Source organism: Aythya fuligula, chromosome 3 (assembly GCF_009819795.1).
Source record: "Aythya fuligula isolate bAytFul2 chromosome 3, bAytFul2.pri, whole genome shotgun sequence".
Classification (NCBI taxonomy): Eukaryota; Metazoa; Chordata; class Aves; order Anseriformes; family Anatidae; genus Aythya; species Aythya fuligula.
The window spans coordinates 112,582,152-112,722,703 of record NC_045561.1 but is presented as its reverse complement, the minus strand read 5'-3'; the positions used below and the strand labels follow the sequence as shown (position 1 = coordinate 112,722,703).

Genomic DNA, 140,552 nt, shown 5'->3' with positions numbered 1-140,552 from the left:
TAGTTTCATTTAAATATTGTTGAATCATGAGTTACTTTGTAACAAAAATGAAAACATAAATGAAGTCAGGCTTGTGTTATAAATTAGGCAAACAAATAATTTGCACATCCTTTTGGCATTCCCCAGCCAAAAATGCAGTGAAATATGAGAATAAGCAGACGTTTGACTTATTAAATGGTAACTTACCTTTTTCATCTTGTATTGTACTTTCCACAATCCTTTATGACATCACTATTAAGTGTAAAATGACAAATCAATCCTAAATTTCCAATTGGATTCAAAGATGATGAATTCAAGAGAAACGTTACAGCATACGTACGCAGAAGTCTTTTTCAGGTGCAGTTGTGTCTAATTTTTAAACACTATACCCTGCAAGTATGAAGATTAAAAAGGATTCAGACAGACCTGAAGACAGCATGTAAGTTTTCAATACATTCAATATACCTTGACAATATACCTTGAAAAGATTTTCAGAGTAAGGCAGCCAAATAGTTATGAGGCATCTGAGTCATATTTATTCCCATTCTCTTCTTCCTCTGTAGATTTACCTTAAGATAGAGGCATCATTACAGACCAAATATCAGCAGTCCCTTATAAGCAGATTATTAACTCTTCAAATAATAATTGTGGTTTTTTTTTTTTTTTTTTTTTTTTTTTTTTTTTTTTTTTCTGTGATTTCTTCAGGAAGAACATGATATTATGTAAAATAAGTTAATTGTAAATCAGAATCTTCCACACTGATTTGTGTTTACTATTTATATATATATATATAAAAAAAAAAGTTACAAGAGTTAAAATTTTATTTTGAATTGTTCCTTTAAGGAGAAAAAGCATTTATGAAAGTGTTTTGATTATTTTCCTGTTTAACATTTAATAGCACTTTTTATCGTACTGTTATTTCACAATCATGTTTAACATACTGAACTGAACTTCTTTTGTAGCTGATATGTAGTGATGTTAATTGCATTTTATACAATAATATCATAAAAGTTTAAAGTAAACTGATGTTTGTTGGCATGTCCCAGCACTCCCACTTGGCAGTACAAACATTTGCTATTTTCTCAAGTGGTATTCAGACAATATAGCAGAAGTTGAATTTTGTTGAATTTCCTGAGCTGGGTAGAAGAAAGTATAATTTCCTCTAGTACAATATTTTAGCAAAAGAAGTTTAAATATACACTAGGAGAACTCACAAAAAGACAAGGAGTTGCGTGTTATCTATACAATGTTTTGTGCTAAATTTTCCCAGGAATTCAAGTCCTTTTACCCTTATGGACCTTGCACTATAAGGCAATTTTATTTCTTGACTGTGGTTGCAAGTTGCACCTCAGAATCGATTATGAGCAGAAGTCGTACTTTACAATATTTCCAGATTTGGTTATGACGCCATTAACCATTTTCCCTTTGTTTTTCCTCAGCTTTTATTCCTCTCTTCATCCAGACAAATTTTGATTGATATCTATAGAGGTTTGTCCTAACTAAGGTCTGATGTAAGGACATACTGTGGCCCAATAAATGCAGATTAATTGGAGAAAAGTTGCTGGTATGGAGGAGTAGTATGTAATGTAGGAATTACCCACCAGTCTAGCCAGATTTCTGCGTAGAAAAACTCACAATTTTTCAGGAGACTTTCCTGCAGTTTCAGCTAGCTCTTTTCTTTACTTTCTAAAATTATGTACTGACTTATAAATGGCTGCTGAGTTATCCCAAAAATGATTACATACGTGTGGTAGGTCTGAATTTTATATTGTTAAAGGCTGTATAATATATTTGGATTCCATTATAGGGAATGTTCTAGATACATTTGTTTTCTGAATATACCAGAGGTTTACTAAATTGCAAATATGAATTTCTAGGGTCATGATGAATGTGTTTCATATGATTTATTTAAAAGTATTTATTTTCTGTTCAGTACCATAATTATATTTATTTGAAGACAAAGTGTTACCACCACTGAATAGTATCTTGCTCTGTACAAGTTGCTAGGACTCCAATTTGAGCAGGAGTTAGAGATATATTTATACTGAGTTTAAGTAAAGAAACTTTACTTCTTTACTTCTAAAGATCTTTTCCTGAGTCAAGTAAGACATAAACATTCAAGCATACAGTATGGTAATTTAAATGCAGAATATGAACCTAAAAGCTAATGGATCTCATCCAAATCCTTGATAAAAAAGAACTAGAGGACTTTCTTTGTCCACCTGTATAAAGAAGATCATATAATTAATTTGTGATCATAATGGTAGGGGTATTAAGGGGTCTTATTATAGATTAACATTTTCAAGGTCTACTTGGAATCTCATTGAACGCTGTAGCCTGATGGTTCAAAAGGCAATTTGCCATTTATGCTCAGGACACAGCTTTGTCCTCTCCATATGTTGAGCCTGATAATTCATAGTTGTATAACCTGTAACCTTGGCCTGAGGTTACCAAGAGACAGTGAATCTCTTACTTTTTGTTCAAGAAACCTTCTAAATATTTTCTAAGATTCAAACTCATGAGCTTAGTCAAAGCAAAGTAAAACCTAGTCAGCGTGAATGAATAAGAAACATGACTCTAAAGGAAGATTTTTATTGCATTTTCAATATGTCAGCCTCCTTGTTATATTAAGAAAGTTTCTCATTTTATGTATTAAGATTAGAACAAATGATTTTCAATGAAAATAGTGCCATTAAGAATAATAGCTATAAATGTTATGTATCCTATGTATGCATGCAGAATAAGCTGCCAAGAAGCAAAGTATTAGCTGAATTCAGTGGCTAGGAGGATATAATTGACACAGGTTAAAACTCCATTTAGATAATGAGCTGACCTGGGCAGTAGGATTGTTCCAGTGAGATTAAGCCAATGCTCTGTATTTCAAGGTTACCATCAGTGAAATCATCTGAAGAAAGTGGATATGAAGACTTTTAATTTGGTCATTACCAGTCATAGTTGTAGAATGCCTTTGAACCTTCCTCCACAGACTTGGAAATCCGTTGATAACACAGAAGTAGCTGTCAAGATTTATAATGCTGGAAAAGTGTTGATACTTGAAATAGAGGAATTAAGCAAACTGTCAAGGTAGAAAAAAAAATTGGAAAAAGTAAAACACTAAAAATGAAAGTTGTGGTTGTAAACCTGAAGATTTTACAAAGTATTTGTCCATGCAGATAAAAGGAACCACAATAAAATTTCTTTCTACACCTGTAGTAATAATGACTAAAAATAGGGAAAAAAACAAACAATTTTTTTCCTAAACAAAACAAAACAAAACAAAACAAAACAAAACAAAAAACAACCATAACCACAACAACAAAAACCACCAAGATTTATGGCCTACAGCAAAATATCCCAGCCAGAAGATCTTTGGTTTTGTGACATCCAAAGGGAAAGAGCAAATTGGTGAATCTTTGTATGAAGGGAATATCATTAATGAATTGACAGGTGCAATGTCAATGAATTATATTATTTGGCAGAACTTTTCTATTGGACAATGGTGTATTGACAATGTCTTTTGGACAATGTTACACCTCCAGTGTGCAGGGTGATCTTAGTTGTGAGAACAAATCCGAATTTCTCTTAAATGAGCAGGCACCTAGTTCTTCTATAATGCTACATTATCCACTTCATTCTCATTATTCTACTTCTTCTTCCCACCAGGGACCTTTCAGACACTTCAATGTGCATCCCTCAGGGAAGTTGCTTTGACATCTTTTTAGCTACATTTCCCAGCTCATAGTGTTCCCAGATGACTCATGCTTCATGGTTTGAAGCTCTTAATAAATAATGTTCACCGGAACACCCATTTTTCTCCCTCCTCTCTCCTAAGATGAATGATTGGTTGGTGTCCTCTGCATCTGCATCTTGCCTAGCACCACAAATCTTTGTAGTTCTTCAACCTCAAGGAAGAACACATGAAACTAGAGTTTCTGGAGTGCTATTGCTGAATTTAGAGCATTGCAAAGAAGGGAAGAGGCCTTTATTATCATGACCATGTTTACATGTATTCTTAAGCCATTGTACATCCCATACTGACTTTTCAATTTCTGTTATTTCTATGCTTGTTTTGGTTTTCAGGATGACTCATATTACCCCTGATTTGGTAGATGGAGATTTGGATGATTTTGTAATTGCCTGGCATGATCACTGCTCCAGTTATTCCTCCATATTAATTTGTAGCTCAAGAAATGGCTATTGGATTTAGAAGTCAGAACAAAATCTTTTGAAATATAAGGTTTGGTTACAGGGTTTCAGGTTTTCATTATTTCTGAACTTAAAGGATTCTTCACTAATTATGTATAATCAGCCTTCATCGGACAATGATTATAGTTTCATGCCACAAGTGGGTAAAGAAAAAAACCCTACCACCCATTCTATTCTATAGAGATCTATTCTAAGAGGAACATTCACCATCTCAACAGATAACTTGTGCAACATATGGATGAAATATGCTAGTAAACAGTTCAGATTTATAAGATTTCCCATGTCAGTATGATAGACACTTAGCCTATATTTTGGATGTAGCACCTAAAGGGAATTTGGGGAGTAGATCTCTTAACCTTTGTGTAAAATGACAAACATATATATGAAATACCAAGTAAATGTATGAGTGCTCTGACCAAAACCTTATTGTAGCACAGAATACATATTACAATGATAGACAGTGGACAGAGCATGTGGTATACAATGCATTTTAAATGATCAATAATGTTTACATTACATCAAGCTTCTCAATCTGTAAGATTGAGAATTTCTTCTCAATCTTCCCAGTTTCTAAAAGGGACCACAGAGAGGCTTTGCTTCTCAAAACCAGAGACTGGTGTGAAAGTCTTGCTCTTTCTGCACCAATCTTGCAAAACGTAAATAAAGTTGCATTCATGGTTGCAATTTGCAAAACCTAAAAGTGTTCCTCTAAAGGATCTGAACATCCTTTATCTTGGATTACAAGCATTATTTTAAATTGTTTGGTGTGTTGAGAAGAACTCATCTGGCTTCCTACAGTTGTGGTCTCAAAGCTAAAGAGGTTGGTTGTGCAGACTCCCCAGGGAGTGGTCATGGCACCAAGCCTGCTGGAGTTCAAGAACCATTTGGACAATGTTTTCAGGCGTATTTTTGGGTGGTCCTGTGTGGAGCTGGGAGTTGGAAACGATGATCCTTGTGGGTCCCTTCCAACCCAACACATTCTATGATCCTATGAAAGATTTACAACAAATTAGTAGGGAAAAAAGAAAGAAAGAAAGAAAATAGTAATCATGTATAAGCAACTGAACCTAAGAAGAGAAGAAGACAGGGTTAAGTAGCCTAGGAGAGAAAAAGTCTGATAGTAAATTATATCAGTCTATAAATAGCTTTAAGGCAATAATAATGTAAATGAAGGAAGGGAATTATTCACAGTCTCTGAAGGTGATAGAATGAGAAATCAAATCTGGAAGCTAAAGCAGGAAAAGCTGTGATGAGACCTTCTGAACTAGAGGAGCAATCAGGTTTTGGAAGAGATCTCAAAGGGAGAAGTTAGGTCATGATTTGCCAGATATGCATGAACAGATTAGCTGATCTACTAGCAGAAATGATTTACAACTGGAAATATTTCTAAATAGTAATTTTTATTCCCAATATCTGCTATTTTATTTTCTGAAAAAAAAAAAATAATAATAAAATCCTAATTTAAAGGTTGATACTATCTTATATTAGGACATGTCTGTATTGGTAGGGAAATGTGTGCTGACCCCATCATAATGATGGCTAAATTTTAAAGACTGTTATTACACTGAAAAGAGTTTAAAAAGGTCCATTATATGATGAAACCCCATGTTTAATGAAGTGGTTTCGAAGTCCAAAGTTGGTGCAATGCAGTGGCATATATGGATGCCAAGTAAAGCTTTGTAATGGAAGCAATAGCTTTGCTTTCTCAGTTATTAGATGATTTTTTTTAGAGAAGTATCATTTTGAAACATTTGCAGTTCAAGCCAAATTAAAATGATGCATATTCTGCTGTAATATCAGTAATTCCTTGGAAAAAAACTATTTTCAGTTATGCAATCAAGATTTTGAAAATATGATAATACATCTGGAACCTAAGAATGATTAAAGTAAAGTATACCAAATAACCTCAGGGAAATTACATCAGAAATTACCTTTAGAAAAACATTTGCTAGTGGATTGTGATTTTCATTCTTAGAAATCGTATTTCCGATAAAGTTAAATTTACAAAGATGTCAGTAGACTTTTAGAGATACTGATCCGAAATAGCTGAAATTCCAATGTCATCTCAAAGCTTAGACGTATTCATTGTTTACAAAGAAATTCCTACTACTGATGAAGACATATGGAAGAAATTCTTCACTGTGAGGCACTGGAACGGGTTGCCCAGAGAAGCCATGGATGCCCCCTTCCTCGAAGTGTTCAAGGCCAGGTCATATAAGGCTTTCAGCAACCTGATCTAATAAGCTGTCCCTGCCTATGTTGGGGGAGAGGGGGTTGGAACTAAATGAAACCAACCCAAACCATTCTATTATATTCTAAGGAGGTATGTCCTGTTAAGAGATTAATTCAATGTAGTTTTTAGTGTATGTGTTATATTTTCTGTTTCAGTTTGTTTCAGTTTGTCAGAACCGTATTTGCCTTTAATGTCATGATACTGACTTATGCTTTATTCTAGAGTAAGAAACCACAGGCACATATTAGATAGCTTTCTCCTTCTCTGTTTAGGGGGTCAGATTCCTTCCTGCTGAAAACAGTTATGCACATCCTTAGAAGTCAGGGTCTATACCTATTTCCAGTGTTTCTAAAGTAAGAAATGGTCTTGCCTTTCCTATTTGTCTTGCATGTATTCCACTGTAGTGGCCTTACCAGCCTTGATGGAGTTGCAGCTGTTTTACAAGAAGTGTGATAAAGCACCTGGGTCCACAGGGAGGAGGGAAAGTAGGCAAAGGCTGGGCTCCTCTCTTGCTTATAAATGAAACAAACCAGAAGCAATTCCAGTATAACCAATGGACAGCCCAGCTTTATGGAAACATACCCGACAAAAGAAATGCCAGATGTATCTACCTATCTAGGGGTTATTTCTCCAGCTCTTCAATATCTAGGCCCTGAGCTACCATAATCTCTGTTGCTGAGAGGAGGTACCAATTACAGTAAGCATTTTACTTGGCCATTAGCATAAAGGAAAGAAAGGCTGAAGGCTGTGTTGTTCCTGATGCTGATTTCAGCTACTTCCATGTTCTGCTTCATTATATCAAAAAAAAAAAAAAAAAAAAAAAAAAAAGCATTTAACCCAATGGCCTACTGGATCATGCAGCAGAACTGCCCATAATAACATGTTTGTATTGCAAGCAACATTCAAAGTTCTATACTCTTGTACAAAATTAAGAAATACATAACTTTCTAAAATATTTATTTCTGCATTTTTCTGTATGCTGGAGCTCAAAGAGTCTTGGAAAACTTGAGTATGATTATTAATGAGCCTCAGAGGTAAGAATGGTGGGAGCATTCATAAACTGCTACAGCCTTGTAATTCACAGTATGAAATTCAATTACTATTGTCTGTAAATGTTTTAAATGTGTTGTGTGTCAGTGCAACATCCTAGAACATTGTAAGAGGAGAGTCATGTAGTGAACCTGTAAATAACTTTTTATGTAACTTCTCAAGTGGTGTTGATGAGTTAATATGTCGTTAATGTATTATACTATGTTATGAAGCAGTAAATAACCCAGCATACTGGCTGTACTTAACAGGGGACACCTTGCTGTCATTGTACTGAAAAAACAGATTGGTTATTTTCATTTTTCTCTCCCTTTTTTATTCATCTAAACACACAGCCAGATTGATGGCATCACAAGTAGACTTTATCATCCACACTTTGTTATCTGAATGCTCTTTCAAATAAAGCAGGAGAATGGATTGATGTTGTTACATGTTTTGTCTCTGGGTTTTGGTTATGAAGTTGTAACTTTTTACATCAAGGCTGCTAATGGTGCCCTTCCAGTGCAAGTGTGTCTCCTATGAGTCTGTCTATAGAGCTTTGCTATGACTTGAGTGGATACAGGAAGAGGGTGAAGCCTATTTTGGCATGATGAGAAGCACCCAAAACCTGAGATTTATATTCGTCTCTGCCACTCTGATTGAAAGAATTCTTTAAAGAACAAAACCCTGTCTTCACCTCTTCCCCCCCGCCCTCATGAGCCCAGGAGACAGTGGGCAGCTCTGGTTAAGGGATCCTACAAATCAGGCTTCAGAATGTACAACGCTTTGGCCATCCTGGTCCAATGGAGTGCTACCTGGCCTGTTTTTTAATTTGCTGTTCCCTATTGAGACTTTTTAGTGGGATGCACTCTCTCTTACTAGTAGTGTTCTGTGCAAAGACTGGTGGCTCAAATACATAGTTGCAAAGGAGAGCCCAGAAACTCTACCTGGAGCTGGTCCTCCTGCCCTGTGCTCTGCAGTTGGGCTGTCCTGGCTCTTGTGCAATGTCCCCAGCATGCTGCAGTGTTTTTGGGGTGAGGTGGGGTTGAGCCCAACTTCCATGGGAGGTGGAGGACGAAAGTATGCAGGAAAATGCAACTGGAGCCTCTCTGGAGCAACAGCAACGCTGAGGTTGGACTCCAATGGCTGGAAGGGGTTTTCTGGGTGGCACAAGTAGACAAGTCCAGCTCTGGAGAGAAAAGGAAAGAACTCAGTGTTGTTCATTTTCATTTTTTACTGTTAACATGACAGACAATGCATGACAAAAAAACTTGCTAGGCATTACTGAAAGAGGTAAAGTGATGGGGCAAGGAAAGACTCAATAGCCCTTGGGAGCTTTTCCACCCATGCTTATCCTCTCCCCCTTAGCAATAATTTGTCTGTTAATCTATCCAGCCAAGGCTCAGAGGCTGTAGAATCATAGAATCATAGAATCATAGAATCACAGAATCATAGAATGGGTTGTGCTGGAAGGAACCTTAAAGCCCATCTAGTTCCAGCTCTCTGCCATAGGAAGGGACACCTCCCACCAACCCAGTCTGCCCCCAGCCCCATCCAACCTGGCCTTGGGCACTGCCAGGGATGGGGAATCCACAGCTCCTCAGGGCAGCCTGTTCCAGTGCCTTGCCACCCTCACAGTAAAGAATTACCTCCTTATATCGAATCTAAACCTACCCTCTTTTAGTTTAAAAGCATCACTCCTGTCCTATCACTACAGTCACTGATAAAGAGTTGACAGAAGTGCAAAATTGAATGCTAGGTGTTTTTGAATGGATGTGGCAGTGTTTCAATCTCTTCTTGTTCTGCCCCCACAGTGAGCTCAGCTACAGCCAAAAATGCAATGGGAGGAACTGTAGGCAAAGAAAATAAAGTAGAAAACAGTGCCATGCTGCTCTGTAAGTCCTGGCACATCATCTGCACTCTGTGTTTGCAGCGCCAAGTGCCCTGCCTCAGGAGAAACTGTGGAAAAGGAACAGAATCAGTGAAGGACAGAAAAACACTGTTACAAAATATGTAGCAGCTCCTGTACAATGACAGGTTAAATGGACTCAACATAGAAGAAGAAGTCTGCTGGAATGTGGTATGGATCACAAATAGCACAGAAAGGGGCAAAGGAAGGAATTTACAATTTTGATTTTTTTTTTTCAGGGCACAGAAGTGGGAAGGAACCAAATATAACGTCCAGCATAAAACAGCAGGCTTGAGGCAAATGAAAGAATGTGCGTTGTCCTAGAGGCACATCATTAAATGGCAGGGGGCACTCATCCTGCAGCAGATTTGGGGCTGCTGGCTGATTGTGCAGAGGTGCTGCTCTCTGATCATACAAAAGCAAGGTACAAAGTGGCTTTTCTGTAGGAACCACAGGAGTTCTGCCTGGCAGGGTCTGGTCCCACAGAGGTGACATAAAGCAGGCTATCTGAGAAAATGTTCAAATCTGCTTAAACAGACTTGTTTTAATGTCTTTGGGAGGGGTGCTCCTCCCTGCATTGCATGGGTCCTCTGCAACTGGGAGTGCTAAGCTTTGATTTCATTGATGCAGGTTTCAATCCATCTGCAGGAATTTCAAGGCACTGAAGAAGGTGTTTTGTCTTTTTTTGAAGGTCATGCTTAAAAATGGAATAAAAATAGTTCTCTGAGTGAACCGTAGGTTATTTCTATAGCTTTCTTTAAAGTCAGAATTAAAGAATGGTTTTATTTTTTCCTTTAGTTCATATCTGCTACCCTGATATATTGAAAAAGAAACAATAGTTTTTTTTTTTTTTTTTTTAAAGAAAAAAAAAAGGAGAAATTATGAGTAAAAACAATTTTTATAAGATCAGTAGAAAAGCTATAAGATCAGAGAGAGCACCATAACAGATGCACTTTCCATGGAGATTTGGAGATTAGTGAGGAGCTTTCTGTTTATAGTAAGCTTTTTCTGTAATCTAGCTGAAAATAAAAGAAGAATTTAATAAGGATTATTAAAAAAAAAGAAGTTTTGAAGCACATAAAATGTGTGGATATTAAAACAACAAGGGGTGCAGCTAACTCAATCAGGGATTTAAATCTCGATATAAAATATTGGTATGAATATTTTATTAGATTAAGGATCTTTCTTTATCTGAGTTCGATTCTCAGGAATAAACCCCTCTGAATCATGAGTATTTCTCTGATGTGGTACTGGAACAACCCTAGGTCTCACAGAGATGGCATTTTGGACCAACCCTGAATTTTTAAAAACTTCTTTACATGAGAGCTCTCCCAACTTGGCAGGAGCTGCAGTCCCTGCAGTACACGGCAGTCTGGGCAGGCCAGAAAGCTTCTCATAAAATTGTTGGGTAACAGGAAAACAAGTTCATGTGAATACTTCTGTAGTTTCACTGACATTTCCCCAAAGATTCACTGGTTGGAAAAGACAGTGGAGTGCTGAAGGCTAGATACCTTTTACAAACCTTGTGTTCGAGAAAGATGGCCATTCACCTTAAGGAAGACAATCCCTTTTTAGGATATTTCAAAATGATCACACACTTTCATCTTTTTCTTCCTTCCTTCCTTCCTTCCTTCCTTCCTTCCTTCCTTCCTTCCTTCCTTCCTTCCTTCCTTCCTTCCTTCCTTCCTTCCTTCCTTCCTTCCTTCCTTCCTTCCTTCCTTCCTTCCTTCCTTCCTTCCTTCCTTCCTTCCTTCCTTCTATTTCTTTACTTTTGACTGTCAAGTAGAACAAAAAAATCAGAGAGGAAGATGATTAAATTGGACAGAGTTTGAAATGGCTCACTCACTGATCTAATTCTTCTGGAGTATTACTTCTTAAAATTTGACCCTTTTCTAAATTGGATTTTGTACAGAAAGATAAGGAGGACTTTCAAGACCTCTGAAAGCTTTTCTTGAGATCCAGAATAGCAAGTAGTGTAGCATGCACACAGAGCATGTGGAAGACGAAGATTCAAGTGTCTCTTCCCTCCCATTAGGAACAGGGACTTTAATCAGGATCTGTTGTTTTTCAAAGACCATATGTCTGTGCAGTTAGTTTCTCTATTTTTCTCTGTCTCAATTGCTATTTAATTGTTTAACCAAATTGAGTTGTCCTTTGAAGAGACTGAGAAGTAGAAATTAAGACTCACATCCCTATCTTTCCAAGAAATATTCTTACTTTCTCCCCATCACTCTAAATGTTACCTCTGTAAAATCAGGATTCTTGTCCAAGAAACTAGTCTGTATCTCTGAAAGAGCAGTTCCAAAATCATGTGCAAACTTTTTTTGATATGGACGTGAGTCACTGTTTCTACGTCTCCGAATTTCTTCTTCACTGAAATCAGTCTCATGGCCAAGTACCTTAAACTATGAAATCAATCTTTGTTAAAATTATTTCCTAGGACAATGCCTTTCTTACCATGCTGATGGAAAAACTTTTTAAAAAGGGATTCATTCATTTAAAAGGAGATCAATCTTACAATACTTAGAATTATCCTGGCACAGTTCTGTGGGTTTTAACATTCCTTAGTGAAGTGTCTGGAAAGGTGTTTAGGATTTTGTATGAACTGGTAGCCACAGGATGTGGTTTTGTGCTTATATCACATACCAACATGAATTAATGATATAGAAAGAAGAAAATCAGAAGGAAAAAAAAGAGAGAGAAGAAAAAAAAAGAAGAAAATGATACTTTAGCTGAAAGCAATTTATTGCTCTGTATCACACTTGCATTAAGATAGACCTAAGGATAATGGAAAAACAAAAGTTTTCTCTTTGAAGCCTCATTGGTGTTTACGTAAATGAAGTGGAATAAAGGCATAATGAATGATGCAGAGATAAAACTGCCAGCTTTAAATAAAACAGGGCTTGAAGTTGAAGCTTTGAAATTTTCTACCCCTGTTTATTTCTTATTCAATGCAGTCTTCCAGAAGGCACAAAATATACACTGGATTTTAGCCATATAGAATTTTACATAGAAATTAGCTAGCATTAATGCTCTAATACATCACAGTCATCTCTGAGCACACAATGACCCATGTAACGGTTGGGAAAGAAAGTGGGAAAAAGATGATGTCAACCTCTGTGACACGTTGACCTGGACTTGAGGCTGCAAAGAATGAAATGCAGTTGCTTGCCCAGTGGTCACCCTGAGCTCTCCATCATCATGGTTCACCACTGGGGCACTGGTGAGTGTTCAAGAACCGCAAACTCACTACCCACTTCTTTTCTACCTGTGTACCACTTCTGTGGCAACCCATGACTAGAGACACCTCAGAGTACAAAACATACATTGGAAATACATGTATAACAATTGAAATACTTTGACTGAACTCTGCTGAACAAAAACATAAGTATAACAAGCTGTTTTATGTCTGTTCTGTGCTTTCCCTGTGCACAACTTGAAGGGTGGGACAGCTTCATGGCCGCACTATCTCTTCCAAGTTCACCATAACTCTCAAAGGCAGCTCAGGCAAGCAGAAATACCTGCAGCGCACATAGTCTGGCTGCCCTCTGACACTTCTACTTCTCTATTGGCTGTCATTGTCTCCATCTGATGAAGGAATGGCCTTTCCAAAGGTTTCTCTCAAATTCAGTGTCAGTTTAAATTGTGTATTGCTAGACAGTCCATTGGCTAAGTGGGTAACTATAAATTTTTTATTTTTTTCGTAACTTATTCCTCTTCTATCTGTAGAAAGGGATTGGGTTAAAGCAAAAGGAAAATTCCTCCAGGAATTCTGCTGGGATGAATGGTGGAAAGGATTGTATGGCACTAAGGCAAGGTACAGCGTAATAAAAGTCTTGTTGAACATTGTAAACTTCACCAACTTTTGGTGCTACGATCAGAGCCCGTAACTCCCAGAGTTTTTGCTTCAAGACCTGAAGGAACAGAGGCAAGAAAACAGCCTGCTGTACTATTTACAGAAAAGCTGTATCTCACTGGGAAACAACAGAAAGAATTTTTTTTTTTTTTTTTAACCCAGATGGTTGAATAGAAAGAGACATTATCAAGTAACAGTTTTGTTTCTGTGTAGGTAGGTATATGGTGACTTAGATTAAGTACTCTCAGAGCCCTTCTGGGAATACATCCTGATCCTGCCATGTTTATTACTGCCAACTTCAATGACGAGGATGCTTTCAGGTATGCATTAAGCTCTGCTATTTGAAACAGGGATACCCCGTTCTGGAAATACAATGGGCGTATAATGGTGGTTAAGACATTTTGAAGAAAAAAAGTTTAGTGGACATCTGACTGATCTCAGTTTTGGCATGGGGAGTACCTTCATAGAGAGACCACTGAGATAAGAAGGCAAACCATAAATTTTCATAGTTAAAATGGCCTTTTAATAAAGTTTGTATTCTTCTCTAGCCACACCTTCATTTTTCCTTTCCCCTATACAATTCTCTTAGTACTAACTTGTCATGTTTCATTAATTTTCTTATTTTCTGTGTAGACACAAGCCAAGATAATGTTTTTATTACATTATAGTCTCATTTTGGAAAAGTTGCTTCCAATCTTTTTTTTTTTTTTTTTTTTTTTTTCCTCTGTGTGTGTATGTGTATGTGTAATAGCTCATATATTTTGCTAAGTATTGCAAGTCTGTTTATATGCCTAAGTAGCATTTTTTATTTTTATTTTTTCACTTGGGTAAATGTTGAAAGACACAACAACGGAAATAATAATATTTCAGATAGAAATAAAATGTGACTGTGGCTGTCTTATGAAGAACTGTTCTTGAAAGCTTCCAAAAAAAAAAAAAGTGCAATTTATCTTCAAATAAATCAGTTTATTATATTTGCTTACCTCCATGTAAATCTCTTCTGCTTGTTAAAGGATGGCAACTGACTGAGAAGGACGTAGTGGAGAAGCAGGGGGAGGACAGAGTGTTTTTCTGTTCCCATATACCAAACAAACCTAGTCCTTTTCCAAGGTCAAGTTCAGAAAAAGATAGGAGAGTGTGACGCCTCCAATATTTGTATTAATAAGAGGAACATACTTGGCATATCAGTGCTGCCAGAAGAAAAAAATACAGTATCTCAAGCTTAAGAAAGGAAAGATACTTTCTGAATAAAGATTTCTTTACCTATCATGAAAGGATTTATTTCATCCTGTGCTGCTAATATGTACCATGTGTATGCCAGAAGAAAGAAAACATCAGTAAATTTAGAGGCATAACACAGTGAAGACTGCATTCGTTCAAACCAACTGGTTTTCAAGGTGGCATTGAATGCTGAATTGAGATATCCACATTTAACAATGATGTAACTATTAACATTAGCTCCTTTAGGATGCCTACCCTACTATCACTAGTAATCTGTGATAAAATCCAAATAAAGTCAGTTCCTAGTAGATATTTGAAAGGTTCCTCTGAACAGTTTCTGCTCTTGGAGCTTGCTGCAATGCCCACAAAGCCCAAGGAAGAGTTTCCAATGCCTTTTGGGATTGTGAACACAACACTCTTCATCCACTCTTCATGGAGCAGACTGGCCACATAACCTGGCCAACCTTCATGGGCAAGGTTGAGCTGCCTCTTCACTGAAGTGTAGAGAGACATCAAGATACACGAGCGGTGTAAGTAGTAGCAGCTGTCTGTTAACTTTAATATAGTGTGGTAATGAGCAGCTTGTTCAGCATGAGCACTCTTCCTCCATCCCAGAGCAAAGTCGTTGTAACAAGAAGGCCAATTACTGTGTCCAACAGATGTTTCAGAGGAGAATCATCTTGGAGTATACAAATACATCCTTATAGACAACAGGATAATATGTTGTAAGCATTGATCTCAACTAAGAGCTGGAATAAAATGTGGAGGAAAGGAATAGATTCGTCATTCCTTGATGTCTTTAGTTCAGACCTGAGTGCTTTTATGAAAAATACAGTTTAGATAAATATGTAGATTAATGGTTGTCATATAGAAGTAACTGAGTGACACACAACAGGGTGATTTGCAAGAGGCCAGAGGCAGATGGCCTGACCGTACGCCTCATCTTAACCTGACAAGAGTCTGCAAATATGATGTTGAAGGGCAGATGAAGATGACTGTCTCTTTGGAGGGCAACAGACTGCAGTTTACACAAAGGGAGATGAATTTGGCACTTGAGTTTTCTCAGAAAACATTTTCTTATTTCAGGAGCAGTCTTTCTAAGACACTTGACCTTTTTCTTTTTATTCTGATCAATTAATGGTGTCTGAACATTAGAAGGACAAATCAGACAGTCCCTTTTGTTCATCGAGTCTTGTCCTTACACAGTACTTGGGCAAGAAAAAGCCAGTGTTTTCTGCAAGCAGGATCAGCTATGATGGCTCTGAGATTATGGCTCTGTTGCAGAGTCTGATGTGATCTGAGAAGGTAACAGGACACTGAAAGTATGTTGACATAGTATTACATCTAGGGGAACAGATTCCTCATGGAATCAAGTCCTCTGTCTTTTTTATTCAGTATTTAAAATTACAGGAGTACCTTCCAAATTCCCTGCATGTGGAAATTTGTATTTGTGGAAAACTTATTTTTGCTACAGGGCATCAAGAAGAGAAATACAGCTTTTAAATGTTGTTTTCTAGGAGTACTAATGAGAAAACAGAATAGTTTCAGAAATTAGGCATTATGAGTAGGAATACAAGAGGTCTGCAGCCTTCTATAATTTGGTGTTTCAGGAAAACAAAAAATCTGGAAATTAGGCAGGAAAAGCCTCTTAAAAACAGCAACAATAAAACTAATGATACAAATAGAGTAAAGTAATTAGCTGGAAAATCCAAATGCATGGAGATTAGCCCAGATGAATGGAATATAACCTAGAATGTAGAAAGAATTAGGTAAAGATGTTCCTACAGTCACACACATTATATTAGAGAAATGGGGAGGCTGAGAATGTACACAGCTTGAAAGAAGACAAGGAAATAACATTTTTCAAGAAGTAAGCCTCATGATTTCTACAGGGTAACCTCACTTCTGCCTGGAGCAATGTAGCAATCTAAAAGGAAAATAACCAAGAACAAGCACTCAGATCCTATTTTCCATGCTGTGTAATACCTGGTTCTCAAATAGAAGTGTTGATGGATGGAGACTGTTCAAAATGTTTTTTTTTTTTTTTCTTTTTTTTTTTTTGTTTTTGTTTTTGTTTTTGTTTTCAATTGATTGTTTGCTGCCACTGAGTTTAATAAATCACCATTTCTTATCACCACTTTTCTGTAAATGACAAGTTCTTGAAATTAACTTGTTGGTGTGACTATCCAACAACTAGAGTGTTCATATAGTCTTCAGCTCCAGTTTTACTGATGCAGTAATTGCAAATGTGAGGTTTTGTCTAAGGTGTCACATTGCTGTAAATATTTATGTGTAGTAATTCCCATTTCCAGAAAAGATCTAAGCTGAATTGCAAAACAGAAAGCTTGGGGGCTTATATATTCCTCTGAGGTAACATTCTCAGGAGCCATCCTCTAGATGAGCCATAAGGTCAAGCAGAGATGCCAAAACTTTCCCTGGGTGGAATTCATCTGTCTCTGTCCTTTTGGCTTAGGAGAAAAGACCCTGAGTTTTCATTTTGTAGTATCATCATGCTGAGGTCTATTAGGTGACAAAAGCTAATGGTGACAGTTTTTAAACCCTTTTAAAGGTTGTAACCAAAGTATATAGCATAGATACTACATACAGTTGTGCACACCTCATTGGATTTCCTGTCTGAAGCTACCAGATCTTGGAAAGAAACTCCTTATCACAGTGCCCAAGTTAAACTTGGACCTGTGATGGTTTCTTCCAATTACCTTGTAGGAGGCTTGGAGATCTTCAAAAGCTGCCCAGGCATGGTCCTGGGCAACCCACTGTAGGTGGCCTTGCTTGAGCAGGGAATTTTGACCAGATGATCTCCAGAGCTCCCTTTCCACCTGAGCCATTCTGTGATTTCGTGACATCTGTGTTTGTTAACCATGAAGGGTAGGAATTATTTGTTGCTTCCTTGAACTTATATCCAACAGTAGTCAAGAAGACTTCTGGCAGGCAGTTTGAACATGAACATTTTACCTAATAACGATCAAAACTCAGGAAAGTATACTATCATTATAACCACATGATGGTGTAGCTGTCAGCTGTTTGACTGCCTTGCATGGTAGGATAGACAAAGAATGTGGGAGAAAGGGGCTTGTCTGGAATGAGAGGAATATAGGTAATATATGGTATATGTCAGTTCTTGGATGGGATGGTAATTTAGGATTACAACAAAAAAACTTCAGTTTTGGTGGGATTTGCATAGACAATTTGTAAAGCCTTCTGAAATCAGACCAATTTCTAATGCCAGACACTGACTGCATTGTCAGAGGAAGGTGAATAGGTTTCATCTGTAGCCATGAATTCCAGACAATATGTACTTTTGAATGCACATATTTAGCATTAAAAAGAAAGACAACCTCTGACTAAATTGTGCTTTTAGTAAGAGCCTGGAAAGACCAGCTAAGGAGAAAAAAGAAAGAAAATAAAAGAAACAAACTGTCTTTCAAGTCACCGAATATACTTTGTTTCATTTTCCTTTGTCTTTGTAGTATTCCCTTTAAAAATTCCCAAAGGACATGTGATTTGGAGACACACACTCTGCCCTTTTGTTGCAAGTTAATACATGAGATACACCCAGATTGACCCCACAATGGGATAAATGGAAATTTTCCATTCCATTACTCTTAATCCTTGCTCTTTAAAAGGTAGCACAATTGACAATGTGCCAAATGTAGCACATAATGAACCTTATGAATCACAGTCATTGTTCTTCTGGGGTAAAGACACAGAACAAAGGTTATTCTATGTATTAAGTACTTCAGTGATTAAGGTCTTAATTATGAAGAAAAAGAAAACAGTCACTTGGATGTGTGTCTCTTCCTATATATGTGAAAGAGCTTGCTGATGTTTCAAGTGCCAAAGAAGCTGTACATATATATGGTAGATTGAACTCTCTTCCTCTCATCCTAATATAGCTGGTGAGAGTTTAGCACTGATCTTAACAAAAGTAAAGAGGAATCCAGAAGAACTTGAACCTGGCCACCTCCAAAGCTGATTTAATTGATTTTGGAGGAAATAGAAGCATATAGCTTGTAGCTCTGATGCTACAGTGATGATTTGTTAGATTTTTCTTCTCAGTTGATTCTCAGGTGAAGATGGCTTCTTTGCTATTGTCTTTGGATCTCTGTTTTCCAGACTATATGGTCTGTACACCAAGGGATCATCTTCAATAGATCTCAGAACACTCTAGTCCTGAAAAGCACTTTTTGTGCAACATCTGAAAGGAGCATGAAAATGATTTGTTATAGCTTGGAAAAAAATTAAGTATTTATTGTCATTTAGATATTACTTGTTGGATACATCACAATTTGCTCTTACAAATTACCTGACCTTGATGCAACTAAAACTAGAACCTCAGAAACATGGTGGAGTTCTGATGATTTTTTTTTCTATATGAAGAGCTGGTCACATATGCCAAATATTCAAGAAAACTATAGTACTATAGTGTGACATTATTTTCTTTTCCTTCTTTTTGCTTTTCTAGAATGCAAATCAACACTTATGAAAGCTTTCTTTCTTTCTTTCTTTCGTTCTTTCGTTCTTTCGTTCTTATAGATATTTAAAAATTTCATGGGGAAAAAATTGAAAAAACCTTGCCTAAAAATGTAAAAATCTCTTCCTGTTCTGCACAAAGACTAGCTTATGTAGACATATACAAAATTTATATAATTTTTACACACACACAAATATATATGACATTGTGAATAATCAAACAAAATAAGGAAAGAAAATGACAGACTTCTGGCATAAATGCCCAATTTTTGGAGCAGAAAAGCTCCATCTGTAGTAGAATTACATAGTGCCCGGGTTCATTCTCTGCTGCTGAATTCAGCTGGCACAATATGGACAGATAAATATTATAAAAATATAAAATTTTTTCTTTAAAAAAAAAAAAAAAAAAAAAAAAGGGAAAAAAAAATGATAATTTAGCTTGGAAGAGCAAGATGACTGCTGAAGGTCAGGTAATCCAAACCCCTTCTCAAACAAGGCTACCTTCAAGGTCACTTGTGTGTCAGAATGTCATATCCAGTTGAATTTGAGTAACTACAAGGATGACAATCCCATGACTTCTCTGAGCAACCTGTGTCAACATTTGACTACCTTTATTGTGAAACTTTTTCCCTTATATCTCATAAAAATTTCAGTAGGAGCTCATTGTGTCTATTGTCACTCATCTTTTCACTTTTCAAGCAATGAGCTTTGCTACTACAGAGGGAAAAATTGGAAATGATTTTTAATCAGTTTGGTTCAGTATAAAATGTCAGTAAGTTTGATCCCAGATAACAAAAGATATGCACAGTGTTTTAAGGTGAACAAAAAACTTGTGAAATTTCATTTGGGGTAGTTTATATGAAAAACAATAGGTAAATACTAATCTAATTGCTTTGGCTTATCATCTGTGCAGTTCTGCATATTGTGCCACAGGGAAAATATGTTAGTGAATAAAAAATCAAGAAAGTACAAAGAAATTTTGTCTGTAGATGAAGAAAAGGTGGAAGAAAAGGAAAGTCAGTCACATAAATAAACAGTAGAAACAAAGAAATGAAGGTAAAAAGTTTCTTCTTTTCCTTGACGTGGAACCATTTTTAAGGTGGAGTCATGCGTAAGTATGTTCCCCAGGGACAAGTGGAATCATCTGTCCTAAATTCTTCTTTTTGCAAACACTTAACATAAAATATTGCTGGCTGGATTATCAGTCACCTTCACACTTCAGTACAGAGGATATTTTGTTTGTGCTTAACAAATGCAAAGAGCTCTCTGCTGTTTGGGCTGCCTGTTTTAAATGTAAATATGAAGACATATGTTTGCTTTTGTTTTTGACCTTTCTTGGTAGCTCTGCAGCTGATGAATCAAAAATGACAAGAGGGTTTCTTCTCAGCTGATATTTCTGCTAAAACTATGGCTAATTGTAAAACATGAAGGGAAACAGAGGAGCTGGCTGTAAAATTGCTGCACTCAATAACCTCAGTATTAGCCATTGATGTCAAAACAGGATGATCAATTCCTGAAGCAAAGATTTAAAGACCCACTAGAGAAGAATCTGAATTTTTAAGATAGGAGGAAGCCATTTCTTACTAATTTGGGACAATTCTATTACATACACCAGGAGAGTACCTATCTTAATTAGAAGTTTATATTTATACAGAATGTGTGGAAGGAAAACCCGGATTTTAGGGTCATTTGGAGATCAAAGAGAGTTTAGTCATCACTGGAAAGCCATGCTGAGCAATCTCATTGAAGGAATTTTTCATTTGCAAACCTTATTAGTGAAGGGACTGTGATCTGGAATACCAAAACCAAGTGATTTGTTACTATTTTTCCCTGCATTTATTAACACTGGCACTAAGAAACACAGAAAAGAATATTGAATGAGGAAAATATCCCATTGTTGAAGAGAGTGTATTTCAGTATCTCAGCTGGCAGGGGAGTCTGAGATTTAACTGCGTTCATGTAGTTAGTCCGTTGGCCCTGTGTCCTTCCCAATTAAATAAAGATAAAATAGGGTTGTGACCATAACAAAATACTTCCTCACCCTAAAGCAAAGTGACTGACTTAAAAATGTACAAGTGATTAAAACCCAGGCTGGTTTGGATACTTTTACCAAGTTAAATAGACTAGGTGGGAACCAATACACTTAACCTTGTGAACACATTAAGGGATTCATCACACCCAACTTTGCAGGAGGGACTCACCTTCAGACTCCTAGTATAGTGTCTATGTGTATGGACAAACATCAGAAATTCATTTTGCATCATGCATGACTCAGTTGCCTATCACAGCTGTCTTGTGCCACCAAAGACTTCCTGGTGTATTCAACTGAGCTGTGAGCATATCAGAAATGATGCAGGATTTACAGCAGACCAGCAAAATGTAATTAAAAGATGTATTTGGGTGTCTCAGATGGAGCTATTACATATGTTTAGGCATCTAAACTGCACTTATGTTGTCTCCATAATAGTTCCCTTTGCTTTGCTGGCTGTAGTCACTAGACAGAGAGTCAGAAGACAAATTATTCCACCTTTGGAGAACTTCTCCTGTTCCCCACAGATAGAAGTCTTTAAGTTGCAGTCACTATAGAAATCCTTGTAAAAATTCTCAACTTTATTCCCAAACCCCGTGCAAAATATTTTCAGAGAAATTTGTTGGCCTTTTTCCAAAACACTCTTTGGTCTGTTAGAAGTGAAAGTGAAGGCAAGATCATGAAACATGCAAAGTAGGAAATATTGAAGCTTAAATAATGTAAAAATGTTTTAAATAATGCCGTCTTTCAAACCTTATCTTACATTATAGTGCTTGTATAATTACCTTGCCAGTATTAATTTGGAGAGGAAGTCAGAAAACTGATTTTCAAAAATCATAGCTCTTACAAACCATGGCCAAGAAAAATACATCACGATCACTGCTTAGTTATGTTCTGCTTTTACAGAGATGAGAGATAACAGACTTTCCAAAGTGAGGTTAATGGGCTATCTGCATCTGCAGAGAGTGGGCTTATGCATGATGATGATCCTAAAAGTTTTAAAAATGAAGAAAACCACAGACCAGAAAGAAGGGAAAGGTAAAACAAAAAAGTAGGGAACGTGATTAACCTTTCTCTGAAAGACAAAAATGCAAGTATATCAAAGTCATTTAAAATGTATAGGTGCTTGTCGAAAGTTACTTTTCTATATCAGGAGTCACAGGAGAGGTGTGAAAATTTTCTGTACCACTAAAAGGGAAGAAAGGAATAGGATTTTTATTTTTTATTTTTTAAATTACGATGATTCTCCCTCAAATTGGCTAATGCTAGAGCATTAAATCTACTTAAAAGAGGTGACATAATGAGAGTATGCATAATATTGAATGGTGTAGGGGTAGCAAAAGAGAAATTTAAAGTGCAAGGCTAACAAGATCACCAATGAAATCAAGTAGTGGCAAATTTTACACTCTGGGATAGTGTTTTTTTCCACTGTAATTTATGGTCATTGTAATTGTGCTCTCAGCAGTACTATGTGAACCACAATGACCTTCAATGAGACACTGAGTAATTTTAAGTTTAACAAGAATAGCAAGAGAAATTCTAATAAATAAGAACAAAAAAAGTAATCTTAATGGGTTTTGAATCTTGTCTTTCAGACATTTAATTTCTTATGTATTAGGAATCCAGAAAAGATTTTACTCTGGAGATAATTTACTGCAGTTCTAACTACTCTGTTTTTACTGTATTATTCTATTCTAGACTAGTCTAGTCTAGTCTAATCTATAGTCTATTCTTTATTTATTTTATGCCACCCGCTTCTCAGCAGGACAAGCAGTCTCATGCCTTGGATGGACAGTTCTGGCACCTGCCTCAGTGTGTTTAGCCCCCTGGTCTGGTGTTTCTTTGCCAGTAGGTGAATGGCAGAGGGCATTCAGACCCTCAGGAGGAATCCCATGTATTTTCTTTCCCCTCCATAAGGTTTCCAAATTTGTAAAAGACTTTTATTTTTAAAAGAATAACTGCCCTTGAGACATAATGTTGTAATGTGTTTTATACCCATGAGTAGTGGCTTGCCTATGGCACTCTTTGTATCATAATTGCAGATGCTGCAGTACTGAGTTATAGATTATTGACATCATAAATCACAGTGGTGAATTCAAAGCTATTGTTCTTCATCATGCCAAAAATATCCAAGGTGCTTTAAATATTATTTTTTTAATAACTGCTTCACATTTTAAAATTATTATAATATTGGATGAGCATTTGAGTGATCCAATGATAATGCAGAAAGTGAAGACCATATTGCTGACAAAAAATTGTAAAGAAAGACTTTACTCAGGCTGACATAGACTTGAAAAGAAATCAAATGGATTTACAAAGTTTTACTTTAGCCTATATAGACAAAGGGTCAACTTTGATACGTAGTTCCCTTGTGAATGATACTACATGACATATGAAATCACATTAACCCATAAACCCATTGTGCTAAATGCTGCACAAGTCCAGAAAAAGGAAAGGAAAGGAAAGGAAAGGAAAGGAAAGGAAAGGAAAGGAAAGGAAAGGAAAGGAAAGGAAAGGAAAGGAAAGGAAAGGAAAGGAAAGGAAAGGAAAGGAAAGGAAAGGAAAGGAAAGGAAAGGAAAGGAAAGGAAAGGAAAGGAAAGGAAAGGAAAGGAAGAAGGAAGGAAGGAAGGAAGGAAGGAAGGAAGGAAGGAAGGAAGGAAGGAAGGAAGGAAGGAAGGAAGGAAGGAAGGAGAGAAAGAAAGAGAGAAAGAAAGAGAGAAAGAGAGAAGGAGAGAAAGAGAGAAAGAGAGAAAGAAAGAGAGAGAAAGAAAGAGAAAGAGAGAAAGAGAGAGAGAGAGAGAGAAAGAAAGAAAGAAAGAAAGAAAGAAAGAAAGAAAGAAAGAAAGAAAGAAAGAAAGAAAGAAAGAAAGAAAGAAAAAGAAAGAAAGAAAGAAAGAAAGAAAGAGAGAGAGAGAGAAAGAAAGAAAGAAAGAAGAAAAAAAGAGAGAGAGAGAGAGAGAAAGAAAGAAAGAAAGGAAGAAAAAAAACTTGGTCAAAGTGAAAGGTTGAGATGAGTATAAGCAGATTGGGAGCAGGTGGATGAGGACAAGTAGGTACTAGAAAGTGGTACATAGTTTTTCAGCATGAATTTCAGCATCACAGCATGGATGAGGTGGAAGGGACCTCTGGGTCCATCTGGTCCAACCTCTGCTCCAGTAGGGACACCCACAGCAGGATGCCCAGGACCATGTCTGGGCAGTTTATGAAGATCTCCAAGGAAGGAGATTCCACAACGTCTCTGGGCAGCCTGTGCCAGTGCCAGTGTCACCTGCACAGGAATAAAATCATTTCCTGATGTGTTTCAGTTTGTGCCCTTTGCTTCTAAATGTGTTTCTGCACAGCCGCACTCATGCTAATGCCAAAATTTCACGGGCACCACATCAGGAATGGAGATACAACTGCGGTGATTTTGCAGATATCTGGAGTTCTGCAGAGTTCTCACAAAAGATATCATGAACTGCTGATGGATAGTAGCACATCAGGATTAGCCCTCAAAACCCCAGAAGGTGGATGTTTCAGGGTTTTGGTTGAGTGGATGCATCTTCATTTTAAATAAAAGATACATTAAAAAATAGTAGAATCATATAATATTCTGAGTTGGAAAGTATCCACAAGGATAATCGAGTTCAACTCTTGGCTCCACACAGGACCACCCAACACTCAGACCACATGTCCAAGAGAGTTGTCCACATGCTTCTTTCCTGCCTGAATTCCAGCAGGCTCAGTGCTGTGACCGCTGCCCTGGGAAGCAATATTGTGCACCATATCTTTTCCTGGTTCATGTTGATCTAACAAAGATCTTCTGCTCATCTGGACCAACAGCATCAAGATTCTAAAATTCTGACACTACAAATTATTCAGCAGACCTCTTCACCATAAAATTCAAGAGGATCTTGAATTTTGGATACTTACATACAAAGTGATCTTATTGTACTAGACACCTTATTCCCATATAGCAACTGGTGAGCATTCACTCTGTTTTGCTCCCTCCCATATGATTTAAGGCAATGTGTCAAATATGTATTTTGGGGCAGGACTTGATAAGGAATTTCCCTTCACCACTCTAAATGAAGAACTTGGTTTCATTTCAGCTCATGTAGAGTTAAAATTATAGAGAGATAAGCATAGGATAATCCATCAAAACAACAATCATATAAAACCCCCTATGCTGCTTTCAGAACCTTGGCTCATGCATCTAAAAACGGGTAGGCTAAAAATGAAATTAATACCAGGTTAAGCATTCAGAGAGATCACACAGTTCTGTGTTTTGTACAAATGCATTGACTATTGCTTTCAGGCCCCAGAGGTTTGAATAGATCTACAGACAGTAATGAAATGCATTGACACGGCACTTTGCAAATATAGCTTGACCATTTTATTTCACATGATGGTCCCCCAAAGAGAGAAAATACATGCACACTTATTTTCTTTATTTGACAATTTTTTAATTAGAAAACCAGTCTTTTCTTCATTATAAAATATCACAAGCTGATAAATCTTTGTAGGTTATAGAGAGAATATTTTTGTCTGTGAACCTAATATAAAAGTTAAAATTAATAACAGCATTCATCAGATTATCTCCCCTCCCCCCCCCCCCCCCCGTACTACTTTACCTATTACAAAAAAGCTTATAGGCAACAACCTTTATTTAAAAGTCATAGATTTCTATTGCAGCCTTTCATGACTTGAAGGGATGATATTAATAATTAGATGATTTATTAATTTTTTTTTTTGTGACTCTGACTGGCAAGAATTGAAATGCAGCTGGCTGAGATCTAAACTCATACATGGAATTTTAATGTTCTGAACTCAGTAAAACAACTATCTTCAGGGGAGCACGTAGTCAAATTTAATTACTATAGTACTATCTCTTTTTAAAGAGAATTCCAAGTATTAATTAACATTAAAATTGATTAAGCACTAAAGCTTGAAATTTTACATATTTTTTTTGTACCAGTGTGCTGCTAACATTTGCTGGTCTGCTTGTGCTGTCTGTGTGGTGTGGGTATGCCTATGGACCAGGGCTCTCCAGCTGAACACATTAGGGTTTCCTTCCACATGAGACTGGCATGAAAAGACTTTGACTAAAGGTACAACACCGTAACCTGGATAGTTTTGTAGAATTGCATTAAATTACATGATGACTGCTTAACTCAACCATGTGCCTACATGTGAGGGTACTTGAAAAAGGCCCAAAGTTTGCTTACTGTGTGTTTACAAAGCAGCTGCTTCCCTGGAAAAAAGTATCCAAGCGATGAAATGAAATCTCACATTACAAATGAATGTACAGTATCTACATTAGCTTATGCTCCTCATTAAAACTATGAGCAGTTCATCATTCATATTTAATTAATTGAACGGAGCCTAAAGTCTGGGGTTTTGTATATATTTTGCATAGTGCATTTAATACCCAGTATTTTCTTGCTTGTATGATTAGTGTCTAAGAGAAACAGTTAAATAAATACACAGTCATTTACTTAATGTCACAGTTTATTTAAAGCATTTTGAAGCTGAAATAATGAAAAGAAGACTGAGTAGATTACTTGGCAAACTGCACATAATTTATTACTGCACTGAATAAGCATATTGCACTGTCTACCGTGGTCACTGTTAAATTACCAACTTTTAGACACTGTCTAGAAAATTTTCTATGATTTTGCCCTCCCCCCAAGCTACCAGTAAAAGTCCAGTTTTAATTCTGGACTTTAATAGAAGCACTACTGAAAATAATTAATTGTTCTCACCCCAAGGTCAGGATCAATGACTACAGCAATAATGCTGCTCATCTTGTAAGAAACTTCACTGTTGATTCCTCTGTATGCATCTGTACCTTTTCTGAGATGCATTTGTCAACTCATTCTCTGATTTCCCTCTCAGCAGGCTTGTTCCAAAACCCACTGATGCTCATTAAAATATTCTTGTTGCTAGGCTTCAGGCAAGTCTCTCCTGTGCCTCATCCTGATGTTTGTAGTTTTCCTGCTACTCCCCCAGAGTTAGTTTTTCCAGATATTTGGCTGTACCCATTGTTCTGTCTGTTGGCTTGTCCTCAGAGGAGATGTACTCCACAGAAATCCCTTCAGAATCACAGAGGACTTACCTCACCTCACCTCACCTCACCTCTGCAATGTTGATATCATATGCAGATCTAGACCTTCCAACCTCCCTTCCTCATCAACAGAAAGGAATAGGTGCTTTAAGGATACAATTCATTTTTCCTGCTTTGCTTTCTTTCTCCCCCCCTCCCCCCCCTTCATTATGATACAATGGATTGTGTCCAGAAAATGCCTACTTCTCCCACTTGTCCACGAGTAGAGTCTAGGAAGGTAGGCAGATTTCCTAATCTTGGTCAGAAGTATCCCAGGCTCTCACAGAGCCTTGATTTAAATTTATATTCTTGGGTTGGAAGTCTTAAAAGCAGTTACCTCTTGTCAATTCTGATCAAGGTCAGACAAAGTTTAGCTGCAGAAGCCAGTGGGGTTGTTTAGCTCAAACACACAGAAAAGCCTGATTTTAACTCTTTCCCTTCGGGAAACTGCCACCTTAATGTTGCACATGGGCTCCTAACAACATAAATTGCTGAAGGAGGAATTTGTCTTACTAAGAAAATAGAACTGGATATGAGATTCTATCAAAAAAATAGAATGAAATTGGAATCTATATATATATTTATATATATATATATTTCTAATTTATTATCATCAAAAGAATCACCATTGTATGTGCAGGTGGTTTGGCTAAATATATGGATGCATTTCAAGCTCTTCCATATGTTTCAAAATTCTCATTGTTTCATAACTAAAAGCACAGAGAGCTCCAAAGGAAAAAGAAAGAAAAAAAAAAAAAAAAAAAAAAAAAGACAAGTCTTTCATACTGGAATGTATGATGTTAATGAGACTGAAGTTTCAGCTTCAAACATTACCTTGAAGAGTTTTGAGTTGGGAATGTAACAACCTGTAATAAATGCAGCATAGCCTCCCCTCCTATTTTGATATTCAAAAAGAAAAGGAAAATTCAAAATAAAATAGATCAGAAAGCATTATCTCCTGTTTGTCCTGAAAATATCAATAGTGACTGAATGGATACTAGGAAAGCATAGACAACATATAAACAAATATAAGAATGAGGAAAGTGATGTTATCCTGGGGATTATGTTTGCATTTGTCCTTGATGTATTGCTGTTCCATCTATCTACCTCCATATAACAGACTGTGGTCATTTATATTTCAGTCAAGTAATAGCAATAACTTTGGAAGCAGAACCAGCTCATTCTCATCCTCACCTGTAGCAGGTGATAGAAACATGGTGAAGTCAAAGGGAGAATTTCCAACAGTTAAGGAAAGTTGTAGAACAGTCCTTAGGGTAAGGGAATTACAATTTGTGATAAAATGAGTAAATGTGGCAGCCTATATCAAAAAGGACCCAAGTCTTAAAAAACTATCATGAAACTACTCCTCCTTTTGTGGGATTCAGTATGATTTTTTTATACTGTAGTGATGGGCATGGCATTCAAACATACATAAAGTCTTACAAACCATTGTTCAGCAAATACTAGACACACTACTCTTATAAGAGTGTAATCTAAACAATTTTACTAAAACACTGGACAGTTTGATGCTCAGTGCTATTATTGGAAAATGATGGAGCACAGAAACAGAAAACTGAGAGTTCCTTCTTTACTGTAAGTATTATATTCACTTTGGGTGATGCATAAAATGTCACACTTTGCAATGTATGTGCAGAGAAAGCAGAGCCTTTTGCTGATTCATACTGTAGATTTTCATCCTCATGGAGGATGAACTAAACTCTGGGTCATGAGCTAGTAGAACCTATCATTTGATTGCAAATAGCTGTTTAAATATATATAGATATACATATAAAATAAATGAATCATTTATTTACACTTTGCAATAAAACATGAGGCTGCTCATCCATTATTTATCTCTGTGGTGGAAAATCAAGAATAGGGATGCAAAATTTCGTTGAAACTTTTCTTGCTTATGTTGTACATCACTATGTTCTGAAATAAAATCCCTGGTGTCCTTCCTCACTTAAATTTTGATCCAGAGCAATCAGCAGAACTGCTGCACAGATGGGAAAACACATGGTGCTCCTTGCCCAGGCTTTCAGGCAGAGCAGAAATGGGATCTTGCTCCTTTATCTCTGCAATTTTTTTTTCTTTCTTTTTGTGTCTGTTGAGCATAGTCTAATTCCACTTGTCAAAAGAGAAAACCTAGAACAATTATGAAAGTAAGAGGGAGATGTGAGGGTTGAATCCGTGTTGTTGTTTTTTGTTTGTTTGTTTTGTTTGCTTGTTTGTTTTGCCAAAATAAATCCATTGTAAATCTGTTAACTTAAATTTGTGGCAGATTTCAAAGGCAGCTATTACCAGCACCGTCTCATTATTTCTTCTACCTTACTCTGTGTGTCTTTATCCATCTGCCCTCCCTGGGATTGTAGCTGCCTTCCTCTAATCTTTTTTTTTTGTTTGTTTGTTTGTTTCAAGAGAGCCTAGGCAGTTGAGCCCTACAGGCTCTGCTGCACAACTAATGGTAACATAGGTTGTAGTTTTACACCAACCAATTCCTGTTCTTTTTGAAAATGCTGTTTTTTCGATGTTTGCTTTCTTACAAATCGGGATAAAAAGTTGAATTTTAGTATTAGAGTTGTTATTTATCACTCAGTAATTATTAATTTTACTCTTAAATCCTGGAAGAGATGGATTTAGAAATATTTCTTTTTGCTGTTTTTCAAATGGGATGGAGCATTTTAATATTTCAATGTCAAAATATTTTGTTTCAATTTGTTGACCTTAAATTGTTTCAGTTCATGTCCTTGGGAGATTAAATTTTTTCCTTGTCATTGCACACTTCCTTTAGACATTATAATTTGAGCCTCCTGACTGGCTTGATGTTAGGCTACTTATCCCATGATATCAATGCATTCCCCTGGGATCTTATGTTCCTGTGACCCTTTTTTTAAGGGCAACTTACAAATACACCACATTGACACCACTTGAGATATGCCATTTGGCTATAGAGCCTGACCAATACATGATGGAGAAACAAACATTTGTACAGTAACTCATAAGGTATTGAAAATCACCATCAAATGGGTTTTTATGCTGAGCTGATGCAGAGGAGACAGGTTACTGCATTTGGTCAGAAAATCCTACCAGTTCTACTTCTTGTTAAAAGCCTCTATCACTGCCTTGCAAACCTCACAACACTCAGCCAAGGAGTCTTCCAATGAATGATGTTACTGATGATCATTGTATTTAGTATTTGATAATTCAAACTTTACACAAGGAAGACATCATAGGTCAAACTGCTAGTGCAAAGCAATGTAAGACATACCTATACTCACCTCACTTACTAAGAGAAACTTACTGAGTTCTCAGCATCTCTTCACACAAAGATAGAAATGGCCTTGACTTTGTGCACATCCCCATGCAGATAGACATTTCTTTCAGGTCAAGGGACATTTGCACTGGCACTACATAAATAAACACACCTTTCTATGCAGAAAAATTAATTTCAACAGCTACCAAAACAAAGCTGCTAGCTAGAAGAACCTTATTTCAGGGTTAGGCAGACTATTTGTACTTTACTTACCACAATGCAAAAGCATTTGTGCAAATACAACACCATGGGCAATGCACAAACACAGAGAGATGTACACAGTAAGAAGTACATGAAAATCTTTCAGACAGACATAATCTCTCACAGGACAAAATAATTCACTGTACACACTTGGCACTCCTTACAGTTCCAAGATGCAGCTCATGCAGATTAACAGTTTAAAAATGTCCTCTTATTCAGTTGCTATCTACCCTCCTATTCTGTTGTTATCTACTGTATCTTCTTTCATCTCCTCACTACATTCTTCACTGTGTTATCTGGCATTTCGTGCTTTATCTTTTTGGCTGCATCAAGGCATTACATTTCTAGGACTGTCAATCCATCAGTTTTCACAGCTAAAAAATTCACATTAAAAAAAATCTAGTATGCTTGTATCCAAAGCCTCAGATCTGGCTCTTCACATACTATAGAAATTTTGAATTCTTTTTTTCCTATTGATTTTGGAGAGATTAATGGTACCTGGATATGATAACAAGAGGAGCAATGCACAATTATAACTTTTCTCTCGCATTACTAACAACCCTTTGGATGTATTCATTGTGTTATTAAGTTTTGCAGATCCCTGTGGATTGCAGAGCCCCCTCATATTTCAAAGGTTTTAGTTTATCATGATAATTATGCCAGAGATGCCTGTAGAAATATCTTAATAAAACTATCTTAATGATAGTTTTGAGTGTAGTGTTATAGAGAAAGTTTTCTCTTAACTGTCCACTTAATCTGATTAAAAAATAGGCTCTTGTTTTGTTTTGCTTTGCTTAAATTCTGTTGAATTTCAAGTTGCACTGAAAAATTATCTCAGTTGCTGTGTCTTACTCAACTAGAAGGTATTCAATTACTTGATGTTCTTGGTTCTGCTCTTATTTATGTGGTATTCAGCTTCTCTCATCAAACATTCAGATCCAGTTGCTCCCAAAGTTCCAAATATAAGTCATAAGCACAAACTGTATGAGGGTCCAGATTGTCTCCACTTAGGGTATAATTCTGGTTGTGGTTTGTTTCTGACAAGCAGCACTGAGATTTTAAGGTGAAAGCTGAAGATTGCACCTGCATGTTGAATACTGTTAAGTCACCAGAGAGATCTTGGAAACAATTTCTGCTGACCTGAGACTTGTCAGGACAATGCAGGGCACCTGCAGGGCCAAGGGGAGGAGGGCAATGTGCTACCTGAATATTAAAAAGGCACCAGTCTTTTAACCTACAAGGCTTCACTTTTTTTGGCTCATGTAGGAGGAGTTTTCATAAAGAGAACTTTATTCCTTCTCAGCTATGCATACCCCTTGCCTGTGCTCCAACTGTTTGCAATTTCCACAGGCTTTTCCTGAGCATTTTCCAAAGTATTTTTATTCTGAGCACTTAAATGGAGGTATCATCAGGATTAAATTTTTGCCTGGACTTAACTTCAGAGTACAGACTTACTGGCTTTCAGTAGCTGATCATGGAAGTGGGTCAGTTTGGAGAGGGCCCTATGTCAGGTGACCTATTTCAGTGAGCCTTTGCCTGGATCTAAGGAACAGGATTGAAACTTTCCCTCCTGCTAAGTGAAGGTAGAAGGTTGAGACATCAAAGGAATTCTGTCAAAATTTATATATATATGTAATATATACATATCATATATATTATAGATATTATATATATATATATATAATATACATATATATATATAAATGACTCTTCAGGTTGCCTTTATATGCATCAACAGTGGAAACTATACCTTATAATATTAAAAATGAATTCATTTTTAAGTAGCTTTGCATCCCCTTTCCTTCTGCAACACACTCTTCAAAAACAATGAAACTTGGTCTCTTTCAGTTTTATTTCCAGGCAATTCCATCATTTTTGGGTTTCCCTATTAACACGAGAATGACCAGGATATTCAAACACATCTAAGGATTTTCAAGTCCTTGATTAGATATCCCTTCAGGGGTACAAATGTGGTGAAAATACAAGCTCTGAAAGACTGGCCTTTTTAAGCTCTCTCAGTCTGGGGAACTCCAGTAATGAGGTGATCTCAAAGGTGCTGCACAGCCAGGCTTTTCAAAGCCTTTAGAAAGATAAAAGTACACTTCTACTAGATTTTTAAAAGCTTCTAAACACTGAGCCTCAATGGGAGCCAGGCACCATCTTTAGGTATCTCTTCAAAAATCTGCCTCATTTCCTGACTTCTGTAGCTGTTGGCTACCTTGTGCCCTTAGTGTTTTGTGGAGGTTGCTTATATTTTTATCAGCGTTTCAGTGTGTTTTCTCTTACATTAGATCTTCTATTTTTGTTCAGCTACATCTATTTTTAGCAAGTCAACACATGAATCACTTTTCAAGGAACCAGCTGTCAAGGGACTGCTTGTTAAACTTTATGAGCAGGAGATTCCTCATGCTTCTGTGGTCTTAAGAGGGCTATTCTTCTGGGGATTCCTCAGAAGAATTAAAAATAGCAACCTAATTAATTAAGAACATGAGTGCAACCTCATGCGGAGGAGATGAGCTATTTATAACAGGATGGGCAAGATGACGTGGAAAAACTGTGCTGCTTAAAGGTTTTTGTTTTGTAAAATGTTCCAGTGAAGTCCTAAAGAAAGAAGGATTTCTGTGTGAATGTCAGGGTATGAATTAAAGGTCTGAAAAATGAGAGAATAATAACATACAGAAGAACCCCAAAATTGTATCCTACCATACTGTTAGTTGTTACCAATTATGTTCTCTGTAAACTAAACTTTTTCCATTATAAGGATACAAGAAAACATGGAGTGATCCTCATTTGTATTCCATTCTTGTACAAATTGATTTGGGGAAGAGTTTTGATGTTACAGTGCATTATACATAGGAATAGATATGTTCTCATTTAAAAAGTTGTCTGTCATCTCTGCAGCTGAATGTGGATGGGAAATGTGTGGCATTGTGACTGCTTTTAATGATCAGTTATAAATTCTAATTTACAGCGATAACCAAAGCATTGCTGCTAGAAGAGAAAATAATTTTAATGAAAGACTAATTATTTTGCTTGGTGGGTGTAGCATAGTATATCCCAGATGCAACTCTGAACTGAATTGTTTGTAAATATTAATCCTTAAATTCAGCTTCATTCAGAGCTCTCAGAGGCCAAGGGTTTCTTTCTGTTGACCTCAGAGCCAAGGACAATGTTGTGTGGCTGAGCCTAACCCTTACAAATCATGCCATGTACTTCAGGAGATGATCTTGGTATTTCCTCTTTCTTACCCCCAGCCTCATTACATAACTGATCACATAGGATATGCCTCAGGGGAAAAGGAAGAAAGAAGACTGAGACAGTAAAATGGACTATGTAGCTCACTTACTGAACCATGGAGTGAAACAACCTATGCATCTTCATCCATCCACCACAATACAGAATGAGCAGTTTATATGGGAAGGGGCAGTTTAACTGTTTTGGAGTATTTGAAGCTCTATGTAGCAGGGAAAGACAGATAGCAAGGCAGAAGGCGGCTCTGGGAATACAAATATAAAAATAACTAAGAGTACAACCAGACTGGGAGAACAGTTCTGAAAACCACCTATGCAAAAATTTCCTGGTTGGAACCCAAGGAGAAGCAAGGACTTTCTGTGAGCCAGAGAAGGTGCTCCCCCCTGCCTGCTTCCTGATGCATTCAGGGAGCCAATGCCTTTCACTTGCCTGGAGACGAGAGAGGAGGACGTTGAAGAAATACCTGAATTTTTTATCGATTTCTCCTGCCATCAGAAATGACTGCAACCTCCAATATTTGGATAATTGCCAGGAAGAAGAAGAAGAAAATTAAAGCTCTAAAAATAGATCTACTCCTCTCAGTTTCTATTAATTGTTTTGTTGGCTGACATTATATATGTACAAAGGGAGTGAGATTCCCCCTTCCTTATGCATTCATAGATTTAGTAATACTCTGCAGGCTGTGAACTCCTTCAGAAATAGTCTCTTTTAAGATGTACTCTAGAAAATGATTAGGAGTGATAACTTCCAGACATATGGTGGTGCATTAGCAGGCATCTTTGTAATGTAATGGTGTATAACTTTGAATCTCTATTCAGGAAATGGTGGAGTCTGGAGTGGTTTTCTAGAACAGCAGTCCTGTATCATCACAATTGCACATTATATAGAGTAGTCCTAAGAAAGCAGATCCTTAACAGTACTTTTCAGAGATTTGTTCAAATCTGCTTCTGCCAGTCTCTGCTGACACCACCACCTTTCACATATAAATATTTTTTCCTTAAATATCATGGCTTTGAGCTAACACAAGAAAAGCACTTGCTTCCCAAAATCTCATGGCACAGAAAAACTAAACTACCTAGAAAGAATTTGAGCTGGTCCACATATACACACACACAGGGAGGGGGTGTTGTATTTGTCAACTATTTAGAACACTCTGTCATCTGTACAGTACAACAGGATAGTGGTGGAGACATATGAGCAATAATTACCCAATCTGCAGATAGAAGAAATATCAGGCTAATGTATATAGGCAGTCATAAGTGACAAGCTTCAAATTTACATTTGTAGTTTCTCAACCATTGGTTTTGACATTATTACCTGGGCAGGCAAAACCATTTAATGCAAATTTTCAAGACTATCTGAAAATCAGGAAAACCAGGCTCTAGCATTATATGAGTTGAAATGAAGGCTCTTTAAAAAAATGTGATTTGCTCTGAGTTATTTCCTCAGTTTTATCATCTGTACCCAGAAACATTTACTCTTTTAACAAGACGCCAAGAAGAAACAGAAGCATGTTTATGATATGCTTTGCTAAATTTCATTTTTAGCTTTGTAGTTTTTCCTCAACCAAGAACAAAGCAAATCCCATTTGCAACTGTTCTTTATTGCTGCCTTAGCAGGAATTAAATATCCAGCTACTTACAGTTAAATAAACTCCCCAAATCCTGCATGAACAAAATGAACAAAGCCCATAAGCACATGCTTCTCTCCCACAGAAACCAGTGAGATGTGAGCCTGTGCTTGAAAGATATGAGAAAAAGAATATTTATTCTTGTGAAACTATGCAGGGTTAGAGGTACCAGTGTTAGTTGTAGAGGATCTGTGTAAAGGTACTAAATAAGCTCTGAAAATTGTGGAATCCTTATAGAGTGTGATGTTACTCCTGTGGTAACTTGGTCTGATTCCTGAACAGGAGTAACTAGCTTCAGCACAGTGCCATGCTGACACACCTTGGCATCTGTGCTGACAAAGCTGCCTTTTCTTCTCATCATTGCAGCACTGCTCAGTGGGAAAATACTTCCCATAAGACTATGAGTTTGTTCAGATTTTGAATTCAGTAAATATATTTCCTTGCACAGTGTAGAATGAGGCTAAGTAAAGTATGCTTACTTGATTAGTTTGTGATGTTTCTTGTAATTTATGCCTTGATTTGGCTCTTTCCAGCTTTTTTTGAACCAGCTAAATTGATAAACAGCAAAGCTATTGGCCAAGAAGCAAAGATGTATTTTCAGGGCCTTAACATCAAGTTGTCCTGGTTTGCAGCTTTGAGGGCTCTTAGGGGTTGTAGGGGTTGCTTCAGAGAAGCATCAATACTGGGAAGCCCCTGAGAGCCACTGCAGGAGTTTTTACAGAGCCAGGGAGAAAGATGCTCTAAGCTGTTACACAACACTGACTGTAAGAAGCAACGACTGCATTGTGGTGAGACTGAGCTCCTATAATTGCTCCTTCAGCCCAAGGGGACTGAATGTTCCACACAGCATCAGTGATTAAGCTCTTAAAATGCCATGGATTTGGAAATGGAGGAGCAATGCCATGAAGAATATATGGCCTTGTTTCATTCCTCACAGCCCCTCAGTACCCTGGTATCCCTTTCTCCCAAATCACACAAAACAACAGCATTTGTGGGATGAAAGTAAATAGGTTGTACCATGGATGTTGAACTCATTTTTTTGAGTTCTTTTATCAGGAATCTGATGGATTTCTGATCTCTTCAGCCAAAGAGCAGAAAAGATTGTGGTTCTGAATGCACTTACTTGCAGAAAACATGGTAGAAGCCTAATATCAGCCCAAACTTGCATGATGGTTAATACCCTGCATAGAGATGACCTTCTTGTCTATCACTCATAGCTTAAGAAGTGTAATGGGATTCCAATTTAATGTGATAAAGTGTCATCACAAACATGAAATTCTAAAGCCATCACTCAATGATTGTAATTAGCCCACGGCAGACTGCTCTGAATACTAAAGTGACTATAAAAGGTGAAAATTCTCTTAATTAGCAAAGATGCAGAAAACGTGAAAGGCTGACTCATGGTTAGGAAGGTTCCAATTAAGCTGGCCCAGATTGAAATGATTAGGAGGGCAGCTGTGATTGTGCAAAGGATATAAAAAATGTTAGTGTGATATTAAGTCTTGTATTTTTCCATCCCTGGTCCTGCTGTTCAGTGCAACCTTCAGGCACATCGTCTGTGAACATAATTGTTTCCTGACCTGGCTGCAGAAAAAAAAAAACACATCTAAATGCAACAAACTCTGATGATATTCCCCAAATATTTTCAGATATTGAGTATGATCTGAACAACAAACTTCTACCTGGATGTCATGAAAGCCTGTTCAAGTTGTTCAATTCTATGGCAAGGAGGTCTAGATGAAAAGGATTGGTAAAATTTCTCCCTCTGCAAGAAAACATTTCTCTCCATATGGTGGCATCTTGTTGACACAACATCTCACACTGATCCTCTGATCCTTACATCATCATAGTTGAAAAGCTGCTTAGCCTGGGTTGATCATTCATCTAACAAATTCAGCAGGCATGTCTCATAGACTTGAGCAAGGGAAGATCACCACAACTTCTGCACATACATATTGCAGGAGCATTGACCTGTCCTGTCCTGCCAAGCACTGGACAAAGCCAGAGTGCTGCAATGTGTGTGGGAGCTACAGATAAATTCAGTCCTAATAATGTTAATATAGGTACTGCTGATAACTGGGGCAGCAGGGATTTCAATGCAAGCCAATTGCTCAGGCACTTCCCCCTCTTCTCAGAAGTGTTCGGTTTGCATCCCTTACCCTAAAACTAATTCATATATGTCTGCATGAGCTGCAGTTTTATCTCTGTGATGCATCATAGGACAGAGCACTAAGTAGTTATATTCATTTAAAGTATAGATGGAGGAACTGATGTAAGCAAAACTGCATAATTCTCAAGCAAAATATAACTTACATCTAAAAATCCAAAAGTGGTCATGAATAAGATGGGCAGAGTAAAATCCCCCCCCCTTTTTTTTCGCCCCATTCTCTAATGCCCATGCACACACCCACAATCAGGTGGGATATATAGGATAGCTCATTGCAGACTCATTGCAGATGATAGTTTCTTATAGAAGTATAATTGACAATGTTTTTGAAACTTTTAATTTTCCGTAAGAGACTCTGCTAAGCCTTTAAGGTATGACACATTAAACACTTTTTTATTTTTTTTAAATTTATTTTTTTTTTTTTGCAAGATGCTATGAGAAATTTCCTGTGCTTCTAACCACAGAAACATTTCTCATTGTGCACTGCCATGAAGATAGCACCTGTCTTTAGCCCTGCACTCTGATATCTCCTTGAGGATCTATCCAAATTCAAGGTAAGGATCTTTAAATTCTGGATATTTAATACTTATACACTTGCTGTGTTTGTGGCAGCTGTGTAGAGTCTTTCTAAAGAGAAGACAGATTCTTCCTGGGGACCAGCTGCAAATATATCTCTATCTGAGGACAAAATATATGCATGCAACCTAATTTTGCCTAACACAGAGAAGTTACTTTGATCAATGCAGACCTGCTGCTGAGATGAGTGGAAAAGTGCCAACAACTCAGGAAAGATCTAAGGTCCATCAGTTGACATGCCACCATAATCCATGCAAAATCCAGCAAAGAGGGGACAAGGAAGTTTTTTCAGCAATAACAATGATGACAATTTTTTTTTTTTTTTTTTTTTTTTTTTAAGAAGAACTAGAACTAAAAATTCAACCAGCTTAAAAAAGGAGGAATTAATTGAAAATCTCAGTAGCTGGCAACAGTTTAAATTCATTGGCTCCATAATTATGTATTGATTTTTTCATGTTCAAATCCCTATATTACCTTTTATTTACAGCATTTACTGTTCAGTTTTCAAAAATTAAAAATAATAATTACCCTGGGACTATATTATACCTGAGTATCCTCAGTTAAGCACAGAACTGTAATTGCTGTTTTAGAATGATGATCTACCAAGATGAAATCCTGCAGGTCAGAACTGTCACTGAAAGGCAGAGAGACAGGTTTCTGTTCATTTATTTTGTTTTATTCTTAAAACTTCCCAGACCAGATCTGGGCTGGGAGAGAGAGAAACCTTCCTTAGACAGAGATCTAGAAGTGAAACTTGTTTGTGAAAATTATATTGATCTTTTCTCTAATTTTAATAGCAAATGTAGTTGCAGAAGCCACCACCACATTATAGTCTTTGGGGGACATCTCTATGCTAGCCAGACATACATTGTCCTTGTTTCTTTGAGCTCAGCAGAGTCTAAGGGCTTGCAAGTTGAAAAGAGTCTCTAGATGTCTCATTTGCAACATGCTTAGAAAACTTTGTCAAGGTTTTCTGTGTCCTTAGCAATGAAGAGAAGTTGAGAATATCTGGGCTACCTTTTCTCATAGCCTAGTCATAGCAATCTGGAGTTTCTGGACTAGGCATTCTTTAGGAAACAGGGAGAAAAAAGAGAAAGCTATAATTTTGAGAGGTGTTTTTTTCACTTCAAGTCAAATTTGCTCTTTCCTCATGAAAGTGAAACTGGCACAGGATTAACACAAGCACCTAGTTGAGGCCAGTAGAAGTAATGTTGACTTCTCCTAATCTCATGGAAAGCCAAAGCCTCTGAGGCTACAACATCAGCCTCTGCTGCATTTATTCATTTATTTATTTGTGAATATCCAGTTCCAAGTAAGATAGTGTAAATAGATGTAATGAAGAAAAAAAAAAAACAACAACATTTCTTTTGTTTCAACTCCAAATAAATCCAATGAAAGAAGAAGAATAGAGAAAATTGTGTATTTTACATCAAAACAGTTAAATAAAAACAGAAAATGGGAAAATTTCAGCAGCCTTAAGTCAGAACACTGAAACTTGAAGACAAAGTCCTCTGTAGGTGAGCAGATGAGCTTCATTGACAGTTATATCATGCAGGCTGACTTATATCAGCTGGGATTCTTGGCTGTGAGTGCAGGAATCTTTCTGATACAATAATTAACTTGATTTCCAGAAGAGGGGAGCCCCTGTGCAGTTGATTTACAAGAGAACATTTGACATGGGGCCAGCACAGATATATTGCTGTTGCTGAGCATTTATTGTGTGGCTTGACTCTGTTCATAAGTTGCAGTACTTGTAGTCCTGAATTTTTAGGCAGAAACATGACAAATTTCTGAAGTCTGACTACCTATTTGCAACATGCATTGTAAAATTTTGATGACAAATGATATTTCAATTGAAGTAATTTCATGACTTCTTGCAGTTCAGCTGAACAACCTCAGTGTTGTACAATTAACATGTGTTTCTTGCACTCAATATTACCCAGGTTTCACAATGGGGGTGTTTGGTGGCACCAAGACCAGAGTTACCTTTTTACCTCATGAAATTAAAACTAGCTGCTTTTCTTTCACCAATGAGAGTTTTGCCAGCATCCACTAGCAGAAGCACTTTTCCAGCAGTGTCCCTTTTGTGAATTTTAAGTCCGCTATCTAGAAATCTCACCTAGGGAAGTGGTGATTGATTTAGAAATGGAAGGAAAGTGTATCTGCAGAAAATAGCCTGACAAGATGGACGGGCCTACATGCTGGGTCAGGTGCCCTCTCCAATATGATTGACAAGGTTGTGTCATCTGATCCTGTGCCAACCCATCTTTCTCTTTTGACAGGGGACAGCTCTGTGGGTAAGGACAGAGCCTTAGTTCAGTAGGTTTCCTATACAGGAGGGTACTGAAAACAAGGACTTCAGATTATGGCCAGAGACTTCAACAGAAAACCAGAAGATTAACACTTGCACTAGATGGGAAAGGGATTTTTGCATGCAAAAATACGCATTTTAATGTGTCCTAAGCTCATCATTTATCACAAAGAATCACAAAGGCTGGAAAAGACCTCCCAGATCATCTGGCCCAACTGTTCCCCTACCACCAATGTCACCCACAAAGCCATATCCCTAAGCACCATGTCCAGCCTTTCCTTGAACACCCCCAGGGACAGTGACTCCACCACCTCCCTGGGCAACCCATCCCAATGCCTGACCGCTCTTTCTGAAAGGAAATTTCTCCCCTGGTGCAACTTGAGGCCATTCCCTCTAGCCCTATCACTAGTTACTGTGAGAAGAGGCTGACTCCTGGCTCCCCACACCTTCCTTTCAGGCAGTTGCAGAGAGCAATGAGGTCTGCCCTGAGCCTCCTCTTCTCCAGACCAAACACCCCCAGTTCCTTCAGCTGCTCCTCACAGGACTTATGCTCCAGGCCCTTCACCAGCTTCATAGCCCTTCTCTGGACGTGATCCAGGGCCTTGATGTCCTTCTTGTACTGAGGGGCCCAAAGCTGAACATAGCAAATTTACTCAGGGGCCTGTGATCTGCTTGTGCACCTTCATTATCAAAAGCAAGAAAAGTGACAGCACGGAGGCAGGGGCAAAGGGACAGCACTGAGCACCATGGGTACAGGTTCCCTTGGGCTTCCCAGAGCTGGTCAGAGAAAAACTGAGGAAACAATGTACCAACACTACTGCTGAGGACAGAGTAGCTGAATACTACCAGGGTTGTGGAAGCAAGGGGAGAAGCTGAGACATAACTTGGTGAGAAAGGAGGTGTCGACATGAGTGGGTGGTGAAGAAGGAAATAGGTCATGTCCTATAGAGGCAATTATCTACTCATCTCTGTTTGCGAAACTTAAACATTTGGTTGCATTTAGCATAGCTTCAGGGCAGCTGTAAATTGTTTATCTGCTGATAGCCTGTGAGGGTCCATATGTCAGCTCAGGGCTGCCAACTCCCTCACTCCCCTTTTCCCAGTCTCTAAGGTGCCCTGTACACCTTGTGAGGTGCCAATTCCTGGTGCTGCCCAAGGTCTTATCTCCACGTTTGCTCTTAAAATAAATAAATAAAAAGATAAAAAAAATGACAACACCAAAACAAAAAGCCTGTACGTTTTTCTCTAAAACTAAATGTGAGGGAACAGGTACCTGACAAAATCATCCTGTAATGTACATTAATACTGAATATCTTTCCATTAAAGAAAGGGAAAATTCTAATATTAAAGATGAATATATTTTATTGGAGAATCCAGTCTTTCAAAGACATAAGTATTTGGTATAGAATTTCAAGCTCAGTAAAAGGTTTTTATACAAATATGGTCATGGTATAATCTTGAAAAATATTAACAGTTTTCAGCAACAAGGGAGCTTTATGAGGGAGGAAAAAACAATATTGACTCATGGTGTTTATTTGTAGCATAGTAAAAATTGCCCACACCTGAGAAATTTCAGTAATTAAACACCTAATGCTAAATTAATCCAAAGAAAGGTTAAGCAAATTCTACAACTTAAAAGGGAGATAGAAAAGCTAATCACCATGGTCTTAAAAAAAAAAAAAAAAAAAAAAAAAAAAAAAAAAAAAAAAAGAACAAACATTATGTTTAATTAGAGTGCAAATGGACATAAATAACATTTGGAAAAAATGTCCTTCATCTGACGCTGCAGCACTTGCTTAATTTAGTCCTCTTCGTATTCTCCCTGCAGTGATTCTCAGCTGCTCACAACTGCATGGTTCGCAATGGTCCAGTCACCCAGCTCCCACCCTGGAGCCATAATGACCCATTTTAGAACCCCTTCCCCAAACAGTACAAAAATCAAACCTTTTGATACCCATAATTGGAAAATTATGTATTGGCATTTTCATTGCAGTTACTATGAGCTATGAGCATAGATACCTTGGAGTGGCTAATCTGACACCTCTTTAGACACATGCTCACAGGTATGTTTTCTACTCATCCTGGGCTATTCACCAGCTCTGTTAGTTGCTGTTGGATGTAGGCGAGGGCCCTCATCCTAGAACAGCTATCTGAGCTAGATGAATTGCAGTACTTATTTCTCTCCTTTGACTACAAGCAGAAGGGGAGCTATTTAATATCTGAATTTTTGTGTGCCTGAGCTAGGACAGATGAATTCCACTACTTCCTTTTTTTGTGTGGTTGTGCATTTCCATAATACATTGGCTACAGACATCACATGGGGAAGACTAATTTCCTGAAAAAAATACTGTTATCTTTCTCATTAGACTCTTAAATACTTATACTGCCTGTATTGCTATTGAGCTTGATATTTTATTTTTAAAAAGCATTTTTTTTTTCTTTTAAGGAACTATTTAGTTACACTGAGCCTTTTTACAGGTGCTGAAGAAATACCTGATTTAAGACTCTCTGTCTCCTTTTAATATTACAATATCTCCTTATCTCAATCCTGACTCAGGCAAAGGCTTATGTACATATCTTTAAATACATCCTGATGGCTTCACTGAAGCCAATGGGATTATTCACAATGTTTCTGGCTTGGCAGTTGCATCTGTTTTTTCAGGAATGGGGACTCAGTCTCTCTTCCTGGTGTGCATAGGTGTTCCTCACCAGATGCAGCCCAAGGACATGTATAGCATGCTTCTCCACTTCTGTTGCATGCATGTCATCATTCACATTTAATTTAAATAAAAAACAGCAGATGATACCATAGTAAGTTTTACACTGGGCACAAAGCCAGTTTTTCTTTTTATTGGTAAAGCTGGGTTTAATTTCATCAAGCAATTCCTCTCTCATCCATAACAGAGGCACATCCAGCACTTCTCCAGAGTATCACTTGAAAGAAATAATGAAAGGCATTAAATGAAAGTTTCATTTTTTCTTTTAAAAATGAACTTTAACATAATAAAATACTGTAGTCTCATTCTGAGTCAAATACCTTGTTACTTTTTTTTTTTTTTTTTTTTTTTTTTTTTTTTTTTTTTTTTTCCAGGAGAAATGCTCAGCAAGGCTTTGTTCTTGCCTGAGTGTTGTATGACTGTAACAAATCACTAAAATGTCCCTGAGATGTCTCACATCAGGGAAATTGAAACCCTGAAAAATATATGTCCTTGGCACGGTCTTCCTATATATTGTGAAATTGCTACTACAATTGCAGGATTTAGTATGTTATGGGAAATGGGCCTTTTCTTTTAAAGCCTTTTTTTTTTTTTTTTTTTTTCTCTGTACAACTCATATTTAACTTGAAGGAGAGATAAGTGCATCCTTATTTAGCTCAGTACTTAAACACATGCTTAAATCTAAAGATGTCCCAGTCCATGAGACTTAAGAATTTGATTAAATGAAGTCATTTACTTGAGTGCTTTGCCAGATTAAGATCTTCAGAAGTAAAATACCAATATGAATACAGGCTGCATGAGGGTCTAAAGCTGTAACTTTCCAGTAAAGCAAGCATTGACAGGGGATGGGTGCTCTCTGGCCCTGAAGGAGGCTGGCACGGTCAGTTAATGTCAATACTATTGAACAGTCCTATATTCTTCAAAATGGGTAACTGCAAATAAACAGTCTGGTGGGAATGGTTCCTGGAACATGCCAGCATCCAGACTGTGCCTGGAAATTGCTGGGGAGGGAAAGTAGTTTTCCCGGCCAAAGCTGTGCCAGGATCTTCCCTAGAGACTTAATAGTTTTGAAGATTAATTCCAGTCCCTGTGTCATGTCATTACCTGGAATCACCTCCAAAGGTAATTGCCTTGGTCTTAAGAGGTTGGGCCCTAATTTCTGTACTTCCATTGGCTGTATCATACCCACTATGATCAAGTTTCATGGTACTGGTCAGTAACAGTTTGTTTTTATACATGTGGATCTTTGAGGTAGTCAGAAGAGAAAAAGTTCTTCTTCAGGCCTAGCTGTTGCCGCTGTTTCTAGCTGTTTTCGTAGCCAGATAATACTTTTCTGAAACTCTCACAGGAACAGGTGACTTTGTCACTCTTTGCTTTTCTACCTAATGATGGAAAGTTGATTTGGCAGCAGAACTAAATCTTGCAACGACCTTTTTTTTTTTTTTTTTTTTTTTTTTTTGTAGAGACAAAACAAGATCACACATCTCACAAATCCTACATACTTGGTATTCAGGTGTACACACTGAGAATAAGAGCCTGTCTCTGAAGAGGTACATGTTAACATTGCTGCTGCCAGATGCTGCAACTCCATTGTCATGGAGCTGAAACCAAAAGAAAGTGTGCTTCTGACAAACAGGATATTTTTGTAGATCAAGAGTTATCTTCACTGCAATATGTGAAAAAACTTCAGTCCATATCAATGAGAGGAAATAAGATCAAAGACATCTAATGCCTGAATTACAACAGAAACAAAAGAAAAAAAAAATGTTCTGGACCAAGATTTCTCTATTTGTGGAGACTTCTACACTTCACACAATTGACATTCCTGTTCAAACTTCCATGTAAAAAATTTCCATCCATGACTGAATGTAAATTCTTTCATGATATGTTCTCAAGTGGCTTACTGAAACAAAAATAATGCTCTTTGTTCTTTACAAAGGAACTCAGTGCAACATCCAACATACAGCTGAGAGGTGCCAAAGCCCAGAATGAGAAGCATGTTTACAGCAGAGAGCTGTCACAATACTTTGTCCTGGAATACATCCCTGCTCTGGCAGAAGCCATGCTAGTCTTGTCAGGAATTTAGTACATAAACAGGGTAGGCTCTGATGTGTGTTTAAGAGAACTACCCATGTGATATTGCCAAAGTAGTGGTGTGGCAAGCAATGGTGACACCATTATTAATCTGTATTAGAAATACGGCCCGGAATATCCAGCAGGCTGATGCAGAGGAGATGAAGTTAAGCAGTACAATGTTGAAGTACCATTAATTTTTCTCTAGTTAAGGCTGTATCAGCATTTCCACTAGAAATACTTGCTTCCAGAGGCTTGTATAATTCAGCCTGGAAAATGTGCTCTGAGCAGAAACTTGGCACAAAATGTTCCTAGCAGGGGCAGTATTTTCTTTTCTAGGGCATGAAGAAATATCCATTTATTTTTCTTTCTGAGATAGAAATACAGAAGAAAACTATGCACTTCTAAGATAAAGGAATGCTAAAAAAAAAAAAAAAAAAAAAAAAAGTAATGCCTCCTGTAAAAAGAACACAAATAATACAATTTTATGAGATAGAAAGTGCAGAAAAAATTAAGCCTAATTATTTTCTGAGTTTTCTTACAGAAAATTTTCTGTCTGATGAAAGTTTTGAGTGCTGTTATAAATTAGCTACTTCTATACCAGACTCTGCACTTTGATGCATCCAAGCATCTCCAATTTATTTCAACAAGGTTATGCTCTCAGAGTTTAAAAAAAAAAAAAAAAAAAAAAAAGGAAAATTTTGAAGGGGTTGAGAGCTCACATGGAAGATTAAAGTACAAAATAAGTCAAGCTGCAAAGAAAAGGCAGCCTCAGGGAGTGGGAAAGAGAAACTTTACTTTCCGTAATGAGGAAGCAGGAAGAAAACACGAGTAGTGGTGCGGGCACGTTGGTATGACAGAAAGGAGACAAAGAATCCAAGGAAAGATGAAGTTTGGAACTGTTTTGTCCTTCTTTGTTTTCAGCAAGATTTTGTCTGGGGGTCTGGGCAAGGAGGTCAGATCCCTGTTTGTGCTGAAAAATAACAATCCACATCAGCTTTGTGGATAAGCAACACTGCACACAGCTATAGGCAGGATGAACATCTAAGTTTCACATTGGATCATTTGCTTTTAAGCCACAAAGGAGGTCAAAACACGTGGCTAAAAGAAAGCCTTGTGGATTAAGACGAAAATCTTCCCCAAAACTTCCTGACTGATGTGTCAGAAGAAGAAGTGCACCTCTTCTCAGACAGGTGGGATTTTGTTAGGGATTTTGTTAGTGCAGTGGGAAATGGGGATCTCTCAAAGAACACCTCTAAGAAAGCTCTGAAAATGTCATGGTGTGAGGTGTTTGCCTGTGTGCTGCTCTGATGACAAATTCCAGATTACTCCTGGGGAAATGTAGAAACTCTGCCAAGCAGGTACCTCTAGGAGACTGTGGTGCTACTGAAGAAGGAAGACAACAGAAGATGAGGGCATGGAACATGTGCTCTTGCAACATGATGTGCATCTTCCAGTTCTCATTCACAACTGTATCATGTAAGGGAGCAGCTTTGAATATTCTTCCCAAGGGGTTGTGAAACCAAAGATGTGATCCCTTCTTTGGTGCAAGTGGAAAACAGGTTATAGAGAGGCTCACTCACTTGGTTTATGATTTTCCTTTATGCAAGTCTATGGTGAAAAGAAACATTCTGCGTGATGGATGAGCTTCTTTCCATATTCAGTCTCCTTCCCAGTTCAAATGTCTTCTTGTTTGACTAAGATTGTATAGGCCAAGAATCAAAGTTTGACTGTCTATAATTTGATTACATTATCCTCCACACAACATACTTCGCTTGGTTTCCACTTCACTTTAACCTGGAGATTTCCATCAGAGTAACATACTTCTGAGACAGTCTTAACAGCATTTTTTATTTAGAGCTTTTCTGAAGGATACTACCTCTCTGTGAAGTATTCCTTTTCCCTAACATGTCTCTTGTTCACTGACTGCCTAACTTTGCTTTTTAGTATTTCCTAGGTCTTCAAATGAGAGCTTGAGGTACTCAAAAAACCTAACATTGCAATGAAAAACAAGTTATTAAAGTCTATAATTACAAAAAAAAATTAATCTAAGAGACTTAGCATGGTGCTTCCTTAAGGACAATAAGCCAAGTTCTTGTCATAGTGAAATATGGAATAACTCCATTGAAATAAATCTTAATTATGCTTGAGTCACTACTCAGTGTGACTTAATTAAGAGCAGAGCAGTGAGAGCCTTTTAGGTTAAAAAAAAAAAAAAAAAAAAAAAAAAAAGGAATGCTGATTATACAACTACTTTACTTCATATTTCTTCCTTCACCCTAGTTCCTTTCTTTCCCACTGAAGAAAATTTTGAAACTAGAGTTGCTCAGCTGAACTCAGATAGATATTAACATATGTCAGGTTACATCCTACATAGGAAGTTTTTGAGGTAAAAGGCTGAGAATAATAGTCCTGAAGGTGATCTCTACATTATACATGCAAGATGCCATGCATTCATACCTATCTTGGCCATAAAAAGTATGTTGATTTGTTAGGCAATAAATTCATGAAACTTCAGGTACTGGACTACAGAGGTAAAACCCTAATTCTAACAAAAAAAAAGACAGGAGTAGGTTAGTTACAGTTAAAACAGCCAGTATGGAAAAGTGTAATGGAAAAAATTACAGGACACCTCCACTCCAGCCTCCTGAATGCAGCATGCAACAATGGCTATATAGTATAGATAGATACATTATTCAACAAGCATATAAACAATGAAGAGATTCGTTTGTCATGGTTTCACTTCTTGCTGGATAGAAAACATGCAAAGCCATATATATCATGGCAGTAAACCTGTTGACTTCAACAGAGTTATCTCAACAGTGAACTTAAAATAACAGTGAGGGAATGAAACCAAAAAAGTAGGAAAACCACACAGAACTCTTGCCAGCTTATGTAGAATATATATATATAAACAGACATTAAAGGAAGATGTACGCCATCCCAGGGAACTTTTTAAACTGGTTTAAAAAAAAAAAAGGTATAATGAAAATCCAATATGCAGCATAGATGAGAGTGTCAAATTGTTTTGGTGTGTGGGCTATGTCCTATGTTCACACATACATATGTAGATCCAGCTGAGCTGAACAGGTGCCATGAGGCTGCAGAAATGGGTCAAAATTATTGAAATATATTGAAAGCAAAACAAGCAAAAAATAGGAGAAGACATTAAAAAATATGGACTACCCGTCCCCAAATTGTTCTGGTGTGGCTGAATTATAGAAGAAAATAATCACTTTTTTAGCTTGAGAAGAAGTTTTCCTTGGTCCACGGAGACTGACATATCTGCAGAAGTAACAGCTGCAATCGTCTCTCCTGGTAGGTCTGGAAAATGGTTGGTAAGTAACAAAACTACATCCATGGAAGATCTGTTCGTTTATGTTTTGTTTGTTTGTTTGTTTGTTTGCTTTTTTTTTTTTTTTTTTCTCCATTCCTGTGTTGACATGGAAATAAAAAACTCCTAGTCCCAGAGTACATTCTGTACATTTTGTGTCTCCTACTGCACTGTATGGTACTGAGAGAGAAACTGGTTTGACATCTCATTATACTCTAGCTCATTTGTGTGAGCCCACCCTCAATATTAACGTCTCCTGATTTCTTAGCTCACTATTCTCCCTGGCAATTTTATAAGCTCTGTTCTGCATAAAGGCCTCATAAGCCAAACATAAATTTTGAGCTGAGTTACACCAGGGAATTATCCTCTTAGACTCTTGGAAGGCAATTTTCTAAGGCTTTTTTCTTTTTTCTTTCACTTGATATTAGGACATTTTAGGTGGGGTTAATCTCACCAAACTTAGATGTGTTGGCATGGCTGATATCTGTGTCTGAATTGCTTTGAGCTTCCTTTACCACCAATGGTCAGAAACAGGCATTTTAAAGGTGTGATTCATTTACTCCTAACGAACAGCTGTAAAAAAGACCAGAGGTATCTGTCCCCCTCTTATGTCCATAAAGGAAGCTTAGATATTAATAGCTACATTGTCAACATCCACAGTTAGATGAGATGAATCCCTGCTTTGATGGCTTTGGAAAATGTTACTTTCTTCAAAACAATGTATGACAGAGTTCCCTGGGATACATCTCTGTGGTACAAGAGAAGACCAATAACTTCCACTGTGACACACAGAGCAGGTGGGAAAAAGGACACCTTCAGAAGTGATATAAAGGGGTCACAGTTGTGCTACAACGATCCAGTATTGTATGGACAGTGGAGGAAACGTAAGAAAAGGTATGGAAGCCTTGACATTCAGAACCAACTGTTCTAAAAAGGTGGCTATTGCACAATGTCTTTGAGATGCAGATCAAAGTCAGTAAATACTTCCCAACTAGAGACACATATGAGCCATAACCCAACATTAAAACATCCCCACTCCTAAATCTTACCAAACTATTTAGACCTCAGTTTTGCAGTTGACCCTTTAATATCTTGGGTCAAAACAATAACCTTGATCTAGATACACCTGAAGTTTAGATCTGGATTCAAACCTTGAAAGCTTTGCCTATCTAGAAAGTTTACCTTTCTCTAAAACTTGTTGCACATAAAATGTCCCTTGAACAATCAAGAGTTTTGACCACTCCTATAACACAGAGGTCATTTTTTGGCAAATGGTAATGGCAAAATACAGAAAGGACAGAGAAGAGGAAAAACTGCATATCTTGAAAACAGAAGCAGTTAATGAACATTAGAACTGACATTCACATGGCTTTTTGTGCTGCAGGTGAATTTTGTCTGGCTCTCCCTACCCATGAAGCAGTAGAAAGAGGTGGGAGATGTCACAGAACAAAGAATCAACTTCTTGCAGAGACTTTTTTAGTGAAACATATATACATACCCTCGTCATCAAACTGCACGTCTGAGACTCAGTCAACCAGCCACAAATAAACATTTGCTTCCAGATGTCTTGTAAAGGTACCCACAAGTAATACAAAGTAGATATAAACACTCCATATAGTGATATCTTTACATAGTGTCCTCATGGATACTATATATTCCGGAAGACATTGCTCATGTAGGTGATGCTATACCATATTCCAGAGAGTAGAAAGCAAGCCCTTTTAAAATACTGAAAGGGGAGACGGACATGGCGAGCTCCAGCGCTGAACTGGGCCAAGAGCAAACTGAAATGGCTAAATCGGTTTTCATCCCTTCTCTTGGGTTACTATGCTGTATAGCAGAGAAAGTCATTCATAGCTCTATACAGTACAATTACTAGCATCACATAGTAACTGTGGATTTTCTGCACTCTTCTGTGAAATTTCAACTGCCAGAACAAAGCTTTATGTTGCAGACAATCGACACTCAGATATTCAGGAATAATAATAATAAAGACATTTTGCCCTCCCCTCCCCTTCCCACAGGGGACTGATCTTTTTACAGCTAGGGCTTTCTTCAGCCCCGTGCAAACTTGTTATTTTGTTTGTTTGTTTTTAATGTCGCAAGTATTTGACTGATGTTTTGCTTAAGGAAGGGGAAAATCCCACTTCCTGCAGCGTACTGCAGGGACCAGCAAACATATCCCTTCGACTGTTGGACCAAATACATAATAATAATAATACTGTGCGGGTGCTCCAGAGCTGACTCAGCTGTAACACGATCACATTATGTCTGTGATATGCAATCCATCATTACATTTAAAGCGCCTGCTTGATTAATATTCAGTATTTAATGTCAACACTGATAAATTAGGATTCAGAAGTGTTACACTGCAGGAACTGCAAATACTGCTGCAGTGGTAATGGCCTGGGTTAGTTTCATGGGATCTGCTAGTTCAAGGGGAATTTCACAATTCAGAAATGCCAAAATGTAGGTATGGTGATAGCAACCAGCTGTGGCTTCTTGGGATAAATGGCATATGTCAGTTTTAAAGACACTAAATATTACCTTTTCAAATGGCGAATGGTAATTTCTTCTCTTATATAAACAATAACTCTCTCCCTTGGCAGTGCAGCTTTGCCATCTAAATTCAGACTAACTTGAACTGTGGTGTTGTAGATATACTGAAATTGGGAAGTACTTTGGCTTAGATTGATTATTTAAACATCAGCTTCCCATGTGCATAGGTTTTATCTTAAACAACTTGCTCAAGAAAATAAGAAAAAAATGCCATGGCATTTTAAAATCTCTCTTGGTTTTGTTCCCTTTTCTCAACTTCAATGTTTTGTTTGTTTTCTTGTGGACAATTTTATCAAAGTATTCTGTCTTTTTTCACTACTGTTTACTTAGTAGTAACTTTTCTTTTCAACTCCGCTTCAGTCTTAATTATGACCGATCAGGTAATTCCCATTATAGCTACAGTTTGAGATTCGGGAACATTTAATGGCCAATAGACTTTTCCCTGGTGGAGAATGAGGATTCAAAGGAAATATTTGTGGTTATTTTTACTTTCATTATTTTTGTTAAAAAAAGTTTGCACCTTGATGTGTCATGAGTACCCCTTCTTGATCTTCCTTTGCCTTGTCAGACCTGGCCAGCACAAGCAGCTGAGATCTTTGCTCTATTTTCCCTGCATCTCTGTGCAACACTTTTTTAAAAAGAGGAAATATTATTATTTTTTTTCTGAGCCTTTCAGACTGCTGTCACATGATCAGGATTCTCCTGAATTTCTATGCATTCGATCTCTTCTCGTTCCTTTCTTTTGGCTCGTTTCTTTTTCTTGTGGTGCTTTTTGGAAGGTGGGAAAAAGGTTAGAAAGACAGGCAAAATAACAAAACAGTGCAGAAGTGTGCAACTGCCGGCAAGCAGCAAGCATTTGAACAGTGTGAAGGTCAAGTTTGAAGGCACAAAGAGAAGGGGGACCAACCCAATAAGAAAAGAAGAAATGTTCTGCAAAATGGCTGTCCCATGCTCTTGGAGGGAGTTCTTTATACACTGAGTTCGGGTGTGCTCAGTCGCTAGTACAAATGTATAAAGCAGGGGTGCACAGTGATCTATGGCAAAATTCAAAGTGTAGATAAGGCACAGTATAGAAATGCAATCCATGTCTACATTCCATAAGGTCATCAAGCCAAGGACACCCAGTTCTATTGAGGTGACACTGAGAATTAACCAGAAATTTCCTAGAGGGTGGATAACCAGGAAAAAGGTCAGTATTAACACCAGCAGGATGCCAAAACCAGAAATCAGGACAGGCATAGTTACTGATAAACCATAGTGATCCATGAAAACAAAAGTAGGATTGAATACAATGAACTTGATGCTCTGTATAAGAGACAGTGGTCTCAGCTTCTCCAACAATTCCACTGCCTCCCTCTGTGTGTTTTCACTAGTCCTGGCCACCAGGTACAAACGAGAAGCAATAATGTTGTTCTCGTCTCCAGCTTTGGAGAAAATGATGTCATTTTTGAAATGTTGGAATTCTGGCTTTTTTAAAAAGGAGCTCTGGAGGATACTGATAAAGTCACTTTTGTTGGTTGCACTAATGTTACCCACTCGAAGGTACTGGTAATACTGTTCAATCCAGGACACTGTGTTAAACCCCTGGCTCAGTGTTTTTAGGTCTTCTTGCACAGTGCCATTCCAGTACTCCAGAGGTTCATAAATATAGAAGCCTATCACTGGGCTGTAGTTGCTGAAATACTTTTGCTGTATGAGGGCATAGGATACACTTGGAGACTCACTGGCAAGAAGGTTGATAATATTGGCTCCATCATTAATCTGTAAGCACCCCATAAAGGAGAAAGAGGCATAGATGAGATAGAGTATCACCACAAATGGTTTGACATAGATGTTGGTAATCCACTCATTGTAATGCTCTCGGAGGAAATGCTGGATAAAGTGATGCTGGTACGGGTTGGTCTCATGATGAGAAGTGTGTTGATGGCCATCGTTCATCATGGCCTGGAACCACACAGGTTTCCGGTCCAGGTATTCTGCTGAAGGGATTTTACAGCAGAAGATGCTGTGATAACGATTCTGCTCCAACTGGCCAGCAAAGACCAGGCAGGAGCCGAAGAAGGAGAAGATATAGAAATAGTTTAACAGGATCGAGACACACATGTTCTGGCAAAAGACTTTTACAGCTTCAATGTTGGTGAAAGGGCTTGCACCCATGCCGAAGGCTATAAAATACAAGGAGCTTGTCATTGTATAGGAGACCATAACATCTGAGTAGGCATCCGCTACTCTGTCCTTGAATGGCAGATTCTCTCTGGTTCGGCGCCATCCTGAAAGAAGTTCAAATACTCCTTTGGTTCCATGACCTGAAATGAGAAAGCAAAGCATATACATGTGCACAGATAAAGGAGGTTGACTTTTTCTTCCTCCAGCAGTCAAAAAAAAAAAAAAAAAAAAAAAAAAGTCAGCTAATTTTTTAAGTTTTGTTATGATTTTGTCAGCATTAAAACAAATGAGAAATTGTAATGTGTCTGTGTAAAGCTAAATACCAGAAATAATATGCAGATATTTAGATGAACAGCCTGATATTCTGAGACTTTAAATGCTTATCATTCCTGCAATAAAATGGTGAAATATCATTTGAAAGGCACCCATTGATTTTAATGAACAATTCCCAAATGAACTGTCTATTTAAGAAAAAGGAAAACATTAAATTTAGTTTAAGTTCAGGGTTCTCAAAATTCCTTGTGGCAGCTTACTACATCTTTCAAGGTTTAAGGGATTCATTTTGAAATGCTTACTAATAAAAATAACGTTTTCTTCCAGAAAATAGAAATTAATGGTATTATTGGAGAAATAAATTGGTTTGACCAAGAGACACCTTGGTTCTTAATGCCTGATGAAGGAAAAAATATACTGCCATCAAACAACCAGATGAATTTGTATGTTGGTTCTATACCTTCTAACTAAAACTGGTACTTCTCAGTGATTCTGTGCAAATTTCCACACTATACTAAAGCTGACACATTGGTGATAATGATGGAGAGTACAGGATTGGATAGATCCTTGGTTCACACTAATTGTCTGGAAAACTTGTGTTTTCTTCATGATTATCTCCCTCTCTCTCTTCTTCTCTCTCAGCTCTTCCTGGCGAGAAGGAATTCCTTTAGTTCACATAAGCAGACATTCAAGAAAGAGACAGAGGAAAACAGTGCTCCAGAGGTTCTTACTTTATATTAAATAATTCTGAGAACTATTTTAGACATATATACATATTTTTTTTCTACTAGAAATGGAAGCTTAAGACAGATTTCCTGTCATTTTACACATCACAGCCACAGTCCAGAAAATCTACAGCAATTAAGCTTTGAGACAGAACGAAAAAGTTGAAGCTAAGCTTACTGGAAAAAGTTTAACCCGTAAAATATATCCATTATATATGTATATATATTCACATAATATGTGGATTATATATATTTGTTATATATCTAATATATGTATATCATATATACATTAGATATGTATTCTTCTGTTATACATGTATATAATGTATACTATATATATATCATATGCATATTATATGTATATTATAATTTATATTTATATTATTCTATTTACCAGTAAAGAATTTAACTTTGGGAGGAAAACATAAGATTAAAAAAAAAAAAAAAACTAAAAAAAACAAAAAAAAACACAGCTAAAAGGGTTTGACTATCAAACAAGTTTTTTGTTCAAACATTAAAAACACATTTTAATGACAAAGAGGAAAGTTCTCTGCACTTTGGATCAAACCCTGGTAAAATTCTGAACAAGATAATTAAACACCTTATTGAGCAGAGAAAGAAGTAGAAGGAGATTGCAGGTATTTCTTTCTCTGCTCTCTGCAGTGGAACTGCATGCAACAAAGCAGGAGCTAATTTTCTTGTAACTAAACCAGAAATGTGACCAGGAAATTTGCAAATAATGAAGTGTGTAATAGTAAACGAAAAGTCTGTTGAGTTTTTCTTTTTTCTTTTTTTTTTTTCTTTTTTTCTTTTTTTCTTTAAATTGTTTGGATTCATACAGCTGCTTATGTTGCCCAAAACAGACTCCTGACAGCCATTCTAGACAGGGTAGATTACAATATAAACTGACAAGTTCTTTGAACGTTACCTGTTTTACTGCAAATCAGTATCCCCAGTGAAAGATAAATATACAGTAGTACAGAAATCTTGCAGTTAGTAAAAAGCTTGTGTGGCAATACTGCTATCTTATGAATCAGTAACTTGGTTCAGGAGGGACCTTGGAGTCCCTGGTAAGTTTAGGGTGAGTCAGTTCAAATTCCCAAAGCACAGCTGTCTTGTACACTGTCACATTTGGACTGTCAAGCAGAAAGAATCATCTCTTTGGGCTGAGAAAAGCTGCAGAATCAAATGACTTTGCTGTGATTTTATATTGTGCTTAAAGTATGAGTGTAAGTACCCTGCAGTGTGTGGAACAGGCTGGATGGTCATCACTTCCAGTTCCCATGGCCTGGCATGGTTTAATATAATGCTATAGGAGCTCTTATTCTCTTTTGGGAAGAGTAGATTTTCCTCATGTCTGTGCTCACTCCATCTAATGACTGATTTTGAAATCCAGACATTTCTGATGAAGGGCCCTGTAATGTATGTCATTATGTCTTAAAATTTGTTCATATCCCATATGTTCATATCCCATATTATCTCTCTCTTTCAGAACCACCTTCTTGCCCCTTCTCTTCCAGTTTTAGGAACACCTCTTTTCTCTCTCTTTCTTTATATTCTTCTGTTATGAGGAATACCAAGGGGGTGAATAGCAGCACAGGATTTCTACTCCTACTGCTGCTATCTTTCCTCCTACCTCCCTAACCCATCAAGTCTCTTCTACTGGGGGCAGAAGGATCATACTGAGGAGAGACGCTTATTTCTACCTCTGAGTTCCCCCTCATACTCCTACTCTCCCATGTGCCCAGGTCTGATCTAAGACTAAGGGAAACCATGGTCTACAGAGCTTACATTTTGAACCCTCATTTAGGGTCTAGCGGAGACTCTGATGTCTTTCTTCTGTTCTCTAACATGACAGTAGCCACACTGGCTCAAGCCAAAAGTTGCTCTTCTTCTGTATAATTGATGTTAAGAAGTATGGGGACAGATTTATTTATTTTATTTTTTTTAAAAAGATGCTGGAAATAAGGCACATATAGAATATTTTTTTCCATTTCAGCTCTGAGAGTCTGGCATTCAACCAAAAGGTCTGCCAAAACTAGAGGCTGTATTTGCAATGTCATGTTTGGAGACATTGAGGGACATTTATTCATCCATCAAATCAAATTTTAAATTCACTCATACTTTCGGCCATCAAAACTTCCTGCTACAAGAAGCTCCATAACGTTATTACTTTCTGAATGAAAAAAATACTTTTGTTTGGTTCAAACTCCAAGCCAGTATAATTTTATGGCTGAACTAAGAAAAATGTAAAATTGTTGTTCCATGAGCAATGGCTTTAATCAAACCTCATCAAACCTCCTGTCCAAAGGATGTGTTCTTTTTCCTGGAGTCACCCATGTTAACATTCCCAGCATCCTTCCTCCTTCTGACACCTCTCCTTGACCACATGTCCACAGGTATGCATGTGTTCCCTGGGTGGCTGTCCAAGATACTTGTTCTAATTTGCCATCTGGATGTACCAAATACAATATAAAATATCTGAGTTCTGCCTTCTACTCCTTGAGGAGATACTAATCTGGGACATTTTCCTTTTCCTAAAATTCAGTTTTTACAAAGCTTCTATGATTACAATAGTTTATGAGATCTCTATACTTCTATAGGCCACAATAAGGGCCTTCTGAAATGGATTTATAATTTGCAGGGTATTGTTATATGTATGGAGGCAATAACTAAGGGTGCCTTCCGTAAGGAATCAGAGCTAAAAGCAATTGTAAAGCCAAATTAAAAAATAAAAATTAAAAATTGAAAATCTAAAAACAGATACTATGGATCATTTTAATGTCTTTAGTTTGTAAATTTATCAGAAGTCCTTTCACCAAAACACTTAGAGCTATGATGAACTGGCACTTTTCAAAGAAGCTTTAAGTGAAGGAATGCTCTACTAGCTCTATCAAAAATTTACAGTACTATTGATTTTTCTCTGCTTTATCCAAGATCTCACTTCTCTACCCACCTGCAAGATTATGTTCACAGTAGCATCTTTACAATGTTTTTGTAGTAATACATACCTACTTCTTTTTTTTTTTTTTTTTTTCCCCAGTGATATGTACCCACTTCTATGGTCTTATGTGTTATGTTTGTGAAACGTATGTGTACGAAAAGACTACCCAAGTGTGCATACTAGTATGTATGCACTAACTTGTGTTATACTCAAAATTTAAATACTCTAATTAAATTCATGAGTTTTTGTTGTTGTTGTTGTTGTTTATTTTGGTCTTGTTTGTTTTTGTAATAGAGCAAATAATGTCTTAAGTGTAAACTGACACTAATTTTCTTATGATTATCATTGCATGAATTTAAAACTTATGGATAAACTAAACTTCATCTGTTTCACACAGATACAGGAATTGGAGAATAATTCCCGTAATTCCCTTGCTGCCAATAGAAGAAATCTTTCCTTGATTGGTTTTCCCACATCATTACTCTGATACCAAGTTTTCCAGTCAGCCTCTGTTCTTCTCCCTAAATAAGCAGGTCTATTGCCCTTTCCCACAATGGATACAAATCCATTTTTTTCTGAACTGGACAGAAACCAATATTTTCCTGACATTTCTGATGATTCAGACACCACAGTCTGTGAAATTCTATTCCTTCAGCTCCATCACTAATGTCACTGATAAAATTGACAATGGAGTTAAGTTCACTGAGCGGTTCTAGGAAGGTTTGCAAGGTCTTTGGCTTTGGGTCAAAACTGTCAAGTTTCTCTGGTGTTAACATGACATGAATGAAGTACAGCAATTTTTTATTTGCTAGACAAGCAACAGTCTATGACTACTTAAGAAGAGAGAAGACAACAGATAGTATAAATCCATTATTTGTGAGGTTAGGAGAGCAAATAGGGGAGGCTGTAGAGAAAATAGAAGCGTATAAAGCTTTTGCTGCCTCAATTTTCAAAACAAAAGGTTAATTTTGACAAGATATTTACCATCAGTTTGAAGAGGATAGGGATAGAAACCACAAGAGTGAAATAACATTGAAGAACACTTGATTCTATTAAATTTATTTAAGCTGGAAGAATACGTAGAAATTAATCAATTAGAAGCTGAGCCAAAGCAATCTCTGAGCTATTGGAGAATGAATGTTAATGGGAGGGTCGAAGAAGAATGGAAAGTACCTATATCTACAGTACCTATATCTTCAAAAAGGAGAAAGAAGAAGATCTGCTGATTGCTAATGTTCAACAGATTAATTCATATCTCAAAGATTAAAAAAAAAATAAAAAAAATATTACAAACCAATTTGCCATCAGTGAGATGATAGGAAAGTGATTAGAAAAAAATAATATAGATTTATAAAAAACAAGTAACTTCAAATGGACCTCATTTCTTGCTTTGAAAAGTAACTGTCCTAATGGAAAAGAAACCTGCTATCTATCTTAGTAAGTCTTATAAAATCTTTCTTTTGGATTTCGGAAGTTTTAAAATATTATGGTGCTTAGTATCTGAACAAGGAAATTAAGGGGATACTGTTCAGAGGAAGACACAGGAAACATATACATGTATTCATCTGGTTGAAAGTATGCACATAAAGAATTGTTTCCAATGATCTATCAGTTTTCAGAAGGACATTTCAGAAGGACATTTTGGCCTAGTTCTTTTTTGGTATGGACACTTGCAAAATTTTCATGTGAGGCTAAAGTGGGGAGGAATTCAAATCCTCTGCAGAACAAGATTAGAATTTAAACTGGGAGAAGTGGTCAGAAATTTCAGAATGTCAGTGGATGAAATTTTATGTAGATAAACACAAAGCAATACATTTTGTGAGGAAAACAAATGAAAGAATTACTTAATAAGGTATAAGTAGTAAAGAAGATGTGAAAGGGAAGATTGTTCAAAGGCTATGGAGAACTTCAAAGTGAATAGGGAGTAAGTCAATAATATCCCTTTACAGCATGTAAAAAGCTTAGCCTAGATGGTATTAACAGAAATACCATACAAGATTTTGAAGGCAATATTATTACTATTATTTTTTACTTTTGCATGATGGAGGCATAAGCTGGAGCACTTTTTTGAAATGGGGTATCATATTTATTTTTTATTAAAAAAAAAAAAAAAAAAAAAGGGAAAAATTGATGTGAATACCTTGGGGAATAAAACCAATAAATGATAACCTGTTTGTGGAATACAGAAAGCACAAAAAAATACTGAATTAATTGTCCTTTTTTTTTTTTTTTTTTTTTTTTTTTTTTTTTTTTTCCCTTACAGACTAGAACATGGCTGGACACTCAATAACATTCAGCATGAAAAAGTTATTATAAAGAAGACAGCTATCAATCATTTCTCATTTCCACAAGGAGAAGGACAAGGAAACATCAGCTTCATTTGCAGAAAAAAAATAAATAAATAAATAAAAGGAAGGGAAAAAAAAAAAAACATTTAGGTTACATATTAGAAAAACAAATCTTCCTCTCTCTAAGGTTTATTAAAAACTGGAACACGCTATTTAAGAAGGTCACAAAGTGACAAAGTGTTCTAAAAAAAAAAAAAAAAAGATTAAGAAATGTCAATGCAGGTGCTATGTATATCCCTTGTTAGTACCGTGAGGTGAATCCTGAGGTCTCTTACATTTCTGCTTTGACTTAAGATAATGAAGTGCCTAACTTTGGTTAAGATACTTCAAAGTACCTTAGCATGAAAACCAGCCTTTCTTCAGTGTTTTCTTCACATGACTTTTCAGCATTCATCTTGCTTCTGCCACAAACTGTCAACTTCTTGGGGTAGGAATTTCATCTGAATTTATCATTCATCATAATATCCACCAAGACCCCAGTATGAAGCCACTAGAACTGCTAAAAGGAGGTGCAGCGTTCTGCCAGTTTTTGTAAACTTTCTACAAAGGAGGATGAGCATGACTGCGTGCTCTTTTGAATCAAGGCACAAGGAAGAGTTTGCTTCTATAGGTGATATCCACTTTACCTATGCTGTATTTCAAATGGAAACTGTAATAGGCACTGTAATGTGACTTTTAATCTGTCATGGTTTTGTCTAGGATATAGTTAATTTTCTTCATGGAGGCTTGTATGATGCTCTGCTTTGGATTTTTGATGAACATAGTGGGGATAACACAGCAATGATTTAGTTGTTGCAGAGCAGTATTTGCACACAGCGAAGGACCTTTCAGCTCCTCGTGCTGCCCTGCCTGCAAGGAGGCTGGGGGTGCACCAGGAGGTGGTAGATACACAGCCAGAACAGCTGGCCCAGGCTGGCCAAAGGGATATTCCATAGTATGTATCATCATACTCAGCAATAAAAGCTGGGGTAAAGAAGGAGGGGGGGGGCGGGAAGCAGAGTGATAGTGATGGCGTTTGTCTTCCCAAGAAACTGTTCCACGTGGTGAACCCTGTTCTTTGGAAAGTGGCTGAGCCTGCCAATAGGAAGTAGTGAGTGAATTCCTTATTTTTTTTTGCTTGCACATAGCTTTTGCTTTACCTAGGGAACTGCCTTTATCTCAGCCCATCAGTTCTCACACTGATTCTCTCTCCCATTCCACCCAGGGAGAGTGAGCAAGCAGCTGTGTGGGGTTTAGCTGCCTGCTGGGAATAAACCATAATATAATCACAAAAAATATCATACAGCATTAAACTACAGGAGGAAAAAAAAAAAAAAAAAAAAAAAAAGCTTTAGAAGCGAGTACCATAGCACAGCTTTACTCAACATTGTTGCAATAAGATGCTCAACCATTACATTCAATTTTAATTAACAGCCACACCCGTAATCTTGTCATGTATATATAGACAGCAAGGACTGATTTCTTTGAAATCATTGAAGTGGAGAGGAAATACATTTTAACCTAAAATTAATTGCTGATTTTCGAAAATGAGCTTTCCATTATCCATTATTTTGTCTAGAAAAAACAACCTATAACTTCTTAAGGGTGGAATCCCTCTTTTTTTTTTTTTTTTTTTTTTTTTCCTCCCTGGGAGTAGACAACCAGGGTATATAGAGACTTTTTCCTTCCTTAACATAAGAGAGCCCAATTCATCTTCTGGAACAACTGGGCTTGTTTTATCTAATCAATGCCTCATGATAGTGGGGGCCATGGCCATTAGTAGTATATTGACATGACCTAATCTCTGTGTAATTAAATGTTTTAAGACCACATCATCTATTTGGGTGAAATAGACTGTTAAGCCTGCAGTATTCGGAAGGTGAGTCTGTGAATTAATGCTCTGTTCTAGCTTTAAACTTTATAAAGCTATGAATTTATCCAGGACTATTTATTTCAAAATATGTCCCCTTTTTAGATAGCTTAGGCTCACATAATCACTTTTTTTTTTTTTTTTTCTAATTTCAGCACAGTGCAATGTATGTAGGATTAATTTGTTCTTCTGCCTAATCACTAATATTAGTACCCCTACTTTCATTTTGAAATCTGAGGCATAAAGAAGTTAAGCAAACTGATCACAGAGTGATAATTGTTAATTAAGGTACTCAGTTGAGCAAGGAATTGATATAATTTTATTTGCATCCACATAAAAGGCTACATATAATTTTAACAAAAATCATATTTTTAAGAAAGAACTCAGCTGGTGCCTGTTGAGAAAATATTCATTGCTAATACTGTGAAATACCAGCTTTCTCAAAACCAAAGTCAAAAGCTGTGATCACATCACCATCCCAACATGGCTTCTTTCTTCTATGTCAGCTATCCATCAGACATCTTCCACTGTATTAATTTTCAGGTGTAAAATTTGACAATGACATTTCAAATTTACCTGCAATATAAATTTAAGTACATGAGCTGACCCTCACTCTGATGTGCAGCTTGATTATTTTTATGTAGTTTAGCCAGATACTGGGACACTAATTTGCAGACTTGCTTGATCATCTGAAGAGGAACTGTTTGTACTTTCCATGGCCAAGGACCATTAGAAGGGAAGAAAGAATATAAAGGATGATTAATCTACTTCTTTAAGGAGAGTAAATAAATCCATGGGGTCCCTGGTGCAGAAGGCAAGAAGGATCTGAAACTTGGTGAGACCTCAGGCACCATGAGGATAGATGAGGAAATGTGTACCTTAATTTAGATCCTCTTCCATGAAAGTAAATCCCAGGGCAATGCATCTGCGCAAGAACTTAAAACTTGGCCGTGAGGCTGAGTAAAGAAATTTGCAGCTTGATTAAGGATAAGAAAAAGGTAGTGTACTTTGTGGAAGTAATATAAAATATATGTTGGATAAAAGCATGTTTTTCTTTTTATTTCTCTTCTTATACTCTAAAATAATTGAATTGTAATTGAACACAGTTGGATTGCTGGCTATACATTCTCTATTTACTTTTTGCTTGTGTGCTTCCTCAGTGGCAACTTGGGTAACTAGGGGGGTCTGACCCCCTAAGACAGGTGAGGTACTAAACCTCTCACACAGTGGTTAATGTTTCAGTGGTTAATGTTTCTGTCTCAGTCCAGTATCTCAATGAGAGAAGTGAAGTAGGTTCTCATCCTACCTTTAAGACACCTGGAATGGTTTAGATTTTGTGGATTAAGGATATAGCTGTGGAAGCAATGTCCTCCACTCACTAGCATTTCCCAAAGATTTCTTGAGCCAAATTGGTTATCAGTGCTATTATAGTATCTTCTGGATGTCGTTGAGCTTACAACAACAATTAAAGTCCAGTCAAGATCTGCTGATGAGTCTCCTGCAGAAATTTTGTTTTCTCTAAACATAAGATTTTCATCTGGACATAGCACTTTGTGATATTAAAAAAAAATATCTAAACAGAAAAATTAAATCATTTCTATGTATATTCTCCTTGTGATGCCATGGCATATGCATTTTTTCTCCCATTTGAGCTAACCAGATTCATGCAGACATGCTGACAGAGGACTTCATACCCTGCTGTGTCTTTTCCTCTTGAAAAGTACACAGAGATGAATTGTTATTTTAAATGACACATCCCTATCATAATAAATTGGCTAATTTACAGAGCTGGGTTCAATAACAGGAGTGTTTAAGCAAGTGCAGTGAAATCTCAGCTAGCTGAGCCATGCATCTTCAGCAACAAGGACCTCAGGGAAATCTCCCGTGCTACACAAGAGTGTTGGTATTCCTAGATTTTAGCACTTTCAACAGAAACAGAAAATGCATTTGAAACTATTAGTAATATCATAAATGAAGTCAGTGATGCCTAATGGATATTCTGAATTCCTTGAAGTATTTCTGCTAGTGAATGACCACTTTGCAGGCTTGCACACATTAGTACCTCCCACCTCCCAGTGGTGGTGCATCCCCTTTGCATTGTGAACCACTTCAAAAAAACAGCTGCAATCCTGTTGTGCATCTTGGGTCATTTCAATTAAACATTAAGACTATGACTGATGCCTTGATGTGTGCTCCATGTGACTGAATTTATTTCATTTCAGATGAGCACTTCTAAATGCCTTTAAAAAAATCCTGGGAATTGCTGCTGAGACCAGAACATAAAAGAGTTTGTTTCCTCATAGGTATTTCAGTGGAGACCGACAAATATCAGCTATATTCACTATGAATGTTTGAGGCTAAAAAGCAATAAGGAAAGAGGAAACACTTGATTCTGGCTGGTGTTTGCTATATACTGGCCTTTCAGAACAAAGCAGTATCAGTCTATAACTGCTCCCACAAACTATTGCAAACTTCATCAAAGCCAGAGCTGCAGTAGATGGTATCTGTGAAGTGACCATAACAGGAGATGGTGACTGCTTTAGCCCAAGATTACATATAAGCAGCGACTTTTGAAATGAAAATGTCTCTTGGTTAAAAGATTTAGATTATGAACCTGATTTTAGACTGCTAAAATTATGTGATATTAATCATATTTTCTGTCTTCATCCTGCTTTCTTTAATCCTTCCATTGCAGAAGGAAGTCTATGCAGCAGCATATTCTGTAGAAGAAAATAACCTAATGATGTACCAGTCATAGCAAGTCTTTTTGCTAATTTGCCTTCTAAGATCCCGAGGAATGCCAATCTGTAAAGTACATCAGTACCAATCTTTTGGAAACACAGACAAAAACTGATGCTTCATTTGTTCTTTTAGTCTTCTTCTGCATGCTACCTTCAACTAATCAGCTCCAAAGTCCTTGCCATCCCCATCAGTCTACCCTTTCCCATCTACATCAAAATGAAGAATCCCAGACATAAGCAGCCAGCTTATGTCTATCTGAGTGAAAGCACACAGTGATCATTTACTTAGATATCATACCCCTTCTCCACATCCTCAATCTTTTATCAGTTTCTATTTCTCATACTTTGGACTCTCCAAAGCAAACTCTGTTAAGGCTGCTTATATAGAGACCAGCATAACAGGACCTTGATCTTGATCTGAATAAGAGTAATTAATTCTTAACTGAATTTGGCATCTTGGATTTTAAATCTTATCCAATTTGTGATCTTCCGTATTGAAAAGGCCTTTCTAGAGCTTCACCTCAAGCAGCACTGTGTAGAAGCTCAGGGCTGAGCTCTGGAAATGAGCCAAAGACCTGCTAGTTCAGACCTAAACACATTTCTAAATGAACCATGTTGTCACCAATTTGTATTCAAGATTTTGCTTTCTACAGTTTGTTATAAGGTCAAATTTTACAATTTTTCTTGCTTAGAAGCTCCTCTTCTTCTTTTTGAAAGTGAAATATTTAATAGCAACTCCCCCATCTCATGCATTGAAACAGAGCTGAACATTCAGTTGAGATTTCAACAGATGTGATTAGTCAGCAGACTGCAAATCTCATTTACTGAGATTTACGTTTGAGCTTATATATGCTGCTTACAAATCGTATATAAACTTGGAATCCCACTTAGTTCTCTGCTGTGCTTAGCAATGAATTAAAATGCTTCTATCTTTTTCTCATCGAAGCCTGTTAACAAACATTGTAAACAAAGACTGCACATATGGAAACTGTCATTTGTTGATATAGGTTTAAGTGACATACAGAAGACAAGAGAATGCATTTAGATCAAGCTATTAATGAGTTTATTATACACTAATTTATGCTAAAAGAATAGGATGGATTTTTGACACTGAGCAGTTTTGTTTATCAGCTAGATTTTTGACTAACAACAACCAAAAGAAAATCAGATGAATGAGGTACCAGTGATTATTCAGAAATGAAAGTGCTCTGATCTAGTGTGGCTTCTTGCACACAAAAGTGCTAAACTTGAATTATTATAGACACAATGAGTTTAATTACTTGTTAATTACTCACATGGGAGAGTAGTTGTGGATTCTTCAAAGAATCAGGATAGGACCATCCATTTGCTTGAACAGCTGGAAGCTGTCCTGGACAAAGTTTTGTGTGAATTTATCTCCCTTTGAAAGGGATACAGAGAGTCTGATAGAGAATATTTCTCATACATCCCCACAGCCTAATGGGGCACCATCATTTTAGTCTGGCTGAAGCTCTGTTCCTGTGGCTATCTTGGTTCATAGTTGTGCTAAAGAGTGCAAGTACTGCATCTTGGCTGGAATAGCTCATTTTCAATTGCTATCCCAGGGCCAGGTTCTAGCTGAGAAAAGCAGGGCTAACTTTTATCTCAGTAAGTAGTGCAGGTCAAATACATTCCTTCTCTGATAATTTCTGCCTGAAAATTGCTCCAGCTGGTGACACTGTGGTGCAGCATATCGCATGCCTGCTCTTCACTCAGCCACTTAAGTTTTCCATCTAAACTCCTTATCCTGATGTAAGAACACACCTCTTCTACAATGAAGAGAGAGCTCCAGACCGAAGTGAACAAACCCATCTGCTGCTAGGGTGATATTTTTAACAATGCTCTGAGGGCAGAATTTGCTGACATTTATTTACTTCAGAAAAGAGATGGGGAGGCAGAGCAGGAGGCACTGCTAGCCTTTTCCTTCTGTCTGCTGGGTGTGAAAGAAATACAGAGGACTGACTCAGCAGTTCAAAAGAGAGGAATTAAATCTCCCTTTCTGTTCCCCACCAGCCAAACCCAGGTTCTTCATTTCACGAGAATGTGGAGGAAGGCTGCTCTGCTGAGCCAGTATTTGGGAAGAAACCCTCTGCCATATTTCCAGTTTGCCCTTATGAATTTACCTTGGGTATCACAGGATGTAGATCCAGGATCTGTAGGTTACTTAAATACCAGGAATCAAACATCAGTGCCATGGGATGCTGTGATATAGGTATTTTTTCAAATGGAGTGCAGGATGGTTATAATGGTCCTCAGTATACCTTTGCGTGGGCAAGATCCCATTCCCGGACCTAAGAGCTCACTCTCTACATTGCTAGACAAAGAATGAAAAGCAAAATGAAGCAGAGTGAAGAAATGACTCATCCAAATGACTGGGTTAAAATCCTGCTCCTTGTATGTAACTCTATTGAAAAAAATACAGCTGCAACATATGGATGCTATTCTGGCTGCTCCACGACTCTCAGCTAAACACATATAAAAATTGTTTTAAAACCTGTAACACTGTGTAACATGGGCCGGTCATGAGGTTAAGAGGACTTGCATACTTTCCTAGAGGAAAACTGCATTAAAAGGGTCATTAAAGTCAGAGACAACAGATCTGGCTCTGAAAGCCAGTGAACCAGGAAGCAAGTGGAGCCTGAGGGAGTAATTATGCTTGACTTGTTGATACCCCCATTTTTAAGCACTTGCTATTGGATACTATGAGATAGAGGATGCTGAACTAGATAGACCCTTCAGCTTGAACCAATCCAAATGCTCTTTTGTCCCTATGTGTATTCTTATTTTAATGCTGCCCACATTAATATCCTATGCATGTGAAGAATAAATTAAAGCTGTGCAACACTTCCTGCCCACAATTCTGGTGTCTTATATCCCCTAAGTTTTGGCTTTACTAATTTTAGTTTTATTTTAATGCCATTTAGAAACCTGTCTTTGAGCTGATGTAAGTTATCACATTCACTACACAGCCTCAAGCTTTATTTTCCCTCTCCATTTGAACATAGCACTGATTACAAATTGATTCATTTGCTATAGATTGATACAGTGGTATAGTGGTGGGTGCATCAATTCCCACATGCACTACATACATTAATGAATATCATGACCTTATGAATTTGTTAGAGGTGTCACCCTAATTTTACAGCAGGATAATTGATACAAAAAGAAATCTAGTTTTAAAATACCACCAGGATCCATCCATGTGCATAGAGTTGACCAGGCCTGGCAATTGTCATGTATCACAGAACTTGTATTACAATTTATATGCTTAAATCCTAGTATCTATCAATAATATGCATATACTGTATTTGGGAGATTCATATCTTGGTAAAGCAAAGTACAGAAAAAATAAACCATACAAACCAACAGGCATCCGTTAAACTATGTTGCTTTCCCAATTTTGAAAATAGCAGATGATGATGCTTTTTGCACAAGCTCTCAATGCCTTCCTATGGTGCTCTTCAGCCTTTTCAAGAGGCAAGGCTGACACTGACAACAGTCTCTTTCCCTGCTAGGGTCTGACTTCACGCCCAAATCTCTGCCCAGAGGTCCTGCACAGAGCTGGAATTAAACCCACCAGCTCTTTCCCAGTTTTGTGGTGCATGGCCTCATCTCCAAGCTGCTTCTCATAAAACCTGGTGAAATGTCTGTAAATAAAACACAAGATGAGCTTTCATTTCATGGCAAAGCTCCCACAGACATCTGATATACCCGGTGTTGGCATTAAAAATATGAGAGCACTGGCTTGTGCAGGACTTAAAAAAGCCTTTTCCAGTTAGCAGCTTTTAGCTGCTCGTTAATGTAGCTGAAACCTGACCTTTAGCAGTCTGTCCCAGTGGGGTATAATTAAGCTTTTCACTTAAGTATCATGCTGGCAACACTCAATGTAGTCCTAAAGTGATATATGAAAACTATTTCTGTTTTTCTGGGGGGTCCTTTCTGCTGCGGCTACCAACAGCAATGAACCTGCTGGTTTAGCTGCCCATTTTTTCTACATTATTTTTTTGATATCTATAATTTTAGGTGCAAATAATTTTGAACATGAGATTAGTTTGAACATTTACTTTGCTATTATATCAAGGGGGAATAGAGTGGAAGAAGGACTGGAGAGGGAATACCTTCTCTGATGAATTTTTTCATTGTACGTATGTCTTTACAGCAGTCATTGAATATTCTACATCCATTCTAATTAATTAAACATTTCTAGGGTTAAAACTCTGTCACCAAAGCCAACTCATTCAGTCTAAGCATCTTCATGGCATTATTCATCTTCAGCTTCCAAAATAGAATAGTCACATTTAAATCCTGCTTTGCACCTGGGAATTATTTGGGAAAGTGCCCTGGAGAGAACAAAATCATGCCAGGGATCTAACTATTTAATACAAAATAGAGAATTACTGCCCTGGTCCTCTTCAATAGAGGCTTTAGCAAAAGAGTGATGCTGGTCTGTCAACTGTGCATGCACAAGAACCCTGTAGATGCTGAATTTCCTGGTCCAGTTAATATATGTAACTTTCATATTTATACTTATAAACTTGGGTGAGGAGTCTTAATCCCTTTGTGGAAATGGGAGAAAGCACAGTATGCTAATATAGTTTATTGTTCTTTTGTGGAGATGGCTGAAAGCACTAACTTGAAAAGTTGAAAGCACTGGTGGGAGGGAGAGAGACTGCCTCACCTTATAGGATAACTGACACAATAGTACATCAGTAATGCCAGCTTTAGGACCAGACACTAAAATATTCTGTCATTCCTACCTTGCAGATTACTGTGTGTATTTGCTAATTTCTTCTGCCATTAAGAAACAGACAAGTTTTGCATGCTAATAGGGATTGAGGGCATGATCTCTGCCTCTTTTCCTTCTCTAAAAAGTCTAACAAAGAGGACTTTACTCCCTGTAAAAATCCCAGTGCTGTGAAAGGAAAACGAAGAAACCGCTAGATGCAGCTCCTTCAATCTTTCTGCTTTTGATTCTTCTATACAAGAAGCAGGGTGCTGACTATTCTCAGTGAATCACTGATCTCACGGCATACTTGTCTTTATATTACTTTTATGTCAGCAAAGCTTTGTGAGTAGCACTTCACAACATGTTCTCAGTGCACTGAATTTACTTAGGCAAATAACAATAAATATAAAATGAATGAACTATTTATATAAATCACTGCAATTTAAATGTGGAACAGAACCCAAAATTATGTTTTGTTTTAAAAAGACATTTCAAGAATGTTTGCCTCCTACAGAAACCTATATATCAGTTGATTTTAGATGATTGCTTCTGAGAATGTTGCCCATTCATCCAAACTATGACATTGCAAATTGCTGTTTCCCTCCAGTTTTAAAGAACTAAAAGTGATTTCACATATTGTCATAAGTTATCATTACAAGACTGAGTCAGAAATTTGTGCAGTTTTAGTCTATATCTCTTGAGCTGATAAATGATTGCTGTTCTCATTCATAAGGCTCTGACTGTACTGCACAAGTTTAAAAGAGTGCTGAATAGAAACCAGAGCACTAGGGCAAAAGTAAAAAGCATAACAGCAAGAAGTATTAAAGCTTGTTCTCTTGTAACAGCAGTGGAGGTCTGTAAGATGTACCCTGTGTCTTCCAAAGTGTAGTTTTCAAGAAAAGTAGAAAGTTATTAAAACAAACATTTATCCCTAGAAAAAAAATAATCCTATGTAATCTGCATCTTTGAACTTCCTTTTAGATATGATGTTATTCTTGCAGATGTAATTTCTTTATTAAATATGTATTTTATATATGTATATATTAAATGGGAAGGCAAGAATATCATGTAACCATGCTCTCGCTATATATAGAGCTCTGCAGGACTAGCACCAGAGTCCTGCTACCCCTTACCATTTTCTCAGGGTTTGCAGTGAATCTTCTAACAGCTCCAGTTTTTGGTGTCCTGTACAATAATCCTGACACTCAGCTGAACAAAATGAAGATTTTTATGCTCTGCTTTTTTTCTTCCATCTTCTCTTCACCTTCGCTTGTCTCAAAAAGTTTAAAGACAATTTCAAGGTGAATTCTGCTACAAAACTTCCCCTGTGTTAAACGTTTTTTTTTTCTTTTTCTTTTTTTTTCTAGGCAGTTCAGCTGGTTTGGAAGCACTTCTCATGCTTCTGGAAAAGTTCCAGTGAACCAGAATTATCACCTTTCTAATTAAAGACTCTACTGTCTTAAAAGTTGTCTACGAAACATAAGAGGTCTCTGTCTTTTAATATATCTATTTTTTTTGCTGAATGTCGGTTAAGCAGTAAACCAAACCACTTTACCTCAACTGCTATGATTTCAGCCAGCACACAGAACACATATAAAGAGCTAATTAATTTTATAGGATATTGTTCTCAATAACAGAGACTTACATTACTGTTTTTCTTTTCCACATTCTCAATTCTTGCTTTCAAATTTAGTTCCATGAGAGTTGTCAAATTGCTATGAATCTCTTAAGAACCAGGAACTGAGAAGAAACTACAGATTTCCTCAGTATCTCCTTGCAGGACAGAGCAGCAAAGGAACTTTTCTGTATTTCCTCTAACCCTTAATACCTGACAACTGGCCAGCAAGCCCAAGCTGCCATGACAGTCACACATGCATTTCTCTAAATCAACCACATCTATCCTAGGTGATGCCCCACATCACAGATAGAGACAAAGAGGCTTGTGGACTAAAGACGGGTTTTGGAGCAGCATACTTGGGAGGTATTCTGAGGATAAACAACATATTGAAACAATATTGAAACAGCTGGAGTCAACACATTGCTAATTTTGGTGCTGCAACCAGTCCTGCCATTCCTGGTGACATGGGAAAACAGCTCATGCTGGAAACGACCATGACCTGGAAGAGCTGTGTTAAGCTCCGCATGTGACAGGCACAAGCTACAATGGGGTAGGTCACCTCCTGAGCATGACGTAGTGGGGCTGACTTACTCTTCTCCCCCAGGCTCCTCATTTCTGCTTCCCTCTTTTCTTTAGGGGTGAAAGAAGAGTTGCCTACCCTTGCAGGATGCATGTGGAAGGGACATAATTGTGATATTTATGGAAGAATGTATTTATAAAAATTAAGAACATGTCTGAAGCTGATGGTATGGAGAAAAAGTAAGGGATAAGACAAAGAGCTGGTGTTGTTTTCACATGAGTGCATAAGGGACCTAGGAAGACTTTGGGAGTACTGTGGGAGAAGGTGGAGAATAGAAAGTACTTGGGGAAGATAGTGCACAAGGATGCTTAGCAGTATGGTGAGAAGGTGTGGAGCTCACCTGGCAGCATGGGGGCAGGGATAAACATGTTGGGGACATGAAGAAGGATGCATTTACATGCTAGTTAGTCACAAGAACCACAGACACAAATCTATTGAGAAATAGAGCCTACAATCATGGAGGAGTGGGATACATTAGGGCAGATTTCTGGTCCCTCTCCATTACTGACCGCTCTGGATTGAGGCTGTCCTACAGTGCAGGAGGGTTAGCCCCTGCTGTCACTTCATGCAGACAGCTGTTGCAGAGGTACGCAGTCTGCTCTGCTCTCTGTGCTGCTCACCAGCTGCCTGGCATTGCAGATTGCTCCTTGCTTCCACACACAGGGGGGCATGGTCACAACTATTTCCGTTTGTAGTGATACGAAGCTGTTCTGATGTGCCTCATGCTGTGATGTACCAATGCAGCAGTTATCAACTCACCTTCCTGAAAACTGCTCCACAGCAGAGCACATCTTTCCAAGCTAGTGTGTATTTCGCCTAACTTTCCAAACTATAGACTTCTGAGTATTTGTAGTCTTCCCTTCTTTACTCCTCCAGTCAGTCTCCATAGTTCAATCCAATCAATACGACTGTATTTATATTGGTAAAGAAATGAAGGTAGGGACCATTCCCTGGTCTGGAGGCCAGCAGCAGGCTCTGGTCACAGCTTTAATACTATACTTCTGAAACAGAATGGCTGGCTCTAAAGAGTTCCTGACTTCTGATTTGTTGGAGAATTGCTTAGGAAACTGTGAGCACGTCAAGGACTCTGCAACCATACAGAGAAAGGGGATCCAATGTCCTGCTTGCCTTGTGGCACTGTGATGTTACTGGTATAGGTGCAGCCTGAAAGTCATCTGAAGGACATCTGAAGGACACTTAGATACCTTGAGGAGATCACTTGCTTTGAGTTGGTTTCACTCTCTTTCCTACGTAACTTTAGGTATTTCTCTAAGGTGTCTAATCAACCTATGCTCCCTCTGTAGCCAGAGAGACAGAGAGAGAACAATCCAGATTGACATTCTGGAGATCTACAGATGTCTGCCTCCTTCTACTAACTTATGGGGGCTCAGAGAGACAGAGCTCCAAATGTAGACAACACAGTTATGTCGGGTGGGATGAGCCTAGGTCTGTGCAAATAAAGATCGAGATTGTCTCAGGAATCTCTTAGGCTTGTTTGGTGAGGTATGAATTTGTACGGAGGCCAAGGAGGAGGCTTGCAAAGCTTGATTTCTACACCATGAGGTGGTCAGGCAGATTGACATATTTTGGCTGTTGTGCTGAGTTTGTTTCTGGGGAGTATTCTGAGACCTTATAAAATATGTGCTTATATGAAATGAAAGCTGTTGTAGTCTTGAGTTATTACTGTATGGAGGTCTGCCATCTCCATACCAACAATAGCTAGAAAAGATGCCCTTGCACAGTAAAGAGAGCAATATCTAATTAGCAGGGAATAAAACCATGGCATCAGCACATCATACAAATGTTATGGTTGCAAACTGCCAAGAAGCCTGTCATCAAATAATTTTTCTGTAACCCCTTCTGCAGAAAACTCCTCTTTGCCTTTGGCACTAGCTGTACGATGCTGGCAGATTTTATTACTTCTGAAACAGCAGAATGGGCAGTTTGTGTCCAAGCAAACTTGTCAGCAGCCCAGATGAAGGCAGGATGTGCCCATATATCTCCTCTCTGCTTCCTGGGCTTTCATGAACTGAGTAGAACAGAAAATGAAATGTTTCACCATTCTCAGTATTGGCCCCTCTCTCTTTATTTTTTTATTTTTTATTTTTTTCTCTTTTAGCACAGGTGATAGAGAGATCTTTTTCAATTGCTTTTGACAAACAGGTCAAAAAGCCTTGTTTGTAAGTATTCAGCTTCCATAAGAGTGCTAACCAAATTGCTTTAGGCTTATTTGAGAACAGATTTGGAACAAATGAGGAATCCTGATAGGAAAACTTTCAATCCTCTTTCTTTGAGGTAACCAACCAAATTGTAGTAATTATATTTACTTCTGTTTTCTATCTTTCTCAACCCCAGTTCTCCCGTTGCCTGGTGATTTGAAGATTGTGATGTAAGTGGACACTGGTGCTGTCAGGGAACAAACTCTGGATCTGGTAGAGTAAGTGCAGGTGCTTTACCATTTGATCTATTGGCAGGAAGGGGATCATTTGCTAATGATTTGCTTCATCATTTGCTAATAGTTTGTTTGTTTGTTTGCTTTGTTTTGTTTTGCTTTCAAGGGTCTAAAAATGTGCTTTGATTCTGGCCAAATTAAATATTTAATGAAAAAGTATTTTTTTTTCCATCAGGATTTTGTCAAGAAATGGAAGGAGAGCTAGATGTAAGTCTTTCAGATTGATACTCCCCATCTTACACCAGAATTTTACAAATCTATCAAGAAATTCTCCTATAGAAAATCCTTCACATGATTTAGAGGACTCTAAAAGGAACCTTGCCATTTCTGTAATGCCTTAATAAACACTGACTTTCACATCAGTTTTAGAGATCTTAACATGTGGTCCTAGATTGACATCTTGAAGGCTTAGCTTATTCACATTCATTTTTCAGCCCATAATTAATTTAAATGGGAAACAACCAGCCTGATGTTCCTTCAGCTCCAACTCCCAGATGTTTTTTCGGCGAGATTGTACATGGTAAACCCTAGTATTTCTCATTTGCTTTTCAAAGACACCAAGTCTAAGTTAGGCACCTGGGTTTCCTCTTGAGACAAAACAAATGATTAATTGAATCTTAAAATAGGTGGATGGATAGTCCTGTGGGGACACCCACCCCACATCACAAACTATTGAGAGAGTCTAGAAATCTAATTTTCAAACTGATAACTTTTGGTGCAATAATATGGAGCTTTTAGGCACTCACTACATTAAAAAAGCAATCGAAAATGAATGTAGATTTCCAAACTGACTGACATCTAAGTTATTTTTCCATCTATGTCAAGGGCATTTTTAAAAATCCCTCTACAAGCCTGTCTGCACGTGTAAACATCTAACCATTTTTCACTTTTCCCTTTGAAACTTTTGTAATTTGATTTATGCTCAACTTCACAAATATCACCCTACCAGTTTTCCTGAGAACTATTTTAAACCGAAGGCTGTAAAACTACTGACAATCTATATTCTGAGAAAGATGAGTGCACCAAGCTATAGTCCATTTTTTAATATTTATACATCTTTTCAACTGCTGAGTTCTTTCCTGAAAACTTATAATTCATTTAAGGTTCCATGTAATGAAATATTGTGATTAGGGGTCCATACTGAAAAGTTCACCATGATAGAAGCAAAAGAAAAAGTTGAACATTGTAGACATTTACATTGCTACATCTTAAGCAGAAAAGGATTAAGAATAAAGCCTTGAGTTTTCAGAAATACTAGTCAATAATTTTTATATTAAATCTTAATTGGACTTTTGGACCTTTATAAACAATTTTACTGAGTGCTCTGCTTTTCACTTTAAAAGGACCTTTGAGTTTAATGTTGTTTCTCTAACTCAGAAAACCTGCTATCTATCTCTTTTACATCAGTGTAGCTTAACTGTGTTTAAGCCAATGGCATTCTGAATTCCAGTGTAAGTATTGGGGAAACAAGGCTGATGGCATCAATGTGGAATGTGATTAACTGAGAAATATTGACCATGATATACACAGCTGTAGAACTGTGATTCCCTTGGGGAATCCCTCAAGAACATGAGTAATTTCTCATGGTGGCAATACTTCTATCACAAATTCTGGCATATATGCTTTCTATCGTGTTTGCCAAGGTAGGACAATTACTGCAGAATGCCAATCAATTATGCCATTTTCATAGGAAAGGTACCACACATCAAATAGAGTCATTTGCCACATACAAGACATAAAAAGCACATGAAGAGAGACTAGGGATCTGTTATGTATGGCAACATGAAAATAAATACAAAAATCACTAAAATAAATCATTTTATGTTCCCTCTTCACATTAAATTTTATGTTTCTACAACTAAAGGAAAAACATCCATGTGTAAGAGCCTGAAATAGGTATTATTTCCAAATTACTTTTAATGTAAACTCTATTTCATCATAATATCTTCAAGAGGTAAGGAAGCCAAACTGCTGACTACTCCACCTAGCTTGCAATCTTCAAATTGTATATAGACACTGTCGAGTCTGTGTGGTAAATCATGAATTAGAATGCTGCCCACAAAGCAATTCTTCTGGGGCCCTACCTCAAATGCACTCTGTTTTCTAACCAGCTGTTTGCCCAACCCACCAAACACAACATTCTAATCTAGGCCATATCCCCCTAGTTTACTTATGTGAATGTTGTTTGGGAAGGTGTGGAGAACCTTACAAAGTCAATGCATATTGCCTGTACTGCTTTCTCTTTTTAGTTACTGCATCATGAAAGGATATCAGAGTGGTTGGATGTGACCTGTTACAAATAAGTACAAATACATTAGCTGTTATCACCTCATTATTCTTCCAGCGTTTGCAAAGTGACTGCTCAGCTATCTTTTCCTCTATCTTTGTGACTTTCACTGTTAGGTTGCCTGATCTATAACTTTTTGGATTTATTTTTTTTCCCCTGCTATTCAAAGATAAGTATTATGTCTGCCCTTCTTCCATCCTCTGGTGCCTGTCCTGGCCTACACAAGTTTTGAGGGAATAATTGCTAAATATTACAAGATCATTTCAGATAGTTCCTTGAACTTTTGCAGAATAAACCTTATCAGTCTCTGCTGGCTTGGAGATATTTATCTTACTTAACAGTCAGTATATGGTTACCCAAAATCACTAGGGGCTTAATTCAGTTGTCTAAATGTTGATGTCCACTGCTACAATATACAAGATATACAAAAACATCTGACAGGATTTATACCCCTAGAAAATTGAATAGGGTCTTGAAAGAGGAATTTGTTGATTCTGACACCAACAGGAAGAGGAGAGAATTCAAATCTAAATTCAGGTACCTAAATTTAGGTATCAGTGTAGGTATGAACCTGTGAAAAAAGTATTAATAAACTCCTCATGGTTAGTGGAAACCTTAACCTCTTCATAGCCAGTGAGATTTAGAAAAATATACAGCATATCTTGAAGCAGACAACTGTACTTGATCAGCTGAAAAGCTCTAGTGACTATGCTTTGTTTACTAGCGATGAAATCTGGTTTCTAAACATAAGTGTCCATTGATGTTTCAGATATATTTCTGTACTTTTTTTTTTTTTTTTTTTTTTTAATTGTAATATAATTCCCCTTTAGGTGAAGCTTATCTTTTGCAATACCAGTTGAACTTATGATGATGTTAGGCAAAGCCTGGTGATAATCATCCAGGTTTTGTTTGCTGTACTCCAGGAAAACAAGTTGGCTTTTACTCACCTTGGCACACTTTTTGAAAGCCTTTATTTTCACGATTGTCTAGATATTTTGTTATTGTTATGGTTGGTGAAATTCTTATTCCACTGATTCCCACTGAGATCAGTGTGATTTGTCAGGATATCCCCAAAGTCATACTGGGCTACTTACTACTCATCTACAAATACACAATTTTATGGAACTCCAGATTTATCCTTTTATCGACTTAAAAGATAAGCTGTAATTTTAGCTATACATTGCTGTGATTGCATTGGGTCATTATATACAGTGATCAGAAAGAAACTGTGTAGTCATTTTCTCTTCTTTTGATCTGCTCTGACTTGCCAGTGATCAGTTTAATGTCCATTTCCCATAGATTGTATCTTTTATAGTCATATATTCTGAAGTTACCCAGCAAATATTCCCCTTTATCAGAACCAGCTGTCATTCATTTTTACTTTATTATCACTTTCTGTCTTAGCTTCTAAATCTTTTATATTTTATTGAAAATAGAGACAAGATAACTAGTAACTGGATCCATCATATATTGAATTATGTTTTGTGCCACTGTTTCTGCTAAAGCTTGGTCCAGATACTGAAGCTTAAATTCTTAAAGCTGTGTTACAAATTACAGTGGGTACATCTATATTAGTAGATTAAACTGGAATGAACACAGCAAATTTATTTGTAGTATTTCTGATTATCAGAGATGTCCCTGGCACAGGTTTGGCTGGGGCCAAGTAGCATTCTCACAGATAGCTCCGAGGGACAGTTTAGGATGTATCATGTGCCAGGAATCATTCCCAGCCAGCAATTTGGATATGGCTGCTCTATGTTGAAGGCTAAGAGAATTAAAACATATGGATATTGTCAGTTACTACCAGCAGGCTTCCAGGCCAAAGAACAAACAGTGGCACAGTTTTGATAACTAGCATGGGTACAGATATTGCTTCCAGTGGTTATTAGGTGCATAAATGTGTACAAGAATGGGAACCTAAGCTACAAATTATCTTTCGTCTTTGTTACTTATAGTTTCTACATAGAATAAAACAGACCCTATTTACTTCCTTGGTCTTTCACAAAAACATCTGGAGTGCAGTTCATCTTGACAAACTTGACTCTGAGCTAGTTGTTTAGATATTCTTTTTATTCCATCAGAGAATACTTGTTTTAAGGGCACAGTTCATTTCAGTCTAGGAGAGCTTCTAAAACAAGACAGATGAATTATGGCCTAACAATGCATATTTCATCCCACACATTGCAAAGGGAATCTATGATGAGTAGCTCGTGGAAGCAGTTCAGACTTCTAGACTTCTATACCATGGCTAACGCTATGACAGATGAAGCATACCCTTTATTTATTTCATCTCACTAAAGGTGTGTGTTTCAGGATTTAAACTTAGCCTTCTAATTTTATTTATTTATATATTTATATTACCAAACTTTTGTGCTCTGCAAGGCTTAGTGGACATCAGAGTACAGAAACCAAGGGACTTAAACTTATTTAAACAAGTCCCTGATCAGTCTGTTGTCTTTGTTTGTTTGTTTTTGTGTGTTTTTTTTCTTTGTTTGTTTTTGTTTTGTTTTTGTGATAATGTTTTATTCTTTGCAATTCCTTCTTAGTCTGTTTCTTTCTTTTTCCTTCTCTTTCTCTTTTTTTTTTTTTTTTTTTTTTTTTTAAATTCTTTATTAGTTACTTTATTTCTTCCCTCTTTGTCTAGTTTACACTTTGCATAAGAATGATGTTCATTTTACATCTTATCTGTTCTCCTTCAGGGTTTTCATTCTAACTTTTTACTGTCTGAATAATTTTATGTTTCAGAGTGTGCCTAAAATATCTAAACTCTTTCCAAATTATCCTTTCCTGTAGAAGAAGACCTAAGAGCTATAACATGCTAATAAACTGCTCCTTGGTTTGGTAAATTCAATCACATATCAATAAACACTAACTCTCAATTCACTTCTTGCCTTTAAGCTCCTGAATGTTTCTTGCTTATTAGTCAACAGAAACTCACAAACTGTCTCAATTCAATTGCTTGTTCAGACTTTCAGAACAAATAATTAGCACAGTTCAGTAATTCCATGTTATTTTTCTTTCCATAATGGGTTGGCAAATGTGTCTTATGAATAAAAAAGCCTCCAATCATTCTTAAATCCTCAGTGGTGTTCAGGAAGTTAATCCTGACTGATATCAATGGGATAAGATATCCAAATACCTTTTAAGTTCTGTGTTCTTTTCACATTGAATTATCTTTCCTGTACTGAGTGTCAGTTTCTCTTACTCGAAGTCCTAGAAATGTTTTTCTTTTATTCTTGTGTTTTGCTTGCAAGTTGCTGGGTGGGTAAATAGTAAACAGCTTTGCAAGCTTAGACAAGGTCCCTTGGAATTTAAAACATGAGTAAAATTTTCTGTAAAGAGACTGCAGTTTTTTGCAACAGATAAAATGGTCAGGTATCTCTTAAAACATCAGGTTTCATGCAAATCTCATCTTGTTTTACCGTGTTGGGCTGCTAAACACCACAACTGCTCTCTCACTCCCCATCTTTAGATGAGGAGGGGGAGAAGTAAAGCAAAGAACAACTCACGGGTTGAGATAAGGATAATTTAATTAAAGGGAAATAATAATAATAAAAATTTAACTAAAGGGAAATAAAAAGGGAAAGGGGAAAAGGGAGGGGGAAAGGGAAAAATAAAAAGAAGGGAGGGAAACAAACAAATAAAACAAATGAAGGCTATGTGGAAGTGCAGAGGAAAGAAATTACTCTCTACTTCCCACAAATGAGCGATGATTGACCACGTCCTTGAAGCAGGGCCTCAATGCATGTAGCCGGTGTTTGGGAGGAGGACCAACACTTTCACAACGAGAGCCTACCCCTCCCCTCTTCTTCCTGTTTCCACCTTTTATTGCTGAGTGTGACACCACATGGTATGGAATATCCCTTTGATTGGTTTAGGTCAGCTGCCCTGGTGATGTTTCTCCTCACTTTTTGCCCACCCCGTAGGAGGGTTAGAGAGAGGCCCGATGCTGTGCCAGCACTGCTCAGCAGTAGACACAACACTGGTGTGATAGCACTGCTATTCCAACTACAAGTGCAGAGTACAGCACTGTATGGGCCGCTGCAGGGAAAGTTTACATTCCAGCCAGACCCGGTACACGTCTGCCACCTGCTTTCACTTCTTTCAGTTCACTTTCCCATTTCCTTCTCTTTGTCTCCTCCCTTCTTGGCCGTAAATCACATCCAGTGCCAGGAAATAGTCTCTATGGTTGTTCCCAAATAGCTATCATGGCATAACAATGAAATCCTGTGCAATTCCTGCACAGGGTACCAGAACCAATCTCTACTCTGACATTATAGCAGAAACTACATGTGGAGTCCACTCCACATCAGGTGGAACTTTCCAACTTCCACATCGTATATTCCAATATTTATTGTATTGTCATCAAGAGACTTGGATTGTTTTCAGTCCCAAATTCAGAACACAACTGAATTGTTTCTACTCTCTGGCCCTGAAGAACAATTAAGAGGGTGGGATTTTGTGGCCATCTAAAATCACTCATTGAAATAAGGGTCTTCTTCCTGGCATATCCCACTTGGAGGATTAGATTCCTTATCAGGGTTGTCAGGACCGATCCAACTATTTAGAGTGATTTACATAATCTCCATGAATAAATTTAATACTTAGGGGGAGATAAACAAGATGAACATACTCTAGGAAATTGCAATTGCAGAAATACATCAAGCAAATATATAGTAAGTTACTAAGGAAAACAGTGACAATTAAGTAGGTAATGCAGGTAAGCATAGTTGTTGTGCCATGCTCTGTTTTATGCCATATTAAAAAAAAAAATAAAAATAGGAAGGCAAGAGTTATTTCTTCTGTTTCCAGAAGTCTGGAATTATCCAAAGGCTCATTGGTTTATGGGGACTAGCTGAACATATTTGGATTTCTGTCTCAAGAGCACTTGCAGATACCAATTTTCATGAATGATATTTCTTTGTCCTTTCCATTCATAGCTAGTCTTCCCACCACTACTTGCTTTTTTCTACTGTTGCAACTTTTCAAAACCAATGGGATTGCAGGAAATATTAATACATTTGGCCTACTGTTTCCTCAATAGCCAATAAAAAATTCTTCCTCCACTTATTTTTTTTTTTCTTGGATTTTGCCCTTTGGCTTGTATAATTATTGTTCTTACTGCAATATGTTCTTAGGAAAAAAAAAAGGATAAGAATAAGCTCTTAGTGCAAGAAGTTCTTAGTACAATATAACAATCTCCCAAGGTGACAGTTTATTTTTAAGTATTGTATAACATATAATAAAAACAGCCTCTTTCTTAACTGAAATGTTTGGAAGTCAAGTTTCCTAATCAATGTTCAGCAAGCATTTTCTGTGAGGTCATCTATAATTGACAGAGACCTGTACACAACAGGAAGAACAAAAAGAATAAAAATAAATGGAAAAGTTTAATTTAGAAAAGTCAGGCTTTATTTGATTTGTAACCATTGAAAGGAAGAGATGAAAGAATGTTATTTTTTTTTCTCCTTCCTATCTTTCCAAAGATGAGATAAGAGATATCAAAGAATTCTTTTTTTTTTTTCTTACTTCTTTTGTAATCATTTGCTTTGCTCTAATCCTGTAGCTCAGCTTGAGCTTAGAGAAAAAATTACAGCTTCTCCTACTGTTAGTGTGCTTTAAAATGAGTTAAAATCATAAAAGGTCACAAATTTACTAGAGGGGTTGGAACTTGAGAGAGGGAGAGGCAACAAAGGATGTCCTACTAACATCAAGGTACAACCTGCTGTATGCATTGTGTCACATAAGGCAGCCAAAGCTTTGATTTTTTTGCCTTTTCCCAGTCTATTGGATCAGATTGCCAACATTTCTTGTAAAAAAAAAAAAAAAAAAAAAAAAAAGAAAAAAAAGGAAATATAAGCCTTAAATAATCTATTTTTCACACAAAGTCAGCAAAATATATTGCAAGATTTAGTAAAAAATGGGTTTGGAAAACACTTTGTGTTTAAGCATCTTTGTATTTTACTGTTTCTCTAGCAAAACAGATCTAACACTACCAGATGAGAAGGTATAATATAAAAACTAGATCAGGATATCACTCATAACAATTCATTTTTTCTGTCTGATGAGGTTACATTGCTGCATAGAGAAGAGTTCTACATTCAGAAAAAGCTCAATTTACCATGACATATCATTTTTAACAATGGACCATTAACTTTGAAAAGCCATTTGGTAATAAATATATTTTACTAAAATATTGTCCAGAGACATCCATCAGGATTTGAAATGCAATAGTGTATATCCCTTATAGCCTGAAGAATACAGTGTGTGTTATCTGAAGAGTTTTAAATGCAGGGGAAGGAAGAAGTTGTCTTCTATGACATTAATCTAAACAAAAATCTAATTGCAAAAATAGCCAAGATTATTCAGCTCCAGTGTTGTGGTAGTGGAATCAGTAGTGATATCAGAAATGTGAAGGTGTAGAGAACAAAAAAAGCCTGAAGCATGAAGAAATAGCTGCCCACTTTCTTTTCTTATGCAAGATATCTAAAGGGATATAGGTGAACACAGTAGATATATTTCCACAAAATTAGCCATACACCCACAGCTAATCTCTTTCAGAATGAGAGTGCACAGTATTTTTAAGTAATCGTGTCTATAAAGAAGAAAAAAAAACAGTTCAGAGTATCAGACTCTGTGAGAAAATAAAGTTATTTTCTATCAGTAAGCTCAGTTTTGGTTAAAATTCTCAATGGATATCTTAATTTTTGTACAGTTTCCAGTTTAAGTAACTGGAACTTGTAACCAGTTTCAGTAAACAGTTTCAGTTAACTGAAAACTACTAGGCGACTAGCAGTCAAAATGTTTTTATCTAAAAACAGATGTTTGATGAAAAGCATAGCCAGTGGTTTTATTTTATTTTTGTCAAGCAAGCATTTCAAGGGGGCAGGTTTTGGAGATATCGGGGCAGGGGGTGCAGGAGGAGCCTGTGCTTTTTATTTAGAAATTCTTTCACTGAGAATGATCTTAACAAGTCTTTTTGTGATTAGCTGTGCTTTAGAAAGAAAAAGAATGGAAATATAAATGCAAAGCCCCACAACATGCTCACATAAATCCCATAATAATGCATGACTTTATGTCATGCATTTTTCATCTACAGCCTTGTGGTCTAAGAGTAATCTAGAACCATCTACAAATGGAGATATCTCTGCTTCAGTAACGGATCATAGTCCATAGCCAAGGTAACACTATAGACACCAAAGGTGGCTGGGAGTAATTGTCTCTGTCTTCAGCCACAAAGAAAAGAGTCCAAAATGGTCACCCCTGCTCCCTCTGTGCTCACTGGAGATAGGAAGTAAACCCTCTAGGTACCTAAAATAGATGTCTCTCTCTCTACTGAGAAATACTAAGTGATTTGATGATCATAGAATCATTAAGGTTGGAAAAGACCTCCAAGATCATCTGGTCCAACCATCATCCTATCACTAATGTCACCCACTAAACCATGACCATGTCCAACCTTTCTTTGAACACCCCCAGGGATGGTGACTCCACCACCTCTCTGGACAACTTGTTCCAAGGCCTGACTTTTTCTCTAAAATTCCCCATGCTCTTCCCTGTAATGACTGGTCCTCTTAAAGAGATTAATCTGTGAGAAGGGTCCAAAACATAATGGTACTGTAGCTGAAGCTCTCCAGGGGAAAAAAAAAAAAAAAAAAAAAAAAAAAAAAAAAAGATTTTTTTTTCTGAGTAGAAAAAGAGGTCAAAACAATTCTAAATCCAGAGCCACAAAATGAGTCTGTATAATAAACACTAAGGGTGTTTTAAAACATCACTACCATTTTTACCCATCTTATTGTATGTGAAATATAACATTACCTAAATATGCTGTGCATCATTAAATGTGAACATCATTCTAGATTGTAAGCTGTCATTCAGGAAAACATCTCATTCAGAAAAATACTTAAGCATGTGCTTAAATGATTGAATTAAACACATGTTTAAAGATGAGCATGAACAGAGATCAAGTTACATTTGTACTTAAATACTTCTCTGAATTCTCATCTTAATTATACTGTCATAAAGGCAAATGCATCTGCTAAAATCTCTTAAATTATTTTGGAATCATTCCTGTATGAATAAGTTCCATAGGTACAGCTGCATTTTTTTTTTTTTTTTTTTTTTTTACAGCTTCAATTTTTTTCCCCCTCTAGTATCTGAGAAGTTACACTAAAAATTAGGTTGCCTTGATGGAAGTTAGGATAGAGGTGATTATTTATTTATTTATTTATTTTGGTCACAGCCCTTAGAAAATATAAATATACTCTCAGTAATTCTCTACAGAATTCTTCAAGCATGCTAATGGTGGAAACCAAATGTAAAACATTTATGAGAAACATCCTAGAGGACACCAAACGATTTTCAATCACATTTAAATTGGTTGGGGTTTGATTTGTTTTAAAGACCCCTGAGAATAAAAAGATCAGTATATAGGTTGGTTATTGAGAAACATATATATATATACATATACTTTAAAAACAGATTCAATTTAGCTTGCTTATGAAATGCTTATTGCATTCCCTGTTCTTCTTTTGAGCCCATAGGGATTTTTCAACCTCATTAAAATGTGCCATCTGCTAGAGACATCCGTTATAAAATTACAACAACTTAAATTTATGCACCTGCTTTTTTTTTTTTTTTTTTTTTTTTTTTTAGAGAAACATCAATACCTTGATGTTTAAAGAAAGTATTATACAATTTATATATATATACACAAGATAACAATTTCCCTTGTGATGAGGACTAGGGTCATATGATTACTCCCAACACATTTTCCAGTCCCCAAAAGTGATCTTTTTGCTTGACCCCTCAAAGCATCCAGTATTGGCATTTGCAGAAACATGGCTTTAACAGGATCACAGACGTGTCATGGTATATTTTATTCTGTTTCATTCATATGGTGTTTCAGGAGAGGAAAATAGTACCATATTCACTACAGGGGGTTAAAGAACTTAATCCTGCAATTAACTGGAAGTATTTCTGTTCATGTTATTCAAATAGCTAATCCATAGATATATTCCTTTTGGCACAGACTGGCAACAAAGAAAAAGATTGAAGTGTTAAATCATGGAATATTCCCTAGCGCTGGTGAATGATGCTGGATGCAATTATCACAGAAGTCTACCGCAAAGTTTAGATGAGATTTTGCTGTCATATTTTAGCCTCCCAGGCTCCAGCTTCATTGCTCACAGTTGTATATATGATTCAGTAATTCAGAAATAGAGCAAATAAAGTTTTTGAGACACTGAAGAATGAGAAATCACTCTCAGTTTACCACATATGATGGTAGCTCTGTCTCATTGTAAAGGAGATATCCCTTCTCAACCTGTTTTCCTTTCACTTGCCTCTCAAAAATGACATCAGTGAAACTCCACAGAGTTATTTTCATGGACAGCAGAAATCAAGAGAACAGTTTTGAATTAAAATGACAATCTAGTAACAAAAAAGAAGAAAAGATCTAAGTACACATCTTCATGTATCACTGTGTAAATAGTGATGAAGAAACAAAAGATATAATGATGAAAAATAGCAGGTCAAGCAGGCATTACATGGTTTCAAAGAAAGGCTCATCCAGTTTAGGACATCAATATCCTAATACAAGGGGACTGTACAATCTTTATTCATATAGCTCCTTTGGAATATGGCATTCAAGTTTAGATGCTGCCACCTGGTTTCATCCTGCCTAATTTTGGGAAACTAAGAGACACCTACAGTAGCAGTCAGTTATGCCAGGATTCCTTAGAATTACTGGAAAGAGGAAAGTTATAGAGATCAGAAACAACTGCTGGAGATCCCTTTTTCCCTTTGGCTATAGAGAGTGCCTTGGGCAAACAAGCTTCTCAGACAAGTGCCTGGAATTAGGAGAGAGCAGGGTAAGCCTCAGGGTGCATCAGAGCACGGTGCATGTCGAAAAAAAATGGTATGGCTGCTTCCAGGAAAATAAACATGTAGGTTGAAGAAGGGGATCTAATTCAGAAGCAGTTTCTGACAATTTTCTGTCTTCAAAACCCAGTCAAGGAAGAAGTTTCTATATCATCATGTGAGAATAACAAGACATGAGGCAAAGGGAATGCAATAGTAAGTATCAGAAGAGTAGATACACCATAGAAAGAGCAATATCTGGTTATACCAACTTAACCCTGGTGAATTTACCTCTCATTTTTGACCTCTGTGCTAATATGGAGGATTTCCTTTAAGAAATGATTTTTTGTTGTTTTTGCTGTTTTGCTTATGTGTTTTGTTTTGTTTTCCCCTTGAAAAAACAAGTTTCCTCTGGCTGTCTTTAATTACATTACAGTTCACAGGAACTGCCAAGGGATTCCCTCTACTCCTACGCTCTCTTCATGAGTGTTTTTATTCCCCATGGTCATACACATTCCCAATATTCTCTATTGTCCGTTTAAATTCTGTCTGACCCAATACAGTGGACTTGGGGAACAAGACTGCAGCCTACATTTTTCAGAAGTTTTCACTCACTTTGGGGGTACCACCTTCAAACAACCCCATTTGTGATTTTCACAATGGTCATTAATCTAAGGCAGACATCAAATTCTGTGGAGTTAAGTTAAGAGCACAAGGAAAATGAGGGCATATTGCCTGGCATTCTTTTTCTTCCTTTATTAAATTGGCTCAAGAAACAAGGATTTCTATTGTTGGTCCTAAGAGTGGGGTTCTACCAGACAATCACAATGGTCTCTCTTATCATTCTGCCCTACAAAGAATTTTGATTGGAAAGTTCCAGTGGACTGATATGTTTCAAAGTTGAGAGAGGTAAGTACATCTTTTTGAGGTAATAACTAGTAGGAACTTTTAGAGTAGAGCATATATATATATATATGTATATATTAGTAGATGCCTTTACTGCATGCAACTCTTCTTCAGGTGAATAATTTTTAGAGCATGCTTATGGGTAGGAAGATGATGTTACTTTGCATGTTTGCTTTGTGGTTCTAGGTCTCGTATGATTTTTGCAGAATTCTGGGGCTTACTGTGAATGTGACCTTATGCTTTCACCTGTATGTCAAATATTATCAGTTACAACCTTGGTCTTAAAGTGATGGAGCAGGGTTTAAGGGAAATGTATCATCCAAGTTTCCTGTGCTAGTGAGTATCTGAAAACAGCAGAAATAGGCACGTAAGGTGTAGTCTTTTTCAGGATTAGGGACTATTTCTTACATGTTTCTTTTTGGGCCCCTCGCTACAAGAAGGACATCGAGGTGCTTGAGCGGGTGCAGAGAAGGGCGACAAAGCTGGTGAGGGGCCTGGAGAACAAGTCCTACAAGGAGCGGCTGAGGGAGCTGGGCTTGTTCAGCCTGGAGAAAAGGAGGCTCAGGGGCGACCTTATCGCTCTCTACAGATACCTTAAAGGAGGCTGTAGCGAGGTGGGGGTTGGTCTGTTCTCCCACGTGCCTGGTGACAGGATGAGGGGGAATGGGCTAAAGTTGCGCCAGGGGAGTTTTAGGTTAGATGTTAGGAAGAACTTCTTTACCGAAAGGGTTGTTGGACACTGGAACAGGCTGCCCAGAGAAGTGGTGGAGTCACCATCCCTGGAAGTCTTTAAAAGACGTTTAGATGTAGAGCTTAGGGTTATGGTTTAGTGGGGATTGTTAGCGTTAGGTAGAGGTTGGACTCGATGATCTTGAGGTCTCTTCCAACCTAGAAATTCTGTGATTCTGTGATCTCTGGAGCTTTTTTCTACTGTTTTGCTGGCTGTAGAGTATTTAGACCTTGTAGCCTTCTAGATTTTAAGTACTTGGAATTCTCTTAATAGGGAATTTAGCAGAGGTTGCTAGTTAAGTTTTTTTGGGGATGTGGTCAGGGGTTTGTCTGTTCTGCCATGTGCCTGGTGACAGGATGAGGGGGAATGGGCTAAAGTTGTGCCAGGGGATGTTTAGATGGGATATTAGGAAGAACTTCTGTACTGAAAGGGCTGTTAAGCATTGGAATGGGCTGCTCAGGGAAGTTGTTGAGTCACCATCCTTAGAGGTCTTTAAAAGAAGTTTAGATGTAGAGCTTAGGGTTATGATTTAATGGTTTAGTGGAGGACTTGTAAGCGTTAGGTCAGAGGTTGGACTAGGTGATGTTGGAGGTCTCTTCCAACCTAGGTGATTCTGTGTGTGAAATTGAGGTGTCTGGCAAATTTTTCAGTGAAGCCAAGTACTTTTTAAAGTTTGTATTTGGAAGTGTTTTTGTCTCTTATGGATTATGGGCAATCAGGTATTAGTGTAGTATTAGTATGCCACACATAAGTATAATAAGTATTAGTGTGGCATGAGAGGGTTATCTTATGAACACGAGAGCTACACAGATCTCAGATTAGACTCAGAGAAGACACAGTTAGCAATGGTCTGGTAGGTACCTGGTTATTTATCTCATACTCTGCCAGTAGCTACCAGCATTGAGTCAGAAAAGAAATATAGTTAAAAATATTCAGGGAGGACCTCTTCATTCAAATAAGATGTTATTACAAGCACTAGGAGTTGGTACTCCTCTGCCCTCACCGTTACCTCTTGGTGAGATGTCCAAGCTCAGGACAGTCTTCTTTGCCACAAAGGGACAGCAAGAGACCCATGGCCTCCTAGGGCTATATGAGGGACAATTGTCCTTTGGAGCTGCCTACTCCCCACTAAAGCAAGACTGGCTGAATAGTTCAGGCATATCCTTAGTATGCTATAACAGCTTTTAATGAGATTGATCATTTCATGGTTTTCCTGTTTTCTAGTGTCATCTTAAATGCCTTACAGCACCATAACTAAATATGTGCTGAACACATTATTCAGGAGTGCTTTACTTTTGTCTTATTGAACATCAGTATTAAACACTTTCTTAAACAGAAATGTTTCCTTGAATTATGGCTATACTGACACAAATACTCACTGAAGTTAATAGGCTTTCTCCTGGCTTCCATTGGTATTGAACTATGGTTTTTGTAAACCCTCATGTTGATACTATCTTCTACTGACATTTATGTTTAATGTCCAACAAGCTAGAAATTTCAGTGTCTTGGAAACTTGTGTTTCCATAATCCCTCTTCAGTTTTTGCTCAAGTAATCACCCCTCTGGCTTTGCATGGAATGCTGTAGAACGTCAAGTGTAAATATCTCTTTTTCCTGCCCTTGCCACAATGTACTTTTAAATTTAGGAGTGCACAGATAATCTGGTGCACAGGTGAGATTCTGCTCACTAATTTTAGCAATCTGAAAGTTATGCACCTAGTCTACACTAGTTGTCACAGTCCATCTAAAACCAGTACAGAGACAGGAACTTGATCATACCACAGAGTAGGTAAAATAGAATTAATTATTATTATTTTTTAGGGGGGTAGCTGCTTGTCACCAGCAACTAAAATAGTCTAGAATATGAATTTAGGCTATGTGCCTGATTTCTGAATAGCTATGGTACACAAGATGAGCTCTTATGTAGGTATCTACCTCTCTCTACTGGGTCCAGAGAGCTGTGGTCTTTCTGCCCTGGATAATAAAGAGCTTGAATTGCTTTTGAGCTTCAATGTCACATTAGTGATTTATATTCATCTTAGGCACAAAGGTAAATCACCTGAATAAAACTCTAAATGTATAAACAAAAAGGGGGATTAAAATCAAGCGTAATTGTGTTGATTAGATCAAAAGCCAGTGTGGTTTTATGTATCTTATTCACTGTGATGGCTTTAAAAACAAACCACAGACTTCACAATTTTGTTTTATAGCAGAAAGTTTTTCCTCAGCACTGTTGGTGACTCAGCACTCAAATTACCATATTTCAATATATGACCAAATGTAATTAGGACAATATTTTTTTTAGCTGGTTGTTACTTTTATGTTGTAGCCGAGCCTCCAGAACAAGTAATTTATTTCCAGTGATGAGAGTCTGCCCTCTTTTTGGTACTAAACATCTCATATGTTGTAGCTGTTACTTGAAGCAACAGATATTGGGAGACTGTGGACTGATCTTCAGAGAGCTCTTTCCTGCCAAATTTCTACATTTCTGCAATGGCAGATGTTTGCATTTTAAGACCTAGTTTATTTCATGAATTTTTGTATTTAATGGCATTTTTTCTGTGCTTGCATAGAGCACATGGGAGTTCTCCAGAAGACCTTAATGATGAAATTAATCTCTCCTAACTTCAATCATGTACAGCTTTGTGTATAATCTCAATTTGTTGTCCTTGGCTCCCTCTCTCATCAACACAGAAACAGGAGAACATGAAGGAGAGATTTCAAAACCTATTTCCAACTCCCACCTCAGGGTGGGAGGAAGCACTCCCTGGACTCTGAGGTTCAGCCTGGACACGTCTTAGCTTGGATGCCTTGTTTTTAAATAGCTAATGTTAGGAATGGTGCATACTTGCACACATCATCTCTACACAGCAAATCAGACTGGCTACTGAATAGGACTTGGGAAATACAGAAAATTGTATAGTTATTTTCTTTCCTTTAGGGAGTTATATCTTGACTCTGATAGATACATGGGGTGCAGAAACATCAAACACACACTGACAGAAAGATAAGTGGTTCAGAAAAGACACCCCTACATGAAGGGGAGAAAAGGGTGGCAGAGGAGGAGTGGGAAGAAATACCATGGAGCACAAAAACTGCAATGTAAAAAGGAGGGAAGAGCAGCTGCAGACCTACCACTTTCTGCCTGGTTATTAGACTCAGCTTTGGCTGGCAGTTTTGGGAGCTATATCCTGTCTCAGAGTAATGGTGCACTGGAGCAGTGTAGGAAAGCTACAAGCTACAATGTCCTCCTCACTGCCTCTACTGAAGGCCATGGGACAATAATATGGGACCTCAAGCAGGTTAGGGTCCCAATGGTGATGCACAGCTCTGATACAGCTCAGTATGGGTCTGCTGCAGGACCTTGGCAGTGTGAGGCCTGAGTACTGCTTTTCCGAAGTCACAGACTGTTTGATCTATACCTTGATTTTCAAATTTTCAGTCCAACAGGAAAAACACCTAATGTTTTCATCTGCGGAGTCAGCCCAGGCAATTCCATTGCCTTATTAAAAATGGTTTGATGTAAAACCGCTCCTCAATGCTCATACCAGTTTCTATGTAGATGCAAAATATCATGCAAATTAGGTAATTAACTAGGTTTTGCTTCATTAATAGATAAATCAGTGCAATAAGAGTCTTCCTAAATACTAGCTATGCATTTTTCCAGAAATAGGACATCTAACACAATTATTTTTATTAGATCTTTTGTATGTGATCACAGAGCACAAAAAGGAATTAGAGATCCATGTTTACAATTATTAAAGAATCCCTCTAGCCTCTTTATTTCATTTGGTTCAAAATAGAAAGCAATGCTGCTATTGTAATTCATTAATTATCAGACACATTTTAATTCATATACCATTTTGTTCCTACTCTCAGTATGTTCCTATTTATACTGGAGTTAAGGGTATGCTGGAAGGACAAAGTCAGGGATGAAAATTATGTTAAAATGCTCAGGTGAGCTAAGAATCCATATACTGTATATTAATCTGTATTTTTTGAATATTCTATTTAAAACAAGGATGAGTGAATTGCAGATTTGAGTGTAGACCCTTCCATGGAACTGATATTCCTTCTGAAAGAAAACTCACTAACATTTTTAACTGATCTATGTTCCATCCATTGCCAAAATATCTGACGACTTCCAAAGTTACCAATTATACATATTTTTGTACTTTTTTGTACATTACATTGTACAAAAACTGCTTGTAGAGGGTAATAGTATTTCAATTATGCCATAATTGTTAAGTGGTTTCTGCAAACTTATATTTTAGGCTCAAATGCTTTTTTATTAGTTCTATGCCAAAAATTGTGCTTATTAAACACAAAGGAAGAACTCCATCACATAGATGACTGTCAGTTATGTGAAAAATGGGAAAGAAAAGTATCTCAAAGTTAACAGCAATATAGCTATGTTATCCTCTCATCATAACTATGGTGTAATTACAGTAGCTGTTTCTGAGAATATATCACTTATGCTTTCTCATCAGAGTAGAAATTGATTGTGTAGGAAGATATTAAAAATATTTTAACTAACACAAAGAAGTAACTTAAGTCATTAAAACTTCACCGGAACAGATAGAAGATTCAGAGTATGTGGTTATTTCTTTTTGGGTGTTTTTTCTTTATTTTTTTCTTCTATCCTGAAACTCATGAGCTCACTTCAATAGCAAAGAGTTTTTCTATTGAAGGATTCCTTTTCACCTAGCTTATTTCTTCCCACATTTTCTCCACATTATATAAATCTTCCATTCTTGTCCAAGAAGGTGTTATTGGTGGAAGGTGCTCACATTTTCTTGTTTTATTCCAGGCTCACTTCTCAGATCAAAAACCTCATGTTTAGCAATTTTCTAAGGTTAACCTTCTTAGCTACTCATTCAAACATGTTTAAAGGAGAAAATTTGGTTTTAAGTAATCCATTTTTAAGTGGTAATTTTGGAGCTTCTGCTTACCTAAAAAATACATTGCAGTGCTAGAGGGCCAAACAGGATAAAGCTTCACCAACAGTCTTGCAAACATGGCTGCTCTTTGCCAGTCCCAGATATAAAATGTGGGGCTCTTCACGAAATAACTACACAACTCAGGAGCAGCCTGTAAAACAGCCTGCTGGGCTTTTCTGGCAGTTAGCATCTTTTCTGGTGTAAAGTACATGATAGCTGAACTGTCCGTTAAAAATATTCCAAATCAATAGCACTTTGGTAACTATGCAAGTGTGTAGCTGAGCCTCATCTTGTTTGTGGCTTTGGATGAACTTCTGAGATGCCGAAGTTCTCTAAGAGTGATGCTGAGGCCTGATATCTTACTTTAAACAAATTTTACTCCTGTAACACAACATTTCTGGTAAGAATGTAATATATTTTCCTACTCACAGGTGTGATAGTATATATTATTTCAGTGTAAGTCTCCTCAGGACATTGATCTTACATCTCAGTCAAGGTTAATTATGCTGTGACTTCAGCTAGATTCTTCAAGAGAAGGATGCTGATTTAAGCTAGGGTTTACTGTTGTTATTTGCTACTGCTGTTGATACTTTTCTGGTAAAGCTGCCAGCAATTCTGCTGGCACCATGGCTGACACATAGCCTGTTCACATATCTCTTCACTGAGCAATAGACATTTTCCTCTTATTTCCTTTAAGAGGTATTTCTAGTAAGTCTCTGATCTTCCTAAAAGTAGAGAAACTCCTTCTTTAGGACATCACACATATTTTTTTTTCTCACTACAAAACAAACAATATATGTATAATATAAATAGTATATTTATATATAAAAATATATATTTCTAGCAGTAAAATACAAGTATATTCTAGTCAAGCATTCAGAAGTGTGTGCTACAAGGAGCTGTCTTGTTTCATGTTTCACTTCTCTGCTCACTCTAGGACCATACCAGTAAGCCCCTCCTGGCCCAAACATCACAGAGCAGGAAGGGCAGAGACAGGTTCTGGAAAGCCACCCAAAGTGGACATCTACAGAGGTCCCTCCTGTCAATGGAGTTTTCTACAGCAAACACTGACTGCCTGTGACAGGATAAGAGGTGGTCTGAGGGACAAATAAAAACTAAGATCCGAATACTGCCTGAAGGAAAATAGGCAGGCCCAATTAGGCTATTAGTAACACGGCTTCTGGTGTGTCTGACAGAACTTCACCCATCAAAAGCCAAGAAGTGAAGTGCAGATGAATGCTGTAGCCTGGTCTATTTTACCATTGCATTATCTGAAGAACAACGAGAGACGGCTGAGAGATCTGGGATGGTTCATCCTGGAGAAGAGAAGCTCCAGGGAGACCTCAGGGCGGCCTTCCAGTACCTAAAGGGGGCCTGCAGGAAAGCTGGGCAGAGACTCTTTTTGGGATGCAGTGATAAGGGATAATGGCTTTAAACTGAAAGGGGGTAGGTATATTAGATATTAGGAAGAAGTTTACTATGGGGGTGGTGAGGCACTGGCACAGGTTGCCCAGAGGAGCTGTGGTTGCCCCATCCCTGTCAGTGTTCAAAGCCAGGTTGGCTGGGGCTTTGAGCAACCTGGTCTGGTGGGAGGTGTCCCTGCCTATGGCAGGGGGGTTGGAAATGGATGCTCTTCAGGTCCTTCCAAAATGCAAAAAACACCATGATTCTATAATTTCCAACAATACAGGAAAAGGTTTCAGGATGCTCAGAGCTGAGGCCTTTCTAGTCAGGGTGGTCCTTCAGTGCTCCTCACCCAACTCTGAGCTGTAAGTAAAGCGAATTCCCCTTTACTTGCTGCTTGGATCATCTGATGCTCTGTGCAGAGAAGTCAAGGACTTAGTTACCATTGAGAAGATGATTGTGTTTGACTGCTTAAAGAACAGTTATCAAATATGAAGAGGCAGCAAGAAGACTATGGATTATGTTTGGACAAAGTCACCTCATCTGGGGATTATCAGTACAGGCAGCATTTCCATACAAGCATGCCGACACAGAAGGATTTACAAGAATGCTGCCTCTAAGAACAAGAGGTGGTGGGGAAACATTGTTATTCTGAATTTTTTAGGAACCAGAGAAGAGACCTACAAAGTGGTTAGAGGAAGCTTGCGTTCATTTGTCATATGCCTGATTCAAATAAGAATCAAGCGCTACAGCTGGAAACAAAGAAACAACAAAGATCACAGTTTGAGGCTAAAAAGAAAAGAATATGGAATATTGGATGCAAAATCAGGATGGCAGAAAAATCTATGATTAGGTGAATGTGAGGCAGTGGTCAAGTGATATGGCAATATTTCAACACCAAATAAAACTGCACATATGGAGGGGGGAAGGGAGGGGGAGGGGAGGAAAAAGCAATAAAACAGTTTTATTTCCATTTTCCTTAAAAATCACTGCCTTCTGTTAACATTTCTAAACACAGATTGTATAAAGAAGCACTTCTTGATTTCCAGAAAGTGCTAGGTACCCAAATGATTTAGTATTGCTTTAGTCTGTAAAGCTGCAAATTAAGTATCCAGAAATGATTTAAGTAATGCAACCTAATAAGGAAAGCCAAAAATGTGTAGCTGTTATGAGAGAAAGCTTTAAGAGATCTGTCTCTTCCTTATGTTACCATCTGAGAAACTGGATATGGCCTTTATGCTTTATGAAATTCAGATCACGATTATCAGAAAAGCAGTGAATGTGTTAAGAAGCAAGAGCTACAACCCAGATCAAGAACTTGAATTTTAGCTCTTACCATGACTTCTTACTTCACTGTATTCCATAGCACCAAAATTCTCATCCTTGTCATCTACCATAGCAGTGTGAAAGGAATTGCAGTCGTGACCAGCTTTACTGAGTTGCTGCCAGTTTGTATCGGAAAGACACAAAAAAAAGGTGTCAAAGAACCAAGGAGGTGAAAAACTAATCATGATGTTCATCTGAAGAGACAGAGTACAGCAATTACTAACCACTGAAACTAGCTTTCTTGTCTAGACAAAGGGAAAGATAAGTATTAAAGAGGAATATCATTATCAAGGTACCAGATAAGGGAACTAGATGAAATTAATCTCTTTGCTGAGAGGCGACACATGATTCAAGAGATGTATGAACACCTCACTGGTTCTCTGCTGCAACTCCACCCTAGCCGCAAGGTAGTAAACACTGGATGGATTTATACAAGAGACATACTAAGAGACATGTGTGGATGGAAGTAACTAGAGAACAGAAGCTAGGGGAAGAGATGTGTTGTCTTGATTTGAGAAAATTCCTTTGATCTCCTACCTAGACAGTCCCACCATTATGTCAGTTCAAGGAAAACTTGATCAAAAGTCAGTGAGTCATATGAATAATTATAGATTTCCAGAACTTTTGAGGGCATTGGACCTGTTTGAATAAAAAGACATGTAGGCCTATAAGAGTTTTCCAGATGACTCACAGCTGCACCTAAATGACTAAAAACTAGACATGTTCTAGGAAAAACAAACAAACAAACAAACAAACAAACAAAAAGTTTAGAAACCTCTATGTATATCAAATAGGTAAGTGGAGCTCGAACACTTATTAAAATGTCTGTATTGAGCAGAAAGGTTTTAGAAGTGATTTTGGATTTAACATATTCCGTGTAAGGTGGTGGTTCTCCAAGAGAACAAAGAAATAGTGCATAGCACACAAAAAGACACAATATACAGTAAACTTGAGTGTAATGTAAAGCTGCAGACCACTGAAGAAAGCACAAAGGTGTAAAAGCGTGTTATCAAAGACATAAAAACAAGTCTAAAAGGATCATAGAATTAAGAAGAAATCTTCAGCACAAACATTGTATTTCTTCCAGTGAGCAACTCCAGTTTACTGGTCTATTTTTAGTACTTAAGAGAGGGCTAAACAGTGCCATCCAAACTACTTCTCACCATTGACTAAAGGAGTCTGTGGAGACCAGCTCAGCTATGGATATTGCTTACACTACAGAAATCAACATCTGATCAGGTGAATCAATTCAAAATGCTAATTAGTACCTTACTAATGCTGTTCACCAAACTACTGTCACTTTACTGTTCCTTCTCTAACAAATTTTCATTTAATTCTCCCATGTTAACAATAACAGCACTCTGGGAATTCATGTTCAGTGCAGGATCTGCTGTGATACCATTGTTCTTGTTTTCAGGATGCAGTTCCTCATCTTTCAAATGTGAATAGTTTCTTTGTTTCTAGATGCATAATCTAACACTCATCTGTGATGAAGCACGTGTTGACAAAAAGAAGCCTGCCTGATGTTGTGGGATGCATTCGTATTATTTTTATCTGCTAAACTTTGCATTATCTGAGAGTTTTGCTACTATTGATTTCTTTTTCACACCAGAACACAGAGAAAGAAATTCCTTTTGGCCTGATTAATAATGTCTTCCCAGGAGGAAGAGTGTACAATTGCAAATTAATATTTCATGATTACATTTAATAGAAGCTACCATGATTTAATATAGTACAAATACATGCATGTATCAAAATGTTGTGCAGAAGTAAATCAAATTGCCATTATCTCAATATGCTACAGCAGCATAGTTTCTTTTCATGTGCAAATTTGTAGATTCATTTTTAAAAAATCAAGTGTGTCTGATAAGGTTTATTTTCTGTGATATCAAGGGAATTATTACTGCACCATTTAAAAGCCCATTTTATGGCCTAATATTTAATGATTTTTCCATATAAATCTTTGATCTAAGGTGTTAAAACATTTGTTGTCATCCTATTCAATATTAAGATTTTTAGGAGACAATTTATTATTATTATTTTTTTACTTAAGTCTTTTATATATTCCTGTAATTCTACAATTTAAAAAGAAAAAGGAATTCCTGGAAGTTTTTGATTTTTCATTTCCTCATACAGTGATTTTTTTCCAATTTGTTTTATTTTACTCTTTTCAATGGGTGGGAAAAGATGTTTTAGAATGGAAAAAGGCACTTAAACATTATGATAACTGGAAAGAGCTATCTTTTAGATATCTTTTTTCTTCTTTCTTTCTCAAGGAAAAATGTTTCTTAAACTTGGAACAGCTACTTTTTCTACTATCTCTTCTCCTACTGTCTCTACTATCTCTTTTCAAAGGAGTTTTTGAGAAATAACAGTCTAAATTTGCTGACTTTCAGTGAACCTGAATCCTCAGATCTCTGAGGACTCTTTGAAACATAAATCCAAGTGCTTGTGATAAATGAGAAAGGAATATTTTTAAATTGTTTGTTGGCCTTGAAGCAATCCATATGTGTAGATAAAGCTCATATAACCCTGAGTACCTTTGTACTAATCCAGATAACAGATAACAAGGGTCAGTTTGGATTTACTGACTACACAGGTTAATCAGGAGCTTCAGAATTCTGCTAAGGTCTTAGAGAGGCTTGAGCAATTACCTTGTGATGTTGCTCCATGATACCTGTGGCTACCTATCTATTCTCAACTAAATTTTGAGTTAGCCATAAATGTTTAAGTTACACGTAAGTTTCTAGATTACAGTGATGGTTTGTCTATTGTTCTGTGTTTTTTGGGGGGAGTAGCCTGGCCTGGCAGAGTCACTCTTAAATTTGTTGTCCTTATGACAGGAGAAATGACCCTTGAGTTCATATCAGATACCCAAATTTTAGAAACATCATCTGGGATGATACTCATCCACTGTGTTTCAGATCTAAGACTTTGTAACATCGAGACTTTGCAGTCACAAGAAGTTGGATTCAATTATCTAAAGCTCCCTTTGAATTTTACCCATTATGTCATATACCAAACTCAGTAGAGGGATGTTAGGTTAAAATTTATCATCCTGAGACAAGTCATCATTACTTTTTCATATAAAGTTAAATCAAGTCATCTCCATGGGAAAATAAAGATGATCCCTAACAAAATCAGACTAACTTTGTTGATAAGGGACCTCCAGTACCACCATATAATCCACTTCCCATTCAAGTGATCAGTGGATCAGTGACCCTGTCATGGACACCATTTACACAAAAATCATGCAAGAACCTCATCTGCAAGTATTGCTCTCTGTTTTTCAACAGTTTTGCAATACACTGTCAGGTCCCAGTGAAGTGGTATACAAATGTGGCAGGGTTGGGTAAAAGAGGTCACAAAAGACAAGCAAAGGTCTCCTGAAGCACTGAAAATATTCTAAAAGCTGACAAAATGTCTTTTCCAGCTTGTGAATGAGTGTCTCAAGTGGATGAGGTTTAATGATTTCATTGCTGTAAAAGCTGAATCATGACTGTTTACTGCATATATATATATTACTTTCGCTTATACTATATAAGAAAGAGGATCGATATTTTTGCCCCTTTTTTTTTTTTTTTTTTTGGTATGCATTTGTGACTTGTTTGTTTGTCCTTGAATACCTATTATTTTAGTACCTCCTGACCAATTTCAAAAATTACAGCAGGGCAGAAGAGATCTTAATTATAAAAACTTTCTATATTTTGGGGGGAAATAGTCTGTAAAGAAATTTTATTACTTTCCCCCCAGGGAAAGAATATTAGAGGTCACAATCTACATAAGATCTTTTGAGACTTCCTTCTTTAGCTGCATTGTTCAGGGTTTGATATCAAATAACCTAAGAAAGAGGTAGAACATCTGTATCTATGATTATAAAGCCTACTCTCCCTGATACCAAGGTTATTCATTCAAAAGCTGGCTAATTGTTCTGTTTCTTAGCTCTGATGGAAGAGATATTGAAAGCCCACATAAGGGATTACAAAAGACACTGAGCTGTACTCTTGCACAGAGATGAGGACTATGTTAGTCCAGAACCTCTCTCGCTTTTAAAAGTGGTGCATTGAAGTTGAGTAGCAGTGTGAAACAAGGGGTATTTGCACTGTTTTTGACTAGCATAATCAGTTCTTGTTAGCCCCAACATCCCAGTTTCTGGTAATGCTTTCAGCAGTGTGGCTAGCAGCTCTGCTTTAGGGTCTTCCCTTACAGCTGCTCCCATGAGAAAGTTAAGCATTAGAAGAATTTTGGTTTTGCTCTTTGTCTACTTTCTCTTTGCCATGCTATCTACTCCAAGCACTTTTTTTTTTTTTTTTTTTTTTTTTTTTTTTTTTTGTTCCCAGGGCTCCTAGCTTCAAAAGGTTTACAATGCCTTAACCAAAAACTGTTCTAAAAGTCATTGCAGAAGAACAAAACTTTGGTGCTCTGCACCTGATATACACAACACCTCTCTGCATTCTTCTCCTGCAACTCTGTATCCTCCCTTGAGGATAATAATTTCTCCAAAATAATAGTAAAAATATCAACTGGAAATGTAAATAAACAGAAAATTTCATCAGCTAGAGTCTCACAGGGTGTGTGGTATTCTGTTGTTTGGTTCTCTTCGTAAAGCAATGCACGTGCTCCCTCTAGTAGGTTATACCTGCTTATGAAGTTATGTAAAGTTTGCCAGTTGGCATAGCAGTGATTGGTCTCATGGCTGTGCTAGCAAAAGAAGGAGGTTAGAATGCAAGAGGGTCTGTCCTGATCCTCCTGACTCAATGGGAGGGTCTCCTGGAAAAGTGTATTTAACCTTATCCTCTGTGTAGTGGATAACCAGGTTACCTTGCCATTGATCCTTGTTAAGTCACCGTCTTATTTATAATCAAACTTTGTTAAATCACTATATTATATCAGTAAAACATATCACTGCTTCTCTCTTATGAGGAAGTTCTTCACTCCTTCCACAACAGCTTCACCATGGCTGTGCTAGCAAAATGGTTTCCTCCATAAGCAAGATATCAACAGCAATTGAGTTTAAACACCAGGAAAGGCTACAGAATTTAAAATCTCTGTTGCAGATTTGTATTTGAATATGGGTAAGAAATGTATAGGATAGACAGGCCTTAGTGGCATATCAGGCTGTAAAGAAATTATTCTCTTCCTTGGACTTTAGGTGTAAAGTATGAGCATAAAATTCCAAACTGCTGAAATACCGCAGCTGACTGCAGGGAAATGTGATGAGAACATGCCAGGATGCAGTTATGAATTCTCAGGGAAGACAATGATTTAGAGACTGCCAAGCCATGTAACGTGGTCATTGCATTCACCAGTCAAATACAGCCACATCTGAGTAAAAACCAGCAGCTGCTTAATAGTGCTGCACAGAGCTACACCTGCACAGTGCTCCTAGGGTGGAGAATTTGAAGATGATAGATATGAAATTATCCATGCTGAAATTCAACCAAGGTACTGAGTATGGTATCCTCACTCTGGCAGAACAAAAATGAAAGTGCATCTCTAGTGATCCAAAGCTGCAAAGGCCTGAGTTTTTGTCTCACTCACTTGGTATCACATGCAGCCCTGTGTTGACTCCCATTACTGGTACAACCATCAGCACCACTGTAAGCATCCAAAATAGCATGTCCTTCCACATCTTGCAGTTAGCCAAGTGTGGATGAAACATTGCCTGCTTCATCACATCCTGCAGCATTAACACAAGGAAAGTCACAGCTGCAGGAGCTGTGTATACCTTTGTCTGAAGGCCAGTAACACTGAGTTATGCCAATGATACAGCAGATACTTGTTGAACAAGCAGGCTGCTGCTATTATTTGTTACCACTCATGGAAGAATGAGCCTAGAGCCAGTGTGGCTTCAGCATGCAGTATGTAACTGTGGGTAGTTATCCCACTGGAGATGAGAAGTTTTTTCATGGGGAAAAAAATGGACTACAGAAAAGGGTCAGAAATGGAAGAAAAAATGAATTATTAAAACCTTGACTGGCTAGTGGTTGTACAATGGAGAACATATAAATGATAAAATATCAAAGTCTTTTTAGCTGGTTTTGTATTTGCAACAGATTTTTCAATCTTTTAGTTCTGTACAAAGTTTTCATATCGCAATGAATGTAGCAGATAAATAATGATTTAAAATGTTTGTCAAATGGTCCATTCAGTTCTGTGTCCTGTTCCTGATTCTTCAGGGGAAAATTATCAGACAGAAAGAGGGCAGCTATGGGAAAATTTCCTTTAAAGTGAAATTTCCTTGTGACCATTTTTGAACTGGGCTTTTGAACTTGTTCATTAATTTTTATACTTCCTCCCTACAATTACTTTTTAGTGCTGCAATATTATTCAAAAACAAATTTTAACCGGCTGTGTAACAACCCAACCTTTTCCAAATCAGGATGAATTTTTGACTGTGACAATTTTGTATTGGTGAGTTCCAGGGGCTGATTGCACATAAGACGTATTCCAGGAAAAGGTAAATGCATTTGTTCCCTTTCATTTTCAATTAAAAAATGGAAGCTCAACTTCGTATATTCCTAGAAAGGAACAAGGTATCCATGGAGAGCAGACAGTGTTCTTGACAGAGCACAGAATCACTCACTCCATGCTGCCTCAGGCAGCAGAGCCCACCTTTCCTGCCCAGCTTGAAATAAAGGACAATTCAAGATTGCATTTTTCCTCCACGCACAAAAAGCACAGAGCATATTCTTCTGAAGCTTAGCCTATCCCACTTCTCTTTTCTCCCATGGATCCACAATGTGCCAACAAGAACTAGAAGCCACCATGGATGGATGGAGTTCACAAGAAAGTATGAGCCACAGTAAAATATCCAGGAAAAAATATCTGGTAGGAAATTATATCCATGCTAAAGTATGCACAGCGGTACATATAAAATATTCTGAAAGTATTTGCAAATACATATATGCTGTGAAAAATTACTCTCCATGGTCAGGCCAGACAGACTCTGAAGTTATAGGCATAAACTACAGCAAGGAAAATATTAAGAAATAGCTTTATAAGTGTATGGCTATTTAAGCACTGGAACAAGCTGTCAAGGCAGGTTATGGAGCTGCTAGCAATGGTGCTATTCAAGGCTGGATTTGACACTGGCCTATTAGGGATGATATATGTAGAGCTAAAATATTTCTGCCATGATGCAGCTCCTTTCCATCCCGAATGAACCAAATGTAAATGTGATGTGCATCGATACACACTAAGTACAAGGAATGAAACTCCTGTTAAATGAGATCAATGGGCAGAAAAGGTGTAACCAATAAAGAACCTTAAATAACCCAGTGGTAGGAATGAGCATTGATATGAAAGGGTAGAAAAATGAAAGCAAGAGGTGCTCAGACAAATGCATGAGGCACCTGAAAAGGAAACATCCTTTACTATTTGAACAGAATTTGTGTATTAAGAGTACTAAACATACATTTTCAAGTGCAAAAGGAAACCATTCCTTTCAGCCTTTGACTTTTTCACTCAGAACATGTTCTCTTCTTTTATCAAACTATTTTTTCAAAGGACTTGCAGAAATGCTTGCAGCAAATTGGAAGCAGCTCAAATGACAGCTACTAGTCCGTTAGCTGCAGATGGAGAGCTGAGAAAGCTGTTTTAACAAAAGAGAGAGAAAAAGTGAAAAGGGAAGGGGGGAAGACTTTGGAGAATTCACCTTGGACACGTGGATTCACATTGAAATCAGTAGGAGGAAGAGTTTAGCTGTCTGCTCTCAGTAAAAGAAAAAAAAAAAAAAAAAGAAAGAAAGAAAAAAAAGTCTTCTCTATTTTCTCTGTCATTATGGGGGACCTGGTAGTGATGCTCTGTGTTTGGACAATGATCCAAGAACAAAAGCTTCAACCTGAGCTGAGCCTCAGTCGCTGATCAGAAGACCTGCAGACCCAGCTCTTGGGGTGGGGCAACTGCCCTAAGGGACAATGAGATTCGAGTTGATAAGAGGAAGAGACTTACCCCTAAGTCTTTCTAGGAAAAGAGGTAATCTGCAGTCTGTAAAGGATTCACATCAGATTATTCATATGTATGCTATACATATACACGTATATATATACATAGCTTACAGCTTGTGTGTACAACATCGGTGGTCTAAAGTCTAAGCAGTCAACCTAGCTTTGGTAGAGATGCATAAGACCCTCTAGAAATTAACTCAGCTCATCCAAATGACTTTGGAGTCACCTACTTCTCTCCACTGTATAGGAAAGAAATTGAGATTCTGTCACTGTAGTTAAGGAAGGAACATTTGGGACAGCTGGAATTAGGTGCTACAAGCCCTGTTGTTAGGACTGAGGCCAGCTGTGTTCCTGCATCCCTTTCTGCAGGGCTTAAGAAGGTCCAAAGGGCCTGTGAGGAGATATCATCATTTGGCCAGTGTTTGAGGGTATGAGGGACAGTCCTAGTCCTGTCGTCTCTCTCTAAGCATGTCTCCAGGACACTGCTGCAAGGCCAGACTTTATGGTACGAGTGTAGCAGAGGATCCCAGACAGGTCTTGGTCTTCTACTCATAATCCAGGAAAGATTGATGTTCTAGGTGGAAAAGGGAAAAATATCATTCATTTCCTATAGATATGTAAAAACAAAAACAAAACCAAAACAACAACAACAACAAAAACACCATCTCTAGAATTGTAACTTATTAGGAAGTATAAGAGGTTATTGGAAAATCAGATTTGTAAAGAAGAATAATGTCTAAAGCCATTAATTTTAATTACCTATGTTATATGGCCATCCAAACAGGCCGTTTTAAATATTTCTTTTGTCTTTCTGTTGTTTTCTTCCCACTTCCCTGTGGTTTTGTTGTTATTCTCATTTCCTACTGCAAGAGTCAAGGTCGGAAATTTTTTAATAAAGGACAGGGTATTTCAAAATCCTTAATGATTTTCTAAGTGGATGGGGATATGAGCTACTGTAACAAATAAAATTACAGTTTCATTGTATTTCTAAGGTTAGAAATACTATGATATGTCAAGTACAGGTAAACTAGAGATAACATGCACTTTAGCCCTCACATTTGTCTTCTGAGATTTAAAAACAAAATACATTTCTCATTTGTACTATGACATTTTTCTGTAATTTGCAATGATTTTACCACTAATTGTAATGCTGTAATATCTCAAATTTACTTAAAGATGATCACCAGTCATGACTTTAACAACTGCTATATTTGTCCTCTGAAAGAGGTTAGATGGCTTCTGCCTGAAATATTAATAACTGGCTGGAGTTTTGTCTGATTTTGCTTTGCCTCCTCTTTCCATTTGAATAACTCAGCCAAGGGAAGGAATATCTGGGAATTTAAACAGAAAAGTTTGCACTGTAGGCACAATCTCTACCTTGCTATTTAGTATTTTCACATTTGGCATAGGCTTACTGATAGAAACAGGTAGTCTCTAGCTTCCTATAGATTTTTTACCTCTTTACTGCACTACTACTAGCGATATCATTGTTAGTACTAGTAATAATACAATGTGTTGTAGGGCATCCTTTGACCTTAGTGTTGCCTTAAGACTCAGAGAGAAGTGGCATTTCCCATAAAGAACCTAGAATCTTTCCTGAAGATCTTCAAATCTTCAGGATTACCAAAGAAAGGAAATAACCTGTCACAGTGAATCCATCTGTCTAAAAAACACATATATTTTATAATACAAAAAGCATAATTACACTCCAGTACCTTGTAGTTACTTTTTTTTTTTTTTTTTTTTTTTACATAAGATTTCCATTATATAATGAAGTACTTCACTGACTGTCCAAAAATAATTATGGTGTAAAATTACATAACTAATATACCTGTACTTAAAAATATAGTCATATTCTCATCTGAGTTAAATTATTGTCTCTCTGATGATATCAGTCTGGTTCCTGTGCATTAAAACACAAATCATGAGAGCAATAATATCTCAATTATGTAGTTAACCTTCTGGTTATATTAATTAGTGATGATTAGACATGAGGAACCATAATTATATCACGTACGTAACATCTCTTTGAAATTGTGTTGTGAATCCAAACAAAAAAAGTCAGATGTAATATCTAACTAGGTACATTTCTCAGGTCTAGAACTAATCCAAAACCCAGAGACTCTCTATCTCCTAAGAGTCTCCAGTGATGATAGATCTGCTAGTGTCAAACTTGCAGAAGAAATATCAGTTTCTATTTATCCTAGAAGATAAGTCATTATTAGATGCAAGGCCAAACTGTCCCATATTCTGATTTCACATAACAATTAATTAAAACACACTTAAAAACAAACAAACAAAAAATAGAAAACAAAACAAAATGGAACATCTAAGTCCAGTTCAGTTCTTAAAGGAGCAAGCCCGGAAGCTAAAGAAATACCTCTTCACTACCTTATTACATTTAAACATTTGACTGGAATATAAAGAGCTAAAAGTCAGCACCTGCTTGAATGAGATTCTAGCACTCGGAGCAGTAGCTGCATAGGGTCTTTCTTAACAGTTTCTCCTCATGACCCAAACAAAGCAGAGTAGATACTGTATTGGGGAAAATGGATTTCCTGAGGCAGCTGAAAAGACCAGGGTTTTAGAAAAAGGGACTCAGAGCAAGTAGGGTTCTCTGCCATTGTCCTCTTGCCTTATTAAGGCTGAAGATTCTCTCTCTGAAGAATAAAGAAAAGCCAGCCTAAGCTAATGTTCTTCCCCTAATATTCAGAGACATGCTTTATCCCAGCAGAACATTCCCTTACAGGTAGGACTGCCATAAATAATTCATGTGTAGGTAATTCCGTTTAAATTTATAAAAAATATTAAATATTTAACTTTTAGGCAGTCTTCTATCACGTGCTGAAACTCACAGAAGCTCTGCACTAGGATAGGAATTATAGACTTAAATATTTGTAAAAGGTCAGGCATTATTCTAATGTGACAAATGATAGGACATGAGGAAATGGTCTCAGGTTGTGCCATGGGAGGTTTAGATTGGATGTAAGGAAGAATTTCTTCATGAAGAGGGTGGTCAAACATTGGAATAGGCTGTTCAGAGAATTGGTGGAGTCCCCATCTCTGGAGGTATTAGTGACATGTAGACATGGTACTAGGGGATGTGGTTTACTGATGGGACTTGATAGGTCAGTGTGATGATTGGGTTTCATGATCTTGAAGATCCTTTCCAACCTAGATGATTCCATGATTCTATCCCTGTCATTCACATGACAGCATCTTGCTATTCATGAAAAGAACAAGTGCAGATGAACAACACAGAATTTCATTAAAAATAATCCTTTGGAAGTGAATGTCAGAATAAACGGTGTATTTCTGAATAAACACATATACTTTAAATTAAGATTTTGCAAATGTCAGGTTGAATCATTCCAAAGCTGCCAGAATTCAGACTGTGCATGTATTTTGGGTAGCAATGCACTGCCAGGCACTTGGTGGTTTTACCCATGTAAATGCCTTATTTTATTTTCTTCCTCATCTTCCTCTTCTTCTTCTTCTTCTTCTTCTTCTTCTTCTTCAATTTAAGTAGCTTGACTTTGAAAGCCTGAATTGTAAATCTGTATTTGTAATTCTGGGAAACTTTGTTTTGTAGACTTTTATTTACATTCACAGAATTATTATTTGATGCACTGTTTGCTTCTGCTGTTTTACCAGCAAGGGTCACTGGTACAACATGCATCATTGTTATGCATTGCCCTGCAGAACTGGGGTTGGGGTCTTCAATGGGTCTATTCTAATGATTAGATCACTTCACAGTAAACAAGGTTCTATAGAAATCTCTGTCCTGTGAAGATCCCATTTCCATGAGGCCCTGGTCATATTCATGGGCAGTGCAAGATGTCATTAGCTGGCACCATCATTCCATGGCACTAAAGGCATCGGGCTCTTTGCAGGAGTAACCCTGTATGGCTTTGTAAAGTCATGCTTCCCATCTCTTAGTTGATCAAATCATAAAACTGTTCCCAAATATTTTCCAAAAACTGTTGGTAACATCTCTTCCCTATATATTTCCAATTCAGTTTGGGATTCCTGAATGAAATTTTTGTAAAAGGTTACTTAAGTGTATTATTTTTCAACATGAAGTTTATTTGATATAATCACAGAATCACAGAATCACAGAATTTCTAGGTTGGAAGAGACCTCAAGATCATCAATAATGTTACAGAAGCAATCCTTAGAGAGTTTAGTTGTTGTTTTTTTTTTATTTTTTTTTTTTTGTTGTTCTTTTGCTCTTGGCAGTGGCTGTGACAAAAGTGACAGTGCAAAGCACAACAGAAAGTTGTAAATCTTACTATTCCTTAGACAGTAGAACTCTTAAATTTCCACCATCCTAAATGGGAAACTGAGCCACCCTGCTTTCAGAAACTCCTACCCTTGTCTAATACTGGGGCTGCAGGATATGTATGAATTAAGCACAATGCTACTGTTATTACAATTGGGATGTATGGATGCTGATGTTTTTCAGGTCAGCCTGAAGATGCATTTCTACAAATAGTGTTTGCTGTTCCTTGGGAGTGACAACTCAGGGATCCACCAAGTAAAGAGCATGTGCCCTGATCTCTACAGCTGTCTGAAAAGGGATGCCAGCAGAGAAATAAACAATTAATGGAAGTTGCTTTTCACCACTTTAGGTTGTATACATATACATATACATGTACATATACATGTATATATACATATACATATACATTTGGCCCTCACTTCAGCTTGCTGCACAAAGCAAGGCAGTGCCTTTTAGTTGATACAAACCTCCTGACACCCAACAAAAAAAGGTTGCCATAATCTGATAACAAGTGTGAGTCGTCCCTTTGATACTGTCCATCTTTTCTCCATCATGTTACACAGATCCCTCAAACAAAGCAGTTTCAGGTCCTCTTCTCTTGTCCTGGAGCTAATAGGAATGATCCAACCCTGGACCATACAGCTAAATTTTATTTTTCCCAAAAATGAATGCTGCATCCAAACCATGCCATTTCAGCAAGCCACCAAAACATGCCTAGGATATGCATAGAAGAGTGAAAATTGGCACAGATCAAACTTTCTGGGGCCATTGTCAGGATTTAACAGTGCTGATGATTGAATTAGAGGCTTTGAGATCGCTTTGTTTATCTGCATTAATGAAGCTGAACGAATTTTGCAAATCCATGCTTTTTTTTTTTTTTTTTTTTTTTTTTTTTACCTCACTTTTCCCTTTTGCAGCTGGATTCTCGACCATTCACTCCAATCCACTCCTTCCTATTCCTACCCTGGCCAGATGCTGTTGATGGGTGCAAGACCAAGAAGGAAGCAGCCTGCCTCCTTGGTTAGGGACATGGATGCACGGGCAGGGGACAGATGAAATGGAACGCAGAGAGCTGAAAGATGCATATGCCTGTGGGAATTTTCTTGAGAGAAAGAACAAGTAGAACTTGTTTTTTTGATGGTGTGAGTTTTTAAAGAAAAATATAAGACATGCTCCAAATCTTAACTCTACTTTGTGCCTTTGCATACTTAGTTATCTCTTACTGTACCAGAGGGCTAAACTTGAGTACTACAAGCATGAAGTTTAAGAAATCAACTGTAAAGATGCAGAGATATGTCCACAGATGAGGTTTTCTGACCTCAAAAAGTGATCATGGGGGTCTGGGCTGCCTCTGTTGAGACTTTGCATAGAGTCATAAGTGAGGTTCACACTAGTGATATGGCAAACATCTGACAGACGTAAATGTGATGGCACCAAACACCACTGCCTCATCATGCCATTTTGGATATGTTTCCCTCTTCCTTTCCAGCATACCTTCCAAACAAAATAATTAAATACACAGAAGAGCTAAATGTGCTGGAACAGAGTGAGTGTGGAAATAATGAAAACAATTCAGCTAAAAGAACTGTTTTTATGTCCATTCGTTGGCTGCACCTTCCCCTGCCAGGGTACAACACAAAGGAAATCTCTGCAGCTGATCTTGGACTTCACAAACTGAGGGATTATGCACTACAGATACTGACAGCCCCTTTACTTACAGCCCTGGCAAACGCCACAGCTGTAATCTCCTCTCTGCGATAAAGTCCATCAATCTTATTCTTACACCAACCCATTCCCCTCTGCCCCTCAGACAGAGCTGGAAGAGAAGCCCTTCTTAGGAAGGCTGCTAAAATCTTTCCTTCCATGTTGCCCTCCTTTTTTAACTCACTCTTTTGGCTGGCCTCCCATCCAAGTAAGGTCAACACATATCCATTTTCTGTGCTGAGCTGACTAGTTTTCAATAACAATTTCTCCTTTGTTTTGTAACAGAAATCAATAAAACTTCCCCCCTCTCATATTGGCCAAGATTCCAGCAACGTCATTCACTCTTTATTGTTGCTACTGCTTTGTTTTGTTTTCCTTTTCCTTTTTTTTGGCAAGTCACAGATCAATTTAACAAGATGAAAACAACTTAGACTTTCACTCAAGGTAAAATCTGCACTTTATAACCCAGGATGTAATTTACAATCCTGTCATTAAGCTCTGTTAATCCTATTATTATGAAGATAAATAATTACCCATAGCGAAGAAAGGGATTCCCAACAGAGTAGAATTATATTTTCCATCAGTAATGAAAAATATCCCTGCCGCAGTGACACTGGAAATACAGATAGTGAGTACTCCCAAGAGTCCCAGGAAAGGTTTGCTACGCAGGCAGTCCTTCATGGAGCTCGAGAGGGTAGCAGTCAGGAGGATCAGCATCAGGCTCACCAAAATCTTGCCCCTGGCCAAGAGACTGGTCTGGTGGAAGTCCTTCCAGAGGCTGAAGGACGCTAGTGAGTAGAGCTGCAGATCTTGGTGATCCAGCTGCATCTTGTGCATCAGTTTACAGAATTCACTCTCCCACTTCTCCCCAATGAGGTCCTGGGTGACAGAGCCATACGTTTGGAGGTAGTAAGTGATTTGGATGGCTCTGGCTGATTTGACTCTCTGGTCCTTGCTGTTGGGCACTTCCATGACCCCTCCGAGCTGGTGGCCAATAAAACTGCTCCTTCCATCCTGGGAGGGAAAGTAAAAAGATGAGCATGTGGTTATCCTGTGTAAGATGTGTCACAGCGATACTGATTGAATCTGCGCTTCTTTCACAGACAGGCTGAGAGCTTGACTCAAAGGCCACTGCAGTCAATAGGAGTCGTGACGTTCACTTCAGTGGGCTTTGGGTCACATCCCTGGTCCATGCCACACTTCTCTCTGTTCCTTATTCATTATAGACCTATTTGCAATTCTGTGTCGCAGCTCAGGGACTGCCCAGATACTGCAGTCCCAAATGTTCAGGGACAGAAATGTTGCATGCAAGCTCCTCATGCCAGGGGAGAGGAGCCCTTTTCCACATTTTAACTTGACAGACAACAACAAAATTCCAATTACTGAAGTATGAAAAGTTGGAAGCTGGAAGATTTGCAATTTTCTGACACTCAGAAAATGGTTTTAAAGAGTTGGAAATGTATAGAAAAATGGGGTTCTGGGTCCTTAGTACAAAGAGTACCTTAATGTAGATAGATCTGCAAAGTTTAATAGCTACTCTTGTTCTAGAACAGTATAAATAAAATCAGACTCTTCCATTTGCTTATTTGATATTTCATGGATTTGATGGAACAGAAATAAGAATATACCTTAGCCCTTGATTTAGCTATGATTATATATGTATATTTCACTAACATAAACCTTACCTGGTATCTCTTATTTCAGTATATGCTAGAACATAGAGAGTCCACAAAAACAAGTGAAGGAGACACCAGGTACACTCTGAATCTGCTGCTTCCCCTGTCTCCCCCTTCCCCCCATCCCCTCCCTTTTTTTCTTTCTTATTTTTAGTAGAGTTATCTGCTCACAATTAGATGGTTGTTGTTGGTTGTTTGCTTGCTTGTTTTTTTTTTTTCTTTCTTTTTTTAAATATTTTTATTTATTTTTATTTTTTTAGGAACAATTAATAAAACTTTTAAGCCACGGGTTATGCTAGTTCTCTAGAATATCTGTGATCTGCCCCTTTCACATCAGGGTGAGCTTGTGTGGATTTAGAAGATCAAGCCCCTGTTGCAAAGTAAGGAAGAAGACTCAGTACATTGGATAAAAATGCCCTAGCACAAGTAATCTCTTTGAACAAAATAACTCTAAAATGAGGGATTAAATGTCTGCAGAACACCAAATAACAACATTTCACTTTTTTTTTTCTTTTTTCTGTAAATGGGATTAAAAGTTCTCAGATTTCTTTCCTTTCGTATTTAATGAAAACATAAAATTCTCAAGCCATTTAATATATAAAACATCTTGCAGCAGTGAGGTCACATGAGATAATACTCTTTGCCTAGATGTGCTATAGGAACAAGCTGACTGACAGCTTAAATCTGGGAGATGCTCCGCCCTACACACACATGGAGCCGTCATCTGAAAAAAAGCCAGAAGCATTTGGGAAGGTGCTTTTATCATCTATTATGCCAAACATTAACTGTTTCTAGAAATACCTGTGCTGCACTAAGGTTGCTACCTGAATTTGCCAGACCTGTGCAGGAGGTTACTCCTGCTGTTCCTCATGATTCCCATCCTAAGGAAAAATGAATGAAGCAAGATACCAGGCTTTATGAAACATAGATGTCTTCTGGGACATCTGCCCATACAACTAATAAATATCAGAAATTGAGAGATAGTGCTGAAAATATTTTATATACTCACCTTGTCTTGTCTCTTGGTATGCAAAGGAGGCAATCCTCCCACTGAGAAATTTCTCACTACGCTTGCTTTCATGGCAAGAGCTCATACTGTTTCTAGCATTTGCCCAGGGAATGTGACAAAGTGCTTTTCAGAAGTTCATTTTTTCCCTATTCCCAGTTGTTATTTCCCATTGAAATAATGGCTTCTGGCGAAGTATCCTGGCACTAGCTGACACAAAAGGTGATTTGCAGTCTAATGCCAGCTTCTCAAATCACCTGAAGACTCATTACAAATGTCATATAAGCAGAAGCAGCTAGCACAGAGGGGCAGCGGGTGCTGTTTGGACTCCAAAAATTCTTCTCCCTGGCATTTCATGCTAGAAACCCATTTTGATTCAGTATTTCTACTATTGTTACTTTTTTTTTTTTTTTTTTTTTTTTTTTTTTTTTTTTTAGGAAGGGTCATATCTAACACTCATACACTCACAAAAGGTATGTTTCCAAGCTGATAATTAAATCTTGAGCAATGCAGTCCCTGCTCACATCAGATGCAACTCTGCAGTTAAAAATCCCCTTTGGCACCGCTTTGAAATTTTAGGGAGAAATGTCATATTTCCTCAGCATATATGCAGTATTGACATTCAAACATTTTCAGTCACTGCAGGATACTTAGCAGCACAGCTCCCATTTCAGACAATGGACTGTAATTCAGATTTCATTGATTCACTATGCAGCATGCACCACAAGGTTACGGGAAACTTTGCGATGACCATCTGCCTTCCCCTCTGTGAAAAGTGCACTGAACGACGGCAACATTTCAAAAGAGGCAGCAGAGCAGGCACAAATAAATCATGTTCTACCGTATCTCCCATGAAACGGAAGATAACGGCTATTTGTTACACTGATGTACAATAGAGCACCCAGCTCGTATGTCAGCAAAATAGAGAGAGAGCTTTCAGAGGGAATCAAGAAAATCACAGACGGTGAATATGTTTGAGGTCGTTTTGTTCGTCCCCTTCCTACCAAAGACTTTCTAGCTATGCAGGTGTTTTGCCTTTGATGTTTTTATAGCATGTAAATATAAATCTGCCACTATGGCATTTGGGAAAATGAGGAACTGTTCTAATACAGCTCAAATGCTCCAAGAGAGAGAAAGGTCCTAGGCAGGGCTAACACATCAATGGTTACAACCTCAGCAAGAAAGAAAGGAGTGAAAAATTATTGCCGTTCATCCCATTTTATGGATGTGGGTTGAAGTGTAGAAAAATAGAGACCAAGGATAGCCACCTTAACCTGTAGCATTTCCTAGTGGCTTCCAATCCAGGGACCTAACTAGCCCTCCGTGACTTGTACGCACTTCAGGAGAGTTATTCAGCAGCCCAAGTTCTCAGTTGTCCTCCGGGACCACTTTGAAGGAGACATGAATTGCTAAGCTTGTGGACTGAGCCTAAGGCTTGGGAAACAAAATGAGGTCAAAGTGACCTCTGTAGATGAGGCCTGAAGACCAAAGGGCTATTGAACAGGATCTCTAATTTGGCCTAGTTCCTCAGTGGAAAAACAAACAAATTAAAAAAATAATAATAATCCCTTTTTTCATTATTTGGCACTTTCTTCATGGTATATGTTGATATGATGCTGGTTTTAAAATTTCATAATAATAGTTTTTTGTTTCAGACTACAGGTTCCTTCTATGATTTACCTGCAGATGTTGCTCCTCTCTGATCTTGTACAAAGGAAAGCAGACACCCAAAATAGAGTATTAACAATACTTATTGGTTGTATAGCCTTTAACACCCATGTTTCTCCAAGGCACACAAGATGATAACTTTCTTTTGCCTGAATTTCAAATTCCCAGACTGTAACTTTGTGTTTTCTTTCTCTTTCTTTCTCTCTTTCTTTCTCTCTCTTTCTCTTTCTTTCTTTTTCCTTTCTTCTTTCTTTTTTTCTTTCTTACTGTCTAGCCTAATCAAAGCTTCATGGTCTCTGTTCTACTAGGGTACAAAAAGGCCCATTGTCCATTCTGATGGCAGCCAATTCTTTTCAGAACTGATCATGTTTAAAAATAGTATGAAATATAAATGACTTGTTGGGTAATGTGATATTTGATTTTTAACAGAGGCCAAGTAAAAAATCTTTGCTTCAGTGGAGACTGTTGTATTGTTTTTTGCTCACTTCTCTCTCTTTTCCTAGATACCCCAAAGCCATCCGACAGAACATGACAGGCTGAAACCAGCTGCTACTACTGAGCTAAACATCTTTTACTGGTGCTAATGTAGTCATAGATCCTCTGTGCATTTAGCCCAAAGAGGTACCTGAAATGCTCCCCTACTATTAAATTACGCTGGGACCTTTATCCCCAACTTGCTGTTTTTGCACCCTACTGCTTGCTACACCACTCCCATTCTAAGCATCTTTGCAGGGTCTTTGTCACACAATTTCTCTTTATTTTTATTTTTATTTTTATTTAACTGATAACTCTTATCAACTGGAGTGATATAAAATTATCAATCTACATTATAGTGGACATGGTACTAGGGGACATGGTTTATAGGTGGACTCGGTTGCGTTGGGTTGGTGGTTGGACTTGATCTTAAAGGCCTTTTTCAACCAAAACGGTTCCATGTTTCTATAGCAATGCACATACAATGCATGAACTCCTAGTTAAACTCTGTTTTATCTTAAAAGCTAAAAAAATATTCAGCAGACCAGGGATATCTGTTGAAATATATTCTGTGATAAACATCTTAATGAGATCAATGCAGCTGTTTCTTGCCTTGATAAGGACATCCCCATTCTACCAAATGCAGGTCATAGATAATATTACACTAAAATCCACATAGATTAGGATGAATTTTGTTGCTTTAGTTCACGAAAGGTTTTCAGGGTAGAAACAAAACAAAACAAACAAACAAACAAAAAGCATACTTCCTTATTACCTTAACATTAGTTAAGGTTTAACATATTGGGTTGCTCTTGCCTCCTTCTAGACTTAAAGTAAACCTTTGGAGGGAGTTCTCCCTCACCAGATAAATTTATCTGTCTCTGCCCCTAGTATATCGATGAAGTTTTTACACCAGTTGATCCCAATTGCAAAGCCACCAATTACCAATCATTCCTGAAGCATCCCTTTGAAACAGTCACATGTAATAATGATCTATGCCAGTAGAGCAGTTTACCTGCCCTCATTGCTGTGTTGGTGCTCTTGCACACACACCAGTCTGCTTGCTGTGCTTGTCCCTGTATGCTTCAGGAAAATCTACAACTCTTCTGAACTGCTCAGCTATGGGTAAACAGTTCAGAACAAGTGATCCCCAAGGGCAACACATTCAAGGTAAATTTGCACCTCAGCTGACTGGGAACAGGAATGAAGCAATAGCCATGTTTGCTCAACAAAAAATAAAATGTATGAAAATGGTCATAAGAAGCTGTCTAGGAAATAGAACCCTAGATCTCTGCTGCAATAAAGAACAATTAAGTTATTTCCAGCTATTTGGCAATGGTGATGTTCAGCTCACCAGCTATTCAACTAAACAAATTTTATAAGCTTCGGGAAGAGGCAGGCACATCCAGAGGATGATCTGCCCCATCATAAGGTATGAGCTGAGAACAGACTTGCCCTATGCAGGTCTCTCTCCATTTACAGCACAGCCGCAAGAGTACTTGGACTTGATCCTAAATTTTATCAGGCTAAGAAGTCAGGAGAGATTAACCCACCCCCAGCGAAGGATGGAAGAACAAAGCTAGAAGAACTGGCTAGCTGCCAGTGTTGACATCCCTGGCATTTATTAGCCCCTTCACTGGCATGTCCCACAGGTTAATAAACATACAGAGCTTGAACACCCTACCAGGGATAGTAAGGACATCTAGAGTGATTTTTAAGTGCAGGACATGGGTACCCAGAACTCCCAAAAGACAACCAGAAATGTCTGCATTTCTTTCTGATGAGTGTGGGTTCGTGATCCTTTCTCTTACTGTTTTGGGTTTTCTAGTTTTCATTCAGATAATTTGAAAAGAGACAAAAACAGGAGAAAAATATTTCAAGAGATTTATATATCCTAGGATTAATAACAGAGAATGCAAATCATTCCTAGCCCAGATCCACTTCTTCCAAGTAAATCAAATTGTGGAGGAATTCAAAAAGGTGGAATAGCAAAGTGTGATTCCTATCAGAGATCTCTTCTCTGCAGAAGAGATTCAATATTCCAGGTGCTAGATATACAGCATTTCTGAGTAGTCTTCCCCACTTTGTTCCTCTAGTATCACCACTGGGTTTTTAAACTAGTCAGCTCTGTCAAGTGAAACCTTTTGAAAGGGGGAGGCTGGAGGAAAACCTGAAAAGGGTGTCCCTTCTCTTTCTGCTTCCCATGTACATCCTGTACATACATGTACATCCATGTACATACAAGATAAATAATCTCAGCAACTAACTCACTCTGCACCAAACCTTCCCTCCTCGGCTGTTTCTCACCTTCATGTGCTTTTCAAGTCCTTGTATTCTTTATCCTATCTTCAAGCTCTTCCTTGCTAAACTGACTCCTTCACTATCAAGGTCAAACTCTTGCTTTGTCCATCTCAGAGCCCAGACCAGTTCCTCTGGGAAAAGAGAGATGGATTTATTGCTCAGCTCAATCCCGGAACAGCTTTGCCACTGCTTGGCCTAACCTGCACCAAGGACACAGTGGTGTCCTTGAAGCTGCTGGGTAGTACCCATGTTGGCTGAGACTACACACCCCCCCGGTGTGTGGAAGGGAATTGCTGGAGGATAGGGGTTATAGGCAGCACAGAAAGGACTGCGAACACTGGGAAGTAATTATGGGGCACAGCTGATCTATCTGCCCTTTAATACTCTCTCCACCAGCAGCAGGATTTCAGGCACAGCAGTGAAATAGCTTTGTACTGATGGCGCAGGCAGCGGGAGGTGGGTGCACCCCAGCCCTGTGGGATGGATGTAAGATGGATAAAAGGCACAGCTGGCTTTGGGTGCCCAGGCTGGAGACTGGTGATATGGTTTACTCGACAGGAGAGGAAGAGCCCTGCAGTGGCTGGCTCAGCACAACTGGCTGTCGGTGACACTGGTTTGCCTTCCCCAGGGAAGTCGCGTTGGCAGGACCTCTCAAATTGTGCCTAAGCCTGGGTGTGTAAATCTAGCAAGTCAGTCTTAAAATACTGCCATCCTCTTGTTTCCAGCAGGCACAGAGCCACAGCTCCCTCCCCACTGCTCTATTGTCCTCTGAGCTTGTGCTCTGTCCTGTCCAGGATGGAAAGCCTTGAAAGCAGTCACCTTGAGCTCAGCACTCTGCTTTTCACAGCTTTTTCCTGTGAGTGGAGCTTCTGTGTTAGCACAGAGCAGAGTCAGGCTGCATCCCAGTAACCCAGCTCCTAAATACCCCAAGATGAAGGATGACAGCAAAAATAATCAACGCAGACCAGCAGTTGCCCCAGCCCATCCATGAATGGATTCATGTCAGAGGGATGGCTATGGGCAATCTGACAGAATGGGGAGTGTGCGTTGTAGGGTACATAGAAAGAAAGTGGACAAAGGTGCTAAAGAAGTAGATTTTGTAGCAAATGCAAAATAAAAGCGGGGCTATGGAGCAGGGTTCCTTAAAAGGGAGCTGGGAGGGAGAAAATACAGTGTGAGAGGTAATGAAGGCAGCAGTTGCATCCTGTGAGCAGCCGAGCAGCCTAACCATGATGTGCCACTAGCAGCTGCTCAGTGCAGCCCTGCCTGAGAGCAGCACTGTGGACTGTCACCTCCCTGCATCTCCTCGATCTTTCCCACCTCCCTGGGCTGCTAAGCAGAGAGCAGAGTGCTTCCAGACAGCTTCAGCTACCCTAAGCTCAACACCACAGAAGAAAAAGTTGCAAGTATTTCCACCCCCAAAATTATAGAATCATAAAATATCCTTTGTTGGAAGGGAATCACAAGGGTCACAGAGTCCAACTTCTGGTTCTGCACAGCACCACCCAAAATCAGATCCTGTGTCTAAAAACGTTGTCCAGATCTTTCTTGGCAGCTTGGTGCTATGACCACTACCCTGGAGAGCCTGTCCCAGTGCCTGACCACCCTCTGGGTGCAGAACCTTTCCCTAACACCCAGCCTGACCCTGCCCTGTCCCAGCTCCATGCTGTTCCCCCAGGTCGTGCTTCACACCATGCCTGCTCCCAAGCAATGGGAGTTTGCAAGCTCCATGCAGCTGTACCATAACACTCTAGACTTACATGTGGACCTGTGGGGGGTGTTTCAAGCCCCATCTCCATTTCTGGGGGTCTCACCACTGTTCTGGAACAAGCTGACATGCAAAGGGTGTGCAGTGTGGGAGAGAGATGAGGTGGCATGAATAACTCCAGCACTGTCTCTGGTCTGGAAAGCAGCCGGGACTGTGACTGCAGATGGGTGTTTTACCTTTACTGTGCACAGGAGCCATGGCCTGATTACTGGAAATTTTTGAGCAGGGACATATTCCCCCACCTGCCCTATTTTCAGCCCAGCTCGATAGCAGTGGGATGGAGGGCAACAAACCAGGAACTTCATATTAAGGTGCAGCGATTTGCCCCCAAACTGTTTTTCTACCCCAGGATCCCCATGCTTTCTCACATCAACAAGCTGGACAGAGTTCATATTTTTCATATTTTCAAATCCTGCTTTATGACTGACTTACAAAATGAGACGCCATATAGCTTTAGGAGTTCTGCATTGGATGGTACAGTTGTGGCCCTCTGGCTGTGCAAACTGGGACCACTTCTATGCCTCTGGCAGGTGATAAGCCATGAATTCAGCTATTCAGGTCCAATTTGAAGAGTTGAGCTTTTCTCCCTTGTCTTGTGCACAGCTATTGTTCATCCCCAAGGATTTTCTTTGTGCCAAGGAGAAAAGTAGGAATGAATTTCTAAGGAGGGAGCACTGGCTCAAGGGAGATGTGCAAAACAGAAGTGTTTAGCTATAGACCATTAACCCATCACACTTACATATGCAGGCATGTCAAGGAAGAACACATTTGCCAACTTTCATATTTGGCAAGCTCTCAGAATCTAGAGCATGGATATTTTATATTAAAGAACAGTTCATATTAATTCCAATTTCATATACAGCTCAAACCCTATGCTAAAAAATGTTCAAAGGAAGGCAAGAAAATTATAGGAAGTATAAATACATATATATATATATATATATATATATATTTTTTTTTTTTGGTGCAGACCAATGGTCCATGTAGTCCAGTTTTCATGTCTAAGGCATGACACACCACCGAGATAGTTGGTTCCATAATACAGCTAGAAAATGCTTTGGGGGGTTCCATAGATATTGTGGGCCTTCCTGCTCTTTAACAAAAGAAAGACTGAAATGAGCTGCTGGAAAGAGGGAGAAAGATCACACCTGTCCAATTTTTAACAAAGAAATCTTTCTCCTAGATGCAGGGATTTGAATGAAATTGGCAGAAAAGTATAAGCAAGGTTAATGAATCAAAGCTGTCTTGCCCCAGTGACATCCAAGAGCATTTTATTATTTCAAGACTGCCATGGCTTTCTTCATATGGGTGTAAATAGGACAATATTCCACCAGATTTTTTTTTTCTATTGGATTAGTCTTAAAGCTTCCCTGATGTCCATGCAGTTATAGGTAAAACAAGAACTTAATTTCTAAAGTAAAAAAAATAAAAATAAATGACAGTAGAAAACACCAAAAATCAATAAAACCTCCGTTCCTGCCTTCTTTATGTCTTTTTAAATCAACAAAAGCAAATAGGAACAAAACGGTAAAACTTTACCATGCGCTCACATAGCCAAGCTGAAGAGTTCCTGAGGGGACAAAAATTGTCCCTAAAATGGGTCACAGGTTTTTGCTGACAGGTTCGTAAGTCCTCTGGCTTTGTGTGCATCCCACTGTGTACCTCTTTTAATTGTTTTCTCTACATTGTTTTGTCCAACACACACAAGAAGTAGGAAGAGAACCTGACAAGAAGCAAAAGGAATTGGACTTGCCTTTGTTTTCTTACTTCATATGATAGAAATGTTACATAATAAACAGCAGAGAATAAGAAATGAGGAGTATAACAGATCCACAGGAGTCACTTAAGCTCTTACAATCTGAAGTTTCAATAATGACACAGAAAAGAGTGCTCTTTTTTTTTTTTCTTTTTTCTTTTTTTTTTTTTTTAATTATGTTTTATGTTGGCAAACATCTCTTTAATTTTCTCTTGTCTCTGCTCTTCCCAGTTTCTCTGGGGACCAGCAGCCAAAGTACTGAAAGGCTGCGATAATGTTTTATCAAAGGCAAGGAATAAAGAAACACTGGAAATCACAGAGCCAAACGTGATGTGGCAAGATTTTGGGGCTAGGGTGGTTTTGAGGTTAACTTCCAGCTAAGCAGTTTGCAGGCTTAGTTAAGCCCAGGCTTTGAATGCAGGGTGCTGCTTGTTCTCACCCCAGGTCTTGCTCAGAAGAGCTCCATTCATGCAGCACTCCATAAGGTATAACAAGGTACTGTAGAAAGCAGCTACACTTAAGAACACTTTATGCTTCTTGCTGAAAATTTCTTATTTCTAATGAGAGAATTATTATTTTTTTTCCCCTCTCTCTTAAAAAATAAATAAATCTCAAACTTGGCATCGTGAAGCCATTTCTCTACTTTAAAGCACCCCCCTCCTCCTCTCCAGCGTACACTGTTTTTTAATGAGCTTGGCCATTTGGTAGATGGAGAGAGCCAAAAAAATGTCAAGTTTCAGATGTTTTTGAGTTTTTTCATTTCCTAAAGTTGGTCCTGAGTCTAGAAGGGGATAGTGGAAATGAAGCATTTAAGTACACCGGTATTCATACACTAAAATATAACTTTTGGTGTGATTCTGGATCTGCATAAGAGATAGCTGACTTGGATTCAAAACATTCAAGGAGATTTTTCACTCCCACACATGAATATAAGCAGGTAGTTTTCTATTTGCAAAATATGTCTTGAGATCACCCTGTAAAACATAACCTTATTGATAAGATTTTTGTTCATAGTAGCCCATAAACTTTAAGGTGGTATTTGGTGATCATTTAACATGTATTCTTTAATTCTTATTCCAATCTAACAAATAAATAAATAAATAAGCAAAGAGTTTATAAAAGTTCATGTTATCATCTCCACTTTGGGCTTCTCATTGCCTCCCATCACTGCAAAGGTCTACCATGGGAAGACTGCTGACATTACAGGCCCAGCATTTATTTATTTTTTCAACCATACCCTGTGGGAGACGGTACTTATGCTGTCTCAGACAGCACAGAGCACATTTGCAATGATAAACAAGTGTTAAACAACAGTGTGCAACAACCTGAACATTTTGCATCAGCCCGAAACCTTCATCTAGAGATTGCAGGAGCTGGTAACAATTGCCGTTATCAAGCTCCACATGCTGGGAACAATTCATTTTGATGTAGCATTAGCGCTGCTGAGACCAGAGAGGAACCACAAGAGGTACAGAGAATGCTGAGATCAGTTCAGACTGTAGTCACTGGTCATCATGAGGTTCTAGCATGGCCCAAGACCCTGCTGTGCAAGGTCCTGTACAAACACACAACTAGAGAAGCTGCCCATGCTCCAAAGTTTCTGGAGTGTCTCTAGTTGCTGTATTTCATGGAATAACCTGGTGATGCTGCCAAAAGAAGCATCCCTTCCCTCTCCTTCCTGAGCCTGTGCCTCATCCCCATCAAGCTCAGGAGCAGCAATTTTTGTGGAATGAGGTAAACTGAACTGGAAAACTAATCCAGGTTTATGCAAAACACAATGAGAAGGTAAAGAAAAAAGTAATAAAAAATAATCCCCTCCTTGCTGCCAGCTGGCTCAGGGTTTCTCTAATTCTTGAGCTCAAGGCTTGTAGTTCAGTGGCGGTGTCAGCTCTGCAACACCTGAATAATTTCATCCTCAAGGTGGCTGTATTTCACGGCTGAGTATTTGTCCTTTCGTGTGAGTACACAGCTGCTATTAACTTCAAGCAGAGTTTCTGATTTGGATGTGTCTCTTCAACCAGAACAAGACTCAAAACATGAAAAGTCAAAATTTGTATTCTGAAACCCTGACTCACACCGCCTAACAGAGCCTGCCTGGTTAGAAATGCCTGGACCACCTGGCTGCCTGCTGAGGTGGATGAAAAAAATGGGGCTCCTCCAGAGGCTGATTTTGGTCTTAGATGTCTCTTTGATCTTAGGGTCTCATTCTTGGGAGTATTAATCCTCTTAAAACCAATAATTTCTCAAATCCTGATTTAAATACCTGCATTAAATGCTTAAAGTTGAGTTATACATGTTCCTAGATTTATATGTTAATGTAGTTCCATTGTTAAGAGTGAGTTTAGGATACCAAGTAGGAAGAATATTCAGCTACAGTGTATAAGTATACACTTATAATAAAGTATATTTGTTGTATATAATAATAGTAATAATACCTTTATAGCCTTTATATCTAGGATGTTTCCCTGCGAGACATCAAAACTTTTTCCTCACATAGACATTTTAAAGTTACTTTAATTTAATATATGTTAAAAATAAATTAAAAAAAAAAAAAAAAAAAAAAGTATTTTCAATATCTCCTGGAGTGCAAAGTGATTTTATAATTCATATTAGAATAATCTATTTGGAAATATTTTGATTGTGGGAGAAAAGGTAGTGACTGGCCTTTTAATTTAAAAGAAAAATGCTGCAGATGGTGGGATATTGTGGTAATCTAGACATCTTTGGATTTTAAAGAAATAAATATTTAGGGAAAAATCTGATAAAATAAGCCAAAGAGTAAACACATGGCAAAGCATTGCCAGAGGATAGAATCTCAATATTTGTCTTCTGAATGCACTACAAATTCTCTGTCTCACTTATGCAATAAACTGCTAGTACCTGGAAATCTATTTTAGAGGAGGATGGCATTTAATTCTGGATCCTCCAGTGAAAGCTAAATCCTTATTCAGATTAATATATTTTAGATCCTTTGAAACTGTCCTATAATAATTTCCATAAAAGTCTTCCAAAACCTTGACAGAGATTTGGTGTGAAACTAAGCTGCAATGAGCTTGGGAAGGAACCTCAAATTTCCCCATGAAAAGATGCTGGGAAATTTCCTCTCAAGTCAATGCAAATATAGATTATTCCTTTGGTCATTAAGAAACACTTCACCTGACATAAGTCTTTGCTGTAATGATCTCCAGATTTAGTATATTCCCATGCTTATGGAAATTTGATGTGATTTTTCTTTTTCCAAATGAATGTGTAGTGGAATTCAGCTGCCTAATTTTAAACAACTGAAAGGTAAATGCATAATCAAAGCATTTTTTCTCATCTGTGATGTCTCCAAAGAGCAAGTTCATTTCCTCCTGATGTAGATGTTTAGAAAAAGAGAAATTAATTGCTTCTGAAGGTTCGCCATTCGCTTCTCTGGCTAATCATTGGGCTCTGTTTAGATTAGACAGTGAACATAAAAGGGCTCAAATAGAAGAAATGTATCCCGTCTTGGGCATTTAGGATAAGTTTTCCTACAGTGACTCCCGCTATGGGTGGTAGGGCAGGATCTGACTCTCCAGACCTGACCAAGTACCACTCACTATAGCAAATGTCCTGCTGTTGTGGGCATTTGTGAAGAGAAAGAGAAGTGGCCCGACTACAAAATCCATTTCACAAACATCACCAATGTATTCCTGAAGACTTGTGCAGCTTTTGGTCTGCAAATGCACTCAGTTGGGACCAAAATACAGCAGAACGGATCCAGCTGAATATTTTTAAGTGTCCTGCTCAATAGGGATTTTACACTGTCTGCTTCAAGAATTTTTCTCTGGCACAACCAGAACCTCATTAGTGAATGACAAAATTCAACAGGGACAACATGGAGCCAATTTGTGACATCATGCTTATGAGGGTTTTTCAATTTAAAGTACTGGGGTATTTAGCACAAAATGGCAAAACCGCTACAAGTCCAGTACATTAAAAATCCACAGTCAGCACAAAAAATTCAGAAGAAAACTGATTTTATTCTAGAAAGTTAAAAAAAAAAAAGGACAAAGACAAAAGAAAAATCTATCAAGGCTTCCATGATTATTTAACACATCAGTTACAACATCTGAAGCACTGTTCAAATTCAGTGTATGGAGTGATATTTGTCCTGCAGAACTTGGTCTCTAATAAGATGAAGGATGAAGGACAGCACTAAGCAGTGAAATATCCATACTTGCCAAGCAGCGTCAGAGTCAGAATTAAAACCAAATGCTCTTTCCATGGGGGCTATAAAATCCTGACTTTCACATCAACTTTGTCTTTGACCTTGGTCATACCATTTAAGCACTGTATCTTCAATACAACATTTGCAATACTCAGCTAATAGGAATCTGTTTTGAGGGGCAAACCCAGATTGGTCTGTGGGGACCAGAATGCAACCAAAACTCTGCAGAAACTTGTTTTATTTTCTGCTCAGGTTCCTAACTGTTCCAGTTGTGTCTGTGTAAATTCTCTGACTCAGCTGGTGCTGACAACTCCTCCTTGTTTAATACTATCCGTGAATTCCATTTCTGCACAGTTCAATTCCACTTTCTGATAATTAATAGAGATGTTAGACGAGACCAGACCTAATGCAAATTCTCAAGATACCGTGAAAGATACCTTCCATAAACTCGTTACATTATCATTTATCATGATTCTTTATTTACAGTCTTTCAGCCAGTTTCCAACCCACATAACTGATTTAGTTTTTCTATTAGGATTTCCCTTACTAGCCAGAAAATGGGCTAGACTGACCTTATAAACCTTTTACATCTTTGACCTCTTAATGTTACACAGAAGCATGAGATTGCCCATAAAACTCCAACACCTCTTTGAGTGAATTTCTCCAGCTGCACCATAGCACTCTGATGGAAAAATCAATGTGATGAGGAAGATCTGAGTTGCAGCAGAATATGAATTCTTGAAGATGTGGTCCTGCACCAAAATCACCATCCCACTGTGAAAAGCATTAAGCATTCCTTTACATAACAGCTGTCCTTCCTGCCCTGTTTTCTGCTTGAAGAGGCTATAAGAAAGACCCAGTTCAAACTGGTCCAGTGCTTTAAGGATGCACTTGATTCTTTGAGTTTCATCCTGGGCTATTCTCTGTCTTGGTTACTTTTTACTTAGCTGCCTTAAAGAAAGTGGGGAAAAAAAATCCGTTTTCTGCTTTTATTTTTTCCCTGTCATTTTTGCTACTTCAAAGATTAGTTGGGTTTTCCAACAAAAAAGTATCAGAATCATTCCAAAGGGAGCTTTGTACACATCTGTTAAGTAGTGACAAATTACCTGTTTTAACTATCTTTTTGATACGAATATTCTGATGAAAAGATCATTGAACATATGCTATTACAGCATTTGGCATTTATATAACACATTTTCCCTTCAAGGATGCACTCCTTTTCCTCCCACCTCTGAAATCTTACACTAGAACCAAGAAAATGGCAAAAGTTGCATTAATAAAAGCTTGATTCTGTTAGGAGGTAAATATATATATATATATATTCTTTAAAATTAATTTCTTCTAAAAAAATAAAAATAAAAATAAAAATAAAAATAAAAATAAAAATAAAAATAAAAATAAAAATAAAAATCAAGCAAAACTTCAGAAGGGCTGGGAGCTCTTAAGCTTGTCAAGCTTGTGAATTTATTTTTTAGTATATACCTAAATCCTAATAATACTTTTGCTAATCTTGAAGCCTGGGGAAAGAATTCTTTGGAGAGACATCTGAAAATATTCAGCAATGCTCATGTTTCTTTGCCTGTGCCTCAACTTCCTATGCAATTTACAATGATAATTGTGTGTACATCAACAGGGTGACTAGCAGGTTTTACTTGCAGATAGAAAATAAGTTATGGAGAGGACAATTAATGTTTGTTAATGAAGAAACATCATTGGTAGAGCATCTAATACCAGACTTTCCAACTGCTCCTGAAGAAAAGAAGCGTGTTTGCCATTTGGATCCAGAACAGTTTGTGGTGAGGTCTCTTCTGGGGGTAGTTTTGCACTTCTCTCAGTAGAACAAGAGTCAAGAAAGTGAGCAAAGTGAGTGTGGATTTTAAGGAGAAAAAGAATATTTTCATGTTGCATCTGCTCATCTTTGAAATTGTTAATGCATTTAGTTCATGAATCAAGATCTATTCTAAGAATCCATCCTGGAAAATGTCTAGGAAAAAGGCGATTTGTATTTAAGTCTCAGGCCATGTCAAACAGATTGCATTGCATAATGAAGTACTGCTAACAGCATCTTTCTTCTTAACGAACTACATAATGCTTTATGAACTAAACCCTTTTGGAGATCTGGGGGTGAGGATCACTTGTCCCATCAATACAGTGCCTTGGTCTCCAATGAAATATGGTGTTCACAAGAGCCAGGGCATCCTGATGGGGGCAAACTCGCGACTGGGTTGTGTCCTCTGCCATGAAGCAAACCTGCTAGGCAGAGTTTGAAGACCTCTTTTCTCTGCACTATTTAAAATGGAGCAATCTCCACTTCCCCAGAGTTTGAAATTTGACATGAAAAAGTTCTGAGAGTTATTTCAGTTCAAAATGTGGAAAAACACTTCATTTCTAATCTGTAGAATAATATGAGAACAAATTATCTTTGAATAATTTTAAAATAACACTTTGAAAGAACTATTGAAACATGAAAAATATAGATATTTAACTGGGGGCATGTCCAAGTGAAACTATTGGACCCTGCCCTTCACTTTTCACCCCCCAAGACAAAAACTAAGGGCAAGGTAGGCATTATTTCACAGAAGCTTTTATTTTCAGGAGTACTGTAACTACTCAGAGAAAAGGATTCAGCTGAAATGTTATGGGCCTGCCCTATAAGCATCACAGATAATGTGTGATTTAGCACAGAAGTAGCAGAAGTCTGTGGTCACTTCTGAATTATAGTACCCTTTATGTAGCTGTTCGCACACGTGCAAAACCACACCACATATATGGAAAGAATGACACTTCCCCACCAGAAAGACAGCACTTGTGTAACACTGCTGGGAACAGCTGCACAAGGTGCAAGAAAAGTGAGACCCTCTCTTACACATGTGGGAAAATTTTTAGGTGTCCTCTGAACCAGTGCTACAGGTGATTACTATATTCCCAGTATATTGTGGAAGGATATAGATTAACCATTCAGGCTTTCCTGTGGTGGTATTCAATGGCATCTCCAAGGTCTCTCACCAGATGCACAAGGAAATTAATTGAGGTGGACCGATTTATTAGGTGTTTAATCTTTAAACCCAAATTGCTTACTTTAGGTAGGTGGGCTTCATTGTACTTTAATCCTCTGGGAGGTGGCATTGCCTTCAAAGGCATGGGACAGGCAGGCAAAACAGCACTTTGCCTTCTCAGATGCTCTCAGAGCAGACAAGCAATCTGTTTTTGGGCCTGGTGCAACAGGTATTTTTAACGAAAAATATCCTGGGAGATGCCAGAACATCTGCCTTCATAAGAATTGAAGAAACTTTACACACATATGACTTTTTCCATCTTAATTGTAGCCCATTACCAGAGTAAAACCTTTCTGCACTAAAAACCAAGTAGTGATGTGCCAGTCTCACAATCTGCCATCCCATGTCATCTCCCTGGCTGCAGAGTGCACTGGAAGAGGGAACATTTGGGGCCAGAAATGCAAAACTAGGGAGAAAGGCTGACCTCATGGTTATGAGAGGGCTGACCAATGTCTCACAGAGCCACTGCTGGATCTGCAGAGCTGGCCTTGTGCAGGAACTACCCACCAATGCCTGAGCAGGGTCAAGGGGAATAAAATCACCAGCAAAAGCTCTGTGCCATACCAGAGTCGCCTACTGACAGATTATTCTGTTTGTCCTTGAGCTGGCTCCACAGTAATTCCGTATAGCTAGAAATCTTCCTGCTGCCACCAGATGACACTTACTAGTGTCATCAAAGACCACCTCCAAGCATTTCACCCTAATCTCCTGCTCCCCAGCAGCCTGACCAGTGTAAAAGTGAGACTAATACATGTGCGCTGCATGTGAGCATCCCTGCAGTACAGCAGAACACTTCCATTGCTCTCTCCCTTTGCAGGATGCCTCACAGCCCCTCTACCAGGCAGTTCCTTTACTATCTATTCTCCACATGAGCCTCCTACACCTTGGTAGGTATGAAATCAGAGATCAGGACTAAAACAGTAAGCAACAGAGGCATAAAGACTTTATACCTTGTACTTTCTGTCTTCCTTTCTCTTTACCATCACACAGTACTTGCTTTCCTAAGTTGTAGACTTTGTTTCACAGGTATTTAAAGCTGCTTTTCAGCTCAAGTCTCAGCCACACACAGCATGCCTTGCTGGTTGCACCAGAAGTGTGCAATGGATGTGGGGTCTGCATAAATTAAAAGTTTTCATAGAAATGTATGATCATGGTTTTAAACACTTACTTAATTCCTCTCAGAAAACCTGTCAACATTTTTTTCACCTTACTTCTGTAATGATAACTGTGCAGACCTCTGCATAAGGCTCTTTTATCTCTTAATATCTGATGAGGTTTAATATAGTTTTTGTTTTAGATTAGTATTTTCAAAATATTCAGCACAACCTTACCCACATAATTTTTAATTTACTAAAAATGACATGTATGCAGCATGTATACACACGTATACATATAGCATGTTAAATATAAGAACTTCTTTGGACGTCTTGTCCTTAAGAGTGTTTCTCCAACTTTTAAGGGTCTCCTCTCCTCTCCTCTCCTCTCCTCTCCTCTCCTCTCCTCTCCTCTCCTCTCCTCTCCTCTCCTCTCCTCTCCTCTCCTCTCCTCTCCTCTCCTCTCCTCTCCTCTCCTCTCCTCTCCTCTCCTCTCCTCTCCTCTCTCCTTTCTGAACATATTTTGGAAAGAAAGATATTGGGAATGGCTGAGTTTAGAAGATGCTATGTCAGCATAAAAACACCGTTTGAGGATATCTAGAGAAAATGAGGCATTTTTAGTGTCCTGTACATTACAGGATGAAGTTATGAGTTTAACTCTGAATATTTAACAAATAAATATATATATATATGCTTATATATATATATACATTTTTTTTCTCTCCACAGAAGAACAGCTATTGTAGGAAGACACCAAAATGTTACTGGACTTTCCACCTTTGGCTACTGGTTGACATTCAGCCCAGATGCAAAGTGGCGACCAGTTGTTACTGACCACAGAGACTTGGAATTGCATCTTCCTTTTCTCTCAACCCAAACAACCTTCCAATTGCTCTTTATTATTATTCACATCACGGCAAGGTCTCCAAATGGCCTGGCATTGCATAAAAGGCTGTCCCTCCCCGCAAGTGCTGACAAAACTAAAGAGCGGAATAGCTGGGAAGGAAAGGCATAAAGCAGCTGACCAGGGTCATTCGTGAGGTCAAGGGCAAAGCCAAAATTAAAACCAGCATCTGCCATGTTAGAGGAGACCATGTCCTCTCTCTGATACCAGACAGCTCTGACTCTGTGGTACTATACCCTGCCTGCAATACAGTATGTCTCACAGCCGCCTGATTCTTAGACTTTGCCTCTTTACACATCTGCATTGTATGTAGCATGCTTGAAAAGTAATAATAAGGTTCAGACAACATAAAATTAGCTCCTGTGAGTAATCCCTAGTTAGCAGGACTAAGTGAGTTTAAAAGCTCTTGTCCCTGTCAGTGGTCAGACCTCTGAGTATGAGTTATCCACACAAGCTTTGCACTGCTGAATCCCTGAGCAGTTGGAGAATATTTTCTTTGCATTCATCATCATGGCCATTAAACTCAACTGTTAGAGGGGAAGGAATGAGACCCCAACACAAGGAACCCACTGTCCACAGCCTTGCTAGGGTGAAGGTGGAATTTACCCCAGAGACCAATGAGGAAATTTATGGCTGTGATGTGTTGCCCTGAAGAATGGCAGTGCAAAAAGAGCACTGTAAAATTTAACATTGCTTTGAGAGATCTCTGCTCTGTTCCTGCTCTTTTATTTTTATTTTATTTTTATTTATTTATTTTTTTAACTTTAGGACAGCTTGTCCTGGTACAGATTAATTCTGTTACTTGTCCCTGGCCCAGGCAGGGCTGATGGTCTGACCTTCCTTTTAGACAAGAGCCCAGTCCAGCAGAGCTATGGAAGAGAACTTTCTTAATGTATTGAGTACATGAAGGAGTGGAAACATTTCCCAAACATGCAAGAAATGCTTCATTTCTTGCCCACACTGAGGAAGCAGGCTGTCTGACCACAAGAGCTGCAGGGACATCTTGTGTCAAGGGCACAGCTAAATCCACTGCAGACACCAGCTCCACCAGCCCCTCCAGCAAGGTGGGTCTGAAGCCCTGCCTAGTCCTGCTGGAGAGTACAGAAATGCATCTGGAAGACCAACAGAGTCGTTTTATTTTTGTTTTGTTTTGAAATAAGTTTTCCCAGCCTGTGACCAAGAAGAAGCCACTTGCTTTCAAACATACTATGCCTTGCTTTCATGCTACCGAGCAGCTGCTCCAAGCTCAGCCTGCCCAATCGTGTCTTGATCCGAGAGACTGAGATGAAAACTATCTGCTGCTTCCAGACTTCCTCCTCTGATCCTCTCCCTGCTCACATTTTATTGTTTTGATTTGACTTAGCAGCTTTTGCCAGCCAAAAAGCACTTCACAGGATCCTGAGCCACAGGCTTGGCTTGGGGCGGGTGGGACCATGAATGGGTACAGAACTGCACTGCCGCCAAGGAAGCATCTGGAGAACACTTGTCCTTGCTGTCAGAGTGATCTCATGCCTGAAACAACTTTGCAGAAGCAATAATAAGTTTGTGACTACTGCTGATATGCTGATGCCTGCTCTGGTGTGGATGGGCTCTGGTCTTATATCCCCTCTGTCCCATGACACTCTGCCAGGGCTATCTAAGGAGAGATTAATCTTAGAGCAGCAAAAACTCCACAAATGCAAATGGAGCAAGAGTCATTAAGAAGTACAGCTGCTAGAGTGAGAAAAAAAAAAAGAGAGAGAATATGGCCAGTAACAAATCTGCAATTACAGGTTTCAAGATGTTAAGTGAATGCAAGTAACTTTTCTACTTGAGCACTAAAGGATTCAATACCCTGTTGATGTGCTTATCACAATTGCAGAAATAGAGATGTCTGTTTTATTGGCTGCTGTTTAGTGTAGTGTTCATAAATGACTGATACTTAAATAATTGAAGGCAGTATTACGAAAAGCAATCTGCTCTCAAAGGCTCTTTCTAACCAGCAGTTGTATTTGTTCTGATCTCAGAGAAATAAGTTCCAAGTTACTATCTTTTCTCAGACAATAAACATGAAAAGAAACAGTAAAAGTGAAATACTTGGAAAAAATGCTTTCACGTATGTATTTTTTCCAGGTTAGAACTGTGTTTTGAAATAATTTTCATTCTTTGCAGTGTTGTTTTTAAATTATTGCTCCCTGCTAAAGACAGCAAATTTGCTGGGGTTGCTGACAAATCAGGCTTAAACACAGTTTCCTTCCTCGTATATGACAGTACACAAGAAGCAATCCCCATGTAATCGATAAACCTGTCCATACTAATAAATAAAATGTGCCTCAGACGATACTGCCATGTGGCAGGGGCAACACATACCCAAGCAGATACACACTATTATCCTCAGAACAGAGTAGATATGGATACTGAGAATGGACCCTCACTCCGACTATCTCCCAGGACATTCCCTGGCACTGTCTGGGATAACTACCAGACAAACATCATACCTGGGAATACACTTGTGAGTTAACAGTTTACGAGGGTCAGTGCTCAGTGTAGATTTGCCAGGTTTACGTGATAAGGGCACAAGCCAGACCCCAAGCACAGGAACACCTGGGATGGGGAAAACATGAGCAATCTTGCCCCACAACATATCTCAGAAGTCTCCATCCAGGCTTCATACATTCAGCTATGGTTTCCTGCTTGCCACGGTCTATCTGCATGACCTTGGGCAAGACATTTTTCTGGCTGGGTTGCAGACTGCAGCATCGTGTAGCAATGGTTGTAACAGTGCTGGCCGGGGTCCCCAAAGCAACGGGAGCTGGGATTTCCATACAGCTTTGTTCACCTGGCCTCTTGGAAGAGTAAACCTGTCTACATTGACCCCTGCTTTGCCAGAGTGGGTTTTAAACCTACCTTAGGCTTTTGAAACCGTGCTGCAATCTGCACTGTGGATATTAATTGCCATCTTTCTGCTCCTCCTCTATCAAACAGAAAGACCAGGACATCCCTCCTTATGGAGGGGCAGGGAAGATAGATGTATTCAAGGCTATTAAGCCCTTCTAATACTTCAGCAAGTAATGAATGATCATTACCCTACAAAGACAGATTTTCTCAGGAAAAGCCAAGCAGTTTCATTACACTTTGCCCCAAACCAGCTGTTTCAAAACCAGAACAGTTTGCTGAAATCTGGCGTACAGGGAAGGAAAAGAGTACAAGAGGTTTTGCCGGTCCCAGACAGAGCAGGAGAGGGGCTGGAACACCTCAAGATTGTACTGCAGTTCCTAAACAAGCCCAGGTTGATGCTTGCCCCCTGTCAGATGCAGACTAACCACACAGATGGGATATCTTCATGGTTTGTAAACCCACAGGATTGTTCTTAGAATAATTTTATTCAATCTGAGGTTGTTCTTAAAAGAACAAGACAGCAAAATTTACTGGTATTAACCAAAAAGTGAGGAAACCCTAGAAGATCCTGGTGGGTCCTTACTGCTTGCAGGGAAGTTTAGCTGAGATAGCTCCCAAGGACGTGGACTGGTCAGTGTGATGAACCAGGTAAGGTCAGGAAGATTTGGCTCTCTGGTTTGTATTTTCATTAGATCTGGCCACAACCACACTTTCATGTTGTGATTCAAGTAAAAAGAAATTAGAAATCTCATAGCTACAGCCACAGTGGTTGTTCCCTTTGCTGGACATCCAGACACTGATCTAACTCAGTGGGTGTAGCATCCAAGGTGGTCCTGGTTAAACACACCCATAAAACCCTGGAGCAAGTGACACAGGCCTAGGTCTCCACAGCCTTTTCTCAGAGGTGCAGAGACAGGGGAGGCAGTAAATAAATCCAGGAGCCTGGATTAAACTGGGATTTTCAAGCCATGGCTTGAAGGAGAGCAAGAAATGATTCCCCACAACTTCCTAACTCTGTAGCTTCATAGGTGGGGCACTGAGATGACAGAATGGGAGCACCTGGATAATTAATCTGTGCAAAGCAATAATTTATCCCCAGCAGCTGGAGTCAAGGTGAATCTCTGAGGACACGGGATAGCTGAAGGCCAGCCCAGCTTCAGGGCTGACCATAGTGCCACAAACAAGTCCTTCCTGTACCAGAGAAGGAAAAACCTTATCAAAGTGTGTCTCTTTCCCAGAAGCATCAGGGACTCTGCCTTTCCGCAGACACGGGTTGTATTTTTAAGTTTTTCTCTAAAGTGTACCCACAGGTTTTGGTGGTTTACCTTCCTTTACTGAGAGGTGGGTAGGAAGATCCCAGCTTTGTTCCACTTTAAAGCTAGATACTTAAGGACATCTACTCCTTACACAACAACTAGTAGGAGTGGAGGTGCCATGCTTTGGGAAAACATTTGTCTGTGTGAATTACCTACCAATTACTCTTATTCCATTAAATCTCTAATTCATGCCACTTTTTTTTTTTTTTTTTTTTTTTTTTTTTTTTTTTTTTAATCTATAAAAAAGGACAAGCTGTAGGCACACTCTTGGTAAAAAACACATCACAAGTGATCCCATCCCAGTTGTGGCAGGCTCAGTTAGGGTTTCTCTACATGAGGAAATTAATCTGGATTAAGAGTAGAATGACTATTTCTGTGGGGGGTTGGGTGATAGCAATATTAATCCAGATTACCCATGTCTCCATCAAATTAGCTTTATCTCAACTTTAAAAATAAATTAAAAAAAATATGAAAGAAGACACTTTTGTTCTGTAATAGAATTGTCTTCATAATGAACTAAATGACAAAAATTATTTGGGGGTATTTAATCTGGAGTAACTCGGTGTTTCTAGCACTCCTTGCACTCAGGACTTTCTGACAGCAGCAAGGACACCTTTCCATTTCCACATGCTCAAACAGCCACAACTCTGCACAAAGCAATTACTGTAACATATCCAGCAGTGGGACCAAATCCCACGTGTCCCAACCAGCCCTTTTACTGAAGGAAAAAGACCAATAAAATTAATCTATATTTCTGGTTTAGTTTTTGGGGCAGGAACTTAACTTTTTGTTTGTTTGTTTGTTTTTGTTTTGTTTTTTCCTAGTAAACAAACAGTAAGAAACAAATGATAACTTCAGGACGTGGCTGGTATTTGCAAGAGCACTATCTCCCCTATCCTTGAGAGGCTACGGTAAGGACCGTGTCTTCTTCCCTATGTCCTGAGCATGAGTATCTAGCATCTTAAGGATTTTGTTAAACTCTGTTAAATTAATCCTGCAATGGTTGGGGAAGCATGCAGATATGCTGTAATTTGCAGAAACTTCTTCCACCATCCACCTGCAAACTTTACACCTTATTTGCTCATAGGAGGTTAGTGAGCCCGATTGCTCCCTTTGAGAAGGAAAGAGGTGCTTGTGTGCCGGGGGAATATTCCTGAGACAGTTGTGCTGAATTATTTATTATTTTAGGACTGAAAGACTTAAACTTCTTTCACCTTTTACCTCATTTCGCCTCTGCTGGAAGCCTCTAGCTGATGGGATCTGTCCCAAAACTCCAGTCCATCCATCAGCACCAGATCTAATTATTTTCACACAGAGAGCAAAAATTCCACCTCCCTTCCCCTTCTTTGCATGCAGGTAAAGAAACAGAAAAAGAAGGCAGGACACCTTTCTTTTTTCTGGCCATATTAAAGATAAATTACCCTGCTTCACAGTGAGGCTGTAATAAGTGACAGTGAACCCCCTCTAAGCCCCCCACCCCCAAGTTCGCGACCTCCTGTCCCTTTTCCCGATGCATTAACCCCTCAAGGCATTGCAAGGTCTCCCGGTCCCGAGGCTGTTCTCCACTCCCTGCTGCTCCTGGTTCCTTAGCGTACCGTGTCCCCCGCCCTCCCTCCTCGTACAGAACAATAGCAAGGCACCAGTTTCAGCTGCTTCCCGAGGAAAGCCCAGATCACACATATTTAGAGAGAAAGAGATAGATATGATTATATTTCTCCTGCTGTTTAGGACAAGAAATGAAGTGCTGCCTCTTTAATTGGCAAAAGCATGCAGTAAGAGCATACCTTTAATTTAGTGTTGGGATAGCTCACTTGCACCCTGGCTGTTGTCTTATTGGAGAGGGCAGCCTGCCTCAGATCCTCTAGCACTGAAATAATATCATCCAGCACGCATTTCTTATCCTGATTTCTCAATACACACAGATGGGAAAAAGTATAATTATAGCCTTTGTAGTTCACCTTCATTTCCAGCACGGCTCGGTGGATCTGCAGGATCACATCAGCCTGATGCAAAATATTGCCTCCGGGTTTGGAGAGGAGAATCACCCTGCCATACCTCCCCGGGGTGTGCAAGTCCGAATACAGCTGGCTTTTGGATTGATCGAGGGAGAAAAGGCTGCTGGCTAAGCTCCTCTCGATCTTGGCCAGGCTGTGGCTGGGGGCTACCAGGCTCTCCAGGTCAGTGTCAGGCTGGAAGCGGTTGAGCAGGCTGAAGCCGAAGATGATGGTCAGGACTGCGGGCACAGTGAGGAAAAACACCGGATGCCTGCTCACGAATAAGCCCAGCTTGTAGAAAAACGACTGGAGCCCTCTGTGTATCACCTGCCGCAGCATCCTCCACCAGATCCAGCCTGCAGATGCTCCTGGCCGTCTTAGAAAGCACATGTGACATGTGTAGCTCCTTACCCCTTCCTGTCAGTTTCCCTTTCTCTCTCCCTCTCTCGCTCTACTACTCCTTTAAAAGACTGCAGCAAGTTGCAGCAAGACAGCCAAATATTGATCAATGGTGTGTGTGTGTGTGTGTGTGTGTGTGTGGTGTGTGTGTGTCGGGGTGGAAGGGAGCGGGCAGAGAAAGGAGGAGGGGGGGGTCCTTGCCTTTTTTTTTTTCCTTGCTTTTTTTTTTTTTTTTTTTTTTTTGTTGGTTTTTTTTTTTTTTTCCTCGCTCTTTTTTTCCCTTCCTCCCTCCCCCCGAGCGAGTAGCATCCCCCTCCACCACCCCCCTTTCCCGGGTGCCCCCCTTTCGCCTCCGAGGCTCGGGCATTGCACCGGGAGCGCTGCCGGCTCTGCAGTGCCCGCTCCGCGCAGCCCCGCTTCTCCGGGCGGTGCAGCCAGAGTCGGCTGCGGACCCCCTCTCCCCGACCCCCCCCCCTCCCCCGGCTCCAAAACACCGCTTTGCACCCCTCTTTCCTCCCCCCTCACACACAAGCGTGGGGAATTTGCCGGGGCGAGAGGATGATGCTGCATTTTAACATCCCCCGACCCCGCGGTGCCCCCCCCTCCCCGTCCCTATCAGCCCGCCCCATCCCCGCCCGACCCCCCTAGTCCCCCTGCTCTCCTCCAGCTGCCGGAGGACGGCTTTGCCCGGACACTTTCCGAAGCTCTTTCCACGGCAGCAGCCACGCTCTGCTCCCCGTGTCCCGGTCCCAAGGCTGCTGTATTCCCCCCCCGGCCACCCCCCAGAGGCACCCAGCCCTGCCCCAGCCTCCCCCTGGGCTCAAGGAGGGGACACGCGAACCGCTCCGGGCAAAGCCCCCCAGCCCAAATTTGCCCCCACTCCGTTTTCCCTCGTTTGCAGCCGAGGTCGCCCGGGAGAAGCTGCCCCACGCTCCTACGAGGGGAAAAAGTGGCTCCGGGAGATGCTTAGGGCAAAGGGGAGAAGCTGCCCCGGTGCTCCCTTCTGCAGCCCTTCTGCCTGGCATCTCTGCCCCCACGGTCAGCAGCTCTGTGAGCAGTGACCCAGCAGACGTAGGACAGGGCTCCTGACCCCCTCCAGCTGTGAAAAAAAAAGGAGGTTTTCCAAGCAAAGCCACCGGCAGTCCATTACATAAGAGCAGAGAAATTCTGCAGCTCCCAGGACTGAGGGAGAGCAGCAGAGAAATGCACGCATTTGCAGCAGGAGGGCTGCCCACCAACTCTCCAGGAAGGAAGCTCTGCTCCTCCAGGAGCTTCGCTCAGGACTGCTTGGGACAGCAGATCCATCCCTGGCAGTCCTGACAGCCCCTCACAGGCAAGGCAGGAGAAAAGGCAGGATTTGCATTGCAGGAGGCTTATATTTAAATCATAAGTCTAAATCATAGGAACATAATTAAAACCAACCCCCCAGAACTGGATCTCTGCTTGGTGCATCCCCACCATCAAATTCCTGTTATACTTTTGCTAGTTTTGTCAAGCAGTAATTGGATTGTTTTTGGGATGGGACCAAGAACACTGTGCAAAGCCTGAGAGAGCAAGGTTCTGCTGTAATAAACCCTTCCTGAAACAAGGAGAGAGAGAGTGGAAACTGGGGAGCTTGAGATTCTCAGCACACTCTGCCCAAGATGAGCAGCAGGCGGTGCTCAGCTTGAGGTAATTACCAGTGTTTTGGAGAAAACCCATTTATTTCATCAATCCCTTCCACACTGACCCTCTTACCCACTTCTGTGTGGATGGACAGGACATACACAGGAACACCCCATCTCTGAGGGCTTTGTAGGGCTTGCATTCAGTCACAGTGCCAGTGATTCATTCAAACTGGAAGCCTAAGGTCTTGCAGAAGTGTGGAAAGATGAACATCTTTTAAGTGATGCAATAGGGAGTCCGGAAGCATCAGTTTGGTAACCTACCTCACTAAAATCTGTGGTTAGATTCACAGCTGCTTTGGTAAAACTGGCTTATTTTTAAAAATATTTGAATGGTTGCTGCAAGCACATCACGACTTTCAAATTCAGGCTGTTTTTATTTAGTGGCCTAGATACAGATGATCTGGAGGTGCTTGCAAATGTGGGCTGGTGTTCGTACAGAGAACAAGAAGGAGCAGGTGAAGGTGGGAAATACCATACAAAAGACACTACCAGCTTCCCATTTGCTCAGCTTAAAGCATTCCCCAGGATGGAAATCTGCCTCAACAACCCTAGGAAATGCTAAGCTCCATTGGTACAAATTACAGCTCTTTGTCTATTTTATGATGCACTTATGCCAATGGTTGAGTGCTCCCAGTGAATAACGTCTAAATGTAAAGGCTTTATTGAGCCTTTGTACTTACACACATGAGCGAGACCTTGAGTGGGAAGTCAGAACCTGATTCCTCATTGCTACACAGGCGGGCTTATAACAGCCTTTGACAAAGTATGTCATAATATCTAACCGTGGGTGCTACTGGCAGGGAAACCTTCACGTTGAGGATTTCAGCACAGGATGAAAGATCCCTGCCTGGAGCTTTTGGATACTTGATACTCTTTGACTCTGTGGCTTTTGCGGTGCTGCTACCTGGTCCAGCATGGAGAAAGCTGCAGTCACATCTCTTGGATGCCACAACCTTGCCCAGGAAGCTCTCCACAGAGGTCATCACTGCTCAGGAAGTTGGCCAGATCCTCCTGGTGACCAGTGGAAGAGTTCAGGAACCCAGCACAAGTAATCCAGATCACCCCAGCAGCAGCAGGTCCTTCTACTGTCTAAATAAGGTAACGTAATGGCTGTTTTTTCTCTGTAGCTTCTCTGGGCCTTCTCCAACTTCTGTCTGCCCAGATGCTGTCAGCCAGGAGTGCTCAGACATGGCACTGTTAGGGCACTGATCATGCAAAGAGAGAATAAAGAAACATATGGTGAAAAGTGTTAAGGCTGAGCACATGCAGCTTCCTTTCTGGGCAGGAAGATGACAGGGTATTTCCAAACAGCACTGGTGGCCGGTCTTGCCTGTCCTTTGGAGTACACCACAGCCAAGTGTGATCTGGCATTAGTACTTCACAGGTAACATAGATGATGAAGTGACCAGTGCATTTCGCTGGTCACCTCAAACAGCAAAATCAAAGTCAGTTTGAAGTATGCCTCAGAAACAAGCATTGCATCAACACCTATTCTGAAAACAGCTTTGGGATATGTTGATATTTATACACCCCTGGTGTCCTCATATGAATCCTCTTTAAAGAGGAACAGCAAACACATTAGGGATGTTAGCTAGGGGAGCTGAATGATGGTTCACAGGGTCTAGAGCCTAGAGAAACAACAAACCACAAAGAGATTCAAAATACTCTCAGGAATATTTGAAAACAGACTGTTTGGAAAAATTATCCCCAGCAATTATAAATGGGGAAAATAAATTTGAGATACCTACTCCCAGAAGGGACACAAATTGGGGAAAAAATCATTCTGTACAAAAAAAAAAAAAATAAATAAATAAAAAAAAGAAAGATGTTACAGGACAAAGGAAGTTAGACACAAGTTTGGAAAAACATCATGTCTCAGACAGACAAAGCAATACAAATTTGCTTGCAGAGATATCCTGAGTCACAGGTGCACTGCTTAGGTATGGAAGAAGGAAGAGCTGGTTGCCCAAGAGCCAGATTGCCATACACTTATTCACAAGCAAGCACATTTATTTACAAAGAAGTAAATACACATAGAGTCCTATAGACATAGTGATTTTAAGTTGTTGTGGTTTAATAGTGGGGTGGGTATAGTAACAGTTAAAGGTACTGAAAGACAATAAATAGTGTCATTAATTAGAGTGGCCACAGAGGCTATGTATATAAGCGTATGTATAAAAGGCTTGACACAGACAGGCAGTCTGTGTCTATACGCTTAAATGATTTTCTGACCTCAGAGTGGGAAAATCTCTAGTGTGACTATGAATTTAGTTTTAGGGGTGTGGATTTTAAGAGGAAATCCTTTGTTCACAATTCTCAGTAAAGTTCTGACCTTCCTTGAATTGCAGGACCTGCTCTAGGCAGGAGCTGGGCAAGGAGGCAGGGGTAAGAAAGGGGAGAGAATAGAGCAAGCTCCAGAGGAAAATGAATAAACAAATGAAAACAGACAGGCACACACATACACACGCAAACCAAAAAAACACACCTGTGTTTGAGTTTGCTGTTTCATCCTTTGACAACAGTTGAGAAAAACCTGCTGATTGCTGAAACAGAGGGTACAAAACGCTGAGGTGACTGATGTCTTTTGGGGAGGTTGTTAGACACTTTAGGACCCATAAACCTTCACTCATAAATTGTGGAGGTGTTATACAGAAACAACCAAGATTAACAAAAGCCATGGTCAGTCAGTATGTGAGTAAGGAGACATGGCTATAATAGTAGAAGCAAAAGTAGGTGCATAAAGAGTCTTTGAAATTCTTGTATAGGAGGAAGCAGGTATCAGACCCTTCATGTTTTGATATTTTTTCAAATGTTCAGCTTTAGTATAACAGTTTTAAATCACCAATTAGGTGTTATTTCCTTGGATAACTACAAGGCAGTTGGCGACATTGCTCAAATGAGTAACAGAGTACTCCTGTAAGTAAAGATTGCCAAGCCAGGGATATCTAAAGGTTAATATTTGTTGAATAAAATTTATCACATATGAAATGTTTTCATATGTGAAAAAGAGGTTTTGAAAAATATTGTGCATAAAACTACCACTTCACTCTGCATTTACTCAATTGTTTTGCCTCTCCTACAACAAACACTATCTTTTAGTTTTAAAAAGTAAAATCTGCCAGTTCAAAGATCAAGCTTTTGGGAATAGGCTTTAAATATATATATATATATATATATTTTTTTTTTTTTTTTTCCTGAATAACTTTCTAAATACTTTTTGTTTTCATTTTTTTTCCAGAAATTGGAAATTTGTTGGAAATGTACTAGAAAGAAATAAACGTGCTTTGCTCCTGCTTAGTTTTTGTTGGTGGTGGTGTTTTGTTTTTTTGTTTTGTTTGTTTGTTTGTTTTGGTTGTAAAAATATGCTTGCCATTTTCCAAGCAGCTACAGTTAATTCACACTGTTACC

General features: G+C 38.4%; 1 protein-coding gene across 2 annotated transcripts; it reads right to left on the bottom strand.

Annotated features, from left to right (window-relative positions):
* Positions 1–51,435: 51,435 nt before the first annotated feature.
* Positions 51,436–135,600, bottom strand: PTCHD4 (patched domain containing 4). Of its 2 annotated transcripts, none has more exons than XM_032184068.1 (3): positions 134,869–135,600; positions 109,530–110,010; positions 51,436–53,475 (listed from the first exon to the last, which is right to left on the bottom strand). In XM_032184068.1, exons 1-3 carry the CDS (start codon positions 135,466–135,468, stop codon positions 51,842–51,844), a joined length of 2,715 nt encoding a protein of 904 aa, XP_032039959.1. In that variant the 5' UTR covers positions 135,469–135,600; the 3' UTR covers positions 51,436–51,841. The 2 variants fall into 2 exon arrangements, with proteins under 2 accessions (XP_032039959.1, XP_032039960.1); XM_032184069.1 differs by having other exon boundaries at positions 135,043–135,600.
* Positions 135,601–140,552: the final 4,952 nt, after the last annotated feature.

Bases quoted from the DNA above. Each gene is read 5' to 3' on its own strand.
- PTCHD4 (XM_032184068.1), bottom strand. From the start codon at position 135,468: ATGTGCTTTCTAAGACGGCCAGGAGCATCTGCAGGCTGGATCTGGTGG. The intron at 110,011-134,868 runs GTATGCTCTTAC...TTTCCCTCCCAG, and splicing joins ATCCCAACACTAAATTAAAG to GATGGAAGGAGCAGTTTTAT. The intron at 53,476-109,529 runs GTAATTATTTAT...TTCTCATTTCAG, and splicing joins AATCCCTTTCTTCGCTATGG to GTCATGGAACCAAAGGAGTA.